General features: G+C 44.7%; 2 protein-coding genes across 7 annotated transcripts; both read right to left on the bottom strand.

Annotated features, from left to right (window-relative positions):
• Positions 1–17,927: 17,927 nt before the first annotated feature.
• Positions 17,928–33,993, bottom strand: LRRC32 (leucine rich repeat containing 32). Of its 3 annotated transcripts, none has more exons than XM_049823506.1 (3): positions 33,902–33,993; positions 25,677–25,767; positions 17,928–21,636 (listed from the first exon to the last, which is right to left on the bottom strand). In XM_049823506.1, exons 2-3 carry the CDS (start codon positions 25,761–25,763, stop codon positions 19,696–19,698), a joined length of 2,028 nt encoding a protein of 675 aa, XP_049679463.1. In that variant the 5' UTR covers positions 25,764–25,767; positions 33,902–33,993; the 3' UTR covers positions 17,928–19,695. The 3 variants fall into 3 exon arrangements, with proteins under 3 accessions (XP_049679463.1, XP_049679464.1, XP_049679462.1); XM_049823507.1 differs by lacking the exon at positions 33,902–33,993 and adding an exon at positions 33,782–33,840; XM_049823505.1 differs by lacking the exon at positions 33,902–33,993 and adding an exon at positions 29,071–29,310.
• Positions 33,994–46,482: 12,489 nt separating this feature from the next.
• On the bottom strand, positions 46,483–99,084 carry GUCY2F (guanylate cyclase 2F, retinal). 4 transcript variants are annotated; one of them, XM_049823497.1, is made up of 20 exons: positions 98,614–99,084; positions 96,887–97,689; positions 94,837–95,138; positions 92,967–93,321; positions 88,411–88,495; positions 85,142–85,238; positions 84,240–84,374; positions 83,319–83,399; positions 82,131–82,307; positions 81,061–81,217; positions 79,604–79,753; positions 77,324–77,472; positions 75,906–76,069; positions 75,430–75,622; positions 75,128–75,302; positions 68,706–68,804; positions 66,447–66,541; positions 65,306–65,391; positions 56,489–56,580; positions 51,158–51,271 (listed from the first exon to the last, which is right to left on the bottom strand). In XM_049823497.1, the coding sequence occupies exons 2-19, from the start codon at positions 97,623–97,625 to the stop codon at positions 56,496–56,498; spliced, it is 3,324 nt and encodes a 1,107-aa protein (XP_049679454.1). In that variant the 5' UTR covers positions 97,626–97,689; positions 98,614–99,084; the 3' UTR covers positions 51,158–51,271; positions 56,489–56,495. The 4 variants fall into 4 exon arrangements, with proteins under 4 accessions (XP_049679452.1, XP_049679453.1, XP_049679455.1 ...); XM_049823495.1 differs by lacking the exon at positions 56,489–56,580 and having other exon boundaries at positions 46,483–51,271; XM_049823496.1 differs by lacking the exon at positions 56,489–56,580 and having other exon boundaries at positions 46,483–51,271; positions 96,887–97,686.
• Positions 99,085–144,179: the final 45,095 nt, after the last annotated feature.

The following is a 144,179-nucleotide window of genomic DNA, read 5'->3' as shown; positions in this document are numbered from 1 at the left end:
GAATGTACAATTTTCAGTTCTACATTATAATCCTGTCCTCAAACCTTCCGCCTACTCAGTGCTCATCATCTTCTTGCTGAAACATCTGGTCTTTAGACAACTAGAAAGTGTACTGAATTATAAACTGTGAGGTTGCTCTTCAACCTCGCACATTATCACTCAATAGCAGATATCAGAGACGCTTTACTTCTAATAAACATCATATGCAGTGCAATGGCTTTGGAGATCTTTCTCCTTTGCTAGTAAGTAGGAGATACCCAGCTGCACTATCAAAACTGCAAATATTTGAGACTAAATTGCACAAGATGTGCTTTGTATTTGAACCATATTGGTAGGATTTGCCAGATTAAATATAGACGTATGTGATGTAGATGTTTGTGTCTGAGCTCCCTTTTTTGCCAGCGGAGAGAAGGAGGCACTGTTAGAGACTGATTGTAGAAGAATCTTATCCGGCAACTGGTCTTGATTCCATACAGTCTTATACAGGTTGGGAAGGTCCTGAAGAGGTCACCTGTGTCCCCACTCAGTCTCCTAGGGTGGATCAAACACTTCTGGACCTTCCTCAGCAAGTGTTTGTCTGCGCTGTTTCTAATAAAATGGAAAGACCAGGTACCCTGTTGACTTCCATAGGAAAGACATGCACAGATGGCTTAATCCTACACTAACTGATGAAGTGTTAATGGTTTGATCTGACACTTTTTATTTCAGGTTCTGAAATGTTGTGTACCTGCTTTAAGTTACTCTTCTTCTATTGGCTGTGGAGAGAGAAAAGAATATCTGAAAAACATCCTTCCTGCCCCAAAATATGTAAAATCACTTCTTGGTGATGTGATTCCTGTGGAGGTACCTCTGTGTCTATGTTGGCTATAGACCAACACCTCAAATTTTCTGGCCAGCTTTAAGTGAGATGGATTGAGATGGGATGAACCTGACAATCATCAGGCCAGCAGTCAGAGCCCAGGCCTGAAAAAAGATTTTCATGAGATGATCTTGAAGGTGTTCAGATTCCAGACCAAACTAGTGCCAGGTTAAAAAAAAAAAAAAAAAAGAAAAAAAAGAAAAAGAAAAAAAAGAAAGCCTCTACTAAAATGAAGATTTAATAGGCCTTTAAAACATGTTTCTGAAAAATGTGAGCCCATAGAGCTTAGTTGGAAGAGATTAGCTATATATATATATAACAAAAAATATCTGCCAGTGACAATCTGACCTCCTTAAATGCTTAATTTCATTCAAAGGTGACATGAATATTATTGCAAGGCTGCTACCAAATAGAAAGACCTAAATGACCAGAAGACCATCAGTCTTCTTTCCCACCTGTTACTATCCTTCTATCAGGGCCTGATGAATGAATTACTTCTTAAAAATTCAGCGCTGCACTCTGATGGCAGTAGGAGTAGTGTTCCTGTCATTTGCAGTTGACACCAGGATATTTTCTAGATGCTCAAGATTATAAGTGCTGCTACTGTCATATCACAACATTTAACGGGCATTTAAAGGGACTACTTGGGTAAGTTGAATTTACATTTGAAAAGCATTTTTAAGTTCTGGTAAAAATATGAAATTGGGGGAAAAAAAACCCCAACAACAAAAACCAATTTTTTACATAGTGAAGTGAAAGGCACTTCCTAGAAATTGTTGTAGTTCTTTTCTCAGTCCCAGTGCCATAAATGGCCTGTTCTGATTCTTTCAGAGCTCCCAGGTCAAACCACACATCTTTTTTACATGATTTTTCAATAACAGAGGTCCACGTACAGTCCAAAACTTCAAAGTTATGTCACTAACTTTGCAAAGTACATAAGAAAGTAGGAAAGTAAATATTGTGGAAAGGACTAAGAGGACAACCATTATGTGAATAAGGGAATTACTTAAGTGTCTAAGAAAGGATTTCAGATGACTGTTAATCATTACATTATTATGCAATTCCTATATATCATTAACAGTCTCCCTTTGTAATCTGCATATTTTTCTAATATAAGGTTTCTTTGATGATAGTCCATTTTATTACGCCTGGTGATGTTTCTAATTACCAGTGTCAGTGCTTCGTTACTTTTGCTGTTATTGCACTCATTAATGATCTATGAAGTTTTTTCCTTTTTGATGTTTTTCCCAGCTCAACACATCATGAAACAGGCAACACTTTGCTGTAATGGGAAGTATAATTTTGAGAATCAAACTAATTTTCCCAATAACTTTTTTTCTGATACTTTCCCATTTTCTGTCGAAGTCCGAACACATGTTTGTAATCTCTTTTGGTGTCAGAATGCTGTCTACATGTTCTGGAAACTCTGAGACCTCATCTGCACATTTTCCAATAGCAATGATGCAATGATTTATACTGGATCCTTTTAAGACTGACTCTTAGTTCTTTTGATGTGCTCAACCAGTTGTACTTAAGCTTTATCTGGACTTATGTGGGTCCCAGATCTCCTTCCAATCTCAAGTAGTGCTACAGAAGTAAATGAAATATTTCAAGTGTAAAATCTGAGGCTGGAATCCCCAAACTAGAACGTAATAAATCTGAAGTAATTCAGCAAAATATCAGAGACTTATTTGCTAGGAGTCAAAACTGGGAACAAACATTTCTAAACACAGACAATAGACCAAATATAGGGAAGAGATTATAATGAACGATGAGTAGGTTTTTTTACATTGTTTTTAAGAAAACAAATGCCAAATACAATGTGTTGGATAACTCCTTTAAGAAAGGAGCGCAAACCAAGTTTGGAAGCGCAGATCCACTCTCAGTTCAGTCTTTGAAATACGGATCAAAGTCGTCTGCGCCACGGAGGCGTCAGTCAGCTCTGCTCTGTTTCTGCTCCTTGAAGGCATCTGCTTTGTATTTCATCGGGACTACTGCAAAATTGCTTTCAGCTATAAATTTACAGTGACTTTTTTTTCTGAAAATGAAAGACATAAGTGGCAGCTTACTAGCAAACAAACAGTTCCTGGGCCTGGCCAAGGCTGCGTGTGCTACTCTGATGGGTGACTGCCTCTGTCTAGAATAGAGCTGGTGGAGTTACGGTTGATGAAGATTAAACCCATCATACATATTGCTGGTTCAGTTACCAAACAAGAAACTAAACAGATAGGTTGGATCAACTTGAAATGAAATTTTCAAGCCATTTTTTGTTGAGGTGGTTAAATAAAACAGTTGGGTTGAGCTATACAATTTGATGTATTTAGACCAAAAGTCAGAAGAAACCAAGGCTAGGTTTATGTGCCATTCATGAAATGGAGGATTAGGAACAGCTCAATATCAATCCCAGGGAAAAAGAGTGTCCCTGGAATAGAGATCAATGATTCAAATCTCTTCTAATGAAGGGAGCCCCACTACAAAGTTTTGGGGATGTCCTCACTGGTAAGTGCCATTCACTGTGCTGAGCTGAGTGGAGGACCCCAGCAGCATCACAACCTCTTCCCCATTGGGTAGCCACTGTTAAGAAGTTCATAGGTTAGGTGGCTCTGGAATACGAGTACAGCTCCAAATTTTGCTTTAATTTTTTAGGACAGGGAAGCCTGTTTCTCCTTCAGAGAGCTCTCCTTCAGGATCCTCCTTCTCCTTCTCCTTCTCCTTCTCCTTCTCCTTCTCATTCTCCTTTCCAGAGTGCCTGGCAGCTATCTGGGTTCATGCTTGGAGGTGGGAGATGGGCATTGAGATGCTGTGTCTGCCTTCCTGTGCCCTCCCTTGGCATGGGATCTGGACCCCTGGACCAGGCTTTCCCATGACAGCACCTCCATCAGTGGCATCAGAGGAGCTGTCACGTGCGTCATCGTCAGTCATCAGTAATGTCAGCAGCTTCATGCTGGCTTTCTGTGGTTATTCATGCAAATTTTCATGTTGAAATTTGGCAGGACATAGAGCCCAGGTGCAGCCATGTTTTCAGGTCAGCCTGATGTGGTTTTTTCAGAAAAAAAAGAAGATCTCCTCAGCCTTGTTAGAGCCATGTGTCTGTGCAGTGAGGCCTCTCGAGTCCACAAGCGTGTGTGATCAAAGCTCTGCTCTGCTTCCTCTTGTCCCAGCTGAATAGGATAACCGACAGTGACCCTTCCCTTGATTTTGCTGAGTGAGAGGAGATGGAGCTACGTATGTGGTTCTGGGATCATTTTGGCATATATATGGGGTTAGGTTAAGTCAGCAGGCCTCATGACTGAGGCTGTTATTTCTCCTCATTTCCATGGTAACCTCTCACAAACTGATGATAATTTATCCATATGCAAGATGCTCAATGAAGGCCATATGCAACTCAATTGTAGATGACGTCTTGTTCAAAAACCTTCTATACAACCACCATGGTTGTCCCACCGAAAACTACTTTCTGCAGTTGGAGTTCAGGCTGAGAATCTTTGAAAACTGTATTTTTCTATCTCAGTTGGTATGGGCTAAAAAAACCCATCTGTAATCCCTGGTCCCCATAGCAGCTTGTCATATATTTTCATGGCATAGCAGCATGAGTGGCTTAAGAGATCTTAAGTAAATACTGTGTATGTACAGCACTGTGGTTTTTTTTTTTTTCCTTCTGCATGAACAGGGTCCTATTGTGTGGTTTTAATTTGTAGTTCCCCTCGTGCTCCTTTAGCTTCCTCAACGGGTTCTCAAATTTCCCGTCTGACTTGGCAGTGGTGCCCTGGCTGGAGTCTTGCTGTCCTCTGTTTGGATATACAACCAAAACCCCAAGTGGCCCTTTTTTGGTTATGCCATCAATTAACTTTACTGTGAAGAGCAACCTCTCTAACATGCATAACCTCTCATACTTGGGATGTCGGCTAACTAATTTATGTGTATTGGTTAGTCTTTAGGGTATTTATTTCTCTGATGTTAATTCTAGATTGTTGTTTATTTCTACTGGGCTGGCTAAAGCTGCCAGTTTTCAGAAATCTGAGCTCTGCAAACAGTACAAGCAATGCAAACAATACAGGGATACGAGCGAGTGACTGTGAGTCACAGCTTCTACATTCAATTTCCACCTACACTTCTACACTCAATTAACTCCTCCAAGGCTCAGTTTCAATACTTTACAAGAGTCCAGTAATTACATAGGAGTGCAGTGGTTTGGGCAACCTTAGATGAAAGGGCTGTAGATATTCAAAACCTGATAATTAATTTAAGTGCTGTAAATCAATGAATAATAATGATTAATTGGCTGTGATTTCCATTATTACCTAAGGATGACAGCTACTTGCTCTCCTCCAGACCTCTGCCCTCCCAGTAATACAAGTCATGTGAACTGTGGTTCAAACCAGAATTTATGGGAAAATTGAACAACAGAGATCCCGCTAGTTCTGCAGCAAGTGAGAACCACCTGAACGGGGAGCGAGGACACAGCCAAAGGGAAGCTATGCCAGAAGGAAGGCTGTTTGTTTTGCCTTGCAATCACCATCGATAATAGGGTAAAGAAAAAACAGTGACAACAGAAAAAACAGTGAAAACCACTGTCCTGCACCTTATGTCCACATGCACCCCAGACTGGCCAGATTGTCCCTGCGCTACCTGGCACTTTGCAAGTAGAGGCTGAAGACCTAAAAGTACCCCAGGAAAAGAGTGTCTTCTACCTTGCACGACCTCTGCCTGCACCCTGGCTGATTTCTCATGCCCCTTTGGGTATTTTCCAAGACTCCCCAATAGGGAAAATCCTCCCACTGTGAGAAAAATGTAATATTTGGCTCGTTAAATTGACTGTCACTTCTGCAGCTGATAATCAGAGAACTGCTTATCTGTTAAACAGCCCCAGTCAAGAGCGGGCAGCCAAAGAGTCTGCATGAGTAACGTTGCTGAATCAGCCAAAAAACCCTTCCCTGGGATGCTATACAGCCTCTCTGCACCCCTCCCAGCCTATCATCTCCCCTCTCCAGGAGACAGTGAGCAAAGGGCTGTGGTCTGCTCCCAGGGAGCACTTGAGCCTCAGCCCTGTCCCATCTACCTCTTTGCTTTGCTGGACTGTGACCATAATAGTGCAGAAGCAACAAAACCCTGGCGAGGTCTGGGTCACTCTTCCTCACTGGGAAGGAATGGACCGCACCCAATGCAATCCTTAGGCGGGACACGCACTCATTTATGCGAATTGACTCCAAAACTGGTTCCATCGTTACTTGCTTCTTCATCCACAGGCACCAAACCTAATTCTTCTCCAGAGCATTGCTATCCTGCAAGCGCCACAGCTTTCTCCAGGACCCTTGAGGGAAATGGGGCTGCTTGTGTTGACTAATTATGCACGATACATAGCAAAGACTCATCCCTCACATCCCAGCTGCCCATCGGACCAGCTATTCTGGGTTTGTGATGTTAGCAACGATCCTTGGAGCGTTCCACAGTTGGATGTGGTGAGCCATGCTAGCACACTGCGCTGCCCTTTCTGGGTTAGCTTTCTCACATCGGATAAAAGCACCACTAAACAACAGAGCGATCTATCTGGCTCCTGAGTCATCGCTGCCAGCCCAAGTGGACCGAGGGTTTGGCTGGTTCCAGTTTTATTAGGTGTTTTCCCTAATTTAATAGTGGGGAGCACTGTAGGACAGCTACGTCACCTCCTGGCTCTTCAGCCTTTGACTTCACTCCGGGCTTCTCAACGTAGAGAGACATCGGTAGGGCACGAGCCGACCCTGTCTGGGGCTGTGTGCCCATGAAGGCTCGGTGGTGGAAGCTGTGAGCTCAGGCACATGAAGCCGTGCAGATCCCAGCCCGAGCTGGCTTAAAGCCCACCAGCTCAACACTCGGGTGGAGCAAATATACATCTGTCTGCACCCGTCCACGGAGCCGTACCCTTGGGAGGGTCAAAGAGAAGGACGGAGCTGCTGGGGAGGGTTGTCCGATGCCTTTCCCCAGAAGCATTTTCCCTGGCACAGGGCTTGTCTAGAGCAACCCTCCTCAGGGGGCTGTTTCCTTAATGGAGGAATGTACTCATAGCCTGATACAGTGTTGAGTTATAAAGACATGATTTGTGACGCATGTTACTCCATGAAAGGAAAACGGTAGCACCAAGTAGCCTGGGTCTGGGGAAAGCATGATTTATTCCCTACTGCTGTATCCAAGACCATCCTGGAGAGGCAGCAAGTCTGCTGCCAAGACCCCTGGGGTTGTTTTCTCTGCTCCATCCTTCCAATTGCAATGAGGAGATGCTCTTCAGGGTTATCCAAGTATTGCTAAACAACAGACAGGTGCTCTCTCTCACAACATCCTAGGGGGTCCAGCTCCCTTTTGGGAGCCACACATGGCTTTTACCAACCCAAGCGAGGGAGGAAGGCAGTCATCTGGCCAGCAGAACAACAGAGGGATGCCCCATTCGGCTCAGCTTTGGCCGAGGAGCAGATTGGTCTGGTGGCTAAACTGGAAGCCTCAAGTTCAGCTCCTACCTCAGGTCATCCGGAGAGACGGGGAATGGCCATTGCAAGGAAATTCAGCAAAGATGTGTATGTCTTGGGGTTAGTGCAGAGCCCCTGCCTTGTGCATATTTTCACCCTTGGCCAATGCAAAATGCATTTTGTTGCAAATATGGGGTGTGAGCTACCAACACACGCTGCGGGGTGAGAACTAGCTGCAAGCATGTATTTACTGGATAAGGCTGCTCCAAATGGTGTCACCTTGTGTAGTTTCTTTGTGTGCTTGGAGGGACTTATGCAGGTCTTCCCCATCTACGGAAGGAGCCAGACTGTGCTTCTCTCCACCCATTTTTGGTTGAGCTTGTCTGGAAGCTCTTCAGACATGTTTTGATACACACCTAACTCAGGGCAGTCCTGATCCCTACAAGACTCTCAGTGTGCCTGTAATGTGGACAAGTTCTCACCTGAGGAATGCAAAAAAATTGTTCTTTCTCCACCTCGATCCAAAGAGTGCATTGATTTTTAAGTGAAATTTATGTAGGTTCAGATGAAAAATCTAGCTTAAAAGGAACTTGCTAAGTTTATAAGTTATCTGTTGCTGCTTTGAAGTCTTCTGCGTGTGCTGTGGATAACACAGTCCACAAGCTGATGGATGAAACAAATACTTTAAGTTATGCTTGGTGATCCAGACCCTAACATGGTGGAAATCAACAGATTCAGGAGAATTAAAAAAATAATTCTCCCATGAAGATTTGACCTTCTACTTTTTCAATAGGACTACGATGGGGTTTTTTATGCCTATACTATGAACAGTCAAGACTAGACACCATTTCCCCTTGGTCTGCATCCTGTTTTTGAGAACAATAGCTGCATTTTTGACACAGTGCCAGCCCATAATTCATGCTTGCCTGCATCCTTTAGAGCACAGACTTGGCTGATATTATAATATTTTGGTACACTGAAATGACTGTTTCAATTAGAGCAGATTTTTTTCTAATAAATTATATTATTTCTAAAAATTTAAATGTTTTAGGAATAATAAACAAGGAAGAGAGATCTCATCTCTCGATGAAATATGGGTACACAAATTCCCTTGACCTAATCTCCAGTCCACTAAAAAATACAGTTCAAAAGTTCAGCCTGGGATCAAACTTTGTTGAGTGTATGTCCTGTTTGGGACAGACAACTTGAAACAAATGAGGGGAATCCAGTGAAGAACAGAGGGAGAGGAAGGTGGTGGTCAGGATGAAGTAAACAGAAGAGCTGGGGAAGAAAAAGCAAGAAATACATTAAAAGAATGAATACTCTGTACAGAGCCTCACTTTTGATGGTATCACCAGCTTTCACCTAGGTTGTCCTCTGAGCACAGTCCAAAAAGTTGCTGGATGCATCAAACCTGCTGAGCATCACCTAATGTCATTGCCAGTCCCGTATATGTTGGTGCCATTTGTAGAGCAAAAAGTGAGCGCCAACAGCAGCAGCACCTTCACTGGTGTGAAAGAAACAATCCCACCTAAGGGTTGCTCCCAAGCAGGAGCTTGGATATGCTGGTTGAATTGTCCTGTGAGAAACAAGCACAGTTTTCATTCGTGGAACAAGAAGGATTCAGGCACTCAGGATAATCTGAAAACCCTCCAGGATAATTAGAGTTGTCTCGGAAGTCCTGAATAATTCACATTCCAACATCTGTGAGTCCAAGCTGATGGGAAGGCATCTGCTCCCTTCCCCATGCAGAAAGCTTCTTCCAGGAGGCAGTCTCTTCTGGGTCCCCCGGGTTCAGGATTGATCCCAAAATACGTTTACAACTATGCCACCACCAAGACTGTAAAAATCCACCCAACATTTGACTTACATTTTCTATGTGTTTCTTCCTTCTTCCCTGCTGATTCAGAATGTTTAAAACATCCCCTTCTGTTTATATTCTTTAATTCTCCCCCTTCCACTGTGAACCAATTCTCATAACCTTTCTGCAAAGGTCCCATTTTTCACACCTTTCCCAGTTGCTGCTGCATTCCCTCTGAACTCTCTCACAGTGTCTGGCTGGAAAACTTTGCCAGGTTTTGTAACCTCATTCTTGGGAGAAAGTACCAGGCATCTTGAGGAGAGCATTTGGGAGCTCTGCAAAGCAGGACAGCAGAAGGGGGATAGGAGCAGCTGCCATGGAGTTGGGTCTCGTGACCTAAGATATTATCCCTAGACAGGATGTAAATGATACTGGACATAGTCTTAGCCTGTCCCATTCATCAAGTAAAACACAAAGATGGTTTAAAGTACTTCACAAGCAAGGAGAAGTGTAGAGATTTGTGAGGGCTTGGCTGGCGAACAGATTGTAACTTGACCTCATTCATTTACGGCTGAGATGTCTTCAAAAACTGCACTGACTTAACCAGAAAAATTATTGCCATACCTTCCCAGTGTGGATAGTATGTTGTGTCTTTATTTCTGATCTATGGCTGTATCTGAAACTGTGCAGTGAAAAAGCAAGGGAGTTTTGGGTGTTTGTATGTAAAACTTAGCTACGTCTTAGCTATGTCTTTTAGGCCTTTATTGATTGAATAAAGCTTTTTTGTTATTATTGAGGGGGAAAGTTAGGGAGATCTACTCATTTTATTTGACCCAAATAAAGCAAGATCTTTCTTTGAGATAAGACTTTATTCCCATAACAACCCTTGCACAAGACCCAAATCCCAAGAGGCAAGTTGTGAAATAAGAAGTGGTAAGAAAAAAAAACAACATTTGGGCCATGAGATGCTGAAAGCATTGCTCCACAGACCGCAGTAAGTGGTTTGTTTAACTGTGCAGCACTCAGGTACTCTGCTAGGGGACAGCTGAGAATATTTTGTGTGGGTGAGTCCAGAGGTCTACTGAAGAGCAGTAGGAAGCGCCCGATGCAAACCGAATGCAGTGACACATTCTGTAGTGCACAAACACGTGATGTCATTGCACTTTTATTGCCTTTACTCGAAAGCCTCCTCGTGAGCTGTCTGAGGAAGCAGAAGTTGGAAAAGCAATTACACTGTGGGAAAAGAAAAACAGATAACATGATGTTGGATGTGCACAGGCAGAGAGTTGTGCAAAACCTTCCTGGTTGAAAGCTGGTCTTGAATTCTGGTTTTGATTACTGTTTAAGAGGGTAAGCTGACATTAGACTCCAGAGAACAGATCTAACATAACCAGTTAAAGCAAAGGACTCAGAGCACCTGTTTTTCAAACTAATTCTGAGTTATCCAACAGTGGGTTTGACTGGATGCCCACGAACTGGTGTTCATTTGCCTTTGAGATACCCTGGCATACCTTGCCTGGCCTCCAGCTGATGCTGAAGAACAGCTGTTTCCTCTCTATCCTGTATCATACCTGCAAACTCTGTATTGATGTAGCCCAAACCCCAGAAACATCCCAAACGGCACTATTTTCTTGCCATAGACAAACCAGCTGCCTATGTTTAGGCAATTGACTCAATCAAATCTTTAGCTCTGGGTTAAGATTAAGCTCTGGCTTGTATCAGAAATAATGTGGGCAGCAGGACTAGGGCAGTGATCATCCCCCTGTACTCGGCACTGGTGAGGCTGCACCTTGAGTCCTGTGTTCAGTTTTGGGCCCCTCGCTACAAGAAAGACATTGAGGTGCTGGAGCGTGTCCAGAGAAGGGCAACGAAGCTGGTGAAAGGGTTGTCAAGCATTAGAACAGGCTGCCCAGGGACGTGGTAGAGGTATTGAAAAGCCGTGTAGATGTGGCGCTTAGGGACGTGGTTTAGCGGCGGACTAGGTTAACGGTTGGACTTGATGATCTTAAGGGTCTTTTCCAATCTAAATGATTCTCTGATTCTAAGATACTTAAATGTAAATGGCTAGATGTAGACATCACCATGTGAGCTGGTGGTTGATGCTTCTTTTGCAACTAGTGGAGATCTAGTCAATACAGTTGATGGAGGCTGAAGGGAGGTTCAGCTCGCTGTGGAGCAGGACTATCGGTCTCCCAGAAGACCTGAGTCACATCCTCCAGGCCATGTAGATGTAGATGCCCTAGGGAAATCTAGCTGTCTGTCAGGGGGCTCATATGTCATAATCCTTCATGGTGACACCTGCATTTTAACCTCCTCCTGTGACTTAAATGCCTTAATCTGGGCTATAGAGGGAGATGGCATTGGCTACTGGTGGTTCATATCCCTAGACCTTCCTCATGAAGCACAGTGACTGGATGTTGTGGTTGCTTTTCTTTCTCTTTTCTCCTATAGCATAGTATTTAGAGCACCATGTACAGCATGGCACACCGTCACTCAGTTTTCTCTTCTGCAAGAAGGGTATTGCTTTAATCAGTACAACCAGCAATATGGGAGCACGGTACTTCCCAAGTGTCTCATTCAGGCTCTTCCCCTCTGTCTGCTGCAGTCCCAGTGGCCAATGTGTTGTGTTGAGGGCACAGTTCCCTCCTCCAGAGATTACTTAAGTGCTCCTTAAGGGGCACAACATTCTAAAAATTGAGGCTAATCTGATAGGGTCCACCTAGAACTCCCCTTGGACTAGCAAGGAGGGCACTGCTTGAGGAGCAGAAAATACCCGTCTGGGTAGGGAAGAGAATGGAACCAGCAGTCTAGGCATGGAATTATCATGGCAGCTCTATTTCCAGCTGAACTTTGTACAGAGCTTTATCTAGCAGCGATGCTTCAGCAATATATACTCACTTAGGAGACTTGGCAGAGGACTGCTCAACGTGAGAGCCCTGTTGGGGCTTACCCAGATATGAACGGTTTTGTGCTGTCTGCAGCATTTCTGAGTATGCCAAGGAGCAGACTGTTAAATGCGTAGGGAATTTGAACATCAGACACAGTCCTCTACAGACTTTAGGCACCAGATTGAAGAATCAGCAGCTGAACAAGGATTGTAAAGATTTAAGGTTTGGATTTACATACCAAAAGTGGCAATTAAAGCACCCAAATCCTTTTCTGGACCTTCCCCTCACTGGGCATCATTCTTCCCAAACAGGAAAGGAGCTCCATTTAAGGGTGAGGGGTCCAGTTCAGCAATGCAATAACTTGCCTGACGTCTGTGGTGAAACACGAGGGACAGATTAGAGGAAACATACGGTCTTGAATCACATATGTAAGGCAAGAAACATATGCTAAGGTCTGTTACAAAGAGCTTTTTCCAAGAGTAAGCAGCAATTAATGAAGCTGGGGTTTTGAAACTCTTCAATCTACAACTCTTGCCAGAATTTTTTATTACAACATTTTAAAGTCAAAGGCAGTGGAGTCATAAAACTTGTAAATATTATTAAAAAGCACCAATTACAAAATAAGTACTCATGATGGAAGGCAGCTTTACAATAAAAAACATTTTTGAATGAAAATCTTACCTCATAGGTCTCTTCTGGAATTTCAAAAGTTTACTGCCATTATTTTATTTTATATTCTTCCTGTGTCCCAGCACTACTTAATGTGTTAAAACATGAGAAGATTTATATAGTTTCAACAGCCCAACTTTTTTTTTTTTTTTTTTTTTTTTTTGCTTTGCTTTGTTTTGTTTTAGTGATAACTGGGAGGGATGTTATTTAGCATTAGCTGATTGAAACATTTCCTCATATTCTCTAGAACAAAGATAATAAAAGCAAACTGAATGTTGCAATGATATTTTTTTTTTATTTGTATGAGAATGTGCTTGCTGCAGTAGGAATAACTGGATTCAAACTGAAGGTCTGGCCTTACAAAGCAAACATTTCCAAACTTCAAGGTTTTCAGACTTTTCATGGAAAATTTTGAAAACTTTAATTTTAATTTTGAGCTATAAAAAAGAAAAAAAACACAAAAGAAACATTATGTGAACTCAGACTTCCATGATCTGACTAAGTCTGCTCACATCTGACATCATCAGCCACTTTTGCCATCTCTCTGGCCACTTCTACTGCAAATCCCTTCCATAGCTTCAGTGCAGGGAGTAGATACCACTAACAGGCTCTGTTGCTCAGAAGTTTCTCTGCTACTCTATTCCTCACCTAAGTGCATGACCGGTTCTTGTTTTGCAACGTTTTCGATAATTCAGGTTGGAAAGGTCCTCTGGAGAGCTCCAGTCCAGCTCCCTGATCAAAGCAGGGCCAACTTCAATGCCAGAAGTGGTTGCTCAGGGCCTTGCCCTGATGAGTTTTGAAAATCTCCAAGGATTTTCCAGAGTTTATCCTCTCTCGTTATGAAGAATTTTTTCCTTATGTTCAGTCTGAACTTCCGCAGTTACAACTCTCAGCGGTTGCATCTTGTCCTTTAACTGAATACTTCTGGAAGGAGCTGATGCTGTCTTCTTTGTAACTGCCTTTCCAGTACTAATAAAAGATTTCCCCCCAAGACTTTCTCTTCTCCAGGCTCAATAAGCCTAGTTCCCTCCATCTCTTTCTCAGATATCATATCCTCCAGCCCCCTGACCATCCTGGTGGCCTCTGCTGGACTCACTCCAGTTTGTCAGTCTCTCACTTGCACTGGGAGGCCCACAGCTGGACACAGTAACCAGATGTGGCGTTAGATGTGCCAAAGAGAGGGGAGTAACAACATGTCTTGACTTTCTAACTAAGCTTTTGCTAATACAGCTCAGTATGCAGCTGGATTTTGTTGTCACTAGGGCACGATGTTGATTCATGGACAACTCGTTGTCCACCCAGACCCTCAGGTCCTCTTTTGCAAAGCTACTTTCCAGTCGTCTTGTCCCTAGGCTGGAGTATTGCATGAACTTGTTCTTGTCCAAGGTGCAGGTCTTTGCTAAACATCATGAAGTTTCTGTTGGACCATTGCTCTGACGTGGAAATTCCCTCTGAATTGCAGTTCTGCCCCCAACTTATCAATCGCTGCTCCATGCGGTGTCATCCACAAACATGGTAAAGGCTCTGTCCCATCAGCTTAAATACAGAAATGTAGCTTAAAGCAGTGTGCAGCCTTCCTTTCCTTTGTGTCTGCCCTGTAATGCTGCACTCTCTGCTTCTGCTTCTGATTTCATCCAGACCATTCCTCCCCCATTTGTCTTCCAAATTTCTGTGCTTACTCCCTTTCTGTTCTCCCCTCCCCAACGCCTCCTACCCAGTCGTTGCCTGTCCCAAACCTTCTTCTCCCTGGTGGGTTTCCTGCCTAAAAATTGCTTTCTCTCCTTCTCTGATCTTGTCTCCGGGCCCCTGGAGTCCCCTCTCCACTCCATTTTCTGGGAAAGTCAGAAAAAGTAGAGAGGAATCTCTTCTGTTGTCACCTTCCAGAGCGTTTCTTCATAAAGAGTGCTGCTTATGAACTGGAAAATGTGTGTCTTTGATGCAATGGCTGCTAAAATGGACAGGAGGAGGAAATCTGCGGAACTAACTTGGCTCTCCAATGCGACAGAACAGCCATGATCAATAGCTTGGGAGAAAAACGACTCTCCCAGTGTTGCAGGACTGTTCCCTTATATTTGCCAAAGTTTTGTTTAGCATCATGTTGCGTCAGCCTCCAAATGTCTTTGCTTGTGAAAGAATGTTGCACAGCCCGATGGGCCCTCCTCAGAAAGTTCTTCTGTTCTTATTCAGTCTCTTCTCCCTCCCATTTCCGTTTCCCCCTCTTTCCCTGTATACTACATACTTCTTCGTGTACTGTGACCCCTCGTGAGCTGATGCCCTCCTCTGTTGACATGTGTCACATATTTGCCGGCAGCTAACACGTCCCCCAGCCAGGGTACCCGTGTCTCGCCCTGCTCGACACAGCTCAGCTCTGACTGCCTCTTTGCCAAGCTTTTCCCACCCATCTTTCTTGGATGTTCTTCGCTTTCCAGTTACACTTCTTGATTACCCATCATGAAGAGCTGAATTGTACTAAAACCCTCTTCTCTACTCCATTTCCCTTCCATCTTTCACTTCTTCTGTCTTCCTTCATTTCTGTTCCTCTCTTATCTGTCTCCTAGGCTCTCTTCTCACTTTCCCACTATAAGAGATGGGCTGAAGCTTCACAGATCTCCTCTAACCTCTTGGCCTGGCGAGATGTGGGTAGGTACCTATTACTGCCTGTTCCTCTGCAGTATTTTCAGCTCTCCACTGCTTGGAGGGAATTACACCAACATTTGGTTTACTCCTTTTCCCATCACTCAGCCTGAGCTCTCTGATGGCTCTCAACAGTTCTCATCCCCCTTTTCCTCTTGTTTCTTGGCAAGATCTATTTGAACCCTCACCAATCTATGACCCGTGAGACCAAAATCTACTCTGTCTGGATAGTTGCAGCATTGTCAGAAAGCTGCAGACACTAGATTTTTGTTCTTTCCTTATAGATAATTTTCCTCTTTCACTCAAATTAAGCCACAACAGCAGGTGAATGATTGGTCTGTGAGTGAGAAGATATTTAACCTGGTCCTTCTGAGAGCAGACTACAAGGCAGAGGAGGTGTTGGTGGGTAGCTTTGCTGTATTTCAGCTCTTCAGATGCTCAACGCAGCTCTGACAGGGCAGGCAACTATCATTAGAAAGCAGTAAATGAAAGAATTATATATTCATCTGGATAATCTTATTTTTTTCTTTCTGGGGCTTGTGTGAGGCATACTACAGAGCCTTGGTTTTGAGAGGAGGTGGTCCCAGTTTTCTGGAAAATCAGACTTGTTTCAGGATTGGTGAGATGCCGGCTGAAAATATAGGCATCTGAAATAAATCATTGATTGCTTTTGAAAATCTTGATCAAATTGCTTCACATGGACAGGCATGAAATATGAATCCACAGGCACCAACACCACGGGCTGTTTGTTATTATAGAAGATCATTTAGTACAGGCTGTTCTAATTTATGTTAAAAAAGCTAATCCTGAAGCGATGTATTTCTTATACTAGCCTGCGTGCATCTGTGCCTTTGCACATGTGTGCACAAACAGAATAGGCAATCGCTTACGGAAAATAGTAGATATGGCCAGAGAACACCTTGCCATACAAAGTAAGACATGTTTCTCTCTCTTGTGGAGATATAGGGGATTCAGATTGTGGGTTTGGTTTGTTTCTCCCCAGGCAAGTAACATGGTACTGAATGGCAGGGGGAATAGATAGGAACAGGAAAGCAAATGCTCTGGGCTACCAAAATATTAGGAGGTGCTTACTGGGTTTTATACTAATCCACCGTGGCTAGCTCAGGGCTGAGCAGGGTCCCTGCAGAGAAGTCTGTAGCCAGAGGCTCTGGTACTCTGCTAGGGCATTGTTTTGTCTTGGCTTTGCAGGAAATGCCAATGCCTTTGGAAACTGAGACTTGACTTTCCGTGGATGGCCAACATGAGTCATGGCTTGCTGAACTTTTAGGGATTCTCTCTGGGAGTCTTTGTAGTGCTTCCAGTACTTATATCTACTTGATCCCACTCCAGAGGATTGTTTTGGGGAACAAACCACAGCGAACTGTGGTAGGAAATATTTGAAGGAGATCTATTGTCCTGCCCCATGCAAACAGCTCCGGAGAGGAAGCCACTTGTTGCATGCAACAATTTAAAAAAAAAAAAAGTTTGCATTGGCTGCATAAATCCCACATGTTCTATTACATATTCCAGAATCCCAGAAGGATAGTCCTTGGTTTAGCAGCATGAGCTCTCTTTGCCTCAAAGAGGACTTTATGAAAAAGCAATGAATAAGAGTGTAAAATTTAGTTGCAAAACAGCCTGTATCATGCCAACCTATTAGGACAATGGGGCTGACCGGTGGAAAGATGTGTAATGGGTAAGTAATGGCTACGTTTGATGCAGGATCAGGTACTTTGGGGTTTGGGCTTCTTGCAGGCACAGGAGCAGACAGGGGAGGCAAAAGTTTGGGCTGTCACCTGCATACCCCTATTTTGAGGAATAATATCACACAGAACTCCCATTTCTCCCTGTTTTCCCTCTCTTAGCTCTTTTATTCATATTTTCTTTCCTTCATGCTCCTCATCCCATCCAGAATAACAGAACTGGCTGGAGTGGGCTCATGTCACTTCTCAGTTGCTTGTGACACTAACAGAGAAATCCAAATGAGCCATACTGCACTTTATTGTGAGGCTCATTCCTCAAGAAAGCTGTTTCTGCTCCCAGGGAAGTCAGTGGAAGTCTAATTAGTCCCAGACGTTTAGTAATAACAAGCACTTCCTTTTGGTAGAGCCAAACAAAAGCAGCGTTAAAACCGTTAATTAAATGGGTTTGGCTCTGTCATCAGGTTATTAACTAATTCCAGTCATGGCAGCCAAGCTAATACTGGCTCTTAGAAAGAGATATAATCTTGCCATGCTCAACATGAACTCAGTGTGTGGCTAAATTAGCCCACGTCTGGGCGCACAGCTCAGCTTGCTTTCGCACCAAAGGAGAAGCTCACCAACTCCAGCATCGGGCTTCCAACTAATCCCTGGGATTGCTGCTTGTGCCAACTTTCTCCTACAAGAATAAGAGCTTGAGCCAATGGCTAGCATTGGCTTTCATCGGTGTTAGATCAGGCCGTATCGCTGCTGACGCTTTGTGCAAACGCTTGCTTGCATCTTCAGTAGATCTCCTTGCTCTCCATTGGTTGTACTCTAAGATGTGGAGCAGCCGTCCCTGCTTCAGTACCAGAAGGTAAAGGTCTAAGGTGGAGTCTGAACACCACAGAAAAATAGGAAGACATAGCTTTTAATCCGTGGAGCATTCCAAGCTGGTGCTTTAATATATTCACAACCCTGTGCTTTTTACAAAATTGAAAGGTGTTTTTATTGTACAAAATTCCACAATGAAAACTACCAGCCAGTTTCTTACATAACTGCTTTAAAAATAGAATTATACACCCTTTTGTAGTGTGTTAATTTTGACATTCACTAGCTGGAAGAAACAGAAATGGAGCAGCAATTTGACTTTGAGTTATTTACCTGGACAGGTTTTGGTTTGACCTCTATTTATGTGCCTTAATGTACAGTTCCTGTCATTAACAGAAAACCTGATATAGCTCATTTCGAAGCCATTGAACCCCATTAGTAGGTCAGGCTCCCACTGTCGATGAGCTGCTTTTCAATTCCAAAGTGTGAATTAGCTGTCAGAGTACGGGACGTAACATATATCAGTGTCAGCTTTTAGCAATACCACAGGTTGGCCATGTTAAACCCATCATAGAATGAGGACCCACATAACTTTTCTTGCAGCCAGTCCTCTAGACCATAATATTTTTTTAGGGAGACGCAGTGGACATCTGATCTGAATAATGGCCCAGGACTAGTTTCCCTGTGTATTGTTTCACACCGGTATCTTTACAACACCTCTTTGCTGTCTAACCTCCTGTGACCTTTAAAAATAGATATATTATTTATTTGCATTGAAATGCAACTGTATGCAGTGAGTTCCCAACAGTTTTCCTTAGAAATATAAACATTTCAGTCCAATGTTAGCTGGTTGAAAATCATTCTCCAAGATTTTTCTTTTAAAAAGCATTCACCCCAGAGATGAATTTCTTCACATTAAACCCAGTTAAATATGTATTGCACACGAGGGGCAAATTTCTTCTCTTTGAGTTGAACTGTGGACCTGTGACCTTCTGAGCAGATCTGGGTAATGTATAGTGCAGCTGTTTCACGCCTGAGATTTCTCTTACATCCCTTGTGGGTATTAAGTGCCAAGACTAGTTGACCTCATCAACCTCTCGTGTCTTGCCCCAGTGGCTGGAGCAACATACTACAGGCAAAGGGAGGGATCCAAAGAAGGTTCCTCCCACCAAGGTCTTTTTGTTCCCATGGTCAGCCATGAATTTTCTAAATGGCACCCATGAGCGCAATGGACGCAAACTGCAATTTCCTTTTTTAGCCAAATTCTCATTGTTTTGGAACTCATGGGAGATTTGCAACCAACTTCAAGGAGTGAAAGATTGTATTTTGGCCCACCCTGGCGTAGGTTTGTATGATTTCAGTTTAAGAAGGGTTAGGAGCTAACCAGTTAGGAAAAAGCAAAGCTCAGACCAAATCAAAATATCTCACGGATACACATAACTTTGAGAAGGGCTTTCCTACTCGGTTGATGTCATCAATGACTGTCATAAAGTGACTCAGTTACAATGCTCAGTTTGCATAAAGTCTTTCTGTGAAGGTGACATCCAAAAGTATCTCTGAGCTTAGTGAAAAGTCTCAAGACCTTACAGGGCTTTTTCTTTTGGTCTGGTTTAAATTACACATCCCTCAAAACAACAGCAGGACTTTACAGCGGCCTCTTCTACCACTGTATAAACTTTTTTAAGCAGATCTGCTTGTGAATGAAGCAAGTGCAAAACACGGGAAATTCTCCTTTCAGTCCCTGCAACCCAGAGCACTACAGTGGTGCAGTTCAGGGGCACTTTGAAACCGTCTTAAAATCCACAGTTAAAAATCAAAGAGGAGAATTTTACCCTTCATTTCTACACACTGGCAGTGTAGCACCTGATTTCTTCGGTTTTCAAGGCATTTTGTGTTCCTATGCTTTAAACTGATGGCTAAAGTTTTGCCTGCGGAAGCAAAAAAATGAACCCACGCCAATGATGATCACGGATAAAACCAACACAAATGTTAATATAATAAGGAAGTTGATTTTCTTCAGATCCTCTTTTTCACAGTCTTCTGGTCTAATGTTCCCGATGTACATTTCTTCCTGGTACCCGAAGTTCTGAGTGTACTGGCACGTTAAGTGCTCCACGTTGGGGATCTGGACATTTTTGTTCTGGATCATTGATGAAAGCCAGATGTTTCCACAGCAGTTGAGTGGGTTCCCAGTGAGATACAAGTTTTTAAGGGAATTTTCTAATGCTAAAATATTGCTGTTCTGTAATGTACTAAACCTATTGTTCCGTAGGTCCAGAACTTCCAGTGGAGAGTCACTACCCCACTTAGGCAGCCAGTTCAGCTGATTTTCAGAGAGGTTTAAATGTTTAAGGTGACTAAAACAAGGCAAGTCAATATTCAAATCTACCAGGCTATTGCCATGTAAATACAAATATTCCAGAGACTTTTCCAGTCCCGATAATGCTTTAACTTCTATTTTCAGTCCGGGGTTCATGGAGAGATCCAAGACAATCAGAGAAGTCTTGTAGAAAGTGTATGCTGGTAGGATGGTCAGCATGTTGTCGGCTACGTACAAGTACTGAAGAGTAGGAGAATCGACAAATGATACACAACCACTTTCCTCTCCAGCAAGTCTTTGCTTCGCTAATCCTGAGTACATGCTGCAAAGGCTGATATTATTGCTCTGTAGATTAAGCAGTCTGAGGCTAGGAAGACTTGAGAAGATATCAAATTGTAGGGTTTGAAGATGGTTGTTCTGAATGTAGAGTTCCTTCAAATTTGACAACGTGCCAGCATCTAGGAGAAGGTTCTGCAAAGCATTGTAGCTCAAGTCGAGGACAGTTAGGGAGATCAATGCACTGTCATAAGTTACTGCAAATGCCTGAAGACAGTTTTTGCTGAGATTAAGGGTGTGAAGGGACAACATTGATTCAAAGAACTCATCCGGAATAGATTTGATTTCATTATAACTTAAGTCTAAATATACAAGCTGGGATAGATAAAGAGAACTTTTGTTTCTACTTTGCTTCTGATCAAGAAGATGAAAAGAAGCATCTAGCCATTCGTTTTCCATATAGTCCATTTTATTATGAGAGGATTCAGCAGTGAGCTGGATTAAATTCTTTGATAAATTCAGAGTTACCAGTTTATTTACCTGGGGAAAGACTGGGAAGTGAAGCAGTTTGTTTTCACTCAGATCCAAACATCTTAAGCTATATTCATCGTCTGACTCTGCGGTGTGGAAGGTCTCAATGCTATTCCTGCTAAGGTCAAGTATCTCCAGCTGCCTGAGGTTGAAATCAGAGATGCAAGTAATTGAATTCATGGAGAGATTGAGTTTGGAAAGGTTCACTAGAGTCTCAAAAGCACCTTCTTCTATTTCCATGATGATATTACTCTGAAGATCTATCTCCACAAGACTGGGAGATCCCTGAAACATCTTGTGTGATATCATTATAATACTGTTGTCTGCCAAGGAAAGATACCGCAGTGCTGGAGCTTGTTTAATGAAATACTCAGCCATCCCATTGTACAGACTGTTGTGGGACAAGTCCAGTACTTCCACCTTGGGTAAAAGTCCAATCCCTTCTGTCCCATTCTGAGTGAGCTCATATAAGTGATTGTTGGCTAAATTTATTTCCAGCAAACTCGTCATGTGTGCAAAGACTCCAGGCGTGATGAAGCTTATCTGGTTAGAGCTTAAATCCAGGCACTGGAGGGAAGTGTAAAATGATAACGGCATTTCAGGGATGCTTTGAATCAGATTTCCAGACAGATCTATTTTATTTACATTCGGCTGGAGCTCACGAGGGATTTGGTGGAGGTCTTTGTTGTGGCAAAATGCCTGCGAGTTTGCCTGCCAGAAAAAGAGAGAAAAGGGGTTGTCACGTGACAAATGGAATACATCTTTGCATGAAATATAAAGAAAATAACATTCAGCGTCCAGGCAGATCCTTCTTCTGAAACACTGATCACACTTCTTTCTCTGAGCATTCAGACAGCAAGAACAACAATCCTAATGCTTCTTTGCAGCTAACAGCACTCATTTCATTTTAAAGACATTTCTGACTTACAAGAGTAGAGAGTTTTATCTGCATGTGGTAACTACTAAATGTTCTCCTTTTTGTACATTTCTCCCAGGCTCATTTTAATAGTTCCAAGTGAAAGAGTTGTGCCCTCTTTCCGTTGCAATCAAGCACCATTTCCTCACTTTTGTTCTGATGTTAATTTTCTCAGCTCCATCACCATATTAGATTTTGCAAACTCTATTTGCAATAGTAAGTAGTACGTAGAAAAGCTTTACTCTGTTGGCAGCGTAGGTCCCAAAGCAAGGAGGTGGAGAAATGTATAAGGATCCTATAACACAAACTCCATCTCTCTCCTTCTTAGCGACACCCTCAGATATTTGATAGTGTCTTCCTTTAGCCATGGCTTAGTTAAAGCAATACATCTTTAACCAAATGGGTCATTCAACAACTGAGACATTTCTGATGCAAATCTCCAAACTCTTCCTGCTTTTATCATCCCTGTTTATCCTTTTCTTAAAGCAACAGTTCCCTTCTTGTGTGGGGAGCACACCTTATGAAACCACCCCCACAAGACACCCATGATACAACATGGAAAAGACAAATTATGTAAACCCAGCTTTTAAGAGGAAAAAAGCTGTGATGTGCAGTGAGGGTCCTGCCTTTCCAGTCCAATTCTCAGCAGCAGGGTGGAGAAAAAACCCAAGTGTGAAAGTCAAATTAATCTTCTAGACACATGTCTGTTTAATTGCAGCTAGGACCAAATCTGTGTCCAGAGCAGAATTTGGAGTGTGTGTTCATAAGGAACATTGGAAACACGAACATGATCATCCTTGCATAAATGTCAAGCTGTACTTTGTTATTAAGGAGAACATATAGCAGCAGGAGGAAGTGGAATGTGAAAGGCTTAGGCAGCATTTAATTTACTGGAGGAAAACTCTTGTTATGAGTGTATTCAGGGGACTGCATCATGTACTGTTTGTAGAAAGATCAGAAAGAAAAGAAAGAAAAAAATCTGTTGAATCTCAACTTCTGTGGAGAAGCAGAATCCAAATTCCATGACGCAAAGCTTTTCAGATATTAAAGAAACATTAAAAGTAAAAAATGCTAAGCCCCATTTGTTTCATGTGAACTTCTAGGTAAATGAAGTGGCAGGTCTGTTTAGGAGAAGTGGGGCAGTAGTCAGCACTTTCTGAATCTCTTTTGCATCATGTGAGTTTTGGAGACTGCACAAAAATGTGCCAGGGAAGTATAAGTGCTCATCCAAACTCTAGATATACACAGGCTGCTCCACAGTCCTTCCCATGATACATCTTTCCCAAAGACCCCAAGCAAGTGGCCTATTAAAACCTGAACCCCTTCCTTTTTTCCCCTCCAACTCACTCAAATCTCCCCCAGCTAAACTAATTAGGAAAAAAGAGAAGGGGATTTTCTGGCTCCTCCCTGACATTATTTCTTTTCTGCAAAGCCACTGTAGAATTGATCATTTTGAGCTAAAATGTGCACAGAGTTGGGCTTAGGTCCGAGGCCCAAATAACAGGGCAGGAATTCTCTTCTAGCTTGGTTTGTGGAAGAGGGAGAAGCCAGAAGGATACAAAAAGCCAGAGTGAAAAAGCAGCAGCCGCTTTGCAGCCTAAGGCAAATGCCAGGTTTCTTCCCACACTTTGAGCCAGATCTCAACAAGTGTTGAGCACCCTCCACTTCCTCTGGGCACCCAGCATCTTAGCAAAGTCCCCATCCAACTCCCATCGATGCCAGACGGCTGGTTTTCACTGAAGTCGATGGGGGAGAGGTCAGTCCCGGTTCACCACGTAACTTGCAGGATTGGGCCTTTAATCTGCATCCACTGAACCCTCCCAGTGATAAAAGGGACTGATAAAATCTATACCTCCCACTGTCTGCCATTTGTTCCTATAACATTTCTCCTCCCATTTTTTTTTTTTTTTAACTTTCATTCCTCTTCACTGACTATTTTGATCCTTACTGAATTTCTTATCTAGTCTGTTCTGCACCATCTTTTCTCCCCCGAGGCTCAAACTGCTCAATGCAAGGTAAGATACATTTTGCCAAAACCCCTTCCCTTCTATAAATTATTTGAAAGCTCCTCCTTTGCCAGTTAACATAAATTAGCAGAAGTATCTTTCTTTGGGAGGTAAAACACAAACTATTTGAAGCCCCTCTCCTTGGAAGGCAATGCGAGTTAGGAAGAACCCCCTGACATTTAAGCTGTGCCTTGTGGTCTCGCAAATGGGTAGATGTGCAGTAACTTGTGTAATCAGAACAGCTCACTCCCATGTCAGGGGTCTGGCAGGAACTGTTTCCTTCCTAAAACCTCTTTCATGAGACTTTGGTGCCACGACAGGAGCACCAGCAGTGAGTCGGAGAAGGGCATGGGTTTCTGATTCGTGCCTCTTCCATGAGATCTGGGATGAAAGTTTCCATTTCTGAGCCTTTGCTATTCTAAAGTTGTTGCCACAGGGAAAGTACCACGTAAACCAGCAAGGCTGTGATGAAAAATAATCATGTGAAGTAAGAAGGACTCTCAATGGACCCATCAGCTAATCCAGTAGCTCCCTCTTTCTTTAAGCTGTGTTTGGATTTACACCTTCCTCCTTCCATTGAACCAAACGCCCAGCAAAGGAAGACGATCAACATCGACATTAGCGATGCTGAACTGTTAATTTATACCAGATGAGCGTCCCAGCCCCCGACTGCAGCGTGTTTTCTGTCGGGGCCGAATTTATCCCAGCTTAGTTGCGTAGAGCCTTGGGTTATTGGCTTGATGAAAGCAGTTTACAGTGGAGTGGTAGAAACAAGCATGTGTTTACTTCTCAGCAATCAGCCCGATCTGTGACCCATCAAGAAATGGGACGGAACGTATCTGCTTGGATTATTGCGTGTCTTGCCCAGCCTTCATGTGACTATGATACATGAGACCCAAGCTGTCATGTTTACAGTGGCTTCATCAGTCTTCCCTCTCCGGCCAATGAATTGAGCTACCCAGTCACCTTCCCAAGATCTTTTTATATATACTAGGTCTTAATTTCTCTGGAATTCAGGAAGTGCAGCAATACGGCAGGGTGGGCAGGAATGGAATGAGTCCCATAAGGGAGATGTGTACAGCTAGCAAATTATTTTTTTCCCTATTTTGGAAATTCTTGAGGATTTGTGCTGAACAGCTTCAACGTTCAGGAAAAAAAAAAAAAAAAGTTAAGTATTTTTAAACGGCCTGTTACAGTCAAAAGCACTTGGATAGGGAAGGGAGAGAGTTCAGCTGTGAATAACATTTATAATATTGTACCAGGTGCTTGTGAAAATTCAGGGAGCAAATTTTGTACTGGAGCAAGAGGCTTTGTCACTTCTTTTACCTCCAGCAGAAGTCAGGTACAACTCCCCTGGCAGGAATGCTGTGTCAGGGCAGAGGAGGTCAGTCTCCCTGTTATAACAAAAGGGCTGGTGTAGATGTATTTCACAGAAAATGCTTTATTTAAAGCACAAAGAACTTAGGCCTGATATAAAGGAGTTGATTTGAGGTCTAAGTTCTTTCTCTGTCTCAGCCACAGAATCCCTGTACAGTCTTGGGGAAATCAGGTCAAATTTCTTTTAACCAGCTCCCCCTTAGAAAAAAACAGAGATAATGACATTTCTTCCTCCCTTTTTCACGTCCTGTCACTACAACAAGGACAGAGCCTGAGAACAGCCTGCTGAGCATCCACTAACCCAGCCAAGCCCACCTCTGCCATCACCCAGAGCCTGGTCCTGGGTGAGGGTTCCCTTCTCAGAGACCAAAGCTATTGGTGCAGTGGCTGTAACAAGGGGCTCCCAACCTCATCTGGGGTCTCAAGGGGCCTGAGTGGGGAGATTACCTTACCATTTCACAGGATATCCCCTCTGTGGGCTGATTGTTAGAGGTCCCTCTGTTCACCACTGCCAGGAAGAAGAGGACGTACAGTTTCATGGTTCTGCAGGTAAAAGTAATTACGGTTAGATTTCAAATGTGACACAGTGGTTGACGCACGCGAAAGCTGGCACCAGATCATCGTCTAACATGGAGAAGCACACGTGCAGTGCAATAAATTAACCCATCTCCGAGCCTACAGCACTTACGACCTACCTATGTGCCTTTGCATCCCTTTGAGCCTGGTGGGAAAAAGAAAGATTTATATGAGGACTTGAAAGGAAGGTCCGAGGCATTTCATGGCATTGCCCCAGTGTGATTTCAGCTGCTACCCAGATGATCCCCAGGCCACCCAGTGAAGTCCAGGTGCCCAAGCTGGGCAGTGTGTCTGGCATCATGGAGAAAGACAGCTCCTGAAGACCGAGTTACCTTCACTCTCCCCACAGAGGCAGCTCAGGTACTTTCAACTGGGCTGGCGTTTTGGGGTGCCAAGTACTGAGTAAAGCGGATGGGTGCCACTCAGAAACAACAAGCATTGGGAATGGTTTCCATTTCCATCCACAACATTTTCCACTCCTCTTGTCCCAGAGTGTCAAACAGCTTTTACACACTCATCCAGATTTGTTGAGTTAATATAAACAGCTTAAAGAATGGACTGAGAACTTTTTGTCCAATGTTAGTTTTCCATTTGATACATCCCAGGTATGGCTAGGCTTTTAAATACATTTGAAAGCAAACACCCTACAAAGAGAAAGATATAAAATGGAATGGATTCGCGTGAAATGAAGGATTCATCAGAATTTAACTGTTTGGAAAGCACTCCAGAAAAGAGCATAGAAATAACTGCAAAAGGAGCAAACAATACTGGGAGGCCTGTCACCGGGCAATGGGAGAAAAATGCAATTGAAGCCAAGGGAAAGCATTCATCCTTCAAATGGCTTGTTTCTAGATGGACACTGATGAGGTCTCTGGCTGTGGTCACCACTGACGTGAGCTCCAGATATCACTTCTTTATGACAGCCTCTGTTGCAAACATGCCAAATCTATTTGTATTTGTATGGCTTCTTGCAGTCAAATCTGAGCTGGTCCTGCCTGCATCCAGAGCTGGTGAGACACACGCCAGCTCCCAACTGGAAGCCATGCAGCAGTGCTTAGCTAGTACTGCGCTTAAGTCTTTCCAGGAGCAAGCGTGCATCTGGCAAGCTCCAAACGCACGCCAACCCCGTGCACATGTGCCGCCAAAACCTGGCATCAACATACCGTTACTCAGCGGCTTCCACCCACAGAGCATCAGGAGGCTGGAAACAAAAGATCATTCCCAGCTGGTGGAGATCCCTCCACTTAGTCACTGTTCGAGGGATGCCGCTGATGGCCATGCTTCTGCGCAGCAATGGCAGTGGTTAAACAGCGATGCCAATAGGTTGACTATGGAAACCTGCCCATCCTTCCACTTCCCAACCAGAGAAAAGAGTTGTGTACTAGGAAGAGAGAAACTGGGGAGGCTTAGACCACAGCTACTCTGTTTTCAGATTGCACATTCCTTCCAGTTCAGGGAAACAACTAATGATGGATGGTGATCTGGGACCCCAAGGTGAAAGAGCTCGGAGTTTGTCTTTGGGGCGCAGCAGCAGGATCAGAAGTCTGTTCCCCCCCTCTAAAACAAGACCAAGGATGTTCATTCCTGACCCTTTTAATTCATGTTTGCAAAATACACTGAAATCATCCTTCGGAAGGAGGAATTGCTGATACCCCCATCTGTAATGTCTCTGTTGTTCCCCCTCTGTTCCTCATTCCCCAGGCTTAGAGGAGTGGGTGCTGCCTCTAAGGAGGAGAAAATGAGTTTTATCGTTTTGGTATTAGTTTGCTGGAATTGAGAGAAAAGACAAACATACCGATGATTACAAGGCTTTACTCAGAGCCCTAAAATGGAAATTGTTTCTGTTTAGACCCAATGAATTAAGCTGGGGAAATCTCCATGGATATTACCCACAACAGGGCACCACCCTGATGGACAATGTGCGTCCCGTGCGCTCTGCGATGTCTTCTGTCACCACACTGCCAATGCCAAAAATGGTCTCTTTGCTTCTTAAATAATTAACCTGACACAATCCATGGTCTTAACATGCTTTGAAACTTCCTAAATTGTAAGTTTATAAAGCAACTGGGAAATTGATGCATTTGAACACAAAAATGTGATTTAACTCCTTGCTGTGTAAGACGGATCTATAGTAAGGAAGGATGCTGTCCCTCAAGGTGTTTCTAAGGTGGCTGTCACACCCTGAAGCACCAGAAGGCGGTGGTCTCTTCCAACATGAGACCACGTGGACTCCGTCCAGAGGAGGGAACACAACCTCCTTGCTCGTGGAGATTCCCTTCCCGAGGTGGTTTTCACTTCAGCTGTCCAGCTGAGGAGCTTTTCCTGCCCAGGTTTTCTCAGGACAACGTTTAGACCCTCCTCAGCAGCACCTAAGGTGACCCAGCACTGCGTCCTCTCTGCCCTCTGGGCAGGTCTCAGCCCTCCACCACCTTCTCCCAGTACAGAGCTCAGGGCCCACAGGACCCCCATTGCCCTGGTGTCAGAGAGCATCACCGCCAAACCCTGCCTGCTGGCACTGATGTCTCGAACCACAGCCTACAAAAAACTCTCTAGGAGCAGCAGTAGCAACAACTCGACCTAAAGGAGCTTTTATTGCTCCGAGGCTTTCCCAGAGTTGAAGCAGCTTCGTGCTCGGTGCCAGTTTACTCCCACTGGCAGCTGTGATAGAAATCCCAGCATACCTCAGAGCAGGATTGAGCTCTGAACTTCAATGTCACAGCTTTCCACCACTACTTCAGAATCACCCAGCCCCATCCCCAGCTGAAAAATACAGGTGATTTTAGTGAGTAACACACCCAAGGAGTCTTATTAAGTGGGCCAAATAATTTAGCATCTAGAAAAAGCACTGTACCCAAACCATGTCAGCATGTCCATTTAACAGATGGGAGGGCAAAGGCAGAGAAGAGCAATGATTTGCCCCAGGACATACTTGAAACCATGGAATAATCAGGGTTTAATCCCAGTTTGCCCAAGTCTCACTCTAGAACAACATTTGCCCCCATCTCTATTCCAATATTAACCCTGAAACCACTTCATAGATGTTGCTTGTAACTAACAACAGCAGGACCTTCTAAATTTCCCTCGAAGGTAATTTTTGTTACTGCTTAGACAATTAACAGAGACGTTCTCCTGTGCCAAAGAGAGGTTAAATACAAGAGAATACACAAAACACAAACCAAACTCCCCAGGTTCTGATCCTTTTCCACACAGGACTCTTTGCTGCTAAATTAGAGCCTGCAGGGTTAAAAAGAGTGAATATTTCACATTTACCTTGTTTCAAGGGTTTCTCGCATCCCCAAACACTGCTTATCATGCCTTTAAAAAGCATATCCAGCTCTCCGAAACCGGTTCAGTCCTTGTACCGATGAAATTGTTCTTCAGCTTCATGTTCACCCATTCAGGACACCAAGAGGCTCACTCGTAACTTCAGAATGAAGGCATTTTCAGGGAAATAACCTTATTTGGGACAGTGTCTGCTTTAAATTATGTTGCTTGTCTTCCTCCGGACTCCTCTCCAGGCTCTTGCTGGGTCCTAGCCACCGCTGTGCTCCGGACAGAGTCAGCTACTGTGCGACATCCTGAAGCCCTTGCTCAGGGCAGGCGTTGAGAAATAAGGGGGATTTTTGCCAGAGAAACTGTCAGGATCAGGCCATGGGTTCGCTCAGGGGAATAAGAGACTTATCGTTGCCGATGCCATTGTTTGGCTGCGTGCGTGGTGCAAGGCGATGTGTTTACTTTAAGGTTTTGTGTCCGCCAAGTTACATTCCTGGAGGGTTGCAGCCTCCTACCCCTGCACCTAAATCACTCTCTGCATCATTAGGAAAACAGCGCTTGAGGATTAAAGGTTTCAAATTCACGGCTGGTAAATAGAAAGCCCAGAATCTGGAAACCTGTCCTGGAAGAAATAACTTTTTCTCTTTGCGATGGTCGCACTGATCAGAGTGTGATAGCAGCCTGCTGGCAGGATGGGGGTTCGGTGGCAGCTACAATGCACCTGACTTGAAGGGTTTTCGTGGCACGAGGTTGGAATTAGGGAGATTGATAAAGGCAGGGGGGGTCCGAACATCCAGATGAGTCGCTGAATTTTCGGCAGCGAGTACATAGTGCTCAACCTACCGGACAAGCTAGTAAAAACTTCCCATTAAAAAAGGGTTGCTTTTGTCATGCAGAAGATTATTTCAGATTGCCTGTAAGTTCAGCTTTTTATTTATTATTTTGTGCTGCCCTCTAGGGCTGGAGCAGCTGTCTAATTGCTGGTTTCCTCTCTTCCTTTTGCTAATTAAGTCCCGCTTCTGGAAAACCCACCTTTACAGAGATTTCCCCATTGCTTTCTCCCAACTTCACAAGCCTGAACTGTTGCAATGCACTTTTCCCATGCTTGAAATAATATGCCAAAGAGCTGGGCTCTTAGCATCTCGTTTGCTTTGCAATGCACCCTGAAATGAGAAGCATAAATGCTATGAAGAGGCAGCAGTATGCTTGCAGGCAGGAGAGGGCATGATTAGGTGCAATGGATAGAAAAATCCACATTTAGCTCTCAGGAGAACAGTCTGCCAGCGAGATTATCACAACCCTGGACAGGTTCCCCTTGACTGGGGTCTCATCAGACTAGTTTTGATCGCCTTCCCCCAAGCACATGGTGTCTGAGCTTCCCTTGGTCGGAGCTGGCTGCCACGCTGTTTTTCACTTGATCCATTTGGCACGCTCCCCAGAGTCAAGCCCTCCGTCTGCAGTCCCCTTGGGGTAAGGAGGAAACTCATGTTGAAGCTGGGGACCGCTGCGGCATCCGCAGGATTAAACACCTTTTGGATGCTCTGGGTTTAGAGCTCGCCTTGTCAGCAGCGTGCAGTAACATTTGCAACACGCTTTTGCAAGGAAAACCTCAAATATTTGAGGTCTTAAAGAAAAGAAAAATACTCTTTTATTTATTTATTTTTATATTTTTTTTGTGAAATGGGATCTTTTGATTTGATTCGGAGATGCGATACAAATATCCTGCCTGTAATGAAGAGTAGCAAGCGCCCTGGTTGATTGCCGCATCACATTTTTCTGCACCTGGATGTTCAGAGCACTTTGGGAAGTTTGGATTTGCAGGGTAAAAATAGCAGGGTTTTTGTTGGTTGTGCTTTTTAAAAAACCAGCTCTGTTCCTCAAGCTGTTTTACCGACTGGCCAAGCAGCTGTGCCAGCTGAACTGTGAAGAAGAGCCTGGACAGAAACAAATGCTAAAGCAAGAGGGAAGGGCATGCACTGATTCTGCTGCTCGGAACTTTGCTTCATTAAAAACACAACCTTAGAGGACACCAACTGCGCTGGGAAAGATCAGCACTGTCCTTATCATCTTTGCCCTTTCCTAAAGGGGATCTGAAAGCAGGTAGTTTCAAAGACCCCGAAGCATCTGGCTGACCTCCCATTTTCAGTATTTCTGTGCTTTGGGCTACCCAGCAGTTTACACCTTAAAGTGTTGTTGAAACATTAGCGTGGCATGTGCGTCTGTAGCCATGTCTGCAGAGCAAGGGTCTTCTCCATCGCACAGGTTGGGTCATCTCCATCAGGCAGACTGGAGGATCAAGCTCTTTCGCCCACCCGCACAAAAAAGCAAGGGCTGTCCCATCCCACTGACGCCGAAGTGTTTGCACCTGAAATCAGGCCCTTCCTGATTTTCCTGTGGTCTCCTCAGCAATCGCTGCCTGCTCGGATTCTGCCAACGTCAGCTGGATTTCACCCTACGTCACCCAAAGCCGGGGGCACCTCATCAGACCTCTCCTCTCCTCCAAACCCTCTTCCCAGCGTGGCCCAGAGTGAGAAGGAAAAGCAAATCCCAGCCGCTGGCTCTCACGAGCCGGTCTGCAATCTGCTGCAGGTTCCCAAGGGTTTCAGATAAACAAGAATATGCCTTGCCGATTATGTGCCTTGAACCTCCAGACCTTTTGGAGTCTGTCCATCCATAACGCCGCTGCTTTCTAAGGCACTGCTTTTGGGTTGAGCCCTGTGTCAAGCCGTATGAATCAAACTCTCCGGAGAAGTAAACAAAACAAGCTCCCGCCTCAGAAAGTGGGTCTGAACTGCCAGGGCAGGAGCGGAACAAATCTTGCTCCCTTTTGACTGGAATAGCTCCCTGGTGAGTCAGCCCACCAGGGAGCTGGAGACAACATTAACATTAACCCTATTAAAAAAATAAATAGCCCATGCCATCCTAAGCCACGGCTTTTGTGAAGGAGGCACAGCTCCAGCTCCTGAGACCCTACAACATCTCCAGGAGCCGCTTCTCCTGGGTTTCTTTGCTCGTGCCATCTGTCCTGGGCTCGGTCTCTCATGGGCAGATGCAGCCTCCTGCCGCTCCGGTGTCAAGGCCACACATCAAAGTAAGGACTCCTACATCTCCTGTCATCCCAACATGGCTTTTCTCCTGTCTTTTGAAGCTGCTGCCTTCCTTCCTTCCCTCTCTGTCCTCTCTCCACGTGCACCTCTATCAGGTGTTCGGCCAACAGCATTTCCCCACCAAAAATTAACGTTTCCAATTAGTTGGACACGCAGGGTTTAGCCAGTTTCCCTACTTTATTCAACTTTTTATCTACTCCTGTCTGCGGGAGAGAAATTGTAAGTGGATGAGAATTGCACGAAACCCACCAGCCTGGAGACTTTGTGAGCGAGGCACTGGGCGAAGGGACAGCAGCACATGGGAAAATAAAAACACTTCCATCCGCAAAAAGTGACATGTACTGGCATTTGCAGATTAAACTATCTGAACATGAAATATTCTCCCTGGAGAACAAAATTCCTGGAGAAACTCAACTTCAGGAACCAAAACAGGATCTTTTCTCACCAGCTTTAATCTAAGTGCAGCAAAAAGAGAGAAAAATTGGCTTTTAATTCAGCAATTTTTCTTTTACTGACAGAGGAGTCAGTGTTTGAGAAAAGGTGTACTCAATTTATATGCTCCAACAGGAGATAAAATGAAGTGAGGAATATTATTTCTGATAGATTTGACTTGCATGATATTGATACCCCCCCCGAATCCATCCATCATTGTATTAGTAAAAGGCCAAGCACTGATATAGTCACTGAGCTGTAACCATCTGCTTTAAAAAGAGATGACTGTTTGTGAATTTTTGTTATTGAAAACTGAAGGATTTCAGCATTTTAGAATAATAAGATGATTTTAAAGTTGAAATGATTATGTCTTAATAAAAAAAACAAATTTCCACTGTTGTGGAAAGCTGAACTTCAGCTTCTATTTAAGGGAAACATATTTGTACTTTTATCAAAAATACAACAGGGTTTGGCTTCAGAAAATTATCAGTGACTTTTACATAAACTAGCATTTTCTAAAACTTTACTATTTCCAAATATTATCTAAACATTAATTCCTCATTATAACAATCCAGATGCAGCAAAACACTATCAGTAAGTCATCGTTCACCCAAGGTGACATTCAAGCTGTCAGGATCTTAAGAGTAGAAAAATAACCCTGCCAGCTCACACCTCGTGCTCCAACAGGGAGAGTTCAATGACAGTGCTGATAGTAAGATGAGCAGACGAGCTAAGCAGCATTTTGCCCATTTTACCTGGGGACTATGTGATTTGCCCAAGGCTATATTCGGATTCAGTGTCGGAGAGCTGGGCGAGCAGCATTTAATCAGCGTACAATGCTGATCTCTGCAGCGCTCCTGGTTCGGAGTGCTACAATGCAGTAACACCATAAATAGACTAAAGTCCTGTGAAGAAAGGAAAAAAAAAACCACAAAACATCTCCCCATCTTCCATTACTGTAAACACAGAGAATAATAACGAAACAGGCATATGACAACTGCATTGTTATAAACTAACCGGTGCCTCCTTAACGTAAAGGATCTAACTCGCTGCAGTGCGAGTCCCTGATGGATTAAATATACAGCTGTGTGGATAGAGCCATCCACACAGTGTGTTTAGTCAGTTCCTCAGCCTATTCATAAACACAATATATTTTATTTATACAGTACCTTCCTCATCTGCGTTATTTTTAAAGGCTGCAGCTCTAAGTCACCAGAGCCCCCATCTCTCCCGCAGTCGAAAGCTCAACTTTCCAGCCGGCTCCCGGTCTCGCACGCGTCTCCACGTACCTGCTCTGTGGCTGGAGGAGGAGGAGGAGGAGGAGGAGGAGGTTTCGCCTCTGCTTGCAGCCTTCTGCCTCCCGGACTCTCCCAGCAGCCTTTCCAGTGCAAGCCGAGGAAGAGTTTCCTTGGGGAAGTCGTACCTCTGTTGCATGCCAGCTGACTAAAACTCTGCGAGCTCCGAGAGAAGTTTGAAGTCACAGGGAAAAAAAATACTCCCCATAGACTGGTCCTTGAGTTCATTCCTTCGCAGTCATGAGCTCTTATATATTCCCAGGCTCCCACGAGCACGTGAATACATACCTCCGTAATAGTTTTAAAATGTGTGTGTCCTCTGCGCTTCTCTTTATTTTCCATTTCGTTCATTCAACCTTGGCTTATTTCCTGCAGTTTCTCAGCTGGTAATTATGCTCCTCTCGTATTGACACATGAAACAGTCTGTGAATACCACAAAAAATCCCCTCCGCAGGCTTCGGGGACACGTGCTTGCCTCTGAAGTTCGCCGTGCCTGTCCCACAGATGCGAGCATGAGCTTTCAGCCACAAGGACCTGCAGGTTCTCGGGGGCAGCTCTCGCCAGGGCTGGGGTAAATCACAGGGACTGAGCGGGCTGCAAACCCTGAAATCCCAAATCTGTGCAGGATGGGGTGGGTAGGAAAAGGGTACATCGGAGGGAAGCATCGCAGTAGGGCAAACGCATCGCCTTTGGTGTCCCGACAGCTCAGGTGTGTCTCTGTGGCACAGTAGCGGGATGGCCGAACGCGCCCTTGGGGGAAAGGATAAATTCGATTTAATGCTTGAATGGGTAATAACTACACAGGGCAATGAGATGGCTTTTTAATTCTTTTCCTTGAGTGTGAAACTCCCTTTTATTTCAGATGCAATGCTCTCGTGTAAATCAGTGGGAGACCTGCACGTTGCCCGTGTTGTTGTCTTCTGCTTAGAAGTGTCCTGGTACCTGGGCAGGTGTCCACCGGCTCCACGTGTTAGTTTGCAGGAGTACAAACCTCTGACGGGGTTTTGCCAGCTCCTGAGCGGGCGTCTTAGGACCAAACTGAGTCTTGGCTTCACCAGCTGGGACCCAATCCCTCCGGCCACCCCACAGGCACCGGGGACCACTGCAAACCTCCCACCTTCTCTCCATGGTGCATGAGGAGCACCTCCACTGCGTGACCTCCTGCTCCAAGGAGAGGTTTGGCTTCAGCATTCCCCCCTTTGTACCGAGATGTGCAATGATGGCCAATGATGTTCACCAAAAAAAAAAAATGGGGTGCTGACTCCCTTCTTCTGGACAGCATCAATTCTGTCCTGCTTTCCTGGATCTGCGTATTAAAATCAGATAAAAGCCATGTCCTTTTATACCATGTACCAAGTAGTTTTGTGGAGTCTGCTAAACATATGCCAGCTCCTAGTCTTTGCTTCTTCACAACAGGTTACCGTTCATTTACTGTAGCACACCAGCTCCCGTGAGTCAGAGTAACTTCAGGTCTGCAGTGTACTGGGAGACTCAAGATGAAAACATCTGCAGATGTGAAAGATGTGGTTCGCTAAATATCGCAGTAAATATTTTTTCACTTGTTGTTGCAATAAATATGTATCAGGGAAACGTGTGCCCAATGATAAAGTAAACAATAATTTTATTACTGCAATAGCTATTGCCTGTGTAAATGTATAGCTGTATACGTATATTTAGTAAAGGCCAAACGGCTTAACAATTAGTAAGTGAAAGATTTCTCATTTACTTGTCTTGGCAACAGAAGAAGATCTTGTGGAGAAGCTTGCTTGTGTACAGCAGTCCCAAAACCTTATTGCTGTCCTCAGAATAGAACTTCCATGGGACATAGGTGGTCCCAAGAATACGGGGCAGTACCAAGGAGTGAGCTCACGGTCTGAAAGCCGTATGGACACGACAATCCTGCGGAATGCCTAAAACTTACTGTCCACTATCACTCCTCCTGGTGGCATCGTGTCTAGTGGATATGGCTGCACTGCGTGGTTTGGCATGAGCTCAACATGGATGTGGTGATATACACCTCCTACCCAAGCCCAAACTTGCCTCTTGGTCCGTGCTAGCTTATTTTTTGGGGACTGACCCACAAAGAGAGTTCACCGAGGCACAAGGACGTCGCCAGGCCAACCTGATGGCCAACCTGCTGTCACAGCAGCCAAGCCTGGAGGATAGCTGTGGACCTGGTGCTTAGAGACAGGGGTCCCCTTGTATTTTCCAAGTGGTACGTGGCTAGCTAAAAGGAAAATGACCTATCACAGAAAGATGAAGAAGTCTCCTGACAATAAAGTTCAGATTCATATGGAAGCAGAAGGAATTATTCCCACAGATCCTGCTGTTGTTAGACCTCCATCTCTAGTGTGTGGGCTGCAGAAGACTTGGGTCAACCTATGGCTGATTCCCAGTGATACCTGAGTGCTGATGCTTCTCCAGTTACATCTCTCCCACTGAAGATGTCTCTCCCTGGGAGCCATCCCTGGCCTGATTCACACAGACCTGGCCCTTCTCTAGAGCAAGTAGGCTATGTCCAGGTACGTAGCACTTGGATATCTAGCTCTGGCTGGTGTCCCCACAGCCCTGAGGTCGTTGTTTCACTGTTACGTTTCTTTCGGAGTGCCTTGAACAATGTGGGGACAGCGTGCAAAGCCCTCTGGGATGGTGTAGGAGGACTGTGTGGAGCAGAAGCAGTCAAACCTGATGCAGGCCCTGAAGGAAAGCCCAGAACTACACCCAGCTTGGAGGGAACAAGCTGGTTTGGTGGGGAAGGGTGCCCATGAAAGAGCTAACCCTGAATGTGGTTGACTGTGGGGAGCCAGGTTATCTGACAGTGTCGATGTATCTGTGCATACCCCATGAAAGAACCGGAGGACACTAGGAGGGATGCCGCACCCTGAAGACTTGTCGCATCATGCCTCCAAAACTGCTTACCAACACCAATCCTGCAACGATTTCTGCTGGTACCTGCCACGCACAAATCCTGCATGCCTCCACGCTAGGGCAGCAGGATGTGGCAAACGGAAAATCCCACTTCAAAAAAAGGGCTACAGGTCGGTGTTGGTCACACAAAGTCAACACTGGGCTGTGTCCTGCCATAGGCTCAACTCCCCCAAGTCTCATGGGGTTCCCACTCCTCCACGGGAGAGGTGAGCAGGCTTGGTTGGTGGGGCTGGCATGGAGACAAGCAGAAGTGCATGAACAGAAAGCAAAACTCCCAGCTACTGAGATGCTCCAAGACATCACTGCCAGTATAAGCATCATTATCTTGAGCTGACGTTAGCCCAGTTGCTTTTTAGAAATTACACTGAAAAAAAAAAAAGGAAAGGAAAGAAAAGAAACCAGCCAAGAAGAGAAGTAATAGCAGTTTTTAATCACTTGTAAAAGATTAGAGGTTGACCACGTGCTTACCTCACGCTTAAAATAGGTTGTATCATGTCAACAGGATGCCCATCTCTAATTATAAATGATATTTCCCCAGACTAAACAAAGTTTGATATTTATGCTCCATTTCCTCCGGCTCTGATTATAGCCTGTTCTTTTAAAAAAAATACATGAGGAACAAGAGGACCAAGTGCTTTGCTCTGGCCATTCTTTTTCTGTTCCTGTTGCTGTTCGGGGAATTTTGCCTCTGGGAGCGTGATGATGCTTTACATGCTTGCCTTGCTGCTGATGCAGAACAAGGAGGTTGTCCTGGTCACCAGGTCAGCTGTGGTTCCTGTCCCACCTCAGCCTCATCATATGGTGCCTGCAGGTCTCAAGCACTATGTCTTTAGTTGAACTCAAGGAAGATGCTGCTCTTGGCTTCTGCCCGGACTAGACCTGGCTTAGTCCTCTCTGTTACCAACCATAACCTTGCTCAGGTCCACCTGGCCTTGGGCCATGAAGGCATTGCCATTGCAAGATGCAGACAGCTCCACTTAAAACTGCGAAGGAGACATACCTTAGCTAGCTACAAATCAGCTACCAGTAACCCAAGTAGCTGTAAAATTCATCTGAAAAGCAGGGTAAAAAATGCATGTCTGGTTCTCCTGGGACACTCCACACCCACCCAGCCAGACGTGACTAGCTACAAAGGGCTTAGCTGTGCCCATGTTATGATGCAGTGATTTGCAGGATGGGCATGGTCCTGGCTCGTCTTGTTACTCTTGGGTGGCTGCCTGTCCCCAGGCACTGCCTGACGCTTAGGCAGGCAGTGCTAGAAAATTCAACAAGAAAGCAAAATGCACATAACGGTGCTTGAGACATTTGTGGAGTGCTTGAGGGATGTTGTACATCACTTGGAGTGGCAGATATTGTTGAAACTCCCGGCGTGAGCAGGTACCACTGCAGGATATAGATGAGGTGACTTTGGAGATAAGGGTCTTCTGCGGAGTGAGAGACCACAGAAGATAACACAAATATAGCTGGGGAGGAAACGACGGCCAGATGTGGGGGTTGCTGGTAGATGGGGCACTGAGACAGTAAGAGAAAAATGAGGGGAAAAACATGTGTGCAAAATTCCCAGGCAAGAAAAAGTGTAACACAGGAGCTGCAGAGTCCCATCATTTGGGGGGTTTGAAATGGGGCAAATGGAATTTGTGTTTGGATTGGGGGGGGGGGCAAAACTGTCTCCAGGGTCCTCTGGTTTTCTGATGTCTGTGGGCCTCAGACTTGCACCATTTCCCAGTGAGACTTCAAGACTTTGGAAGCAAAGTTGCCAGGAGAACATCTCGAGAAGAGAGAAATAAAGGCAGAGACCTTCTGCCTTGCACTTGCCCTGCCAGCTCTGATGGTCGGAGGCAGTCTGCATCCAACCCAGATCTTTCAAGTGGGTCTGGGCTTTGTCTGCCCCCTCTTCCATCCCCAGGGATGTCTTCTAGCCTGTGCTTGAAACGTCCCAAGCTTTATCAACAGGTTCAGGAAACTGTGCTTCATGTGACAAATCTGGTTTATCTTGAAATGCAAACCAGACAACACTGATGTGGTTTCTCTTGCAAATATTTCTCATATCTCTGCCTGCCACTGCAATAGCAGGAGGATCTATGAATCAGGTGGTGCCAAACAAGCTGCAGAACAGTTTGCTCTGTCATCTGTGCTAATGGGGTTAAAGATCATGTTTCTCTCTTTAGATCTCAATTCAAAGTGTGAAATATCATCCATTCTTCCTTCTTTTCAGCTAGTCTCTCCCCCTGGCGTTTTCAATCCCTGCTATTGACTCAGACCTTGCAAAAATTACTTTAAGCTATCAACCACCATCGAAATAATCAATTTTCCCTTTTTGTTGTCCCTTCTCTTTCCACCTCTTCACCATGTTTACTTTGGGTAGGTGGTGTCTTACTGCAGGGAAGTTTTAGTGAAGGGATTACTGGCACTGCATCTGCAAGGCCTTGAGGCTGATAATGAAACAGGTAATTTTCAGCTCTTGTGGAAAAGGGTTTCACCACAGTTGGTTGAGAGTGTGATCTGCCCTGTCTTTTGCTCCTTCTATGCCCTTTAGGCAAATACTGAAAAAAAGAGGAGGTTGCAATCATAATCCTAGGGAGAGAAGAATTGTGTTAGAAATGCTCTATTTTTGTCATGTTCCTTAAACCCTTTGATCCTTCCCATAGCCCCTTGATCCATCACTATGTCATAACTTATTGAAAGCATTTTTTTTTATAGCCCACAGCTGGATTCTGGGTTATTTCCAAAATGTTTTTTCTTCCTGTGCAGTGCGTTGGCTTTTCTTGAATAATCTAACAACTCCCACCCCAATGATGTATTTTGGGTTTTTTTTTTTTTCACGAAGGAAATATATTGAAACCCTGGCTTAATCCCTGAGCTGTGCTGATACAGTACATCATGGTAGTCCCTGTGTACAGTGCTTCAGGTGGAACACACTCCTGGAGGAGAAAGGTACCTGCCCCATCTAACGACTCCTCTGGACCAAATAATGAAGCATGGGGTCCATTGGGAGATATGGGGGAATGTTAGAATTATTTCAATGGAGAGAGAAAACAGACATAGGGCTACAACCTGAAGGAAACAATGCCTTTTTAGTCCTGCTCGTCAGTCTCTGATTTTTCCGAACACTGAAAATTTAATTTGATGCTGAACATCTCCTTCTAGATTTCAGAGGTGGGATGCACTCGGAAAAAACTTTGAAGCCGTTGCGCAGGCTACATTTCCACTAGGAAGTTTACTGCACTGGAATGGTGAAATATGGAGAACACAGAAGCACAGATAATTATGCCCAAACACATATCATCAGCCCCCTGTCAAGCACAGGTAGAAGAAGCTATGGCAGCAGCATTGAAGAGCTGAGTAAAGTCCTGGTCTCCTTTTCTTATACAAATTTGAAACTCCAGAAGGGTGTTATAGGTGAAGAAGATGAGATATCTCTGATCAAATGTAGACATCTGCAAGTTCAGCATCTATCAAATAAACTACTGATCTTGATATCCTTCACAGCTCATGGAGGGAAATGGAAGCCCTTCTTGCTCATGAATCATTTTATTCTCCGGCAGATGAGTCATGCACAAGGAGCTCCTACTTTCTCCTGTGAACACGAAGAGAGTGGTGAGTGACTAACGCAGACACAGATTCAAAATTAAAGGAAATGAGTCCCTTTCACAGACAGGAAACGGAGAACTGGATTTTTCGTTGATTGTGGGTATACCTCCTCCTGGTGTAAATCCCAGCTTTCCAGCCCAGGTTGGACATTATAAATGATTCCACCATTCTGTTGTTTCTTTGCAGGTCTGACATCTGTCACCCCATTGAGCAAAGCCCCGAACTGTGTTCCTACCCAGAGAAGCCTCTGTACCCCTATAAAGCATCTCATGGTACACAAACGCAAAGATCTTTGTTAGCAAATTGGAATGCAGCTTCTGGGGTTAGATTGTACGTCCCTTCTCCTCCTCAGGTCAAAGGCACTGGGTTTTACACAATGATCCTTACCGATCTCATGACCCATCATATCTAGAAGGTCTGTCTGTGCCATATTATAAGCATCTCCTAGTTGGGGGAGTGTGCTTCTTAGGATTTACTTTCTAGTGTCAAGACTGCTGTATTTTTATCCTCTCCATAGTATGAGTGAAAAGCAGAGCAGCTCTTCCTTGCTTATTATACCTTTCCAGAAGGTCCATGTTTCTGCTAGCACACCTCACATCTTAATGGATGAAATAAGCTGTTCCTAGGACTCAGGTCTATGAGAATGCTTATCAGCTCATCTCAGCATCACTAGATTTAGATCTCAGTTGGTTTTAGTTGTCACATAAGACAGTCTTGATAAATGTTTAACACACCCCAGAAGGGACCAGTCCTTTTACTGTACATCAGCTGATATCCACTGATTGCAAAGGAATAAGAATAGCTTATGCCCAATGAAAAGTGGAGGCATACAGCTCCCACTGACCTTCTCCTTTCTCCACACACACACGTGCCACTGCGGAAGCCTCTTACCTTTTACGTGACACTCCCCGTGGTTACCCCATGGTGGACCGCTCCCAGCTCAGCCCATTTCATCCTTGAAAAATGCAAAGAATTTCTAGACAAAGAAAGAAACAAAAAATAGCCAGCGCATTGTGCTCTATGAGGTTGTAGTAAGACTCGAGATTTGGGACAAGAAAGTCATTGGACACGGTCAAAGAAAACATTGGTGCTACCTCTCTGGCCACTGAACGAGTCGCTCATTGACATGTGCAGGGAATACAGGACAACTGATTTACGTATACTTTGCCTGCCCTCTGGTGGTGAATGGCTGCTCATTAATTGTATGCATACGTATATATTTATATACACATATGCATATGTACATATATATGCATGTACATATGCATATGCATTGACATATATGGCAGAAAATGCTTTCATCTGAATTGTACCTTGAATCTGAATGTCACAAATGTGAGTAGTAGTTAATTATTGTCATTGGCTGTAGTTGGTCTTTTTAATGCTGAAGATTTTCCACCTCACAGCGATTGTGTTAAAATTTATTTCAGTTAAAATAATTCAGCATGAAAATAATAGGAGTATAGCTAAATATTTGTTCCAGCTTGGAGAGATGAGTGAGCTCTTCATGTGTCCTTTTCCTTTCTATAAATAAACTCCACTGAAACTGGGTGAGCTATACAAAATCAAGAGCAAAATGTTTTTCCAGGACCAGTTCTTATAGGAAATACAGGACAGCATAAAAATAACTGCCGCAGCATGGATGTGCTTTTCCCTACACAATGCCAGTCTGGGTTAGCAGGAGGGCACAGAGAGAAAGGTGGCCCTGGGCTGAAACCTTGGAGGAGATATATCCCTTCAGCCCCTCGGTGGGGTTTATTTGCAGTTCAGCAAGGGTTCAATGGGATATTTCCACTCATTTCCCTTTGTAGTTGCAAAGAGCAGAGGGATTTGCCATGCAGCCCTCTACGCCTCCTACAGACGTGTCCAGCACCTGGGCATAAGGCAGTGAGGATGTGTGTGTTCAACATTGCAGCTCTCGGGACTTCTATAAATATAAGAGGTATTGCCTAAACACGGTGTTCCCAGCCTTTTCCCTTTGGATGAGCTCTTACAGTAGGAAGGGCAGCAAAAGTGGCTTCTCAGGCTGTAGTTATGTTGATGGGGTTTGTCTATGTCTAGAGGGACGTGAACCAGAGAAACTCCTCATTTCAACACCTTCATTCACCACTCAGCATTTCCAAGTGAATCTACAGTCTTTCCCCTTTGAGAAAACAACCTTCAGCCCTTGGAGCCCTTGAGATCTGCAAACCCTTCTATAGATGATCAGAAATATGAAAAATTATTTCATATTTGCCTTGGATTGTGTTTCGAAGCCGTGTACAGGGATGAGCACACCATGTCCCTGGATTTATGTAGCCTTAGGCAGCATGGAGGTGATGTCCATAGTGTCCAAATCCACCATTTATAACACATTGCCCAGTGACTGTGGCAGTACTTGTCTGCCTTTGGGGGTTTGAGAGGGGAAGGCAATTTATTAGCTGGCTCCAGTGGCAGGGAAGGGTGTCAGACAAGTGTCATTTAATCATGCAGATGTCTCCATTGCTTTTCTGAGGAGCATCTGTTTGTGCTTTTCCTTTTCTAAGTCCACAGAAGCACCATACCGGGTTGGTTTCTCTCAACGCTCAGGGCCTCCCGTTGTTCCAGACATGAGGAATGATTTGCTGGAGACCTCTCAGGATGTGAAACCTACTGTCCCACCACAGCCAGAGGACTCCCCATCGGAGGAGATTCTTCTCTCTGTTCCTTTCCACCTGCCCATCTTCTGCTGGCTGGGCACACGTGGACTGCAGTGTCTGAACGTACAACCGAGGCAGATTCATCCCACCTAAATGAAGACCTTTTTGTCTTCTAACCTCACCTGGTCAGGAGGTTATTATTCTCGTGTCTCCTGTCCTCTACACACACCAGTGTTGGACAGTCTATTCCCAGTGCTCAGCCACCCGGACAAAGCTACAGCAGCAGGGGTAGAGAGGAGAATGTTTTCAGGCTGATTCCTCCTCTCCATAGTGTGAGAAACAGTGTTCACTGGGTCACCCTGCAGACTGGACCTGAGGCTTGGACCCACCATGATTATCAGGTCATATTTCCCTCTTCTCCTGACTGTGTTGCAGTCCTGACAGGTGCAGTCAACCAGAGCAACCTCGATGACATCTCTCCACGAATAAACTTTGGCACCTTGTTTGGATAACAACCTGTGATTATTCCCTCTGGCGCTTTCTATGTGACGATGGTGGTTGGGGAGCTTGAGTTACAGATTTGGCCGGGCAGACAATCACCTCCGCAGGGAGCCCACACAAGTAGGTTAAACAAAAGCTTTATTTCCACACAGTGTTCTCGGGACACCATGCCAAAATTTCACAGACGGCTCAAAACAAGGATTGGCAAGGAATGCTCTGCTCCTGTGATGCTTTCTTATTGCAAACAGCCCTGAGTCACAAAACGCATGTTCAGAGCCAAGCCTGAACATCCTTTAAAATCAGAAGTGTTCAGATCAACAATTTTCAGGTTTGTTCTTTAAAGCAATAACGTACCAGCGCAGCGGTCACATGCAGAGGAGTGTAAGCAATTTCTACAGCACCAGACCTTCAATCCATGGTTAAAGCCCTCTGGTACTACAGGAGAAGAACTATTCAATAAGCCATGGTTATTAAGGCAGTTAATTGTGGTACATCTGCCATCAGATATTATTTTGTGCTACACGGGGTTTGGACAGTGCACTGCTCGTGGTGGGCAAAGACCTTGAGACTGGAGCTTCAGCCATGCAGGGTCTGTTTGCTGCTTTCTCTTCCTGCCCACAGTTTTCTGACTAGTGTGGAGAAAGGTCAGTTGGTTTCCTGCAGGATTTCAATATTTTGAAATGCTATTTCAGTTCCAGCTCTTGAATGCAAAAATAAATAAAGAAGGAAATTGGATGTGGAGGTTGGATCTGAGACATCTGCCTCCAGGGTTGCTTTGCAGCAAAAGTCGGGAATCGGTGACTGAGATAGCCCAGCAGACGGGCAGCTGAGGTGTCTGGCAAACAAACCGTTAGAAAACCAGACCATTTTCCATTTGCAAACTGCAGAACATTTGCAACTTGGCAAATTCTAACAACAATAGTAAAAAAAGCTTCAACGCTAATAAATGCCTTCTGTTCAAGACCAACTGGAATTTCATGCATTGTATTGTAGTTTTCATTTGGACATCAGGCCTACGTAGATATAACATATTTCAGCATTGGTCCTTGGCCCTATATCAACTTTCCCTAAGCTTCTCGGCATATGTTAATGAAAAATGTTTCAGAAATCTAGCTTTGTGAAAATTAATGTATTTCTTTTCAGAGTCTGTTGTACAGTTTTTTTAACTGTGCCTGCAGTCTGTACTGTCTAGTTTGGCTCCTGGTCAGCCCCAAGTTGAGAAGAGATAATGGCAAAAGGGGGATTTAGTTCCATTGAAAAAAATAATTTTAATGTGTCAATGAAAGCAGTCAATAAAAGAGAGCCAGCTGATAAATTTTTCCTTGACTTTCAGGAGATCTTAAACAGGTCCTGTGCAGGAAAGGAGACTGTATTGCACCAAGTAATGACAAAGTGGAGGGCAAATGTCATGGATCAAGACTGATGTGGAGGCAGGAAGCAAAGAGAGAATTGCACGACCAGAATTCATTGTGCAACAACTCTTGCGGGTGGTCCTCATGGCCCCCCCGCTGGGTCCTGAGCTGTTCAGCAGAATTTAGTGGTGCTCAGAGACTTTGGTCAGGGAAGGAAGGACAATACTGACATCTGCAGATCTCATGAAGTCAGGCTTGGGGAGGATTGTGAGGAGCTCTAATGAACGAGGAAAAAGATGATGAATGAAATTTAATACCAACAGCTGTAAAGTAACTAGCATCGGATGAAAGTGTTAGGTGCTTCTTACACTGCACAGAACATGGAGATGGTTTCATCAGCTCAGGGAACCCTCTCCAGTGGCCATTGCAAGAAGATTGGGGGAGTACCCTGGTGTGGGACGAATACTGAAAAGCTTCATCTGCTTGCCTTTTTCAGCAGTCGCTAGCCCAGGAACGCTGCGTGCTGCTGCTCACCCTCCAGCTGCAGGAGGCTGGAGGAGAGGATTGCAATGACCCAGGGTCTGGAAATCATCCTGAATGCAACGGCTCTCAGCTCATTTTGGGAGGTCTGGTCCAACTCTGTGTGCTAACCCAACCTCCCCTTACATCGAGCTCTCTGTGTCCTACAGCACTGGCCCCACAAGCTGACCTAGCAATCCTATAGCTCTTCGTCAGGCTGAGCTTTGCCCGCAAGAGCTTTATCTAAGGCCAACATTTCACGCGGCTTCAGTTTGAGTGTGCAGAGCTGTAGTTCCTCTGCTTTCTCCCACCTATTCTTTTATTCAAATGATTATTTTTAGCACAGGTAAGGTCAGTGATGAGTGTCACACTAGGGCTTTCTGGCATGACTGAAGTGGAATGCAAGGATGTGTGGCTACAACAGTAGGAAATCCTTAGCCCACCTCCACCAGTGATGCCCATGGACTTGCACCCAGCTGATGACCACTGTTATTGTGTGTGAGTGGGTAGGTGAAGGGAGGAAAGGGTCTACCTGTGCAGAAGACCTTGCCAGACCATGTTCTCGATTGCACGGATAGAAAGAAGCAGGTTGCCCTGATGTCTTCCAAAAAGCCATTGCTGGTATGAGGACGGAACGTTGCAGGGAAGGGAGGACTCCTGCTGCACTGACTGTGGAGCTGTCCCTGACCTCACCACCAAAGGGCACGTCTCTACAATGCCAAGGTAAATAACGAGACCTTCAGGAGTGGTATTGCCCCCTCCCTGCTTTAGTTTTCCCCGACAGAGGTCCTTGCAGCTGTTTGGACATCCATCCACGCTTGGCTGCTCCACACCTTCCTTGGGTTCTTCTGCAACTCCCCATACCTCCTCTGCCTGACTGTCCTGCTGCTGGCTTGCATATTTTGAGACCTGCCTCTAAATTATTGAATAATGGAGTGAATATCTGAACAGGGGTCTCCAGAGGTGCCTTATCTGCACAGAGCTGAAAAGTAAGATGAGAAGTAAGCTGAAGGTAAATATACGAACAAGGACAAGACTTTCAGGTGGAGGGATAGGTCTCCAGGGATCTTTATTGGCATTTGGTTTTAGTTCACTGTTAAAAATACTGTATGAAACGTGAACTATATTCAGACAGGGTATGTTGTGCATAAATACATCTTCTACAGCTCTCAGCGGGTTTGCATGATTACAATAAAATTCACCCTATAACATTAGTGGTAAAACCTCTGGCAATCACATGGTAGGTTCTTGTTGATAGTGGTTTCTAGAGTGTGTGCTTCACTATCTGAGAAATCCACCAAATGACTTGTCCGTAATCACCTGAGAAGTCTGCTGTGGAGCTACAAAACTTATATTTGCTGCTTCCCGCCCCCATCTTCCTCATTACAACACCCAAACACCAGTTTTAGGAGCAAAATAACAAGAAAAGAGCATGATACAGTAATCACAGTTAGTATGGGAAGAAATCTCATGAGTAAACCTAAACCTGTCTAAACAGAACAATGCCAGGAAAATATAAATATGTTTTATGGCTTTCTAACAGTAGAGGTTATCACACTCAGGGATGCGTCCTTGGCCTCTTCCTGTTGAAATGAAGAGGAAAAAAATACCACTGGCTTCAAAGAGAATTAAGAATTATCCTGGGATTACTAAAGTCATCAGTGATTAGAACTTTGCTTCTCTGCTACCCTTTCCCACAGATTTACTATTTTATTTTTTTAAATAAATTCAAAGAATGTTGTTTATTTTACAAGACTACAGGCTGAAGAATCCAAAACCTGTGTGCAGAAGGGCAGATTGAAATCCTCTTGTTTAAATAGTCTTCAGCTGGAAAATTCAGGTTTTGGCTACCCAATATTTTCTTAAAATTGTCTTTTCTTAGACTAACAAAAACACACACGCCAAATACTATTTCTTAGTGGCTAAGTATGAAATAAAAAACTGGGTACCCCAAAATTGAAATCTATATGTATCTGTATGTATGTGTAGATTTTGAAAAGGAGTATATATGCATAGTGGTAGACTGAAGAGGAGAGTTGTGGGGTTTTTTTTCCTCATGCATTTACGAATGTTTAATTTGATATATAGCAGAAACAGAAGGTCACTGTCCCTCCTGCTCACTGTCACATTACCAGCTAAATGGATTTGTGGGAAGTTTTTCAGGGGGCAAGTCGCTTCACAAATTTTATGATTTCTGCTCATATGTATCTTCTTTTACATCCATTTTGCCTGTGTACTGGGAAGAATAAGTGTTTCAGAGAGGGTTAGCACTTCTAGACAAGCCAAGTGTCAGAATTTCCAGACCCAGGGAAAAGATTAGGGAGTCCAGCACCTCCTCTGACCCAGTGATGATAACTATGTGGGAGTGAGGTTCATCCAACTTGACTTTATTCATCCTTGATGTAGGTTTCTCCACCTGAGCTGATCAGTGCAGCTCCTGTTAAAGTCGATGACAAGCAATTTTAGGGCATGGTTCATCCATCTGAGTACAGATATCCAGGATGGGATTAAGACACGTTAAGACACCCAACTTTAAAGGTGTATCTCATTAAACATACCTGTCTAGTATTATTTCGGATCTTAGTGTCTGCTGTCTGGCCTCCAGCTGCCACTGCGAAAGGCTTTGGTGCTGTCTTATTTATCAGCTCTGTCTGGATTTGCAGGTACTCCAGGGCATCCTAAACTTCATTAAGCACCTGTGTCTCAGCAGCTGAATTGCATCACAGGTATGTCCATTTGGGTATATCTGCATACACTAGGCTCCCATTGCTTGAATGGAGACATTCCAATAGTCAGTGAAGTTTAGGGGTGACTGTGCTAGCCAGATGTAGGCACCCATTTTAGGTTCAGCTGAGTCATTAGGCTCCCTGGACTTTTTGACTTGATGTCCATTATGTGTAGTGGGAGCTGCCACACCTTGCAATTCTCTTTAGCCAACATGTAAGGTCAGGTTGGTGGAACCCACACCACTACATAACAGAATAGCACTCGTCATAGAATCATAGAATGCCCTGTGTTGGAAAGGACCTTAGAGAACATCCAGTCCAACCCCCCTGCCACGGGCAGGGACACCTTCCACTAGACCAGGTTGCTCCAAGCCCCATCCAACCTGGCCTTGAACACTGCCAGGGATGGGGCAGCCACAACCTCTCTGGGCAACCTGTGCCAGAGCCTCACCACCCTCACAGTAAAGAATTTCTTCCCAGTATCTAATCTAAACCTGCCCTCCTTCAGTTTAAAGCCATTACCCTTTGTCCTATCACTACATGCCCTTGTACGAAGCCCCTCTTTGGCTTTCTTGTAGGCCTCCTTTAGGTACTGAAAGGCTGCAATAAGGTCTCCCTGGAGCCTTGTCTTCTCCAGGCTGAACAACCCCAACTCTCTCAGCCTGTCCTCACAGCAGAGGTGTTCCAGCCCTCTGATCGTTTTCGTGTCCCCCCTCTGGACCCGCTCCAACAGGTCCCTGTCTCTCCTGTGCTGAGGACCCCAGAGCTGGACGCAGAACCGCAGGTGGGGTCTCACCCGATCGGAGCAGAGGGGCAGAATCCCCTCCCTCAACCTGCTGCCCACGCTGCTGGCGATGCAGCCCAGGACACGGTTGGCTTTCTGGGCTGCAAACACACGTTGCTGGGTCATGCTGAGCTTCTCATCAACCAACACCCCCAGGTCCTTCTCTGCAGGGCTGTGCTCAATCCACTCATCTTCCAGCCTGTATTTGTGCTTGATCAATGTTTTAAACATGTGAAAATAATGGAAAAGGCATGAATTACTCAGAAATTGTTTGATTTTAAATTCACGTTTGCACAGACCAATCCACATAATGTCCCTCCCTGGAACTGTAGATTGAGGTATATTGTGTCAGAATTGCCTGGCCCATGTATATTGTATAGGACTTTATTCCTGAATGGATCTGCAAACAGAGGGTGAGCACAGTGCAGAAGGTGAAAGCTTTCCTAAGCCCTCTTTGACAGCTCAAGTGTCGTATGAGCCTTTCGACATACGTCTTTCAAGGGCCAACTTCTCCCACCCGGAATATCAACTCACATCACTAAATAGGCAAAAGCTTCTTTCACAAAACCAGGTTCCACAGAGTAAAGTCACATTATTAAAGAACATTAACAAATTTCCCTTCCATTTTCACTTTTCAGATGTTTATACTCCAAACAGCTCTTACTTTGACAATTCATGTGTTTTATACTTGCTACAGTGAATTAGTTGTGAAAATAATATCTTCCTTAGCTTTGTGGAGTCTCGCTTGCCTTGTTTCATAAAGGCAATTGTTTGCAATAACCAAAGAAGGTTTGGCAAGTGGTTGTTGAGTCTTATTTATCATCTGAATGATAAAAATCTGCTCTGGTTGCTCTGATGAGAAGAATTCAAACTGAGCTTGAGAAAAGTCTCCATGTTTTCAATGAGCACCTTCTGGTGGTAATACTGATTAAATTACTATATCTGCTGTTCTCTTCAGCCTTGCAGAAGAGAGAACAACAATTCCCAGCAGACTGTTAGAAGCCAGATGTTGAACGGGAGTAAAAAATCTGGAAGAAGAAGTGGCCAACAGCAAAATTATTTGACCTTGATGAAGTGTGCTCTATGAGAAGTGCCTACAGGCCAAATGCTGGCCCTTTGCAGAAAGGTATTTTTACCCGCTGGGAGGCTTACTTTGAAGACAAGTGCCTTTGAGACCACTTGGAGACTGGGAAGGAAAAAAAGCGATATGTTTTAGGCTTTGCGCTGCTTAAGTGATGTACTTTTCATTCCCTCAGCTCCAGTTTTACAGGAAAGAAAATTCATATCTCATTAGTATTACTCAGCTGAAGGAACTGCAGAATGTCATTCTCTGCATCTCAGTTTTCCAATATCTTGGCTTTCCATTTTCATCCTGCTTTGGGATGAGAAGTGTAAAATGTTTTAGATATGCTATATGTATGTGTGTAGAAAGTGAAACAAAATGTTCTTCCAGTTCAGATCTTGAATTGCAGAGATGACATATTTTGACATTTTGAGCAGAATCACATTTTGGCATTTGGAAACAAATATTGATTCATACCAAACTGTTTCATTTCAAAACTGTCATTTCAGTTTGAAAATAGCATTAAAATGGCATTTGCAGCTGAAATGTCAATTTAAAAGAAAATGTTTCAGCTTAAATTGACATATAGGAACAAAACATTTTGATTCAAAATTTCCTCTTGTGGGGGAGTGAAAAATATTTTTTGTTGTTGTCAAACCCACTTTCTTCTAAATTGCACTGATTTTCATGAAACCAGAGTTTCCTACAACAACAAGAAAAATCTATATAATGCAAAACAGTTAAACCATTTTAGCACTTGGCATTATTGTTCAAATCCAGGCCCAAGTGCAGCCAGGCATGTTTGTGCTGCCACGCAGACCTAGCTAAAATATTCTTTGGGCTCATCCTTGTGACAGTTGCTGATGAAGAGCTGGCACTACCATCGCCACCACCATCACTTTCCTCCCCAATGGACCCCTGCCAAAAACTCACACATACAGCTCTGAGTTGGTGCCCAGTTTCCCAAGAGATGATGGTCAGGATTCATCTGCCTGCTCAGGTTCACCCTCTGCAAGAGCTAAGAGGTTTCATCAATTATACTGCTTTTGGCTGGAAGGGAATTAAATGGAGGGTGTGAACTCCTCTGCTGGGTTGGCTTCAAGGTGTCCATCCTGATCTTACTAGTTTTTTGCTGTGCTCTTCTCAGATTTCATCCTCTTCAGTAGTGATTCCAGCCTCCTTCATGCTCCCCAGCTCTTTAAAGGTTGCTTTTGTCAGTGTCCTCTTTGTCCCCCTCAGGACAGATTTGAGTTTCCTGGTCAGGACATCTGGCCAGTTGTGGCTGTAAAACAGAGAAGAGAGCAGGAGTTAGGAACCCTGCTCACTAAGAAATAGCCTTTCTTTTTGCACCACTTTGTGTCAGACAAAGCAGAAACAATAGATGTTCTCAAAGCCATCAAGAAGCATCGGGCAAGGAGGGATGTTGGCAGAGAACTGCAGGGATGCGGTGGTCCTAATAAACCATACAACCACCGGAGCTGTTCCATGGGTTAATGGGATACACAGAGATTTCATCCAAGGATATCCACTTCACAAATGTAAATTACATTTACATAAAAACAACCAGAGGGCTTCAACTGCTCCTGAAAAACATTCCTAACTGCATCACAAGCCTCATAAAGCCCTTAGCTGGTAATAAATCAGCTGGGCTTCTCCAGGTTTAAGGTCGTTCACTGCCACCAGTGAGAAATCTGAAGGTCCAGCTGCTCTGACAGCCCCATGATCTCACCAAGCCCAAGACAGGATGAGCAGAGAACCAGAAAGCCCTGACGTCCATCTCAGATCCAGGTGGGGTTTTGCTGCCTTAGCCTGGCACTGTTCCTGACAGAATGAGCTCTGCTGAGTACCAGGACTTAAGAGCTGGGCTGAGAGACTACATCTAGATCCAGGCTAGTGAACTGATGTGATGGAGCTGAAGAGGATCATTTGTTGTGATGCTCCAAGTGTTCACGATGCCCAGGTTCTACCATCTGTCAATGGGCACAGATTTATTACAACATAATGGGTGTTTCAGAGACAAAACAAACATCAAGGACACGTAGAAGGCCAGAAGCTGAGTGAACGGCAGGGCTTTAGGTAAGTGTCAACTCTGCAGCTGTCCTGTCCTACATAAAGTATCGTATAAAACCAAATTTACTGTGCATAATAGAAGAAAATATAATTCCAGCTGTTGTAAACCAAAAAGAACCTAATGCCAACCCATACAAATAACACCATTGTGATTATATAGATATTAAAAAGAAATAGCTGAGAAATTGTTGTGATTATACATAGATATATATATATGGTTTTAAATTGTACACACCATTGTTGTGTACAATGAACAAGCAATTACTTCAGAATAGAAATATATGTAAAACTGACTACATGAAGCAGGGATCCCATAGCAATAGGACAAGGGGTAATGGTTTTAAACTAAAAGAGGGGAGATCCAGACTAGATATAAGGAAGAAATGTTTTATGCTGAGGGTGGTGAAACCCTGTCCCAGATTGCCCAGAGAGGTGGTCGATGCCCCATCCCTGGAACGTTCAAGATCAGGTTGGATGGGGCTCTGAGCAACCTGATCTGGTTGAAGATGTCCCTGCTTATGGCAAGGGTTTGGACTAGATGACCTTGAAAGGTCCCTTCCAACCCAAACCATTCTGTAATTCTATGATTCTATATCAAGAGTGTGAGATATGAGGTCTTGAAAGGAGGGGAATGAATATTATTAGGCCCGAGGACTATTCACACTAATGACCAATTATTACTATAGAATTGTTAAGTAACCTAAAGAAACTGCCCTTAATGACAGCACAGGGTGAGCTGTCTTTAAAGTATCTATTAGATATCTATACAGTATATAAATATAATTTAAAAAATATATATAAGACTATAGCAAAGTCAACTAATAGCACTGGCACTAGAACCAGGTGTGCAGGCTTGACCACTCTGACACCCTGTATTGTAGCACTACATATCTAATGCTTTTTTGTTATCATTCAAGGGAATCATATTTTATTATTTGACCTAAGGTTCTGCAGGTGGTGTTTGATGGTCTAGTTACCTGTGCCTGAGGACTGGCTATTAAATCTGGATAAAAGAAGAGAAGAGCCAGGACCTCCAAACTCAGCACACATCATGTTCCCTTCACTCTCACACTCAGTGGGAGACCAAGGGCAGCCAAGGACGACCAAGGGCAGCCAAGGAAACCAAGGGCAAAAAACAGGAAAGAGATCTAAAGGCAAATTTCTGAATCTTAAGAAATCACCCAAATGTATCAACCCAATGGGATTTAGGATCCACCCTGAAAATTCATTCATTGAACTTCGTGAGAAATTGCTGATGCCCTTGTCAAAGATGATCCCAGATGTTTTGCAACTACTAAGGAAATTAAATTTCTTTTTTTTTCTTTAGGCCTTTCTGGTGTTGGATGAAGAAGATATGCCTTCCAGTGTGTTGCCCTGCATACCAAGAGAGAAGTAGCTGATAGAGTGGAAGAAAGGGGGAAGAAAAAGATATCATGGGAAAAAAGATCAATGGAAATGAGTGTTTGGTTTCTGCAGTTCTGGTTTTAATCTTTGGAGACATCATGCAGGCAAAATCATCTGAGATTATGCCTGCAGTGAGGCTGAAGGAGTACACTGTAATTGTGTGGGTTTCTGTGTAGGTGTGGGTTTCACCTTTGAGGACAGAGAGAATCTTTATCAAAAACCCCATCCTGAATGAGCTTTCAGATCTTAACTGCTGCTCAGTCACACCTTGCTAGTCTATGGCTTGGCCAGCAAGATGCAATGATTTGGGTGTTTACTGTATTTCTTGAACAAGAAAGAACCGTGAGGGATCTCCTGTCACTAAGCTGAGTTCATGGGACGAGAGGTCAGACTAGAGGGAGAGGCAAAGTCTTGAGGGGAAAGAAAAAGGGAGAGAAAATAACTTTAAAAACTGAGCCTCAGTACTTTTAGGAGATCCCAGACTGGTCCTTTGTCCGCGCAGGACACACTACCCATATTGTTATATATCTGAAGGTCAGCAAAGAGCAATACATGTGACACGAAGATTTATACACCATGGATCCCTCCCTAAATACAGTAGCTACCAATCACCTTGGGGTGAAATCTTGCCCCTTGGAACTCCACAATGAACTCTGACAGACTTGCATGGAGTCCAAGTCTCATCTCCAAAGCGAGCTCAACCTAGGGACCATGGGGAATCATTGACCTCTCTGTGGGACCGTTCTCGGCTGGGCCTTGAGGGAGACAACTCCCTTTCTCCATACCAGAAGCACTGTAAGATGCTAGAGGTGGGATTCAGCTGCCTGAGGATACTGTCTAGCAGTATTTGGGATGGCATGGTTTATCCTACGTGGTCTTCAGATGCTGTTTCGTCTGCCAGCCTTGCACAAGTGTCTCTGAAAACCATGGTACTCGGGGCTGAATCCCACTTGCATGAGTGGGTTAGTAGGTCCATGTTAAGATCACAGATCCTACTGCAGGACAAAGTATAAGGATCACTAGTGGTATAGCCAAGAGGTTTTTCTTCAGATAACCGGAGGTGCACTTTGGTTTTCGTCATGCTTTGCCGCACATTTTTATCAAGATTAGGACACAACCATCACTTCTCTTCAAAAAGAGGTGTCCATCAAGGACAACAGAGTCCACAGTCACTCTTTCAAGGTTAAAGGATTCGCTTCCTGAGCATGAGAAGCAGAGTCTTGGCCTTCCTTTAGACTCCAGGCCAGATGTACACTCCAAAATATATAAATACTTTGAGATGGGGATCCCTATCTTATCCTAACAAGGACCTTGTGAGACTGTTAAGAGTTTACAGTCCCAGACTAATGGGGCTGTAAACTGGGTGACTGGACTATAGATCACTACATCTGAAATCCTTGTATAGAATTCCTTTATTGCTGTCAAAGAAAACCAAGGTTATTTATGGCATATTCCCTTTCATCATATATGTCTAAAATAGGTTAGCTGGAAACATCACTAAATCACCAAGTGGGCATGTGGGAACAAGTGGATGTTGAGGACATAATTGCCTCCATTGAAAGCTTCATGCACACACGAAGGATTGAACTAGGACTGTTGAAACGCTCCAGGTATAAATGGCTTATTGATTTTTCTGCTATTTCCCATGAATTGAGCCAAGTGGACTAATGAAGACCTTCTGTTCTCTATAATGTACTGCTAATCAGCCTTGTTTCAGTGCAGAAGTCTACGTCTGTGGGTGATATAAGTACTAAATGTTTTTGTATTAGTATATGTACAGTTTTTTTCAAGCAGGGCTAACTAAAGTGAGAGATCTTCTTTGTCTCTGGCCTTGGAGGAATAGCTTGTGCTCATAGGTGGAGATCAGCAGGGCGGTCTTCTGTGCCTTGGAGCTTATGTTTAGCAGCGAGTGTTCACATATGGTAGTGCTTACGCTGGTCTCTGCACAGTGTGTCCCATATTTAAATCATTTTTTTAAATGAAGAATTTCTGCCCAGCTTGTAGAATAGGGAGAGCCTCAGACAAAAATTTAAAAATCTCTTAAGGGAGACAAAACAGCCTAGTAACACCCCCTGAATCTTTAAGAGTTGTGGTTGGGAAAGAGGAACACAGCCAAAAGTTGTCTGCTGTGTTTTATCCTTGTAAGAAATTGGATGGAGCTTTAGTCTTTAGAGTAATCTATCAACTTGATATGGTGTATCTTAGGGGTTTGTAACCAGCCTATATCTAGGTACTCTGGGCTTTCATCCACCTCTGCCTTTTTCTAAGAAAATGGAAATTAAGTAAAAGTTAGTTCAGAGGCACTGAGCAGAAGCATTGTTGCTGCTTTCAGAGATATTAATAAAACCAACCATACAGCATTTTCACAGGACATCAGACCCTCTATGTGCATGTGTGGGTGTGCGTGCTTATATGCCAGCCTTGCCCCTGTAGCACCTATTAGATCAGGCAGCTTAGGTCATGCTGTTATACTTCATGTAGCTTCTGAATTCCAACCAAATCATCCTAAATCCACATTTCTTTCTTGTACCAGTAGGTACCATAGTGATGAATAACAGAGCTGCATCCCGTTTTCTGTCACGAGACATGGAATTACACTAGGCAGGAGATACACATTACAGGAAAGCAACAACAGGCAATTTGGATTCTTCCACACTTGAACTCCAGCTTTATGTCTGTGTTTACCATGGACTGAGCAATTCCTGGCACAGTGCACATCGACATCCAGTGGATCGATAATCCACTGCAGGTAAACACATTAATAAAGTATGTCTTTCAGGAACGAATGTGATAATAGGTCATAAATTTGGTAGGAAATCGGCCATCAAGGTTACTACTGTCTTTAGACAGCTTTGCTGCTCTTCTGAGCGCCTTTGAATGAGACACTTTAAAAGAATAATACATATTTTTGACAAAAAAAAAAAAAAAAAAGGACATGACACTAAAACCAGCAAAGTGCAGACAAATAACACATAAGCAGACACTAAATAGCAGAGCTACGTTGGGACTGTCCTACAGCTACTACCTCAGATCTAGGCCCTTTTGCCAAGGAGTTTTTCAGCTTTCCTCCTTTTGAACTCTGCAATTTCTTCCGTGGGTAACCCATGAGCTCTACACCTGCAGTGAACATGTAGGCCATTAGAGAAAGAACCAATTCAGTTTCATCTGCAATAAAGAATAGACCATAATGGAGACCGAGTGAAAGGAAAGTGTCTTCTGATGCAAAAAAGGAAAACAAATATTGGGCCTGGTTCCGATTTTATTTATTCCCCTCTTGTATTACTTCAGCTCGACTTACTGCAAAGAGTGAGGTTAGCTACTTTAATTTTAAGTGTCCTGAAATTAAGTGCCTGCTCTGAGACGGGCATCTTTTGCAATCTGTATAACCAAGCGCATCCAGAGGGCTCTTGGCACATCTCAGACACTTCTCCCAGGATGAGAGGAATGACTTTATTGATTGAGAAACACAAACATTATATCTATCAATCATGTCTGTATCCAGAATCTATTAGAAAAGATTAATCCCAGGAGAATTATTCCATTATTCCTCTGATCCTCCCCCTCATTCATTAAAGGGAAGAGCACGACAAAACTGCTGTGAAGATCTTGCCTTCAGTTAGTTGAGCTCCTGCCTCAGTGCCTTTTGGTCTTCTTTGCTTTCAGAAACTCCCAGCTCTCAAAGCTATGGGCACATTTCCAAATGGAAATCCTATTTAACTGTCCCTAGAGACAGCCAGTTTTCCCTGAAAGCTTAGTACAAATTTAACAGCCTTTCCTGAGGGAGATCGGAGTCAAGTTTCGGCTCTTTTGCCAATTCTGTCCTACAAATGGAAATGTTTAACCAAGCTGTCCTTCCATGCCTTACCTAAATTCTCAGATCTAGGAACATCTTTCCTTTTTATAGAAGCATTGATCCCTGTCTATAAACCCTCCCATCAGTGCTGGAGACTTTAGGGCTGGGTCCCAAGGACAGGGAAGCCAGGAGGATATAATCCTGATGGGTTGAATGAGGAATGGTTTCTTCTGGGAATCTACAACTCAGCTGGGATTCATGTCCCTGAAATTTAGCTATCTGTAACAGAGATGTCTCCAGCTGGGCCAAATATCTTGGGCTCTCTTCTGAGGCAGTGGAGAGAAGCAGGCACAGCTTTGGGCTTTATCTCAAAGTAGATGTCCTCTGCGGGGCAGAAGAGATGTACCTAGAAGTGCCTGTTTCTCCGCACTGACTCTAAAAGATGTGCAAGGCCACCAGTTCAAATGGAGGTGTCTTTGCTAGAGTTGCATAACTTTTAATAAGATTAAATCCTACCAGTTGGAGGGGGAAGAGGAATACTCTGTCTCCAGCCCCTTTATGCAAGCAAAATTCAGCCACACATGGATAAGCGTGAGGGGCTTGTTCTTTGAGTCCACCCAGCAGCACTTCATCCACAAGGGAATGGAGGAGTTTGCTGCCTGTTTCTGCACAATAGCGCAGCAGGTTGTGACCCACAGAAGGTGAAGACCTGACCAGGTTATTTGGGGATCAAGCACAGTATCAGATTGCCTGAGCTCTACCTCCAAACGCTGCTCACACAAGTATCAAGTAACTGTTTGATAACGACTTGACCTTCACCCAGGGCACAATAACAAGAAAAAAGATCCAGTGCAAACAGCACTGACACATCTCCTGAACTCAGTAGTGTCTGAGCAACTGGAGAGCGCTGATTCTGCACCCTCCATCCCAACCTCTCGCAAAACCCCTCTGCCTGAAGTCAGCTGTTCTTTTACCAAGGGAATCTCTTCCCACCACTTTGTTTCCAAAGCCAGCAGGAGAAACCGTAAGGTCCTGCACCCCAGCTCCCTGAACGGTTAAGGAATTTGCCTTCTCTTTTCTGAATGTGGTGTGATACAACGATTTTTTTCTGAGCACTGAAAACACAAGCCCCTGGCTCAAACCTTAGGCAGCCAGCACACCTTCTAGTTCCCAGTTACAGGGGGAAAAACTCAGACCCATAGACAGAGCATCTTTATGGCTTGGCCACTCCGTACCCTTTGGTGAGAATGACTGCCACTCAAATTGCCTTGAGACCTGGGTCAAACAGATGCAGACATAGTCTTCTCTGCCCTCTTTGCTCTTTCTCTCATCCCTGCTTTGCATAAACCCATATGTTGGAGCAATGTGTACCCTGTTGCAACACGCAGGTATCCCTGGGCAGCCCGTTACATCTCAGCTCTGTGGTCCTGATCCAACCAGCCCTGGAGCCCTTTCACTGACTGCTTCCCACACACCTTTGTCTTTAAACCAGTCAAGATTGTCTCTGAGGTTACTTGTTTCTGAGGCAGTTTATTTTATTTTAACCCATGTTTTATCATACTCCAGTTTTTCTTACTTTAAATGGCTGGTAGCTTTGTAGAAGCAGTTGGCAGGGGAGCAGAGGAGGCTAAAAGCAGCTCTGAGATGGTTTGTCCTCAGTACTCTTCCCTCTTGTCCCTCAGCACTGTTGTTCATATAAGAGCTTTTGGGCTGCTATGTAGCAAGAAAGCCTGTTTGGATGGCACGAGGGAGAGACGTGCACCCTGATCAGATCGAGATCTCACTTGGCCAGCCCACGCAGCGGGTGCAGCACCCTAAAAATGTTCTGAGGCACAAGCTGACTCCTGTTCAGACAGCTCAGATCACTCGCCACTGGGTTTCCCTCTGCTTCTCTTCTCAAGGGAAGTGTGGGCAGATCCAGGGAGAAAAACCCTCAGGTGAGCTCCTGCAGCCAGGACCTGCCCTAGACAGCATCTCCTGCTGTCGAGGTGCTGGTTGTTGCTCTCTCTGTCCCTCTGCAAAAAACATCCTTCAAAGGGACCTTCACCTCCCAGTCTGTCTGGGTGAGACGGGAGAAACTACTGGGCACATCCAGGCACATCTGAGCACACCTCAGCCATGCCTGAGGCCATACCCCGGAATACGATCCACAAAGCCAGCCAGGTCCTGAGCACGGTGTCAGAACTACCTTTCCCTAAATATGCAGAAATATCCATGGGAGAAAAGGTAATGCATTTAATCACGTCTTCCGGCCAAACAATACCACTGCCTGATTTTGCTTCCTTTCTGAACGCTGCGTTTAGGGTTCCTTGCTATCAGCAGTAATTCTTTAATCTAGTATTCCAGCCAATTCTCCCTCAGCTTGCTCAAAAAGAGCTTGTTTAAATATATCAGCTGGAGCAACCACATTCTAAGTCAGACAGCCTTGTTCAAAGGGAGATGAGTCACTGGCTTTCATTCCCTTTCTCCCCTCAATCAGATTTCAGAAAAAAATGTCTTCTTTCTCACCTGCATTATGCCATAGCCATGACCAGAGTATTCTTTTTTCTTCATTTTGCTGTTGTGTTGGAGGTTCAGAAATAATTTGAAAAGAAAGCATTGATTGTGAAGCAAAAAGCATCTGTCCTGACACTGGGTGATCAAACCTATGAGCCAGAGGGTGCTTTGATTTCCTCAAATAACTCTGTTCTATGTTATATAAAGTTTATTTATGAAATGTTGTGATGCTGTTGTATAATTCCAGCTATGTAAGGACAACAAAAGTTTTTCAATGCTGTTTGCTCCACAAGGTCCTTTATTTCTGATTTTCAAGTGCATTGGGTGAAAAACTTCAAATAGGAGCCTGAATAGAAATCTTTTTGCTTAGCCCCACCAAAAGGGATAAGCAGCAACAGCAACAGCAGAGACTCTCTACAGATCATCTCCCATCCTGCCAGGATGCCTCAACGTAGGCAAAGCAATAAGAGCCTTTTATTGGGTAGAAGAAAAAAACATGTTGTCTTAACGGGTGTCTTTTTCCTTGCTCGTAAAAAGATATTTCTCATCTGGTGTTGGGAGATTGATTCTCTGACCATCTTTCACTGCTTCTCGCCCATTTAATTTTAAAACAAGGATTTCAGTGCTTTCTCCAGGGTTGATCCTCATGTATGTGTGGATGGGAGAGCCCCCAAACTCTCTCCCATCTCTGGATGAATCTTCAGTTTTAAGTGATTTCTCATATCAGGTTGTACTTATCATTGTGGATGGTGGTGGGCTCGATGATTTATCAGTCTTTCTGGACCTAAGAGCTATTGCATGATTTCATACAAGAGAAGAGATCTGGGTCTGATGATAAAAATCCAAAAGTCTCATATATTCTTTACCTGGGCACCAGATTCATAGTTAAAAACCCTTGAGAGGACCCACGATCTGTACCTTTCTTCGCTGAATTGTATTCTTTTTTTTTTTTTTTTCCTCCAGTTAACTTTCTATAGCTAATATAAAATAATGTTAGGAAGGGAAAGTTTCTAGATAAAACTCCCTCCTGGGTTAGAGGGCTCCTGCTGCTCCTGCTGCTTGAAAGCACTGTATTCAGTACCAGAGCAAAGGATTTCTGAAACAGGATGGTTAAAGTTGGAAAGTCAAAAGACTGAGTATATCACTCATCTCCTTGGAACTGCAAACGAATACGATCCTGGCTCTTGGGGTTTTTTTCTGAATCTCATTAGCTATTGAATTTTTCCTAGTGCTAGATATTTTTTCAGTACTTTGCCAAATGCATCTGTGATTTAGTCCAGGTCAGGCTTGTATCTATCTGCTAGATTTGTATAACCTCATATCTTTTCTGCTGTTTTGGACAAAAGGAGTGCTCCACCAGTGCTGATAAAGTGCTGCCTGTCCCACGGCATCGCAGAATGCCAACTTCTAATATCCCACACTTATAAATTAGCAGCTTTCTGCTTTTTCCATGGCTGCTCTTCAGCCCCAAAACTAGTATCCTGGTGTACTCTCAAAGAAACCTCACAGCCTTCCTTTAAACCTATCTGACTGTGAAATCTCAAAAAATATCTATCCTACAGGTAGGCTGCTGCTCAACGGCTCAGCATGCTTGTTTTTGCTATCTCATCATTTTGTGACACCTTCTCTTGTGTCCACCCCAATCTGCTATTATTTCCAGTGGCAGAATCACGCTTTTGTGGAGACCTTTTTTCTTTGCCATTTGTGGCTATTACACAATGGATCCCCAACCCACAAGATCCTGAGATGCAGCAATACAAATCCTAACAAGCTGCAAGGAAGAAGGAGAAATAATATTCATCACAAGGCAAACATCTGCCAGGGAAGGTGCAGAAATTTGCCTTGGAGCAATGAAAGGATGAAGGAGCCTATTGAACTGCCTGCCCTGTTCTATGTGATACAAAATTAACGCAAAGCAGGTAAAATTGAGGTTTGACCAAACCCAGAAAAAAGGAGGTTATCCTTCAAAAAGGAAAATTCTCTGGGGCAGGAGCCAGCACTGCAATCTGGACATTAAACTTGCACTTTCCCTGTGTCCTGGGTCTACTACTGAACCTCCACCCTGTCCCATAAAAAGAACATGTTGAAGGGTTTCTTGCTTGATTTCCACTAATCTTTTTACTTCTGAAAACAGAAGTAACACAGACCCTGAGCAGTTTCACATAAGGTTAATTTTAAGAATAGCCTTTTCGTTCATTTGACTTTATGCATGGTTTGAAGAAAGTAGGGGTGGTAAGAAGCATATTAGGTCTGTTCATTGAACTACCTTTCTTCTTAATTAAAATGCTTTGTATCCCGTGTGAGCCATATCACCCACAGCACCTGGGTTTTAAGAGTAAAGTACATTTATCTAAATGTCCTTACACAACTGTAAATGTATGAAAGCCTAGTGCAGACAATAAAAATCAATAAGAATGTTCCAACTAATGCCTCCAATAAGTCTGTAATTGGGCTTAAACAGAGAGGTTGGTGCATATCAATTAAATTCAAATTGTTCCTTTGTTAGTCATTTGGTGGTGGCTTGAGATTTTTTACTAGACAATCAGATGTATTGTCTCAGCAATTTCAGCAATACCAGAAGGGGTTGTTATCACAGGATTTTACTGGACCATAAGTATTAATGCAATCACATAATTAAATGTTCTTCCATATTTTTAAGTTTGCTGAATTTGGTTTCTAACCTGCATACAAACTCACCTTTGAAAGGTCACGGACCATTCTCCAGGTCTGGGGTGCCAACACTACTGCAAGCACAGTAGGATGATCAAGCTTGATTTGTCCCTAGACATCTATGAACAGCTCCATGAGCTACTTGGTCATAGATCTTCTCATGACTGGTTTTCCATACCCGAGCTGGAAAATTGCCTCCTGCCAAGGACTGTGATTACAGCTTTGATTGGCTGATGGGGTTTACATCATGGGAAATAATAGGAAGTTAGAACTTTTTTTATGTTATCTGCTGTCTTTTCCACAAAGCACTGCAAGTGAAGGCCTGAAATACTCCGTATCTCAAGGGCTATGACTTGTCACGGCAGTAAGAAACATGGAAGATGAAGCTTACGTCAGGGAAGCAAATCCCCTTTCCTGGTTCTTTAATACTTAATGAGTATGATTCCCTGTAACGGTCTAAGTCAAGAGCTCAGGCAGCAAGCCAAACTATGGACTGAAATTCTCCAGCACACCTCTCAGAGGAGGTTGCTACCTTTGATGAGCCACTGGGAATTAAGTGATGAGGAATGTGTGGAATCAAGTGATGATGAATGTGTCCCTTGCTCTTATGAATAGGAGGAGAAAATCTGCTGCTGCCCACTGATCTCACCAGATATGAGGGACTGGGTTGTTCAAGACCTCATGGAAAAGAAAAACCTAAACAGACAATGAGTTGCTTCAGGCCAGAGTGAAAAGATGAGTAAAAGAGGACTTCGTTTGGCACCTCCTTCCTCAGCACAAAAGCCTGCAGATGAGGAAATTCCTATGGCAGTGTATCAAGCAGTGTCTTCAAACCACTGTATTGGCCAACATAAAGACATAACAGAGAAACAATTTTCAACATCTCATAAACTGACATAAAATTGAACCATCAAGATTGGAAAAATAGGATGCCATGTCTGACACCTCTCTGACAATAGCACAGCCTGTGCATGAGGAAATTCTCCAAATATTTGCTTTGCTTGAACCTCCAGTTACTTCTTTCTGCCATTTGACTTCTACGGGGTATAGCTTTCATTTTGACCCTTCACTAGGACAGATGCAGCTTCATATAATTTTGCTTTTTTCTCTGATTACTTTCACATTCATTCAACTGCTGTATGATGATCTATGGGAAGAGAAAAACTGCAAAAGGACAGTGAAGATCAGGGGCAAGAGCAGAAGATCACCTTCCTCTTTGCAGTGCTACTGGTGGAGTCTTCTGAGGTTGCACAAGGATGCTCAAGGTCCCCTGATCCTGGGTATGTAGGAAAATTTTTTGCCCCCTCTTACTGTCCCCCTGGACCTGATGTATTTTCTGTCATTTACAATCCATGTTTAGAAACACCTCGGGCCTGCATAAGTCTGACTTTGGCACACATGACCAGAGGACAGGCTTTTTGAGGATTATGGAAAGAAACTCAACAGTCAACAGAGGCCCAACACATGACTTTTAGACTGTAAAACCAGGATGAGAAGAAACTTCTCTCAAGGTAGAAGTCTTGGTACTTCTTTGGTTGCATGGTAAGCCAGCCCACCTTACTAATCTGGCAAAGCTCCTCCAAGTTTCGTATCTCCCATGAATAATACATCATTGATACCAACACACATTACTCAATAGCTCATTTCCATCAAGTATTAACAGTAAAATGCCTCCAAGCCTAAGAAATATTGCCCCTCAAAATTATGTTCCAGTAACCTATCTTCCACCCTGATTGACACCCACATAACTTAAAAATTATGGCCCAAAATACTGTTAATTTCATACTACTCCAAGAAGGCTCCAGGAGGACCCTGAGCACATGGACTGCCCTATATGCAACTGCCTAAGTAGTTTACCATTATGTGCAAAGAGAGACAAAAGCCTTCTTCATTTTACTAAGAACAAATGAGGCAAAACTTAGAACAAGATAGCTCAGGGGAAGTCAGAGTCAAAATAAAAACAGACCTTGTTTGCTGTCAGACATCAATCTCTGAGCTAGTCACTGTAGGACTTCTCTACAGGCAAAAAACCAGGCATCTTGCAAGGGCAATTCATCTTCTAATACAGACTTCCAAGCAGGCCAGTCGAATCAGACCCCTGAGCATGTATTTCTCTTTGTTGACTATAAAGGGAGTCAAGGTTGACTAGCTTTAATGTGGGTGACTACACTGTTCTTGTCAAAAAAATCCCACTCCTGGTTTTTATGTCCTGCCAACAACATCCTTTCCAGGCATACAGCATGTGACAGCTGAACAGGGAGTACTCCCTTTGCAAAGTCAGGCATTGCAAAGCTACAAAATGGCTTAATGAATTTCAAGTGCTCAATCTTTGCTCACCGCCGCTTGTACGGAGGCAACATCATTAAGTCTTTAATTACCTAACGGTGCCATGTTTTTACAACACAAAGTCTCCTTATCGTTCTGTTTGAATGGACAGTGCTACAGGGAAGAAACACATTTATATGGTGAATGAGGATGGTGTTTCCTGCAGGAGTTTGATGGAAGGAGAGAAAAATCTGAGTATCACCCATATACTGATGACACCAGCAATCTGAAAATACCTCTACCTGTGCATCTCCCATACACACAGAGAGTAGGAAGGAGATTCAGGAAGAAAATATCTGGTGCTCAGTCTCCAAGGGACTATAGGGCAGGAAGCAACAAGTTTCCATGCCACTTCTTGGGAACTATCATTAAAGGAGAGGAGTTGAAGAAACCGCATCACTTCTGAGTCCCAGTGCTTTGCCTGGAAATGTAAGTCACCTAAGGAAAATGATGTAGACTTTGTAGATAACAGATAACATGGAAAGACAGCTATTCAGCCTGTGAACTCGAACAAGGACTTGTAATGAATGTGTTGAACAGCGATGAAGTCACACTTACCCTGGCTTTATTTCAGGAGGTTTAGGTAAGGGCTTCAGAAAGCCTTTTTTCCCAACTAGCCAATATGTGTCTTCTACTCCTTTACCCTAAAATAAAAACAAAAATCCAGATAAACAGCAGCTTTCAGACCACCTTCTGCTCAATATGTAATTTTCCCACTGGCTTTCTGAGGGCTTCATATATATCCAGAGACAGAGAATGGCTGGAAATCATGGGCTCTCCTTCACAATGGTTCAGGGATGGTTTGAATTTTACTATCCTAAAAGAAGAGACCTTATTCAAACTGACACCTACAAATGACCCGCATGAGCTGGGTCATTGAAACTACACAGCTTAACAGAAATGGGAGACTACAGGGTCTCTAATCATCTTACTTGGCAGCACTAGCATCATTAATTGAGAGATTTTACAACTGTTGCTCGGCTGAGTATCAGAATAAAACTTCCTCTCCCACCACTGATGATTTAGCTTTTAAGGTGAGATGCACCTGATGAACTGTAGGCATCTGTATTAGCGTCAGTCAGCCTTGACTGAAGAAGTGGAGGAAAACAGACACTTCTAGGGCAACATTCATCTTCACATAAACTGGACCCTGAAAGTAAGTCAGGTTAATAATTTCCTAAAGTGCCAATTTATCTCCACTATGTAAAGGTTTCTTTCCATTGACTAAACCTGGAATAATTACCCCAGATCTCCACCTGCAGACATATACACTTGGGTGAGATGATTCCACTTGTCATGAAAGATTGTTAAGGAACCTGGGGCCATATTCAGATCTCTTACTGAAGGTGTTTAAGGCAAGCAAAACTCCTACTTCTGTCTATTGACTATGTAAGGGGGGAAGTGGTGTTTTTAATTATTTGGTGTTGTCTTATTTGGACACAGTGAAAAGTAGCAGCTTCTGTCAAGGGTGGACTAAAGAGAGTCCTAAATAAATACTTAGATCCAGCACATACAGGTGGTTGCTCAATCCTATGGTCCTTCAATAATTACCTCATGTACTGAAACAACTGATGGGGACAATTTGGGAAGGAACCAGCAGAAGAGTGGCGGATGAAGGCCAAACAAGAGCTCCATATGAAAATTCCTTAAGCGAGAAGATTCCCCTGCGAAGCATTTCACATAGCCCTGGCCTTCTTACCTTCAGTTCTGTTTTTCCCCTAGGTACGATTTCATAGCCTTCATTTAGACTCTGAAGCGTATCCACTGTACTTTGGCTGACATGAATTCTGTAAGCTGGGAACAGAAAGCAAAACAGCTGGATCACTATACTGCACACACGCTGCGAATTCCCCACTGCTTCATACTGGCAAGGAAAAATGCTTCAAAGCATGCAGGCGTGTAGCTGTGTGGTGCTCTTCTACGTAGAGTTTGATGCTGATGGACGGATCCTTCCAGGTAGGGCTGTAATGAGCACAGGATGAGAGGAGATCTACACTGGGGGCTTCCTGGAGAAGGATGCCAAACACATCAAGTGTAGAAGTCCATCTCTAAATAAAGATGGTAAGTGGTTTTTCAGCAACATTGTCAGCTGGAATCAAAAATGCCATTTTTATCTATTGCCACAGCATAACTAGGGAGCAAGAAAGAAAAGAAAGATAACCAGCTGTCCTGCTACAGGCATCCAACATCATTTGAAAGTTGGGATGAAGAGCAGAGAGATGGAGTTTGCAAGGGGACATAATGAATATGTGGCTGTGCATCTAGATCCATCTGGATTTTTCGGTAATTCAGAAATACCATTAACACAAAAAGGACAAAGGTGGAGATTGGTCTCTTCTCCCAAGTAACAAGTGATAGGACAAGAGGAAATGGCCTCAAGATGCACCCAGGGAGGTTTAGATTGGATATTAGGAAAAATTTCTTCACTGAAAGGGTTGTCGAGCATTGGAACAGGCTGCCCAGGGAAGTGGTTGAGTCACCATCCCTGGAGGTATTGAAAAGACGTGTAGATGTGGCGCTTAGGGACATGGTTTAGTGGTGGACTTGGCAGCGCTAGGTTAATGGTTGGACTCCATGATCTTAAAGGTCTTTTCCAACCTAAATGATTCTATGATTCTGTGATTATCTCTCTACTAAATTCCCATTTCCCTCAGTTTGTTTTACAGCCATTGCTGGAACTCACTGAAATCTGTTGTTGTTCTGCTGGTGTGAATGAACCAGGGAATGTTTCTAAAACATTTTTCCCTGAAATAGTTTTCTTTGTTGTTGTTTTTGTGGAGTTTTTATTTCAAATGTGTCAATCACATTCCCTTTCCCCTTGAAGGATGGGGGATGAACCAGTTAAATTTTTTTCAGAAAGAACATCAGTTCAAATATTCAGAGGAAGACCACACAGCTTTGAGCTATGCTAACCTACAATCTTCCTATTACTGTGTATCTATATACTTTTCTATTAATGTATAATGATGCTCTTGTATCTGCTGTGCTCCTGCTGTCTCCAGTCTCAGTGGGACTTTTCACTTCCAAGGGTCTAAACCTTGAGATTCTTCAAATATCTGTCTTGCCATTAGAAATCTGCTATCAAAGTATTTCCTCTTTTCCACTGCTTTCCAAATGCAATGCATGCCTCTTAAAATAAGCCAGCCATAATCACAAGAAAGGCAATTTTCCTTAATTAATGATTAGCCTAATTGTTAGTCTTAATTAGTCTAATCAAAATCACTGGAGCTAGAAATGTGAGGATTGTATGAAAGACTGAAAAAGTTCCAATGTGGCGTATATACAGCAGCATATTTCTAGCCTGGCATGACCTCAAGATTTTAATACTAAATATCACAGACTTCCTGTATCTTGTAAGCTAGTCATAATAAGTAATTTCTTAGACCTGTTGAAAATATGAGAAGGCAGATCAGAGATCAAGGATTAAAACGTATGAGACACTGCCTTTGGAAACCAACTTGTACTGACAGCTTGAACATCAAAAGCAAATTCAAAACACATCCTGGGCTCTGACACTGCTGTCCCTCGCTGTCCCCTGTGTCATCCCCAGCTCAACCACTATGGTTTGCATATCCATGTCTTAGCCAAGGACGGCAACAAACAGCAGATCTGCGTACACATATGACTGAAAAGCAGGTAAATGTTTCTTTCCCACCAGCTCTTTTTACATGTCTAGATCCAACCCATGTAGGAGAAATCTAGGGCAAGATTCATGTTGATTTTGGTTCATGGGATCCAAATCAGAGGACTGGAGCTGGAAGGCAGGGTCTTAAATGCTGACCTACGATGGCAAAGCTGATGCCCTCCCCTTCAGGTTGCTTTGAATTTTGTCATTTGACATGCCCCTTTCTTTAGACCTGATTCAATTGCAATGCTTATAATGAAAGATGCACATTTCTTTGTCCCTCTTGAGAAGTTTGTTCAACCACCCTCCCCAGGGACTGTCCCAAATACTCACGCAGGCCCGTGGACTCCATTCGTGATGCCGTGTTCACCGTGTCTCCAAAGAGGCAGTACCGTGGCATGGTAAGCCCCACCACACCTGCCACGCAGGGCCCTGAAAGACACATCATCTGTATAACCCAGATGGTACTGCACAAATCATGGGGTTCACTGGCAAACAAAGCGCAGCCTCTCCTCTGATATTCAAAACCCACTTAGGAATACAGGAGAAGGTATTTTAAAGCTCTCATTGGCCTTGGTGCTTTCTACAAGTGATCAAAATTTAAGCATTGCTTGGACTGCACATCGGTGTTTTATGCCATCCAGAGGGACCTTGACAGGCTTGAGAGGTGGGCCCGTGCGAGCCTCATGAAGTTCAACAAGGCCAAGTGCAAGGTCCTCCATATGGGTCGGGGCAATCCCAAGCACAAATACAGGCTGGGAGATGAGTGGCTTGGGCACAGCCCTGCAGAGAAGGACTTGGAGGTGTTGGTTGATGAGAAGCTCAGCATGACCTAGCAACGTGTGTTTGCGGCCCAGAAAGCCAACCGTGTCCTGGGCTGCATCCCCAGCAGCGTGGCCAGCAGGTCGAGGGAGGGGATTCTGCCCCTCTGCTCCGATCGGGTGAGACCCCACCTGCGGTTCTGCGTCCAGCTCTGGGGTCCTCAGCACAGGAGACACAGGGACCTGTTGGAGCGGGTCCAGAGGGGGACACGAAAATGATCAGAGGCTTGGAACACCTCTGCTGTGAGGACAGGCTGAGAGAGTTGGGGTTGTTCAGCCTGGAGAAGACAAGGCTCCAGGGAGACCTTATTGCAGCCTTTCAGTACTTTAAAGGGGCTTGTAAGAAAAATGGGGCCAGACTTTTTAGCAGGGCCTGTAGCCATAGGACAAGGGGTAACAGTTTTAAGAGGGTAGATTTAGACTAGATGTAAGGAAGACGTTCTTGACTGTGAGGGTGGTGAGGCACTAGCACAGGTTGGCCAGGGAAGCTGTGGCTGCCCCATCCCTGGCAGTGTTCAAGACCAGGTTGGATGGGGCTTGGAGCAACCTGGTCTAGTGGAAGGTGTCCCTGCCCATGGCAGGGGGGTTGGAACTACATCATCTTCAAGGTCCCTTCCACCCCAAACCTGTGGTGGGTTGACCTTGGCTGGATGCCAGGTGCCCACCAAAGCTGCTCTATCACGCCCCTCCTCAACTGGACAGTGGAGAGAAAATATAATGAAAGGCTCGTGGGTCAAGGTAAGGACAGTTTAATAAAGCAAAAGCAAAGATTGTGTGCAAAAGCAACGGTTGTGCGCAAAAGCAAAGGAAAACAAAAGATTTATTCTCTACTTCCCATCAGCAGGTGATGTCTGGCCACTTCCTGGGAAGCAGGGCTCCAGTGCTCATAGCAGTTGCTCCAGAAGACAAACGTAAATAACAAATTTTCTCCCTTCCATCTCCCTTAGCTTTTATAGCTGAGCTGATGTCCTATGGTGTGGAATATCTGTTTGGTCAGTTTGGGTCAGCTGTCCTGGCTATGTCCCCTCCCAAGATCTTGCCCAGCCCCAGCCTGCCAGTGAGGGTGGGGGGAAAATGTTGGAGAGACAGCCTCGATGCTGTGTGAGCACTGCTCAGCAGTAGCCAAAACACTGCTGTGTTATCAACACCTTTCTAGCCACCAGTACAGAGCACAGCACTGTAAGGGCTGCTATGGGGACAATTAACTCCATCTCAGCCAGACCCAGTTCTATGATTCTATGATTCTATGATTCTATGCCTGAGAAAGGTCTTGTGTGGTAGGACCTCAGTTCACCATCATGTTGGAGAAATTTGTTCAGAGTTCATGGAAGCTCGAGTACTATCGCAATCTCATTTTGAAAAGACCTCCTTCTCCATCTGAGAAACCTAAAGTTCAGACCCTGTGACATGCCCTGTGTCTCAGTGAAACAGGACTGAAAATCAGCTTTGGAAGTCCAGAGATGCTGGCAGCACTCTGGACCACCCTGTGTCCTCTCCTTGGAAACAAAGACATCATTAGCTTGCCTGTCTAGCCAAAATCTGTTTATTTTTCCTTTTTCTCATTCTTTAGACGAGATCCACTCCCTTCCAAAGTAGCTCCCGAAGAACCGGTGCCAAGTTCTCAGGGAGCTGTATGTGCGCAGGATTCACACAAATATGCACACACACGGAGAGAAAATGTGTAACAGCCAAACAGCACAGACAATTGTCATCTGGGGCACTTGGCTTAGCTAATGTTTGGACTGTACTCTGAAGGATGAGATGCTGAATTTCATCACCCACAATTTAATATATCAGGCTTGCAAAATAAATGCAAAAAAAAAAAAAAAGAAAAAGAAAGGAAAAAAAAAAAAGAGAACGGTCTCAACAATGTAAGGAGGTGTGGGGCTTCCTGCAGAGAAAAGACAGGCCTATGTATTTTCCATTGGATGCATTTATGTCATATGTCTTTTCAGGCTCTGCCTGCCTTTTCAATTTCATGATCCTTCTGGGTTAAGATTTAGCAAAACTGACATCTAGGAAGTCTTTTCCCATGCAAGGTTACAAGAGATGTGAATGTAGTACATCATCAACAGTATCTGAAATGATGCTATAGGTAAGGTCTTTCATAATATAAAAAGTTGTAGGTTAAAATTTTGTTATGTTGTTTTTATAGTAACAATAATAATAATAATAACAGCCTAATTTAGAAGGACAATGTAATTTTACTGTGATTTTAGCCTTCCTAGTTACAAAAACTGAGTCTTCATACAGTTTTCAGATACATTTTAAGGACAATGAAACTCCATAGCTGAAAGCTATGGGCAACTTTGCAAGAACCCCTCTTGCTGTGACCTCTGAAAAGTTGTTGCTGCAGAGTCAAAGTGACAGGATTTTAATATAATATACAGAGGATTCAAACTGAGAGGTAAGACAGATTTTAACTCCTGCCTGATGAAGCATCACTTACTTAAAGATTTAAAAAAAAAGAGAGGAGGAATGGTTCATATGAAAAATGTTACAAGGACTTACACAGCATGTCTGGATCACACACAGCATGCAGGGACTGCTGGAGATCAGTAGAACCTGATTTAATGGTAGTTTTTTTACTTCCAATGTGCCGTGCAACCTTGGATAAGACACTGCTCCTCAGAACCTCTTCTAATTTAATTTTCATCCTTATCAGTACTCACTGGTTCGGTTCAAGCTCTTCAGGAGAGGAGCTATACCCACCACCAGAGGAAGTTTTTTCAGGGTCTAGTCTAAAGGCACTTTTATAGCACAAGTGTAAAGGCACTGTTGATACTACTGGGTCAAGGACCTAACGCTTGCCTAACTGGTCCTTAATGTGTGCACACTAATGTGACATATGCATAAAAAAGTGTCTTGTTGGAGACTTTTTAATTCATGCTTCAGTAAGAACTTTCCCTGAGAAAACACTAACTCACACAGCATCACCGCTCTTCATCTTGTGGTGATGACATGACAGCGGCACTCAGAAATCTCGCTAAGGATCAAAGCTCCTTCTGTAATATGTGTTGTAAGGACACACAAAAAAATGGTTCCTGTCAAAAAACAGCCCTCACTGAGGAGGATTTGATTCCATTTTAAGAAGCAGAAATATAGGCAGCTGAGCTCCTACCGTAGTCGGTGGAGGCCGAGTCGATGCAGTCAACTGAGCGGTGAGAGCCGTTCCACCCCTGCACCTGAACAGCTCTCCAGGGTCCACTGACGTGTCCACCATATCTCCACTGACCACAAAATGAGCGCAGGCTTCCTAACACTCCTGGAAACACCTCCACGTGGGTGCCTAAATTCAGGTTTTCTACTCAGTTAGCGCTATCATCCAAACCATTTCTGCAACGCTCGCACCCTAGGATAGGCAAGATTTTTAGGGAGAGGTACTAGCTTTCTAGAGTACTGCTTTAAGCCTGTCCTCCTGTTGCAGAAAGTTACTAGTTCAAAAGCAACCCTACAGTGCAAGCATGCCCAAAGGACTTCTCCGTGTTGAAAACATACAGGACTTAATTCACTCGCTGCCTTCGCTGCCTGTGTGTGTTCCCCCTTGTCTAGACAGCTTCAGCAAAAGGCTAAGGAAAACTTCCAGCAATAAATCTCCCACAGTAACAAGTTTCAGAGGAAACCAGATACCCTGTGATGAGAACGTTATGGCCTAGTTGTTTAATTATACACGTTCGCTGGTTTGTTTTGAAATGGCTCTTTGCCAGGGCTTGCAGGGTCAGTTAATGAGCCGTGCTGGCTAAGAGTCTGCAACAACCATCAGTGGTGCCGCAGAGGTTAATAAGCTCGATCGAAGTGCAGGACTGCCTGCCAGAGAGCCTGACTGATAAACAGATCCTCTTCAGCCTCTGTGGAAAAACTTGTCTTCTCACCACCGCTCTCCCTGACCGTCCAGTTCCAGCCCAGACATGGATGGTGTGGAAACAGCTGAGTCAGCTGAGTTTTTCTGGACATGCAGTCAAGGCAAGAGAGGAGAGCCAAGACTCAAGGGTGCATTTAAAGCAGGGGAGAAACTGCAGACCAAACACTGGTCTTCTTGACCTCTTCTCCTTACCCCTGCATTGCCACAAGCAGACCATGGACATGGGCCGGCAGAAGTTCCCAGAGGTGCAGCTCTCCGTTGGGATTGGAGGGACATGGTCAGCCCGTGCCCAAATGGCATTTCCTACTTTTTCAGAGAAGGGATCATGAGCTCTTCTTGGCACCAGTTTCCAGAGAGCAGTTGGCCCGCAAAACTGGTGGTCACACCCGTTCTCCATCCTTTCCAGGACAGTGAAAGTGTTAGCCAAGCCCTCCTCTCTCCCAAGCGCTTCCTCAATGCTTTCATGATGCTGGTGATTCCCTCTTCATGCCTCTTTCCTCAGGAGAAACAGGGTCTAGGGTTAATCAAACTCTGCTGTCAGCTCAGTGGCTCAGAGAGCTGGTTTGCTTTGGAGCATGCATTTCTCGCTGCTCTCATGACAGTATCACATTGCCAGATCTGTGCAAAACAAGATCTGGCTTCTGCTTCTTTAGAAAGAAAACACAAATTCCTCCTCCTCTTCCTTTCACACTCTGCACAACAGCTCACAACACTGCTTTCCAGATACCCAGAGTTCATAAAAACAAGCAAAAATGTAACTACCCCCCGTACATGTCAACTAGGGACAGATTTTTGGCTGGGTGCACGGGAGATGTGCTGCAGAACTGCTGTCAACAGGCAGCAGCAGATGTTGCACACCCAATTCCCTTCGTTCCATGTTGAAAATGTGCTGCTGGTGCTCCAGAGACTCCTGCTCTCGGCAAGACGAGCTGGGGCCATAGTCTCATCTAATTTCTGCCAGACTATAACACTCACAGTGCTCCTGCATTCATTCCTTAACACTTTAGACTTCTGTGAAGGGCCAGCTAAGACGAAATACTGTTTTTAGCTCTGCTCAAGTCACAGCTTTGTTCTTGGGATATTTGGGGTGAAATACTTCCTTTCCTCTGCTCTTGTTTCCCCATGTGTACAACAGGGACCGGGATATTGACTTCTGTAAAACACTTGTATGCCAAAGCTGCAAAAATGTGGGCATTTTCAGACAGGCAGAAGGATAAACCCCACTCCTGGACAATCTTATTCATTATTTCGCTTCCCGCAATGGTCAGTACCTGGTACCTTAGAGGAAGATGCAAGAAGTCTGGTGACAAACAGCTGGGAAAAATTTATTAATGGATGACTATGGTATAAAATTCTGAAGGTTCACATCTCTTCTAAAAATATTGATTCTATGATAACAGCAGATGTCTTTTCCTCATTTAAAATCCCAGTCATACATTCACTTATACAACTGCAGTTGTACTGGGTTGTTTTTTTTTTTTTATTTTGGAGTTTAATTATACTTTATAAAAAATAACCACCTTCCTCTTTTCTTTTGAAACAAGCCACTTTTCTGTTATTTGAATAGATTATCACTTCTACATTAGAGATAATTTACTTTCTTTATAACATAACTTTTTCTTAATAGCTGTATCACATATTCTTCCAGTTATGTCCTACCTGTAAAAAATCTCCCCAGCCTTTTCCTTCTTTCACTCTATATGCCTGTTTTTCTGTGTTTTTTTCATTTCAGAACAGAGTTACAAAAACATCACGGGATGTCTCCATATCACACCGGTGAAGATCCTGTGGCACATCAAAGAGCCACCCTTACAACAAAACCCTTGTGACTAACAGGTCTGATTTAGTTCTTTACTGTGACAGAACATACAATTTCTCCCCAAATGATACCGAGCCACTTTCCTCCTTGGGATTTGTGTTTCCATTTTAATGCCCTTGCTGCTATGGACGATTTTAAAGCATCTTCTAAGGGTGCTTGTTTTGGGGAAGGCAGGGAGAAAGCGTTCAAAGCTGGAAATACAATTGCAAAGGAGTTCTTTGATGTTCAGGCACAGGCAAGTGCCGCTGCCTACCTGTGTGCAGCCCGATTCGTATCCTGAGGGGGATGTCTGGCATGTGTCTCATTTTGAATGTTCCCACTGAGCTGAGGATGTCCAGGGACATGTTGGCTATCTCAGCTGCGTGCTTGTTTCCGTTCCGTTTTGGGAGCCCTGAAGCAACCATGTAGGCATCACCAATTGTCTCCACCTAGCAAATACCATTATAGTAAAAATTAAATAAATAAATTGAAAAAGATGGAAAAGAGACATAGACTAAAACTACAAGAGTGTTTGACCCACAGACACTTTGATCCTCATGCCCAGGTACTCCTTACCTTGTAAACATCATGGTTTCCAAGAACAGCATCAAACAGCGTGTAAAGGTCATTCAGAAGGTCAACTACTTCAATGGGTTCACTGAGGGCTGAAATGGTTGTGAAGCCCACGATGTCACTGAAGTAGATGGTCACCTGGTCAAAATACTCCGGCTCCACAGTGCCACCAGTCTTGAGGGCTTCTGCCACTGATCTGAAATAACAAAGCAAGCAAAGATGACAGGGCACAAACCCTTTTGTAGTACATGCCCAAGAGCTCAGACACTCTTGTCTTACTGTGCTCAGAAGATCATCCACTAAACAGAAGATTCTATATGGCTGTAACAAGCATTGGTTAAAGTTTCTTACTTTGATCGCAAGGAGATTGCCAAAATTGGAGGTCAGCTCTGCAGTCTTGCTCACTTCTGGGGAACAGTTTTGTCCAGTCTAGCTATGGGCTGTATTTTTTTTTTACCATCTAGAGTACCAGTACTTACGGGGGGAGCATTTGTGACAGTAGTTTTTCTGTCTTCTGTTTTTCAATCTCCAGCTCTTCAGTCCGCTCCCTGATTAAATCCTCCAAGTTGCTCGAATACTGCTCAAGCATCCTGAGCATTGAGTCAATTATATTGGTCTTCTTCTCTTTGTTGATGGTTTTGAACTGGAAAATCAAACTGGAGAGTTATTTCTCCATCTCATTACACCATTGTAGCACTAAGTTTGGAAAGGAACAAAAAGCAAACACTTATTTTAAAGGGACAATGCTAAAGACTGACTTTGTCAGTGGCAAGAGTTTGACAATAAAGGAAAAAGGCAAACTAGAGGGTGAATTTGCAATGATAACTACGGAAGCTGGCCAGGAGCACGTTGCTCCTCTTTGAACTTTCAGGGAGGGTTAAGTGAAACACTACCTTCCATGAGATGACAACACGTATGTGAGTTGTTACGGAGTCTTATCATGCTGCAAATTTGCACACTCATTTATCCCATGACTAATCTTTAGGGTACCTTGCAGCCATTTGCATTCAGCAGTGCAAATTTCAGGGCATTAGCAACACTTGCAACCTGCTTATGTATTACTGGTCTTAAATCCACCTTTGCACACTGGCGTATATGTGTACTGCCACCTCCCATCCCCAGCTCCTCTTTGAGTTGTGCTTTCTCCTCTTGACCTGAAGATGAGCCTCTGGACCATTTGGATAATCTGTGGCTTCAGAAGCTGCCTTAGACTCAACAGTGGAGTCACATGGGTGTAAAAATATTCATAGTTTCGTAGAACTGAAAGGTAAAAATTATGGGTATTGGTTTACCTAGTTTAACCCTATAAGAACATAGCAACACTACTGCTGTATCAGACAAGAGGTTTATTTTGCCGTTTCCTGTCCATGACACTGGCCAGTAAGAGATGTCTGGGAAAGTTGTTCAACCAGGGCTCAGGTACAGTCATATTTCCCTGGGATATGCTCCCAGCCTCCACCAATGTGCAGTTCAGAGACCTCCTGTGCCAAACATTGTATCTTTCTGTTTAACAGCCTTTGATGAATTTTTAAGTTAATCACCTTTTAAATACTTTAGAAGATCAAAAAACATACTGATCTGAAGATGCTATCATAATTTACAGATCTTTGATCTTCGTAAGAGCTTCTGTGCAGGTACACTGCAAATGTGAAGACACCAAGCCCACGTCCCGCCTGCTTCACACCCCATGGGTGCCCAAGTTCAGGTACCATGGCAGCCCAAGTTCAGGACAAGGTGTAAGCCAGACACCACGACCCACAAAATAACCCAATAACAAAGGCAAGACTAGAGCTCTGGGACCTCTTTAATCATTATTTAAGGGCTCACTTAAAGAAAAAAAATGTACTTTACTGCCAAGTACAAACAAAGGATTGCACTTGCTGCTCTACTCACCGACCTTATGAAATACCTCCTCAAAGGTTGGACGTCGTTCGGGGGCTTCACTCCAGCACTGCTTCATTACTTGGATGCACTCCAGGGGGGCCAGCTCAGGGGCTATGTTTGGGCGGCACAGGGGAGGGGGCTTCTTCACTTTCTTTATAATTTCTGTGACAAAGAGAGGAATGGGAAGCATGTTGTGAGATGGAGGGTCTTGGTGGGGACAAAGGATATAGACATTTTCATCTGTCCCTTGCTCGCTCCTTCAACCATCACTGTTATTCCTCAGCACCCAATGGCTGTGTCAAATGAAGCTGGGGGTTTCTGCTTTCCTCTGCCAGGAGTCTCTCGGAAGATTTAAAAGATAGGAGATTCATCTGCCTTCTTGTCCTTGGAGAACCATGTTATGAGAAATAAAGTGGCTGGATGGGGGAAGGTTGCGTGACAGATGGATGTGTGAGCCTGCAGACCTATATTTAGTGAAATTGTCTCTGACTCCGTCCATTAGGATCTGCAGTCCTCTAAGGGAGCAGAGGGTCATGGTTGACCCCAGACAAGAAGGATACCAGCCTCTGATGCTTCATTGTTAACTGGGAACCAGTGTGTAGGAGGTTGATGGGAATGGAGACAGTGGGAAGTATTTTAAGGGAGGGAGTTTGGGTTCAAAACAATGTCTGGGAAGTACTCCCTATCTAGAGATGAAACAAGACTAATAAGGAGCTGGGCTTGAGCTTTCAGACCCTGAGAAATCAGTCCTTGAGTCTGTGGTTTTTAGATAAAACTGCACTACAGCGAAGGAGCGGAGCTGCAGGTTTTGTTGAAAGCTGAAGCACGGCCGGGGGAGTGTGATGTCTGAACCCAACCCTGACTTCAATTTAGGTATTTCTTGGTAAGAATATCCTGGAGGAAATGTGGGGTTTGTAAGGTAGAACTGTATCTTCTTGCTTAAAAAAAAACCCAAAGTGATTGTACTTGAAGGTTTCATTTTGTGTAGTGGAGAGCAGTCAAATGGAGTGAAAACCACCCGCTTTCTGGCAGCAGCCCTGCATTTCCGCAGCTGTTACTGTGAGTACCCAAAGTTTTTCAGTGTTGACAGTTTACTTTAAAGCTCTTTGGCTCATCCCACCAGTCTCCACCAAATGAACTAAACAAAGCGCCTGGCCCAAATATTTCCAGGGGCAGCCAAGGGGAAATGCCTTCCCCAGATGGTTTGAAAGTTCACACCACAGGTGAAAGTTCCCTGAGGATTAGGACACAATGAGTAGAAATTCATCATTTTATCAGGTCAGGAAATTGGAGTGCACTACATGCAACATTTGTTGGAGGTTCCCCGGGGGGACTAGGTGGGGGGACACCTGATAATTACATCATAGGCTACATCATGGGTCCAGCTCTGAATTACAGACCAGGTTACATCACAACCATCATTGTCACTGCATTGCTGCAGCAGCTTGTGGGGCAGCAAGGTCAGGGCCCTATTTTTCCAGGTGCTGAACAGGCAGATACTAAATGGCCATACCCCACTTGGTGACGGTCCAGCTTAAAACTTGAGAATGGTCCTTCACTGAAATCAGCTCTTTTTTGATTGTTCTCACCCCCTCCCTGTTCAAGTGCTTGTGACCTGACCCTGACTGCAATGTGTTTGCTCTACTTGTGCATGGACAACATGGTTTGAACTAATAAGAGTTGCACCATGAGCAGTTCCTAAAGAGTTCACTTATTTGCTGTTTCTGCTACAAGCCACCTTATACCTGTCAGTTGGGTCATGATGTATCACTTTGATCTCTGCTGAAGAGAGAACCTCTTTAAATGGGGAAGTAGTTAAGGAAAAATAGATGGGGAGATGCACAAACAGGATGCTAGCAACGGGTCCAGCTCAAAATCCTCAACCCCATGACATATATAAAAGGGCTGACGAGTGGGAATCAAAGGAGTTTGCAAGCTATGGGAAATTCTGCCACCAGATTTCACTCCACACCATGATGAAAAGTCCAAGTTTTGACAGGGAACTGGAGGTGCTGCAGGGGTCTGACTGCTGGCCAGCTCTGAATCGTCTTGGGGGTACCCAGAACTCCGACCCCACTGATAGCACTGATGAGTCCTGTACTGCCACTGAGATCAGAACCACACATTTTGATGTTTATTATGGATGTTTTGTTGAAAACAGCCTTTTGTCACTGAGAAAGGTCATGAGATTGGGACATTATTTCCATACTAATGTTTTACTCAAGGGGCTTGGCCAGACATCTTTTGAGTGCTCTGTGTAAAGCCTTAAAAATGTACTGAAACAGTTGCCTACCTTCAGCGGAGAGTTCTGACATGCAGTATGGTGGACCCCGAACAACCACTTCTTGTAGGATGATTGCAAAGCTGTAAATGTCCCCTTTGAACGTGCCTTTTCTGAGCATGTCTGGGTCCCTCAGTAACTCAGGAGCTGTCCACAGTAATTCTAAAAAAATCAAGAGCATCACATTTCTTACACTTGAGCTCAGACTATTGCAAATTAAGTGCTTAAATGAACAATTCATTTCAGTCATTTGAGGAAAGCTTGGAACATACTTCATTATTTACTGGATCAAGTCTTTTATTTCTTGTGATGTGTTAGAAATATTAAACTTCCATGCTGACAAAAAATTGAGTTTTCCAACTTTCACTCTACCTTTAAAAAAATATTTGCTATACTAACAATTTAGATGCTAAACCACCAGACTTAAACATCTACATAAGAAGTCTTCACACCATTGCCAAAAGCATTAATGCTTTTTTTTTTGTTTGAAAATATCTCTCAGACAAAATGCTGGCACTGAAGCCTGAATTTCTTGTTACTGTTTCTGCTCTTTTACAAAGCAACAGTTAATATAATATAATAAAATATATACTGTAGTTCTTCTTAGATGAAAATAGTTTCTGTAAAAGCAGCTTGTGGCAGTTTGAAGTACGATCAGTCTTTATAATCCAAGTTACCCTGGTAACTGTGCGTTCTGAGTAATGGGAATAAGGAACATTTCAGCTACTGCAATATATATAACTTTTGTAAGAGAGGAGAAGAAGGTCTTCTGGCAACTGCCCTATCTGAGACACTGGAAATGTGTAGGAAACAAATCCTGTGACAGAGGAATCAAAGTACTACATACTGCCTGAAACCAGATTTCAAGAATAAACTGAGATACCAAAGGAACACCAAGGCAATGGCCAGGTGAAAGAAGTCCTGGCAAAGTCTCCAAACCTGGTCCCATGAGATGCTGTCCCTAAGTGGTAGGTATGTCATGTGGCAGCCTTTGGTGACTGGCACGTAGAGGACCTATTTCAAAGAGACCTGTATCATCTTGTGTTCCAGATGGCTTAGTTTTACAAAACAAGGCTCTTTGCATTTGGGTTAACCTAAAATTTCAAATATGGGGTTGGGGTGAAGGATGTGAAGCCAACTCCACCAGTCACAGAAATTCAAGATTGATCAGATTTCAGGGGCACTTAAATCCTTCTCCAACTACGACAAGCTTAAGTTCTGTCACCGCTTACAATAAAATCTTTTTTTTCCTTACCATGACACCCTGCTATTCACTTCACTTTCAGGAATTCTGAAAAAATTTTGCTTATCCTTTCCTATAAGAATGCGTTGTGTACAGATAACCAGATGTCATGAGATTGAGCACATAAATCCTTATGTGGCCACTGGCCTGCAATTGCATTAGGACAAGCATCTGTTAAATCAATGGACAAATATTTCAAAAAAAAAAATTTCCTTATGGCACCTACCTTCTGGGAGTGGCTGAATATATGGGCATTTCTGTGCTTCTAAGAGCTCGTTATAACCATAGTCAGTGATCTTCAGCACAAACCGGCCGTCCACAACACAGTTACGAGACTTGAGACGTCCATGGGCAAAATCTCGGTGATGCAAATACCTAATTCCCTGTGAAACACAGAAAAGATTGAGGCTGTTCCTTAAGAATTACATTATCTGTCAGCACTCAGAGACATCAAGCCAAATTGTCACCTGGGATGGCATCAAATACAGCATTGAGTCTATGTCAAATGCAGTGCTGATCAGCCCATGAAACTGTGGGAAAAGTTCAGAAATGGATTAGGAACAAGAATTGGGCTATCTGCACCCTAAAGGAATACTGGAAAGGACTGGCAGCTTTAGGAACAGTCAGATGCCTCCCTCTGTAGCCCTAGGACTCATTGCACTCAGAAGTTGTTAAGGGTTAAGAAGGTGGACAGAAGTGGTACCCAATGGTTTGGTCAAGGGAAACCATTAAGAGCTGGTTGCCCTTACCCAGCACCCTCAAGGAGGATCAGAAGGTGGATCATGGGCTTCAAGAATGGTTCTGGCAGCTTACCCTCTGTAGGCCACCTGTCCCAGACTGGTAGTTCACTATTAGGGGATGGAAACATATGGGACATGATTGGAAGTGTGTGAACACTCTTCTAAAGTGACCACATGTGTAGCCATCCTGTGACAGGAGATGACTATGGTTTGGTTTTATGCTGGAGGCATGTCTGATTTATGACAAGAAAGGGCTTTTGGAAAGTATGAATTTGTCACAAAATTCATTGTTCTAGGTGATCAGTTCTAGCCTGACGTGTAGTTTTAATCTCTCATCCTGCTGCGTGGATGTAGTCCAATTACCCGAAACAGTGCTTCTCTCAGATGGTAACAACAAGAATAAGAGGTCTCCATTAAAGACCCTGTATACCAGTGTAATTACATTTACATTGGTTTTCCCTGCGTTACTATAAAAATCCCAAAGTCACGGACGAAATAGCTATGTCAATATAGAAGTTACATGCAGGTCATGCCTCAGCAGGAGCACTGGATTTACTTTAATTAGATCCATCATGAGAGAGGACTTGAACATCCAGTCCAGTTTCATATCCTCGTTTCTCAGCAAGTCCTCCAGGCTTCCTCGGGAGCAGTATTCCGTCACTATGGCAAAGATGCCACAGTCAGAGAAAAAGCCCAGGAACAGATTCACATTTTCATGACGCAGATCTTTCATCTGAAACAAGATGGTGAATCACAGCAAGACCAAGTCAGCCAGACATCTGCTCAGAAGCTTCTTTATATCATTAGATGTCCTTCTCCTTCTCGTACTCCCAGTCTTTCACACAAGGATGGGGAAGCAAACCTCTCTGCTGCTTATTTTCAGCTATCCCACACTCTTTTTAAGCTCTGCTTTTCTTAGCCTATCCATTAAGACGAAGAAAACAAGACAGCAAAAGCAAACTGAACAGAAATTTGTTTTTCTTTAGACAAGCCGGATTGGATCTTTTACTAGGACAAAATGGCTTCTCTGGGGTAAACCGAGTTCAGCATGTGGAAACTTGCACCAGCTCTGGTCTCATCTGGAAAGCAGTACCATGCCTGGAGGATCCAAAGTCATCCATCAATGGTGCCTTTGGAGGCATGCCCTGATAAATTTGTTATATTTATATGCATAAAAATGCCACTCCTACGTTAGCAGTAGCTGCCAACAACTAATGGCCTTGAATTTGGAAAATAAATGCATTTGCTTGTCATTTAGTAATAATAATAAAATGGAAGACTAAAAGGAAACTTCTAACAGGCACCCTAGCTGTAGACACAAAGCAAATCCCAGAGAAATGCGCAACCGCGTCTGTGCCGCACTGTCAACAAATAACACATGAAAATAGCTACCAGTGCATCATCGTGCCCCGACACAGGCAGGCGTGATTTCCTCCAAACCACTCTGCCTTTCCAGACAAGGTCACTCAGGGGACTTATTATACATTCAGCCTCGCACCAGCTTTGAAGCGGCAGGTCCAGGCTGGGGTTTTGCAAGCTGCTGACTCTGACACACGCGTCAGTTTGCCAGATTGCAATCGTGCATGGTCCATTCCACCAGATTTCACCGGGCAAGACTCAGTTGACAGCCGCGATGTGTGATTCAATGGATAAACAGGAGACAAGGAGAATAAAAATACCCCGCAGCTGCAAAAGTCCCCGGAGCAACCCTCCCTCCACGTGCCCCATCATCCCCAGTTCCTACCTTCCTCAAGATGCTGGTGGAGCTTTGCCGCAGATTGTGAACTGCTCCCGTCTCAATTTTTTTCAGCCACACCCAGTCTCCCTGTCCACAATACAGGTGGGTGAGTGATAGAGCAAGTGTCTGAGCAACAGCTAACATGGGGACCTAGGTGTGAATTCCAGATCCTTGACTTTGCAAGTGGCTGGGGATTTTCAATGTTCTTGGCAGCAGATTCTTTCTGTACTGCACCCGAACAAGAATATCCACAGCAAACCCTCAAAAAATGGGGTGAGGCAGGACCTTCACCTGGATCAGAACTTCATACCTGGAAGGTGTATTAGTATCTGATAAACAATGATAAATTGATTAAAAAGGAAAGTAACTCTGTCCGGAACTTTTCTCTGGCATTAATGATCCAGTTTATTCTGCTCCTTTTCAGGAAAAAATTGCCATGCCATTTTTTCAAAAAGCAGTGTTTTCAGGAAAGAACCGATGGATGGGCTGAGTTTTCTTGGCCATTGCCTTTGTTTAAACTCCATATAGTCCTATTGGCACAAAGGGGAATTTGATAGCCTTTATTCTATGTATTTGGATCCTGTCTTGTAAAAAAGGTCCTTGTTGGAGATGTCACTACCTAAAGGCTGTCTTTTAAGAAAGGTTCTTCATGGTGCCTTTAGGCGGTGACGTCTCTAACAGGGACCAGACCTGGCAACGCTACCTATGAATGTCGAATACCACCACCCCACATGACTCCAAGTGTCAGGGTGAGGACTGGGGTAAAGTCACCTTAAACACAGGTAAGTCCATGCTTGGGAGGAACTTATTTTCACCCTTAGGGTGTGTCAGCAGTGTCCCCATCCTGGGTCCTGTAGTACTGCAGCCCAAGACTTCCCTCACTTGAGCAGCTCAGTGAACCAAAGGCTGCGCAAGGTTCCTGCCTACCTCATACAAAGCCACGTTGGAGGTTTCGTGGGTGGCAGCTGTGCTTTTCAAGGAAAAGGAGCGGGTTATGGATTTCAAGCTTCGGCCGTCGGCTGCTACGCTGTTTGCATCAGTCAGACTGTCCAAGGTCAGCCTCTGGAAGGCAAGAAATGCAGGTACAAGAGTGTTACTGCCTTTGGGTATAAACCTCCACTCCAGCTCTGCCTCAGGCCATACATTTCACCCATGCTAGCAACCTCCCCATCCTCCCAAATTTCCCATCTTGCCTCTCTGAATACTCCTAAAAGGCTATTTAGGCCTGGAAACACTACAGCGGCACTTTAGGTGATGGAAATGCTGTGGCTTAGGGGAGACACCAAAGGAGGCAGGAGTCTCTCCGAGCAAGGCACAGGGAAGTGTCTCCTCTGGCATCGACAACAAGCCTGTATCTGTGCCAGTGACCTAGGCAAAGGGATTGCTCCACAGAAGTCCATATCGTTGGCACGGTCCTGGGCATGGCTCTGGTCTCCGTGAAATAACACTCCCCCAGGAGATCCCCAGCCCTGGGCAGGAGCCAGCACAGACCAGGAATGGTTCCCATTAGGTAGTTTGGATGCAGACGCTAAGATGGACTTGAACTATACTTTGCCATCCAGTCTCAAGAACAAAGAATAAGCCCTGGCTGTTAGAATAAACACAACCAAGGGTACAATTTTACATCAGCATAACAGCTCTGACACTGCATGTGCATCTCATCCAAGACTCAAAACCACTCAGCATATTGGAAATTTTCTGACATGCAGGGGCAAATGAGGCATGGTGAAGGAAATGACTTCCCAGACCTTCACGGGTATGCAAATACCATACAGCAAACCTGTCTTCGAGGGTCCCACCAGATTAATTTCACGAGTGGAAGGACTTACCTTTTTATGTAGTTCTGGGTTGATGAAGACGAGGTCATCCAAGGTCAGTATTATCTTGTTAGGTCCCCTGAATAGCTGGCTGTTCAAGATACTGTGCCTGGGAGATTTGGAGAGCCACAGTTATCATTTCTAGGTAGGTAACCAGTTTAACCACCATTGAGTCCCCTACATCTGGCTTCCCTGTAGCAAAATGCAGCATGTGGTGTGGCAGCAGGGATGGACATGGGTGAAAGCAGTAGACAAACCACAATGTCCTGACTTGGACTGAAAACCTCTCAGTCAAACAACAAGGGTTATCCAATTCACAGACAGCAAAAGCTATAATCTCAAAGGATCTCATCACAGATAGACCTCTTGAGTCAATCTGGTTACAAATATGAATTGGATGTGTATGTAATGCATACTTTGTTTTGCTTGGTTTTATTTTTCATATTCCAAATCATTCTCCATTAGGACAGCATAATAGTTTTTAGTAGACCAGCCAATCTGGCTGGTAAGCAAACAGCTCTTAGGCACACCAAACTTTCTTAGGGCCTGAAACTGAACCACAGGTAATTTATAAAAGCTACCTGGATGCAAGTCACCATCAAAATGTGCTGGCTGAATCTCTATATTGTAGCATGGTGCAGTATGAAGCACACAGCCAGATACCTCCTTGTAATGACCGCAAGCTCGTACAGAGGGAAAAGCTACAGGGGATGAGCAGTTTGGTGCGTGTGGTGTAGTGCGATGCAGCACGGAGGTCTTGGAAGCAATATTGCTGAACCAGGGCTGTTCTTCTTGGTCAGGAGTAATTAGATCAAGAAGACTGTGCTGATTCAGATCTACTTCCAGGACCTGAGCCAGATGGGATGTCTATCACGCACTGTGTAATACAGGACAAAAGTGCTTCTGGCATCTCCACAGGATGCTGCTGCCTGTTTTCCAAGGGGTGACTCTCTGCACTCCTTGATGGTCTACCAGATTTGCAGAATTGCTTCGGGCAAGAGAGAAAATTCAGTATAGTCATCAGACCAGCAAAGATGCTATTTGTTGCTTGACTGCATCCTGCTATTCGCCCAGCTTCTCTTGAATTTACAAGGCAGAAGAGACCACAACAAGAAATGGTGCACTGTCAAGGACTACGTGTTCATGGGATAGTTCAAACAGGCTTACGTCCACTTCGTGCAAATCAATACGAAATATTCCAGAATTTCATTGTTAGTTTTTAGCTGGGATATATCTGACACTAACACCCACCACATGGCCATTTTAGGGACTCAGGAAAGAGGCAGAAGTCACACCCCATCATTTTGAACCCACTATTTCAACAGATGTCAAGGTCTAACACTGAGCACAAAGCACACTATATCTATTAGACAGCCAAAACCTCACCAAGCAGGAACAGACAAGGGAAAGGAAAGCACCCCCATTGCCCTCAATGTCACTTTTTTTGTTTAAGGAACTTTGTTTACACTACAGCAGATGTCTGATCTGCACACTCCTAAGACTTTTCCTGATGAGGTGGGCAATAGGATGCCTTTTGCTAACTGTACTGTAGAAGGTATCCACAGATCACCATGTACCACTCCAGGCATTTTAGAAGAGCACAGACAGCTTTTTGGAGTTCAGAGGGAGCCTTGGCCATATGGCCACAGGCATCACCTAGGGTGATTTTTTATAATCTTTCTCTAACTGCTTTGTCAGAAGCCACCCAACTCAGCTTCACGCAAAAAACTTATTACTCAAGTACTTTTCACCTTGCTCAGTCAACCATGTCCTCTCCCCCAGGCATGGAGGAAAGCACCCCTCTGCTGAAAGCAAAGCACAGAGAGTAGAGTGACTCATTAATTAAAGTCATGCAGCATATTCCTGGCAGAGCTAAGACCAGAGCTCCCACATTTGAACTCAGACCATGCTGTGGTTTAAATTTAGTTCCAGACATGCCCTTCCCTAACATAAATTATTGTCTGAGTCATGTTAGAATTTTTTTTTTTTTTCCCCCTTGCAGATGGCCATACATCTTTACTCATGACTGAGCCTTCCCAAGCACAGTCTGGTACTTGTGGAACACCTTACAAGTAGAGTAGGCAGAAAGATTGTCCTTTATTTACGTAATTGTAGAGGTTGGTGGCCAAGGGCTTTACAGTGCCGGTGGATGGAGGCAACCTCCTCAGTGCCTGCAATTATAAGGTATCAGAAGCAGCTGTGTGTTGTAAGTAGAGGAACTGTTTGGGGTGTTGCTTGCTGGGTGGCCTTATATCATCTGGGTTTGGAGGGATGATTCAGGGTAGAGAGAAAACATGTTTTGGGATGATTTGAGAGGCAGAGCTGGATGGGAAAATCCAGGAACCCTGCTCTGCTGAACTCATTGCTTTTAAGTAAATATGTCTTCTAATTTCTTCAGTCTTATTTCAGCCATGCACCACGTAGACATTAATAATGAGAGACAGATTACTCCAGGGCCCAGTTTGGAGCAGATTACCTTAGCTTATGGCCATAGTGTCCTTGCCAAAGAGCAACCCATATAGCTCCTGGACCACCCAGTCCATGCCACCTTGGGTCCACCTTGGATATAGAGTCAGGACGCAAGTGTGACCTATGCAATTGTTGGAAATGGTCATTTCCCCAGCAGACTACTTAATTTGCCCCAAAGATCCCATGCCCAGACTAATATATACACGTTAATGATCAGGGAGCTGGACTCTAGTTCAAAACAGGGAGTGAATCTGCGTGGTGATAAAGAGGTATCCTAAGTAATTGGTCTGAACCCTCTCCAGAGATATTCTCTCTCTCTCTTTAGTACATGAAGAAAGTAAAGAGGGTCATCCTAGGTGCTTCATAGGAAACAGGATTGTATCAGGGACAGAAATCCAGGGAAGAATGATCTGGAATAAGAAAAAAGACATTTAACATGGCAGCCCACTCAGTCTCCACTGTGATGTTTTCAAAGAAGATTCCTGTCGTTGGTTTGCACGACACACTTTGCACTTCCAGAGTGATAGTCAACCTCCTAGTGCTTCAGAGCCATCATCCAGCTAGTCCTTCCAGCAACAGAGTGCAATGTTCTTCCAGACCTGGACTGGATTAAGGGTAAAATGGCTTCTCCTGAGACTGCAGACCCAATGCCCGCAGCGCTCAAGCCACTTAGTGAAGAGAGATGTGGCTGGAGAGCAAAGACCACAATCAAACCTGCTATGGTTCACATGGTCTAAACGGCTGGCTAAAGTGCAAGTCTCCCACAGATGCTTAAAAGTGGCACCAAATCAAATACGTATTCCAGTTCTCACCTGATGAGAGAAGCCAGGCCCACAGCACAAAGCACCAGGGCAAATACCAACATTGCTCCTAAAATCATGACTGTAGGCTCAATTCCTGTGCAAAGAGGGGAAAAGAATAGGTGAATTAGAAAATCCCTTTGATTTAGGCAATAATATTAAAAATATTGATATCAGACCATTAGATTACAAAGTGAAATATTCAGCCAGGAGAATGCTAGAAGGCAATTTTTATGAAATGTTAATTTGTCAATACACAAATACTTACTGACTTTATTTACATGAAACTGCAACTACTTTAATTATTTATTTCCTTGCACTTTTTTTCTATACCAGACCCAGGGCCCTGGATCAGTGGAAAATTAGTTTTTCTTCAAGTAAGTAAAGATTGGACTCACAGGGAAGTATTAATTTTTAGAGGCAGCTTTTGCAAAGTTCATAACTTTTGAACATTTGACCCTCTTCTCTCCAGGAACTGAAACGCTGTAAAATCTTTATCATGTGGTACCAAACTGACGGCCAGCGTGAGTCACCAGCCCATCTGGGAATTTTCATTCCCGGCTAATGCTGAGAAGAGCAGAACACAAGAAGAAGGTGGTTGATGTTTTCCTCAACGGGCCCATCAACAGAAAGTACTGGAAACAGATACTTTGCTTATAAGTGTCTGCTAGAGAGCTAAGAAAAGCTGACATGAGTGGATAAGCTAAATTCCAGTGGGAACCATCTGCTGACTCTGTCTCTTGTGTCTTCTTCTTTTTTCTAATTTATTCTCTCTGTATTCAGAGATCCTTAAACACAAACAAGCAGGGAGAAATTCAGGTTGTTAAAAGGTTCGTAACTGTCATGCTTGCACCTAAATCACAGGCCTTTTTGCAAGCACTGAAACCTAGAGCTTCCCAGTGAAAGCTGCAGGCATTTTTGAAAATTGATGTTCTTTTCAGGAAAAGACAAAGCATTTTAGCTGAGATTTTCCTGCTGGGTTTGGACTTCATTTCTGCTTCAGCCCAGGGCCCCAGTCCCTCATTGATCTTACAGATACCCTGGCACAGGTTGCCCAGAGAAGTTGTAGATGCTCCATCCCTGGAAGTGTTCAAGGTCACGTTTGGCAGGGCTTTGAGCAACCTGATCTAGTGGGGGGTTGCACTAGATGACCTTGAAAGGTTCCTTCTAACCCAAACTATTCTACGATTCTAGTGAAAGATGTCCCTGCCCATGGCAGGGCGGTTGGACTTGATCTTTGAAGATCCCTTCCAACCCAAATCTTTCTGTGATTCTATGATACTACGATTCTGTATAAGAAGTCACTTGGCTTTCATGCTTCAGCCTGGAACTAGCCCCTGCCCACCTCCATCTGAGAAGAAATATGGGCACAGTAGAGTGGATGCTTCACACCCATTTCTCCACCTCGCAGACAGTGTGGATGTAGACCAAGGTTTTACTTCACCAAAGTGCAATGGAGACACAGCCAGCTTTCTCCAGGAGGTGCTCACCTTGAATACAGGAATGAGCAAGACCTCACCAAGCTGGCCTGGAGGACACAGTTTGTTCTTCACACATGGACAAAGTCAGAGTGTTGCGGTCTTCATAAGAGCAAATGACAGCAACCCAATGTTCATCCCTAGGGGGCAAGGGAGCTGCCAAACATGTGTTCTCCTCCAGAAGGACTGGTGTGAGTGTGGAGCCAGAACACATACCATAAAGGTCTTGCACAATGCTAAATCCATGGAAAAGGAAGGACTGGATCAGCTTAGAAGCAGACTTGCAGGAGACCTAGTGCCCTGGGGCTGTGTTTGCCTGCTACGAAACTTGTTATTAAAGACAGAAGAAGCTTTAAATAGCCCTGTCACAGCAGCATGGGTTGGTTTTCTTGCGGGACAAAGGAGAAAATGCCTCCTGGACAAACCAGTGATGAAGTGTAGGGGTATGAAAGTCCCATCTCACATCTCTGCATGGCCTTCTAACATTTTCAGAAAGAATCTGTAACCCAGACCACAATGTGGTAGGAATAATGTGGAGTTTGTTAATGCTCTGTTCTGTATTCAATCAGGGTTTTTTTTTTGCTGGTGCTGTCTCCTAAGCTTCCTCAGGTAGCCCCCAGAGACTCTGCTGTCTGAACAAATCTCTTTTGAGAAAATGCCTCAGATAAATTCTTTTGCTTATTACCATTGCATTTTATAACCCAAAACTGCTTGGCCGTACTTCAGAGGACCCTAAGGTAATATGGTACTTGAAAAGGGGTGCAGAAAACCAAGGAACAGCAAAGGGTCTCTCCCTGATCATGTCCTTTGCTTGAAGTAGGGGCACAGTTACACATCACATGAGGACTCTTCCACAGGTGGAAAACATCCAAATCCAATTTCATTCACTGAAGCAGCATCTGATAAGCTGAGAGCAAGAGCTGGTTGGAGCACAAAATTCACTGGAGTGAACAAGAGACAGTAAAAAGACAAGAGAAGTAAAAAATTAACACCCGGATAAACAAACCCTAAGGAACAGAAGATGAGGAAAGCAATACCAAAGACCAGAGCGCTCATGTCACTGATGGATGGGCCCTTGCAGGAAGGATGCAAAGCCTTGAGGAAGCTCAACCAGAACTTTATAACTAATCAGAAGTGGAAGCAAGGTTATCACGGGCTCATGAGAAAGAGCAAACTTACAGCATACTTGAGGGGACTTGTGGGATTGTGTTAAACTCATTAATGGATGCTTTAAGGGGACTGTGGGAGTATGTGAAACTTCTTTTGGGACAAAAATGGGGAAAGGGAGGGATGGGGTAGGAATGCTCAAGTATGGGATACTGGAGACGATGGGGATGCTGGTCACATACAAGCATGTTGTGCATTTTTCCAGCCAAATGCTGCACCTGATCATTGCAATCTGTCCTACCTTCTGCTTAGCCCCTATTCCTAATTTTTTTTCCCCTGGGTTAATGTGCTCTCTGCCTGTGTGTGACATTTGTAGACTTCCCGTCAACCTAACCAACACGTAAGATAAGAAGTCCTGGAGCCTGCAACTCATGAGAGACCACAAGTCTGGAGACCAGCTCCTGCAAAGCCCAAAGGGTTTGAGAGCTGGTTATGGGGGAATTACATGTTTGGACCATCTACCAGAGGATGCATTTGTATGTGTGCAGGAGCTGGGGTTGTGAGATCTTACAGCAAGCTTGGAGCCTGATTAAGTGGTGCATAAGAAGAGGATCAAGCCGTTTGTGTTGTCCATGTCTCAGCGATGCTGGTTGTGCCTGTAAATACATTGCTCTCCTGTCGGTGACTGGCTATGTCTGCAGTGTGTGTGTGCGTGTACTGGGAATACCTGCTCAGCCCCACTCCTGGTGGACCTGGGGTCAGGCACCACAGCAGCCTGGCAGCTTCACATCCAACCCCACTCCAACCCTAACTTCATACAAAAGCCACGCTGAGGCCTGGATTTAATTCTAGTCATAAAATTCAGTCTCTGAAATATTAGTAATAATAATAAATTACCCCTTCACTGACAAGTGCCTAGAGCTTTATGCTTTTGTAAGGTGTGAACATAAGAAGTGATCGCTCTAAAAATCAGTGGCGTTTTTCCATAGACTGCAATGGGATGCTAAATTGCTACACCATTCCTAGTAGCAGTGCAAAATTAGATATATGGTAGCATTATATTTGTCTCTTCTATAGCTTGCCAGCTGCTGTAAGATCAGTTTATCTCCAATTTCCATAGAGCGACACTGATTTAAACCAGGTATGGCTGAGCCAAGGGGAATGTTTTTCTCAGCTGCTGAATGAAATATTCTGTAGATGTGGTTAATTTTGTCTGTTTAAGTCATATCCTGGAGCAGTAGGAGTAAATGCTTGGTATTATAAGTAAATATGTCAAGTGGAGGCTAAGTATCCTGCCCGGAGATTTTGGTTTCCCTGCAGACTTTAAAACTGCACCACAGTTGCCTCAAATTAAAAATAATAAGTAAAAGCAGTGCCTAGTCTTGCAAATCCAGGAAGCAGTATAGATATCTCTGCTCCTAAGTCTTCAATTACCACCTCTGTTGTCTACAGTAACGTAGATTATTTTGAGTAATGATTATCATCTTTTCTTGATGAGGTGAGCTCTGATGATCCTTAAAGCTGCACAGCTAACTGGGTAGAGAAGCTGGGGTTAACCAGGAGAGATGGTGAGAGCATCTGCTGCTGTGCAGCTCTCTTAGGCTGTCTTCAACGCAAATCCTCTTAGTGCCCTGTCCCTCAGAAGGACAGGGACGCAGTGCTGACTGGCGCCTCTGGCATATATTGATTGCTATCAAAATGGGTAGATGTTGAGTGTTAGACCAGGAAAACTCTTTCCAGTACACAACAGTGGCAACAACCTTATTGACCTAACAAGAAATAAAGACAGTCTTGTGGATCGATAGTGGGATTGCTGTATAGGGCTCCCATTACAAAGAGCATGACGACCAGTCATATTTATAGGAATTTCTTGAGTTTAACAGTTTCTCTTTGGGGTGCTGTCCCCTGGAGTAAGAGAAAAGATGAAATAAATAAAAAGCATGAACCCAATGCCATTTGACCCTGATTTTTTGTCTTTCTTACCTCCAGTGCAGAGAACATCTGGATCAAACCAACAGCTGGAGTCTGGCTTGGGTGGAGCTCCACTGGGAAAGTGGATGGCCCGGCCTAGGGCTTTCACAGAGTCTGAAGACACGTCCAACAAGTGGGTCGGGAAGAGTTGGTTCCCACGACCGTCTGTGTCCAGTATCACATAGTTGCTCAGCCCCTTCCCACAGTTGTCCGTCTCTACACGGTGACTAAATCCAGGGAAACTCAAGTTTTTTGTGTGCTCAGCTATGTTAGCTCCCGAGAGTCTGACTCCTTTCCTTCGAGCACTGTCTATAGCCATTGCCATGAAGTAAATGGCATCATAGATTGTTCCAAAAAGTGGAGAAACCTAGAAATACAGGAGAAATTGAGGTCAGGATATACTGCTATCAACCTCTGGTTGTGTGTCTAATGTCCCACTGGCTAAGCTGTAAACTCAAGAACTGAGACTCTTGAGCATTAAGGCTCACAGGATAATGGGTTCGAAGAATCTTAGATCAAAGGTAGCTCTGGATCGATATGTATGATTTTGAATATCTGTCTTTTCTTATGGTTGCTTCCCAAAATACAATTTCAAAATATTTTTAAAACCATGTAAAATTGCTTTAACATGGGAGGAGCCAAGACTCTGAGCCTGATGTTCAGCTGGCATTTTACCACAACCTGCCTCAAAGCACTGCACTGAAACATCTTCCAAACATAGAATATCAAAGTCAGAGGCTTGCCTCCTTACCAGGTAGGAAAAGTGTCATGCCCAAAGGATCCATCTTCTTTGTCAGAACATTGTTTATTCCTAAGATGTAAAAGTCACAAAGCAGAGCCACAGCAAACTCATTCTTTGAGGCACCAGAGACTTTTCTCCTTGCATTTCTCCCTTCTGTGCCTGACCTGATTTAGGAACCTATAACTTTCCCCTCCCCTAAAAACAGAGATGGTGGCTTTTGCAATCACATGGTAATTCACAGTTGGTAAATGAAGAGAGATTATACACTCGTGATAAAATGAGGAGTGCTGTTGGGAGCCATAGAATTTGACATCTGTGGTGGGATTCATTGATCAGATGTAGACACCTACAGTGAAGAACCCTACACTCAGTATAGTCAACCTGGGCTCTCATTATGGTGAAGGGAAAGAAATGAATGCTTTCAAGGCATGATTCATCTTCTAAAGTAGATATCCATGCAGATCAGATAAATCATGTCTTAAAAGTACTTGTAATTTTTTGAAAGATCATACTGAGATTCAAAGATTAGCTCAGCTGAATCCTGCATCTCTTCACCAGTACGACAGATTCCCCAGTTCTTCTTGTAATGTCTTCAAGGTAGCAACTGATTTGGTTTTTTGTAGGCTACTGGTGACATTTAGATAACTGCGCCAACAAAAAATAACTTTGACTATAGTGCTAAGAAGAATGAGACAGCAATGATTCTAAGCATTTCCTTCTAGAAGCATCCAGTATTTTGTTTGTCTGTTGCATCCCCCCAGATTCTCAGGCGTGTAGACATCTTATTTTGGTGCCTTACAAACTCCGTGGACTTTAGCTACCTTAGGAGACAACTCTTCAGCTTGGGCCTATTGCAGTTAGCATGTACAACCCAAATCTCAGAGCCTCAGAGACAACCCTTTTCTCTTGAATTCCCAGCATGGTCCTGCAGTTGAACAAACTGAATTAGATTGCTAGACATCCAGGAGAAATATTCTTTCCAAACAAATGCAGACCACATCCAACTTTCACCATAATTTCCTCAAAATAAAAGCATACAGTCTGGGTTGTCTGTCTCACCTGTACTTTCTTTATAACTTTTGCTTGTCTCATGTCTCCTATTACCAGGTCCCAAAAAAGCCTGAGAGAAAGAATATTTACCTGGGTGTCTTCCAAATCCATGGTTATTTCACCTCTTTCTTTAGCTTCCCTGAATGATTCATAGAAAGTCCTTTCTCCAGACTCCAGTGTAACAGTCAGCACAGCATCGTATGCTTCCTGGAGCCTGCTGTCATTATCAAAGATGTTGAACGAGTTGTTTTGGTAAGGAAGACTGTACAGTAAAGTGTCGTATGGAACAAAGACGTATCTTCCATCTGCTAGTCCCATTTCCAGAGCTTTTGTGAGTAAGGTGGCTTGTTCCTCCCCACCAATGAGCACAGAATGCATGCACAGCAGGATAACTGAAACGCAAGGATGGCAGACAGTGTTGTTAATCCATTTGGGGGTTTCAACACAAAATAGCTCCCTCCTCCCCAATAAAAGACCTGTCTGAACTGCTGTATCAGGTCAGACACTAGTGGACCCCCATCAATGTTCTGTGCTGAGGAAGTTGGGAGCTACACCAATTTTGTTCAACCTCTGGAAGTGTGCAACATCTAGCAAAGGAAGCTGTAAACATCACCCGTTCCTGGAGCCATACAGAAGGAGGAATGGAGAGAAATTTTGACAAAAGTGAGGCATGGGCTAACATGATGGGTAGTCACGGTCATTGTTGTCATTGACTGAGAGACATGAGCTTTCCCTTCGTGTGCCCTGTGCTGACAGACATCACACAGTCGTTAGCAGTGCCCAACCTCTGCCCATTCACCCTGTCACCATATATACAGATTTTATGTTGGGCACTGTGTTGTGTTTCAATGTTTGGTCCATGCTTGGCCGTCACAGAGTCTGTATCTTTGCCTGCAAAATGCCATAGGGCCAATGTCCCCCTGTCTGGTGGGGAGATCTGAAATACAGGTATATCTGTTTAACAGGCTTTCCACAGCGCTCACTGGCCCTTCATGAAAGGAAGCACTCCTGATCTTTCATCCAAGACAGCATTTCAAAACTCAGTCAGTGAGAGGAGCAAAGTAGGGCAATGATGGGAAGGAAAGTTGCAAAGGAAACCTGCATGCTACAAAATCAGGAGGGAGCAAGGTCTCTCGCATAGCTGTGTTTCCTCTTAGGAGAATAAGTATCCGTGGCAAAGTAGAAGCTGAAATGAACAAGAGCATTTTCAGGTTGCTGAATTACACGAAAGAAACAGGTACTCCTAGGCAGTGATTCATCCCAAACTATAACACGGAGCTTAAGCTGGTCAGATGAATCACGTTTGAAGAGGGACTGGTTCTCTCCATTGATTATGAAAGGAGCCCGTCATTTCTACCTTACATGGAGAGCTGTGATGGTGATGAAATGAACCCACCCAAGGTGGATTTGGTCACAAGCATAGATTTGAGCAGTGATAAAACTGGCAGTTAGAGAGCACCTTGCTACCCTTGTTAGTCTTTGGCATAAAAGTCAAAGTCTTAGCTACAATGCATTCTCATCTGGATTCACAGTGCTGACTGCAGAGGTGTACATCCAGGATCAGAGATCCATCACAGAATTCCTAACAAGGCTCTGAACCAGAAAAACATTACTTTTTTCCCACATTTTCTCAAGAGAAAAAAGATCATTCTTTACTACGTGCTGTACATCAATAAGAGCCCTCCCACTGCTTTAGTATGTGGTGTATAACACTGGATTTCACTTCTGATACCTTCATGGAACACAGTTAGCAAGGACACAGCATCAAAGCATGAGATTTTTGATAATCTATAATCCAAACCACCATAAATATAAAACCTTCCTATAAGCACCTCTTTACACTTGACAGGGTCAAGAACAGACTAAATATTTAGTATTTGTCTACTAAATATTATTTTTTCAGACAAGCTGGACCCAATCTTCATGTTGTAGAAGACTATTTTGCCCTATCTCCATCACATATAAAATGCACAGCATTCTTTTATGTGAAGCCTTGGCTCCATTATGGTCAGAGATAATATTCTGCTTGACTTAAATGACTTCAAAATTTCATTCTCTATGTTATGCTTATTGGATAACAACGCAGTCCTACCCTGGAGAAAAGAAAAAAAAAAAAAGGAATGAGACTCAAAACACTTACTTCTGATGCCATCAACTTCTTTAATCTCATTCCAGGTGTCTTCAATGCCCTTTTCTCCTTTATGCATGGATGTAACAATACCTACAGGAAGCCCCTGGTTCCTGAGTGCACTTGCTAACTTGTTGGCTGTGTCCATCCAAATATCCTCATTGGAAGCAATGATGCCAACATGAGCCCAGTTAAAATATTTCATTATTGTAAACAAAACTCGGGTTGGAGAGGGCAGAGTCCTTGCAAATGTAGGGTGGTGGATGGTGGAATCCAGTTTATAATTGATACACATCCATGAGAAGATGGCTTTATTCCAGTTTTCCCCTAAAAGTGTAGCCACCTCACAGAAGCCAGGGTTCAGAGGGCCTATGAAAGCTGAGGAAAGCTTTCCAAAGTTAATGAATCTAACCAGAGCTCTTGATGTCTCACATTCTTCTTGCAGGACCACATAATCCAGCCTCTGGCCAAGATCTAGTGAAGGATCTTTACTTATTCGTCCCACTGCTAACCTGGCAGCCACGTGGGGAAAGGCTTTGGAAAAGAAGGGGTCACAGTTCCAGGGTCCGAGCAGTCCAATTTTAAAAACAGAACAATATGCTGGAGAGCAAAGTAGGATTATTCCCAACAGCAGCCACCAGGGAGCCTGGAAAAATGTCTTGAATGAATTTCCAGTGTTGAACTGATGCAAACTAATGTGCCTTGACAGCACCCAGAACAAGCTGTTAGGACGCAGCAGGAGAAATGACATTGTTTTAGAGGTGGGTAGGTCTGTGCCGAGTTCTTCAGGAAGCCAGGCAGTGCATTACCAACTGCTGGAAGAAAAGTAGATTACATTTGCCTTCCTGTATACGTATTTGTTCAGTGCATGTAGCTCCAGTTGAGTCAGCCCAAATTACACAACGGTTCTCAAGGTGCAAATCTATGAGGTGCCAAAACCCTGCACAGACGCATGGACATGCACGACACAAGCCACTGCACCATGCAGACATGCATCCAGCCAGTGCCAGTTAGACATACCATAACCCTTAAATGAACACTTATAAAAACTTTTTAAAATGCTTTGCAATATATTCTGAAACCAGGCAGTGAAGAGTGAGTCTGCTTTGTCTGCAGCAGTAAACGCAACCTATGGATACACTATGGTTTGGGTTCTTTGGAAGGGTAATTCCCAAATCACAGGGACAAACATGCATATAAGAAAATAAAAAGGTGAAATGCTCTAAGCCAGCAACTTTTGCCATCCAAAATGCTCAGTGAGTTTTGAATATGAATCAGAGCCCATACAAACATAAACACAGACACACACATACATAGACCCGTATATACATATACTTAGAGATACATATGTATGTGCATGTAATTTTAAAACTTTCTGAAAAGGTTTTTCAAGGACAACTTACAGCGGAGTCTCTTAAACCTGGCAAAATGAAAGCTGGATAAACAGGTAATCACAAAATGAGGGAAAAGGAGGATTATGATTTGAATTTAGATAAAGAACTATTAAATAACTGTCGTGGCAAAAGCTTTGTGTTCACCCTTGGCTTAAAATACTCTTGGTTAAAGCCTAGGAGCCATAGGCTTTTTGGGAATAACAACCTCACCCTTCCCAGCCAGCCACAGAAATCTCACCCCCACAACAGTCTCCCCACCATCTGCAGTGTCACCCTGTGGCTTAGAAAATTTGCTGATCCAAGCAGGTTTGTGCTCTAAAAATACCAGGCCCCTTACCAGCTTACCTATTCATTACTGGCGAAGTATTTTTATCCCGGATCCTCGGCCACCGAGACAGGTAACGCAGAGCACCGCAATGCAGCGCGTACCGTAAATGCACCCGCAGGTCCTCTAGCCTGATGGAGAGAGACCTCCAGACGGAGCCATCCACCAGCGGAGCAGCTTCTCACCGCCAGCAGTGGTTATCCTCGGACGTGGGTCCCACCTCAAGGATAGGCGACGCATGGCCAGCCTCCCCTGCAAGCGCGCGTGGGTGTCCACCTCCTTCAACGTCTTGCTTGGAGGGGCCGCTCCAACTGGGTGGGTGCTCTGGGACCCTCCGCGCTGTGTCAGAAGTTTCCTGTGTCCCTTTTGGTGAGGGCCATCCTTCTCCTCCAGGGTTTCACGACTTGGGGTACCTCCTCCTGAGCCCTTAGTTCCTCGGTGAAGGTCTTGCAGAGCTCCAAGGCTGCTTCATTCTGAACTGCCTCAGTGCAGAGACGTACTCATAACTAACTCAGTAATTGTAGGGATGGCATCTTAAAGCTCTGCCCTTGGATTAAGTGGGATTTAGCTCCTGGGATCTGCCCCTGCAGAACAGCTCCTTAAGTCTCTCTGCACCGCAGCAGGGATAGCTCCTCTTCTGCCATGTAAGCAGCAGAGACGAGAGCTATTTTAGGTTTGGGGTAAGCAGAATATTTGATTTCGGTCTCTAGCATCCTCCTGGGGTCTTCTGTTCCCCTTTTCCCCGTTTCTTCCTTGTACCCATCATGACACACACAGAGATTTTTTATATTTGTATGAAAATCTTCTTGGTTATATCCCTGGGTCCTCTAGATATCTCCCTACAGCTGAGACCTCCAATAACCCTCCCCACGCTCCCATACACATTCCTTCCCCAAGTGGACCTGGCAATAAAACCGTCTTCTTGGAAAGACCTTGGATGTCTCCATGCCTGTCCTAGCTAGGAAGTCCCTTGCAATAAATTAGCTGAGGTCACAGGACCGGCATCTGTGGTCTAGAGGGAAACATTTGTAATTCAACCTTTTAGCAATATGAACTTCAAATACGTCATATAAATTATACACGTCTCATTGGTGTGTGTTCAGAAGCAGTTCTTTCTTCATGACTGATGATTATGGGAAGCCACAAAGTCTTTCAGATGCAGTGGGGAAAGCAGCTCTCTCCCTTCATTTCATGCATTTCCTTCCATTCATTGAATTTCTTACACGGCCCAGATCCAGAAAGGCTCCTGGACACGTGCTTCATTGAAGACTGGTACAACTCAAGATGGTTATCAGGAATTACCAAATTACTTTGCATTTGGAAACTGCTTAAAACACATGCTAATGTCAAGCCTAAACTGAGAACGCTGCTTTGTGTGCTACTAGTGCATTAGGTTTTGACACTGGGGTTTGCTCAAAGCATGAAATTAAATGAATTTTTTGCAGCTAGAAGTCTGATTTTTTGAACTGAACTTAAAAGTTTGATTTATCCATTTACAAATACACCTACATCTCTATCCATATATCATATGCTCACTGCTGTCTCATTTCTTTCGGTATGGACAACAGTACTGCAGTTTAATTTCAGTTAGGGTCAACAGTTTCAAAGTCTCTTGGAGTAGCTGCAAAACCTCAGTGATTCCTTTCTAGGGGATGTTTATAGCCTTAAAATCTCCTGTGTTGAAAAAAAATGTGGGTCAGTCACCCAGCAAAGATTAAAAGATTAAAAAGTAATCGACTTGGAGGGCTATTTATTAGCATAATTACTCTGACCCTTGACAATCCATATTTTTTCATAGCCAAGTGTGTTGAAACTTTTATCTCTTTCTCCCTTCTATTCTGCTTCTTGTTTGCCAGTGAAAGAAAAGACCCTCCTGCAATCAAGTAATAACAGTGGCAGGAATCCACCCTCCATAGGAAAAGCTGGTTATCCCAAATAGCTCTGCCACATCTGTCCCATGCTTAGAGTATCCAGGGCTGGGGATAACACTCCTACTTTTGCAAAACAAGCTCAGGTCCTGGCACTGCCTGATTTGCCTCGCTAATAAACAAGCAAGGTAAATTAAGCAGCCGAGGCAAAAAAAAAAAAAAAAAAAAAAAAAAAAAAGTGTTATTAAAGCAATTCATCTGGCTGGAATTAACATTAAAGTTTAAAACCTTGCGTATGCCTCCAAACCTTGCTTTTTTCTCACACCTTAAGCTCATCATTACTGCAACAACCACATCACAGAGCGAAGATTCCTTTGTAATGCTGTGTTATTTGCACGCCATCAGATCAATTCCCAACACTCTTCTGTCCTCACCGAAGTGACCGAGGGATGCACGCATTCCCGCAGCCATAACCTTTCCCATGGGAAGGTTGAGCCACAGCTGTATCGCTTTGCTTTAAATTTTCAGAGCAGAAGAGGGTGCTCTAATCTCTCAGTCTGACCTCCCACATCAGCCTGCCCAAACAGCCTCCCAGGAGCTGCTGCTGCTCTCAGCAGTTCGAGAGTCCTAGAAATAAAATGCGTTTTGTAATGAATTATACCAGAGGGTACCGCTGAATAAAGCTGATTTCTCTGGAAACCCTCTGCAGCCAGCAGAGAAGACAGGGGAAAGGGTTGGCTCCTCTTCTGACTCTCCCTGCAGAAAAATCTCCTATCTCCACTGATTATAGAGCAAATCGAGGGAGAGCAGCATGGCAATGCTCACGTTAGCCTTTCTTCACGTCCTCCGAGCCTTAATTAAAAGCTCCAGCCTTGGAGGATCTACCAGGTTCCCACGTCTATTATTCCAACTGTTAATTACCGTCAACATTAAAAATACCCACTTAACATCTAGTGTGTCTGGCTTCAGCTTCCTGAAACCGGCTCTCTCTCCACCTTTGCCTGAGAAACAAAAAAACCAGGAAGCACAATAAATATCACCTCCCTGTAGACATTTGCACGCCGTAATTCCCTCACATCCTAGTCATCCTCTGAGTAAAACAAACAGCTCCTTAAGGCTTTTGCCATAGAGTGTGCTTTCAGGAGTTCATCCTTGCAACGCTCTTGACATTCATTTTTAATTTTCCTTCTCTTTGCTAAATTAAAAACAGTATCCATTAGTGAGCCTTACTTCTTAATGTTGAATATAGGGGTGACAGCATCTTTTATCACCTATTTGATTTTTCTCCACTTTAATTCTATAGCTCAGATGAACACAGTTTCAGCATCACTGCTTTCAAGCCCATCTCTTCTTTCCTTAATGCAAACCTCTGCCTTGGAAGTGTAGTATGAATTCTTTGTTCCCAGATGTATACAAACCCGTCTGGTTTTAGTTTAGTGGATACTTTTCAAATATGTCCATTTAATGAGAGGTCCAAACCAATCTGAAAGTTTTATGAATAATGATTTTTCTGTTTCTTCCAGAAAATGTGATACAGTTATTGAACAGCACTGGAAAAAATGACATCCCAGAGGCTCCACTGGAAAACACTACCAAAGGAGGCTCCTCATCTACTATTTTATTTCAAAACATCAATTAATCTTTTTTTATTTTCTTTATGACGTGGACACACTGACTATATAGCACTAACTTTCTCTCTCAATATCGCCTTTCAGTAGGATGACAACTTGTAGGCATTTAAGAAGACAACATCACCGCTTGCCTTTACATGCCAGACTTGTGACTCGATCACAAAAATTATGTAAAGCCAGACTGACAAGATTTATTATCACTCCAGCCTCACTGCCTGTCATTAGCTAACCTCCACCCTTTGATTCTCTGCAAGTTCCTCTCCATTTTGTCCTTTCCCTGACTTTGAGTTCGCTTGATGTCAACCCGATCTGACATCAGTTTCTTGACCATGCAGCACAGAAGGGTTTGATGTCCTATGGTTTTGGTGGGGCTGGGGTTTTTTGGAGGGAGTGTCCTTCTCTGCAATATTATCCTGTGTTCAAGTTGCAGTCCGGCGTGTGGAATCCCTTTTGCTCCAGATTATGTGGTTTGCATCAGAGCAGTTATATATCAGCCCTGAAGAGTCCTGTAGAGTCAAGTTCAAGTGAGTCCACTTTTTTCCTAAAAAGGCTAGATTTATTTGATTTTCTTGGAAGCTGATTTTGTAGCCTGTGAGATCTGAAGTCTCTGGCACTGGCATTAATGGAATATATGACGTGCAGGTAGTTTGGATAGTCAATATTTGAGCTGGCAGGAAACAGTCTCATAACACCGGATGAGGTATTTATAAGTGCATTTATTTAGGCGTCAAAACCTGAGTGTTTAATTTGACAGCCTCATCTCCAGGAACCTGTTATATAGCAATACATAGAGATATGCTCCTCTTCCAGGGGACAGTTCCAGACCTTTTAGAATCCAGCTATGATTCGACCTAAGAAGTGGCTACTGTTTATCATTTTCTTTACATGAGGCTTATCAAGGCAGGACCTTTAATAGCATGTTAAAGCCAGGTACTGGAGGGAGATGGAGTGTTTCATGTGGTGTTAACTGAAAAAGCACTTGCCCAACTTGTCTAAAATGTTTTTTCTTTAAATGTGTCAAAATGTGATTCAAAAAAATGTTGCACATGTCTGGCTCTATGTCTGGAGACCTTAGAAATTGCCAGGTGTCTTACCTGGGAATAAAGTTATCAAGCAGGTCTGTCTTATGGCCAGGGAAGCTGAAAGCAGATGAACGTTTGGTAAATGCATGCAAGCCTGGCCAGCACGGAGAAGCCTGGAAACCAGCCACAGCAGCTCAGCGACAATGACGATTTCACTGATGGCCCCTTAACAGAAAACCTGAGGGGAACAGCAAACCCACCCTGCACTTGCAGAGTTCAGGAAGCTTGCAGTTCCTTGGATATTTAAAAAATAAATCGCTTCATTGCAGAGCGGCCAAAAGAGAAGAAAAAAAATCACACTAAATCTTCTGGCAGACAAAGAATGATGGGTTTTGGCCAACCCTGTTCACGGCAAACGGTAACAAGACTTCTAACTGCGTCAGTTGACTTATGAATGGCTGGCTGACGTTTTGCATGATGACTTACCCTATGCTATGTTGCAAACCTTCCCGCAACACCATAACCTCACTGGAGCATTCATCAGATCCTGCCAGATCTGATAAATGGCATTGCTCCCTACAATAAAGCTTGAACATGACACTGAGTTGCATTTCCTTTATACTAAGGCTTTACAAACCCCATGGAGGAAATAATCCCAGAACATCTTCTGTCCCAATAGGTCTCTCCTAGCCACTGGCATCTTTGGCAGCTTGAAGAAAATAGCCAGTTTCACAACCTTATCTAAACGTCTGAGCTTTCAAATATTTGCTGGAGAGACTTTAACTTGGATACTGAACTACAGGCCGTGCAGTACTGGTGTTACTTCTTCCTCCAGCTCTCACCTTGACTATAACAATATGTAGCTGTTATCAGGCTACCCAAACATCCAGCTAATATGTCGTGGTAGAACAGCATCATTAGCATCATTTAAAGGTTTAGAAACTGAGGACTTATGAAGTTCAGCTATCTAGCCTAGGCTGCATAGGAAATGTCTGTAGTAGACCCAAAGCTTTATGTATTTTTTAGTGTGGGATGAAACAAGGTCCAAGAGGTATGTTCTCGCTGTTGTAATTGTGGATTTCCACCGTGTAGGACTTAGGTCAGCATTTTTTAAGGCCAGGTCTCTGCATGGCCTGCCAGATGTTATACAGGAGATCATACAGGAGCAGAGAAAGAAACCACCCCAGGCTCTGAGCTGCATGTCCACGACATGTCTGACAGCACCTAGGCTCCCCGACACCCAACTTCTACTACGTAAGAGCTCTCCTGCTGCAACACACTTCATTAATTTACCAGCAGCATATGCAATAATTTCTTATATCCCCATTTTCTAACACCGCTTCATCCATAATGGGGAGTTACAGAAAATAAATACATAAATAAATTAATTAGTATGGAACATGAGTTAGATATGAACTTTCCTGGGGAGGTGGAAGGTCTCAGCAGGCAGCAGCCTCCAGCAGTCTGATGGCTTCATCTCTCTTGCTTCATGGAGAGCCCATGGTCTGCCATAGACTTCCCACTACTCCTCTCTGTGCCCACAGGGTTGGGTAAGTGCCTGATCAGTTTAATGGGAATTTAGACTGGCAGAAAAGTTAATCTGTAGGAATTTCTACTGGCGTTTTTTTAAGACTATATTTAAAACCTTTCTGAGGACCGTCTCTGAAGGAAATATTTTGATTTCATTTCATTTCCAGAGCCTGCATAAAAATTAATGAGGGTCAATGTACCCAGTTTCAGAGCACACCTACTTTTTAGTGCCCTTTAGTTGTCATTCATAAAGACAACCCTTGAGATGACTACTTCCAAGGGACATTTGAACCACACAGACTGTTGCAGATGGCTATTTTGTAGTGCTGCTTAAACTCAGTTAACCCAGCTAGAGTGACACATCTGTTGAACACATGCTTTAACTCTTCAGTAACCCTAAAACCAGAGATAACAGAGCAAAACACCCCCAATGTCTCTTTTTCTTTGCCTCCTGGGGGTATAGAAATGATCAGTCCTAACTGCCACCCAGCCATCAAATAACCAGCAATACCTGCAATTCAGCTAACCACAGAAGGGAGGGGTGGGGAATAAAATATTCAATTGCTCTTGTCCATCTTCATGTCAACCATGTGATTTATTTTTTTTTTAAAGGAATTCTCATTTAATGAAGATGTTGACAGAAGCAAGACAAAGGATAAGTGTAAACATTGCCATATTTCAAACCCGGAGTCTGCAGGAGTCCCAAACAAGCCCTGAGGCATTAATTCCTTCTCCTGAAACGCGCATCCAGGCTAACACCTCGCTAAGTCTCCATTATCTGTTGCTGCACAGCATGGTACACTACAGCAGGGCAAGTGCGGCATGCCCTCGGAGAGAGGGAGAGAAAAAACAGATCAAAACTACCAGTGAAAATAAGCACTGACCCAGAAGACAGCCAGGCATTTTTAAATAGCAGTGGTCTGCTATGTCCTAGTACAGCTTTTCAGCGTGGCCATCACGAAGGGTGCCTTCCAGAGCCGTGAGAGAAATAAACAGCATGTTCCTCACGGGAAAGGAAATCCTTCAGAAAAATTTAACTTTCAAAGTACATCTGTTGCTGAAGAGCCGGAGCATTAGCAGTTGGGCATCAGCACGGCATCGCTGCAGTTCATGGAGCAATTTATTTCAGCCGGGATGAACAGAGGAAGAGTCCCAAGAGCTGCAGCTCAGCTCTTCAGGTGCCCATTTAAGGGAATTGATAATATCTTTGTCTCTTTGGGTGTGAAAGTGTCTCTGCTGATTAAAATTCCCTGAAGACCTACATCTCCTAAGCTGATAATGATAAGCCTCTCAGGCTGACTGTGTGTTGCTCCGTTAGCGCCAGCGCTGCTGTGGATGGGTTGGTAGTCATTGCTGAGAGCTCTGCAAGCCAGAATGGAAATCTTGGATGCTCAAGAGCATGGGACAAAAAGGCAAGAGCAACATCCAGTTTTGGGGAAGCAGCAAATCTGCTGCCCTAGGAACCGCCTGGCTTGCCTATGGCCAGACGAGGCTGCGTGAATGTCTGCAGGGATCTGTAGCGAGAGCTGCAGGGAGATTTATCAGAGGTGAGTCAGGAAAGCTCCTTCCTAAACTGTCCTTGGCTCTGATGGGCTAGTCCTGACTTTCCATGGTTCCAGCATCACTGGCCTTCACTCCCCATCACAGACCAAGAAGTCCCACGTCTGATCTGAGCCCAGACTCCAACCCTGGACAGGCCAGTTCTCATTTGACCTTTCAAATCGATGTCAGAGTGTCTCTGTGAGACTTGCAGTGCTCAAAGACGGGCAAAACAGAGAGGTCTGGTGAGAAAACAATTCCCCAAGTTCTAGGACTGCCTCCTCCTCAGATGGATTCAGTAGGGGCAAGGCAACGAGGAGGGCAGCTTGCCTTTTCCTTCTAGCACTGCTGCCTTCATGCTGTGAAAAAAGGACACAGTCGTTGCCTCCTTTCTTCTATCATTTTACCTTCTGCGGCTGTCTCTAAAGCAGACCTTGTAGTCCTATACAATACAACACTGCAGCCTGGATTACCTTCTCCTGCGTTTTAAAGAGCATGAAACTCTTCCAAGCCTGCGTCTGGATCAGCATCACTGTGAGTGACTGAAACACTGAGTAGCTAATGCAGCAGTTGCAGCAAAGAACTGTCACTTCTGCTTCTTCCCTAAGACCACAGACATATGTGCAAGCCATGTTTTACCCCATCTTGAGCAATTTGTGCTGTTTTTTCCTGAGCACTAGACTGTCTAGATGAGGATCTGGCAAAAGATTTCCTATCTGGCTGACTGGCAGGGAGGATCTCAAGGAGTAGCGTAAATACACCGTCAGGTATTCAGCTGACGGAGTGAAGATGCTCATCCACAGCAGTATCAAACTCTGGTTCTGGTCCTATCCCAACCTCTGAGCATTATCCTTTAAGTTGAAAGGCCAAGGAAGAGTTCTTCTGGGCCAGGAGGAACCTCAATATAGTAAAGTACATAAGGATATGCTTAACTATAAGAATCAACATTTCACACATTAGCTCAGCGCCGTGTATTGGACCTGGGTTGGAAAAGGCTCCAGCTGTCTTCCTGGGGTTTTCTGGTGGCAATTCTAGTTTCTGAAAGGTCTTGGGCTGTGAGATACCACAGAGATGGGTAGGTGGGTGCGATGCAAGCAGAGTAACTTGCATGTTATTCACAATATACCAAGGCAGGTCCAAAGAGGTGAAGGATACTCCAGGAGGTGGGAGAACTGGTTTCAGGGTTTCCTGCTTTGTCACAGGCTTTTTGTAAGACCGTAGGCAAAACATTTCACCCACACAGCAAAGATAAGAAGCATGATTGCAAGACTTTAGAATAGGAGATATGAGTCAGCCTTGAGCAAACCATCAGGTACCAATTAACAGGCTCTTCTTCCCATCCATCATCTGTGTTTCTTCTCCCTCCTTGTGTTCACCACCTTCCCACCACCATGGGAGGAAGAACACCCACGTGAAATTTCCTGGTCCTGCTGCCATCCTCAGGTGCTGGCTGCTTTGCCAAAACCCCAACTTGGGGAAAGTTAAAGCAAACCCAGCACGTCTATGCTTCGCGGCAAGTTGTCCTACGTGCTACTGCAGTTCACAGCACCCAGCCAGGGGCATGTGCCACGTTGGACCTTCCCTTTCATCTCGGCCAGCCTCAAGCAGCACAGCGGGTGCCAAAAGTGGCTCTGACATTGGGGGTGTCTTATTTGTCTTCCCTCTTCCTTGGTTCTTCAAGGAGATCAAAACAACCTGACATCTGGTTGCACTTTACTGCTGTGCCGGCTTATGTCATGTCTTTCTTCCACAGTCTTTATTTGCTTTATTAATCACCTCTGAGCCAACATAGCTGACACATGCTCTGCTCATCCTCCGTGTAGCCCACGAGAGAGCGCTCGCTCGCTGGTGGACTGCACTCTTTTCCAACTGGTTAGGCTGGAAAGCAATTTAGCTGGGGTAGCTTGGTCCCTGGGCTGCCCTGTAATCCCCCACTCACGTCCAAAATCCCACCAAAGTCAGCTCCCTGGGAAACAGACATGATACATCAGCATCTGGTCTGTCAGAGGATTGGGGTTTTTTTTTCCAGGAAAGGGATTTCGCAAGCAGAACAGGAGAGCACGACAGGGGAGAGGGGTTTCTGTTCTCCCAGCCACACGTTTTAACGAGTGCAAGTGTGATTTACCAGTTCATCTTCTGGACTAAACTGCCACCGGCAGGATTTTGATCCATAGAACAAGCTGAAATCAGCGCTGGTAAAATATATTTCACTGCCCTCAGCCTTTCTTTTCATATTTGGGGACCTCCTGTCCAAAAAAGCCTCAGCTGTTCCACTGAGCACAGTTTGTTTCTCCAATTAAGCAGTGAGCTGCTCTGGAGAGAAGAGTAGTGAGCCTCTCAACACCTAATTTTAATTAAGTTTCCCTCGTGGTGAACATGTGAGGATGACAGACAGTTCAGAGGACTCCCCAGATGCCAGACTTATAACCACTCCTGATTTTATGTTATTCTGAGTTTTTTTCCTGCCCAGATGATCACTGGGTTTCATCAAGCCATGTGTGTAAGAGTCCTTGCGCTAATGAGCAAGTCAGAGCTGCAGCCCACCACTTACTGCACCCTGCAGCTGCAAAGTGATGCTATAAAAACACTTAACGAAGCATGATGCCTGAAAAAACACCCAGCTCATTCCTCCAGGGAACAAGAATGCCCTCAGCCATGATTAAAGTGGTGCTCAGACCCAGTGGCTGGGGGCAGGATGGTGTCGCCTGCCTGACGTGCTGTCTCCTGCACGTTGCTCTGTGTTGGATAGAAGCGGAGCCTGTGGTCGATCCACCATCCTGCTGCATTGGGAGAGGGAAAGAAAAGCTGTCCTCTTCAGAGCGGTGGGGCCAAGACATTGCAGATGGCAACGTGGAGCCCCTGGTGTAAAACTGAGGGAGCTGAGTGTCCCAGCACCGTAGCGGTAGGGCTGGGAGCTGGCCCAGGGAACGGTCTCTCTGGATGAACAGCAATGGACATCAGGTGAGAAGCTGTGTCCTCCAAAAATGCCTTGGGACTTTGAGTTTGCCCCTCCTTTCCTGACATCCTTCAAAACTTCCTTTCCTCCCAGCAAAGCCCTTCGGCTGTAAGAAATCCCCTCCTAGCTCTGCATCCCCTGTGACAGCACTGGTGTGGGTTTGAGCCCTCCAGCTGATGCCAGGACGTGTTTCCATGTCCACAGGTACCCAAGCTCCCGTGGCAGTTAGTGTTATTGGAGCCATGAGGGAGCCTGGAAAGTAACTCAACTCGCCCTAAAACGTTGGAGCAGCTGAATAGCTCCATTCAGGAGGTACTCCACCTGGTCTCCTATTGACTTTTCAAAAAAGGCAGGGGTTTTCCATAGGCTGTGTCATACCTATCATCAGCACCATGCAGATGTCTCAGATACTCCAGGGCATCTCAAACTGTACAAGGTGGCCCTTTGTGGGTGGCTGGTCTGAACCCAGATGTGCTCCTTCGCCTTTTCCAGCCTGTTAAGAGGCAAGATCCAGGCTGACGGCTAAGATGCCCAAATCTCTTGGAAGCCTGGAAGTACCCTGTGTGCCTGCAAACTGATGGTTGAGTGGCATCTCAACTCAGTGCAAATTAAACACACCAGCAGATGACAGCCATCCAACGGAAAGCCTGCGGGTCCCCATGCTTCGGGATGCTCAGCCTGCCATCCTGCCAGGGAGAGTGACCAGCCACAGTCCTCACAGACCAACATAAATACTAAATTCCCAGGACCAGGGGTTTAAATGAGAGGTTCTTTCTGCAAGTTATAGCTGCGAGCAGCCCTGCTATGTTTCAGGGGGATCATATTCAGATTTTATGAAAACCAACCACTGTGGGGAAAAAGAGGGGGCGGGGGGGAGAAATGCTAATTGCTGAGTTTGGGATGGCACGGGGTTGGACACTGAGGGAATTAGTTTATTCTCCTGCTCATAAAGTGCATTATCTTGTCCTTTCAAAGCTGAGGGCCCTCTGTGCACATGGTAATCGGTGTTCAGTTATTGCTCTACAGCGAGGGGCTGAGATGGGATAGTTGCCCAGAAAGAGGGGGTTTAAAAGGAACATCCCACCGCAACTCAGGTTGAGTCGATGGGCGCTAATGGGAGGGATGTTACTCCAAATTAATCCCCCTGAGATGGTGCCTCCAGGTCCAAGTACACAGGCATGTGGGTACCACTGTATCTGAGCAATCAGGGATGTGGAAAGAGGGGTTGCTTTGGATCAGTATTCAACTCTGTGATCTTCCAGACACCTCCTAGCATCCTCTGGCCAAGCTTTGCTGTTTCTCAGCACTGTACTTAGATGCTCTTTAACTGGTAAAACGCCTTATGTCTGCAATTCCCCCTTCTCCCAAGCAGGGAGACACTGGGATGTCAGGACCAGGGGTGCTGGTGTCTGGCTCCCTCCTTGCCATGAGCCAGCGTGTCAAAATGAACCCACCTCTTCAATTAGGTGCTAAAAGAGGGGGATTAAAACACCTCCTGCCGTGCCTCATTTCCCCATCTGCAAGGTGTAGACAATACCTTCTCAACTCACAGGGGTGTTGCAAAGAAAAATACATGAAAATGGTGAGGCACTCCATTGCTATGGCAACGGGAGCCATTGAATTATGGGTGGATGGAGTCAAGTCAAAATGATAATGGAAATGCATTTGTGTCTCCTGCTCACTGTTTATACATAGGTCTTTATTCGCTGGTGTTCCTGCCGTGCGTTCATCTAAGAACAGAGCATAAAATGTAGTCACCACTCCCTGGCCACAGGGCATGGTCTCCCACAAGGGTTTTATATATCTTTATTAGGATTCTTTACTTCTGAGTTCTCACAAAATATACACATCTCCTCCAGAGTTTGTTTAGCTGGAACTGGCTTGTTATAAACATCCAGTCAAGGATGGGAGCGCTAACCCCTGTTATTTCATTGTCTGGCAGAAAAACAGATAAATAGAGGAAAAGCAAGTAATTCCCCTGAGTGGACATTTGTGCTGATGCTACAGGAGCTCCCAGCAAGAAATACAGAAAGGGTCATGCTTTGCAGTGAGTTAACTTTTGCAGTAGGAGAGAGGACAGTATTAAAGCATCTGTTCTGCACAGAACTTGTCCAGCCCTCACGCCCGGAGCTGAACCCTCCAGCTGGGCAGACATCTTTGTTCACAGCATCCATCTCTTCACAAGGAAGCCTTGTTTCAGGGCAGAAGACATGTTGTTCCAGGGAAATGAACCCTTAACACCAAGCAGTGACTAAGCAAAGACGAGGCGTAGTAATGAAGGAGGATAAAGTTTGTTGCTAGCCAGATTTCAGTTTGCACCATCGCAATGTCAAAAAGCTGTGTATTTAAACTCATTTAGCTTAGTGACACTGCTAGTTTAGTTCATAGGGACACTGGGACAGAGGACTGGCTGTACAATGAATGAAACTAAAAGTCCTCACAAACTGTACAGCCTGGAGTTCAGCAACGTTGGCTTAGACTTCTGTGCTACATGAATGTGATGCATGATGAAGCCAAACACATCAGTCTGAGGTCTTTGGGTCTTTTGGGAGGCATCAAAGACAGATTGAGGCTCAGGCTTCTCAGCAAAATTCAGGTTTGATTAAGAGCTAGAACACGGCACACTCTGGATGTAGGAAATATGGGAAGAAGGCAGGAACAGAGCTGGAAAAGGGGGAGAGGTGGCTGTCCTGGCATTGTCTTCTTGTTTGCCTTGTCAGTCTGTTGCCACAGATAACTGATGGCTATACTTTGAGAAGCTGACTTCAACAGTTTGTCTTGACATGTCTGCTTAGCATCCTGAATTAGCCTGAACCAATACCACAGCATGATGTTTTGGGCGCAAACGGGTAAGTCATCTTCTGTTGACCATCTGTCTTCCGAGCTGTGGCATCTTTTAAGGCCTTTGTCAAAAGAAGCTCTTTTTCAGTGACGTTGAATTGCTGCAGGTTACCCTGTAGGGTTGCGGTGTTACAGGTAAGGTGCTGTCCTCTAGGTAGGTGGAGTGGCAAAGTCACTGCAGCTGTAGAGGTAGAGAGTGACACCAAGAGTAGCTGTCCTGAATAGCAAGGTCCATGCCAGCATTCACCTACCCAACCCAGTGTCACCCGCTGCCAAGAGCAGTCCAGCTCCATGTTTGCTGTCAGCTCACCATAGGGGCCAAATGCCAGCTCTGAATCAGCTGTAGAGCAATAAGCCACTCTATGTACCTCAGACTTAGTTGTTCGATCTCCTCTGGTGGCAAATTCTGCCCTCAGCTAGCTGGTCAGGGCAGTTTTTCCAGATTTGCTCTAAAGTAACGGATATCAAAATCCGGTACCGTCATTTTCAGATTCAGCTGTGCATCGATATCTAAATTTCTTTAGGTAAAATCAGAGAAACATTTGACTGGAAGGACCCCTGGATAACATCCTGAGTTCATCCAGCTCATACAACTACAGCAGGTGTTGTCTATGTCTATCCCAGCAGAATAGCCCATGCCAGGGCATGGTCTCTAGCACAGTTGTGCAGTTGTCCAGTCCATTTCAGTGTTAATATGAGTTGGTGACGTGTTGTCTCATGGCACTGAACAGATGAGGCAATGCCTAAGAAGTCTTGGCCCCAAAGGCTATTCCCATATGGCAGCACGGAGGAGACCACTCAGTTCTGGAGTGAGAGAAACAAGCTATATGGACACAGTCTGAGCGGTATTACTTGGCCCCAAAGCTAGGGCATATTCCTTAGCAGAACAGATGAAGCCACACAGTCCAGAAAGATTCATGGAAAACCACCAAGAAGATGTCACAGCTTCCCAGAAGCCTATAGAAAACTCAAAACCTTTAGCAGAAAAGCCCAAAAGCCACAGGGACTGGAAAGTCATATAGCAAGAAGGCAGAAAGAATCAAGGACAATGCACATATGGAACCAGACACTGATTATGCTTTTTAATTGACCCCCTTGCCTGTATCAGTGGTTGGATTTCCATTTAATGTTGGTTAAAGTGGGTCACATCTCTAAACAGCAAAGGATAAGTGCCTACTCCTGACGATCATTGCCCCACGCTGAGTGTTGTTTTACGGGCAGTGTAAACCTCTGCAGAAATTTGTTACGAAGTGAGCACTTCTGCTTAACTTTTAAGCAGCATAGATCTCCATATATGTCTATAATATATGCAGAGGATCATTAAATTTTTATGGTGCAATTCTGGAGGGAAAAACAAAACAAAAACAAAAAAAAAACAAGCTAGCAAGCAAAATTTTGAATATAAAAGGGTTATGTTTACCTCGTGTGTGATATTTTGACTAGAGATGAAGCGGAGGTGTTTTGGAGCTGTTTACCCAAAAGAAAATTAAAAGAGGCTTGTCTGAGAGGAAAAGGGTGAAATCTCAGAGGTCTTTGTCAACACCCTTGATGGATAACTTTCCAGATGCTTCTAATAAGCCTCAAAGTACCTAATGGATACAGTTCTGCAATAACACCATCGACAGTATTAGAAAGCCTCATCAGTTTTGGTCTGATGCATTTTCCTACGGATACAGGGAGAAGGACGTACAGCATAACAGCAGTAACGAGTAACAGAGATGGAAACACACGGCAGCAATTGGAGCTCACATCAAGTATTGAGCAATGCGACGGTTCGGCATGATTGGATTTGGCTTTGTGGCTTGGCCCATTATAAAGAGAGGGATTGTTTGCAAAGCTTCAGTGTGGGATTAGATTTCCGAACTCTTCAAAGTCTGAGGGATGCTTGGATGGAGAGCAAAGGTTTGGGCTGTTTGCTAAATAATAATAACAGCAGCTTCTGGTTGCTATGTTTGACCCAAATATTTCCTTGGAAACTAAGCACAGCAGGAGCTTTTGCCAAGTCACATGAAGCTGATTTGAAACCAAAATCAAAATATAAATAACAACAATCATTTGGAGGGAAAAAGAGTTACCAAAATCCCAGTTAGGTAATTTACAGGTGAATTTATCTACCTGGGCTGCTTTTTAAATCATGATCTGTACAACTATGAGCAGCGTAGAGAAGGGGAGGATTATTCACGGTTTGGTGATGAAGAAACTTCCGAAGAAGTTTCTGGTGTCAGGTTTAAAACAAACAGGAATGCCATGTTTCTTTTTCACTTGGTGCGTGGAAATTTGCTTCCAGATGGCATCCAAAAAATATATGTCCATGGAAGCTGCACAGAAAGTGTAGCCCATATTCAAGCTCTAGCTCAGGAGGTCTCTAAATCACTTGCTACTAAAAGCTGGGAAGGTCTGTTAGGAAAGGTTCACTTCATCTTTGTCTGTTACACCTTCCCCTACAGGTTCTCGACTTGACACATCAGACAGGACACTGTTTGACCCAGAAAAATCATTCTTGCATTTTATTCCAAGTTTTCAGATTTCTCTAATTCACAGACCTTTTTGTCCAAATCACTACTGTAATAAGAAATTAAACGTGTTTAGCTGGGATAAAAACTTATGACTGATGAATACAGTGTCCTAAGAGCTGTCGTTCCGGCCAATATATGTCATTCTGCGTCACAGCAGTTATGTCTGAAAATTCTGCCAAAATGAAATTGTATGGGAAGATATGACCCTGGTGGGTAATTGCCAAGACCTGGAAGGATGAATCTGTGGTTAACAGATGTAGCAATAATTTTGTTAATTATTGGCTTCCTTTATGAGTCTGACTCCACAACGCAGTTCATAATTTAAAACGAGTAGGGCTAACATGGTAGGAAAGAAATAGTGAGCAGGCATGTCTTCAGCTGCAATCAAAAATGACATCTTAGTGTGACTGGCAGGTGACTAGTCAAACTAGGTTCTGGTTCACTCTTCTAGACCTTCACATCCCCAAATGAACCCACATAATCCTCGCTTTTGTCTTTTTAGATTGTCTGCCAATATATTTTTATCCTATTTTGCACGGCAAAGTGTCTTGTGTTCAATTAGAAACTGGCATAATCAATGATTATTATTAATGATGGCCATATGTTTACATCAGGAAAGCCAAGAAACAAATTATATTCTCTGCAGCAAAACGGCCACGGGGTATTCTGAGCCTGGTGGTCCCCTCAGCCTAGTATGGCTAGTGCATGGTATTCCCTGTAGCCCACAGTATCCATGGGACTAAGGTGGCTATTGACACCTTCCCCCCTGCTGCCCCTAAATAATCAATGTCCAGCAATAGACAATCAACCAAGGCACAGCTTCAGCGCACTTCTAGACTAGAATTACAACTATTGGCACTGTTGGGAGTTTCTTTGATTGCTTTAAGGCTGTCTCATGTGGTTTTGTTTGTACAAGATCGATGCATGTTACTTGCCCCAACTCATTTCTAACTGCAGAAGATCTCCTTCAGCCCTAGCTAGGTGAGACTGCAATGACTTGGCTTGCTGTGTGACATATCCTATACGTTTCCAGAAGACACCAAGTTTAGTTCTCAGTGTATCAACAAGGGTGGTGGCTATTTTAGGCACTCTCATCTCAGCTACTGGTGCCTCAGCTGATGGGGGAAGGATCTTCACACATGTCATTCTTATTAGAGAGCTGCCCAAGTACCTGAACATGCAAAGCTCAAAGCTGGTCAAATCAGAACCAGTAACAACTAGCCTGGGTGACTCTGCAGATTTCTTGAGATTAAATAACACCTTAAAATTTCAGAAGCTAACCAAGAATCCTGGTTTTGGGGTGGGCTGGATATTCAGTCTCTTACCCACCTCACCTAAGATGCTGCCTCAGCCACCAGGACATTCAAACAGCACGTGTTTTCTCAGCTTCTCATCATCTTATGCATTTTATAGAACACTTTTCTAGTGTTATTGCCTGGGAAGTTTAGATAGAAATAGGTCCTCTGTTACTGGGGATTTCATCTCCTCCTGTTCAGCATCAGATGTCACATGTGGTTACTACAGCAGTGGCTTTTTGATGTTTGCAGACTGAAGATGGCGATGCACAGCAGGACGTAATCAAAAGCAATGAAAGCGTTGTTTGCCCTAGTTTCCTAGGGAAATGAGTACTCTGCAATCATGCTACCTTTGAGATTGCCTCCCTGTAAGTGTCTTTGCCAGCTTAACCATTCAGTCCTCTTCTTTTTTCCCCAGGTATTTTTGAACATGCTGTCCAATTTCAATCACTTTTGACAGAAAGGTGGAGACCTCGGCGGTTTTCTACAGCTAAAGATTTTCTCCTCATAGTCAATGGAGAACACCTTTACTGGTTGTCCAGAAGGAAAGTCTGTAGCAAAACCTCAACCCTTACTAGACATTAGAGAATCAACCACAAGACATGGACCCATAGGAAAGCAGGTTCTAGTAACCGCAGTGCTCAAAGCACCACTTGTTAGAGTGAGACACCACTGTAATGAATATGGGTGAGGGAAAGAAGTACAGAAATACTATGAAGTCTTGTCTCCACTGGGAAAATGGTATGTTCAAGTTAACTCACTTCAGGCAAAATTCAGCAGTTTGCAGACACACTTCCCCGTTTTGACTAAGAGCCTTTTTTTTTTTTTTTTTTTTTTTTTTTTTGATGTGTAAGGCATTACTGAGGAACAAAGCCGGGGTTGGAGGTGTGTGGAGGACCTTTCGCTCATTGCTCATTATCAGCGTTGTGTTAGTTGTAACGAACCCCTGCCATCCTGAGAGAAATGTGGAGCAAAGCACAGAATTGACAACTTAGGCATTGAGCAAAAGGCAAGAGGTGAATACTACAGGGAAGGAGGATATTAGCTGGGAGCTGCCCTGGCCAGCAATAAGCAGGTAGCTTATTACTCCTGTAAAGTAACACTCTTTGAGACTTTGGTTTGACTTCTATAGAGCAAGTTGATGTCTACCTCCGAGGCAGAAGTAATTTATTGTCTGCTGGTCCCACTACATGACATAGAGACTAACTCCAGCCTTCAGGGATGGTGGTGGGTTTTTACTCTCAATGAGCCATTTGCAGGGGGTGTGCGAACCTCTAAAGGCGGATCTTCCTATCACGTCTCTCTCTTGCGAGTTGCTGCTCTCCTTACCCCATGCATCAGGTCATCGAGAGAAGAAATGGATGTCACGTGGCAGAAGGGTGTCCTTCGGGACCCTGCTTTCTAACAGCAATCCTTTAAGCCCTCTCTGAGCACCCATCCTGCACAGGACACCCCCCTTGTCATGGCTTTAGCCTGCTCTGTGACCCCACAGCCCAGTTCCCCTCCTCGGATAGCTCTTTCTTTGTGTCCACGCAGCATCTCTCATTTGTTAGGAATGTCCGAGAGCTTTTTGTCAAACCCCTCCAAGCAGCTGTAGGGCCACAAAGGGTTGCGAGACATCTGAAGTGGGCCATTCTCGTGCTTGCATCTGCAATGCCAGCCTGAATCCTCCTTCATTTAGCCTGGCATATCTCTGGCCATGGCTTTGCCTGCCCGCACAAGGCTTCCATTATTTAGTATGTTGAGATAACCCCCCCACACACACACCCTCACAAGGCCTTCTGGAGCTCTTCGACATTTTCCTGCTCCAGGATAACTCAGCAATGACAAGTCCCACCCAGGAGACATGACCACATGCTGGAAAAGGAGGGGTTGTTAAAAAATGCTTGATGCAATTTTACTGACTATGTAGGGCAAGGCAAAACAACTCAGAGAAAATTAAAGAGGAAACAACATTTCCACCCAAGAAGCCTTGTTCAATGTGGTGGTGAGAATATGACATCAGCCTTTTTAAATTTCCTTTTCTGACAGTTTTGAAAAGCTTGGATAAAACTTTTCTCATTTCCCAAGCAATATCCTAAGAGATCTTTTCTAGGAAAATAGTGCTTCAGTCCTCTGCCACACAACCTGTACTAGCCCTGGGCTATGCTGAGGGAATTGCAGGAGGGAAGACAAGGGACCAGGCACAAAACTTGAAGCTGTGACCCTTTTTCTGTATCAGGCTGACTCACAGTGTAACTAGCTCCAGGCCATCTCCAACATGTCAAAGCAGAGGAGCAGAGGTGCATTGTACTTCTTCAGCCATCCTTCATGCAAAGCAGATGTGATTTCTTCAAATTCACCCCATAGTAGAAAGAGAGTGTGGACCCAGGTCTTTTGAACCCAAATTTCTTGCACACTCCACTGAGACATCGTTCCTTTAAGAGGTGCGAGGGACTCTGATCAGTAGAGCTTCTAATTTTCTGAGGTTGTTTAAATACCTACAACATGGACTTGAAGAACACCCTGGATTAAAGGGCTCTCCTGTGGCACAGAAGGCAGGGTGGGTGTTATAGACCCTCGGAGAGGGCTCTCCTGCTCCCTGCAGCCACACACTCAGCATCAGAGGATTTTTAGGCTCACAGTCCCCTGCAGTGGAAGAGCAGAGCTGCTGGGTTGAATTTCTGTCCACCCTTATATTGCAGCACATGTCTGCTCCCGAGCAGTCGTCTTCAGCCTGTGCACCCTGCAGACCTCCTGCAGGCTCACCAGGATCAGGGTTCATTGAAGCCAGCTCCTGCGACTTTCCCAGGCTCTCGTTCATGTGCCTGACAAGTTCCTCTGACAGCCAGGCTCAGGGATTTTTCTCCAGGTAGATGGTTTTAGTAAAGCTTTTTGAGGAAACTGGTTAACCATCTGTCTGTGTCTACCTGTGGCAGCTTAATAGAGAGTAATGATGCTCCATGAACCCTCTAAATGAAAGCCATTAACTGAACCGATGAGAGAAATTGAATTATTGTCTCACCCAATACTTCCAATTTACCTGCCAGTTCGTCTTGTCCAAGATGTGCTGAACACGGACATCGTCTCTGTCAGTCACCAGGTTGCAGGCAGAGAGAGAAAGATCCCTCTTTTTGGCTCCCCAGGAAAGTTAAAATGTGCTCGCAAAGTCCTCTCTCAGCTGCTGATGGATTTTTATAACTCACTTTCTCTCCCTGTAATCTGAACAAGTTTGAGGTTGGTTTTTTTCCTGTGGTTTGCACTGACAGCAGGTTTGCCCACGAGCTGCTTTCCCCCAAACCCAGCCTGCCCCTGCCTGAGCCTGGGACCATGCGGTGGGTGCAACAGCAATGGGCACAGACCCACCGAGTGAATCCATGCTGGTTTTTCAGAGTCAACCTGAGGCATCCAGGGAGACCAAATTTAGCGTCTGTACAAACACTAGACATGAAAACATAAACGTGAGGTCATGCCTTCAAGGATGCATACCAGCAGGGGACCCTAAGCGCTCCCAACACTTAACATGTCCACTGGCCACTGTTGTTAACATGTTAACAGGCCACTGGCAGGCAGCACAGCAGACTGGAAAGGAGTCCTTGCCTGCAAATTTTCCAGTTAGAGGCAATATCTAACAAATTAGCATCACTAAAACTGGAGTACGCAAACCAATTTGATGCCTAGAGTACAAGGGTGCTTTGTTACCGCTTGCTGCAAAATGCAGAGGACTTAGAGTAACTCAGCAATGTGTTAGAAGTCATATATTTTTTTCTTATCATGCATCCAACTATGGGCAAAGGGGACATTTTGTCCTTGATGATGTTTGATGAAGTAGATTTAATCAGACAGGACATTGGCCCTGATAGCACCATGTTAGCCCATCTATTATTCAGGTTTTGTATCTGCTGGTCCCTAGATGGATTGGTGTGTCTCCCAGATGTTCTTCCCTGTTCATGCAATGTCTTTTTGTTTTTGTGGTCGATAACCTTGTGCTTGGTGTGTGCAAATCTAATTATATTTTGGTCTAACAGAAAATGTCAGGTTGCGTGTATCTTCAGGAATGATGGATAACCTATCTCTGGAAATAGCAGAGCCACAAATGGAAATTATCTGCAAGTACGAAGTTAAGACAGCCTATTTGCAAAATAAAATAATAAAAAAAATCACAACGCACCTTTGTTCTTTGCTTCTTTAAAACTGCAGCAATAAATGGAAAATGGCAATAAAGAAGGAGAGAATAGCATATAGATGATCTGAGCAGGGAACACAAAGATAAAACCTCTGGTTTGACTCCTGCTGGTTCTTGCTCTGTGATCTTGGTGAGAGCTCATTTTAACCATCTCTTTTCTGTGCTGGCACTTTCCTGCCTGTTCTTCCTCACCATTCATTCTGAAATCATTCTGACCCCCTCCTGCTCCTCCTAACCTCCTAAAAATGTATAGACCTCCATCAAAAAAGGCCACCAACCTTCAAATATCATCTTTTGCACTGCAGCCTGTCTCCATCAGTTGTCTGTTAGCCCAACAAAGACCTTCCTTTGGCGCTGCTTGTGTGCTTAAAGCACATGCAGATGTTTTTGCAAAATTGGGGGCTAAGGCTGTCAGGAGTCACCCCAACTCTGTGGACATACAATGCCTTCGACAAGCTCAGCCTGCTTTCCCCAAAACTGCACGGAGCTCCCTGAGGGTAAAATTTTAAGTAAGTTTTATTTAGGGAAACTGTGAATTTATTTGGGGTGTTTTTTTGGTGTTCTCTCTTTCTATAGGAGATTTTCTGATACTGTGGTGGCTGGAAAGGCTTTTGGTGCTGGCTCATGTTGGAAAATGCACTAGATATAAAATGTGAGGCTGTTGACAGAACTTTCAGATGACTGAAGCTCATCAACAGTAGCAAACAGCTGGTGTTAGTCAAGATGCAAATTAGTTTTCCATGGCAGGCAGGAAGGCACAAATAATCATCTGAAAACATAGCAATAAAGACCTACTTCTGTCATTTAGGATCCTATACAACTCCAGGACATAAAGCCTCCTGGCCATATGGGAATGTCTTGCTGGAAACAACAACTCAGCCATGATACCTTTGGATCCAGAGTTCCTCCCATTGGTTCCCACAGTTAGGATGAGGCTAAATCAGGAAAACTGAATCACACAAGTCTACGGAGCATGAATCTTTTATTTACTGGCTCAGGCGAGCATGTTCAATTTTCATTGGCCTTTTCGGTTCAGATGCCATTAGAAGGCAGTGCCGGACCCTAATTATAGACATCTGTGAGTAATGCATTTCACAGCTGTTGTGCTATAACAGGCAGGGAGAAGCTCGGACAGCAGCCAGCGTTTTCACAAAGTGCTGGATGCCGATTGCCAGGTCTCCGCTTGGTGCAGAGCCCATGGGTTGCAGCTGCTCCGGCTGGGATGCAGGCAGCACGCTTGGGACAGCAAATCCCATGGGGTAGCCCAGCGCTTGGAGAAAGAGCGGCTGTACCTGGAATGAGAAGGTGACTCTGTTTTCTGCAAGCTGCGGCCACGGGAGGTTCCTCTCATGGGGCCACAAGAGCCGATGTCTTCCAGAAGCTGCAGAATTGTAGAGAGAAGGAATTTAGCCTGAAATAAGAAGCCAGGAGACAGAGAGAAGAGTATTGCAAAAAAGAAAATACCCTAGGGGTTATCCCAAGGTCGGTTCCTCTCCTGTCACCATGGTCAGACCGTAAATCCCACGAGGCAGGAATGACAGTAGGTATCATCTAGATGGAGATACCCTCTGTTAGGTCAGCGACAATCCTGAGATACCTTGTGCCCTGCCCGCCCTCTCCATCTCGCTTTTATGTCAGGCTTTCTCTTCTTTTGTCCTCGCAGATGTCACACTTCAAACATCCCTGGCTCGCCGGGGACTCTGGAAGTGGCGACGCCTCTTGTGTGCGAGTAGGTCTGCGGGGTTAGGAATAGGTGCCAGCTATAAATAGTGTGATAACGACCCGCAAATAAACTGGAGAGCCTGGACGTAATGACAGGGGGGCTGTCACCATGTGTGGGAGATGTTGCTTTCCCTGCCACTGGCAGTCCAGGAGCGGAGGCTGTGAGCCATCCGTGGAAAGCATCCAAGTCGCCATGTGTTCAGCTGAGGAAGAATTCCAGCTCAGCCCCCATTCCTCACAGCCCCTGCTATTTCTATCTCCCTTTCGTGTGTGTGTGTGTGTGTGTGTTTTAAATAGACACAATCTTTAAATAGTCATGACTTCAGATGGTAGTTTTCAAATAAAACCAATTGACGTACTGTGGTGTCCAGGCTTTTGAGTCCAGACTGCCAGCGACTGAGCACCCTGAGGCAGGATCTGGCCTCTCATCATAGCCTTGGTCCTAGGATCCAGCCGGATCAAAACTAAGACCCTCGGGATACAGCACCTGAATTATTTGGTGCCAGGCTTTGTTTTGCTTTGAATGACTGGGTTACAAAGTTGTTCCACATTTCTGCCCAAGCAGACGATGAGCATCACTTGGGTGAAGCACAGCCCTGTTCTTCAGGGCACCTGGAATGGACTCAGACACAAAACTCTGGATGGCACGGTGCCTGGCTGGAGGCAATGGGCAACGAACAGGGCATGAAGCAGCACAGAACTTGCCTGCTAGTTTCAAACACATATCATGGATTACAGTGCTTGTGGAGTTTTATAGTTCGGATGAGGAATGTCCAGTCCTCCAGGAGCTTTCACCTGGTTGTAACTGCCAGATTACCCCTAACCAAAACTTCCTCTGGAGAAACCTCCTCTGCCAGCAAGAACTGATCTGTTGTAAGATCTGACCACGTTTGTACTCCTGAATAAAAACCGAGCTTGTGGAACAGACCAGGTCTGAGTCTCAACCAGTCAGTTTCTGCAACTATAAAACAAGAAGAGAGAACAAGGACCAACAGTTCCTTGAAAGCAAACCACTTTTCTGCCAGACTCTGTCTCTAAGTTGCAGGACCTGCCTGCTTCCCTCTGTGAGCATTTTCCAACATCTTGGTCAGCCACTGAAACTACATTTGAAACAAAAAGACAACTCATCCTCTCTGTTAGCTTTGCTAACGGGCTCATTGAGTGATACAGAAACTGAATTAAAGAATGGATGCTGGCTTTAAAAGCTGCAAAACATTGCAGCTGTCAAAAAACATCTGCAGCTCTGCACACTGAAGGAAGGAGGAACCAGTTTTTCTGGACAAAGCGTGATGCTGACTGGTTTCAAAGCAAATGTTATTATGTGCAATGCTGTCCAACATGATGATGTACTCAGCTCCCTATGCACCGAGTACACTGAGTATTGGCTGACGCATCCTCCTCCAATACGACCAGTCCTGACCATTGCTAGAAGTAGTATTTGGACTGGAACAATATCCATAAACTCTGTGGGATTAGCTGCTTGGCTTGATTTTCCTGCATCCCTGCAGGGCTGATTCAACAGTCTGGTTCCTCCGGACTTGGTGCAGAGCTGGGAGCTCACCTTCCAGTGAAGTAACGCAAGTCTCCCTGCTAGGGTGGGGCAAGCACATATTTTTTAGATGATAGCTAAGCAAATGCAGTCTTCTGGTAATTCGTAAAAAAGGGACGGTGCAAGAAGTCCTGAAATTCCTGCCTTCTGGCAGAGAACTGGATAGCATCATGCTGCATAACTTCATATGGCAAACCACGCCTTGGCCCCGCTCCCCTATGGGGATAGCTTTTAAGGGTAATAGGGGAAACTCCCAGCTGCTAGCAGCCAGGGGAGGACACCAGGGTTCAGCATCTATTCCACATAAAGTCCATGAAAGCAGACATGTGCCTGTCTAGCTGCACATTAGTTCCCCTCCACAGGCAGAGACCTGGCTCTTCAGCGCACAAGGGCAAGTATGTGCCTGAGGATGCAAGCAGTTTGGTCCTTTTACGCTGCCAATGCAAAGCAGGTTGAAGGCAAGTCCGGTCAGTCCCATCTAGCATTTCCCTGTTCCTCACACACCCACCACTTAGTGGGACCAGAGGTTTCCTTCACATCTGATAAGGGAATGTCTTGGGTTTAATCATTGCTTCCTAGAAATAAGCAGATGTGGGGAACTATTCACAACTCCTCCTTTCCAGGATGGACACTGCCATGTGCTCAGCTTGGAGACAAAATGAGGATCATAAACAATCACATCCCACAGTATAAGACCATCCTTTCCTCTGGCCAGTATAAATGGGATGATTAAAGCCCCTGCGGCCAGTACCTGCAAGACAAAAGGACTGTTTTCATCACGTAATATAGGTTTCACCACATATGATGATTGCAATATACTGCATCCCACTGCCCAAACAAATTGCTTTGCTGTTATTGACCCTCTGCTAGGAGACTTTCACCACCTCAGTCCTGCTGCTATAATGAAGACACTGTAGCCTGCAATGACCGGCGCAACCACAGACGACAGGGGTGGCATTAAGCAACCCATAGTATGGTCCCTCCAAAGAGAGCAGAGTGCCTCTAGTGAAGGCTGAGTTGATCATGTTACACATTTGCAAAGCAGGATTTGAGTGGGGTGCATTGAGTGAAAAAGGAGAGTTTAGATTCATACTGGATGTAGAGGGTTTATCAGACTAACCTGGCTAATGCATATGAGTTTTCCATAGCCATTGGCTCACAAGGGAATAAGGGGGCATGATTCACTCTCAGCACTTTCCACCGATCACCCCAAACTTTCTGCAACACCAAAGTGCTCCACAGAGAGAGATTTCAGTGCAAATCCAGAGATGAGACTTTCAGCCCCTACCTGCTGATGCCACAGTAGACCCTCCTACCTCCTCAGAACTTATTTGCCCAGGACCAGGGCCAGTGAAGGCAAGACCTTTCCTGCCTGCCATTTGCTTCCATCCACAACACTGTCTGGTGGAGCAGCAATGTCTCACTCATGAGGCTGAAGGAAAAGGGCTGGGTGCCCCGAAGAGGTGTGAAGGTGATTCACCGGCTGCCTTCTGAGCCACGTCCTTGGCTGACCATGTTCTGCCCACGTATCCTTCTTGCAGCCCCAAGCAGACCTGCTCAGCCCATCAGCTCAACACCGATTGTGGTTCTGGGGTCACCACGGATGCACCCTCCTCATCACCAGATTATCAAAGCCTCGCTGAGCTTATTGGCATGGCTGAAGACATGCGGGACAAAGCTGTCCTGCCAGGATCCAGCAGCTTTTGGGCAGCCCTAACCCAAAAGCCACACATACAGTGCTGTGCCGTAGCATGAGAGCAAAATATCAGGGGCATGATCCAGCTGTAGTGCCCCAGCTCTGCCTCTGGTCTGGTCCTTCTTGTGTCCAGAGAGCTCAGCATGGGCAGAGTGACTTCATCCCTGTCTCCACACACCACATAGATAAACCCAGCGTCACTAATCAAGGTCTAATTCGGGAGAACAGGGTGGAAGTTTTCTTTCTGGTATCTTTTCATCTCTTCGTGCCCTGGTTTCCTTTCAGTCAAATGAGGAATGAATCATCTTTCCCTCTTCCACTGGAGGACTGCAAGGGATTAATAAGGCAGCATGTGTAGGACACGTCAAACCTTTCAGCTGAAAACCCTCTCCCACAGCTCTTGTAGAGCTGCACCCCCTGCTCTGCAGACACATGATGGAGAGATGCATCACTCTGCAGAAATGGAGACATCAGACCCCAGCATGAGGCAGCGTTGGAAATCCTTCTCCTGAGCTAGCTCAGCTAGCTTTTCCTGGAGGAGAATGCCAGCTCCACTCAGTTAAATAACTCCTGCTACCTAACGCTGCGGAGGTTTGAAAGCACCCTCCCTCCCCCTCCTCAGGTCTCAGATCCCGTGTTGCTGGGGCCCCTCCGGTGTCTCGTTAGGTTTCCTTTATTAAGGCTCGATGTACAATGAGGGGCTTTGTAGTGAAGTGACGGAGGGCAGCCACTTTGTGTGGGACTCTTTGTCTCAGGTTTTGTAAGAGCTGGTATTGTGAAAGCATTTGACATGCCCACCAACACAAATATAAAAGCAATTTAATGACATATTATTTTTAATTGGGGGTGTGGAGGGGGAAAATAAAGAAGAAAGTGCCTGGCTGAATTGGTGCCAGAGGACTCAGGTGGGAACTTATTGTAGCGTCTCCCGAGACTGCCAATTGCCCGTAGCAACATATTGTGTAGGAGCCCAGCATCCACCGCAGAGGCGATTAAAGGTCCAGAGATGAAGGCAGAAGAGTGGTTGAATGGGTTGGGGCAGGAATAACAACACCAGGTGGGCTCGAATTCACACAAGAAGCTTTTAGGGGAATGCTGTAGCACATCAGAACAGGTTATGGAAGGGTAGAGATTTTGATGCTTCCTCAGTGAATGCTTGGTCTGCAATAAGCATTAAGCACCTGCCTCTGAAATGTAGGTCTCTTCCAACTGTATGAAGCTGAGCGGTACAAAATCACCACTGGTCTTATGTTGGCCAACACAGAAGGAGCCAAAAGCTGTGAATTCAGCTCTTGACTTCAGCTATGCCCTGTCTGTAGGGGAAGTTTAAGGCTTAAGATGGGGAACATTGGATATAATTTGGAAAAAAACCAGTTGGATGCTCCGAATCCCCTCTTGCAGCCCTAAAACCTGCGGTCCTGCAGGTGACCGAGCACTGTGGTGCCTGCCCTCCCAGAGGCAGAGCAGCAGGCAGAGGAGAATTTTCTCACAATATGCAAAAAGAGCACAGCCTTCCTCCAAGGCAGCCCTTGTGCTGATGGTGATTTTCATGGGATAGGAGGTGGTGGTGTAGGGAGATTCCCAGCAAAGCAAACATGTCTCTCCCCACTGCTTCTTGAAACAGAGGTGGTTGCTGGGTGTGAAATGATCTTTACTTGCCTAAAAGGAAGTATGAAGTGTATTGGATGAGGCAAAGGAAAAAAACTATTTAATGCCTGCTCCCCCCCGCCACCTCCCACCCCCTAAAAAAGAGAAGTTTCCTGTGACTTCATTTCAAGCCTGGGAAGGGAAAAAACTTTAAAACAATCTTCCTGGGAGGTCCTGATGAAACAAGACTGTCAGAGAAGGCAGCCAGTTGCCCTTCGGATTTGAAATCCAGCTAATTAGCTCCGAAGCACGGCGCTTCAGATCTGAGCAGGGCGCGAAGCTGCCAAGTTTGATATTTCCAGGCCTGTCAGCCCGTGCATTAAAAAAGAAATGAGCTCAATCGCAGTGAGGGAGAAGCAGGCTTAATGAGGCACCCTGGGGCAATCTGGCAGAGCTGGGGAAAGAGACCACCTTGATGGCAAAGCCCTCCCCACCCGGCCTCCTGATGGGAGCCTGGGACGCAGAGCGGTGCTAACAGAGGGGCAATTCCTCCTCCCCAGACCCCTGCAGGGATTCACAAAGGCTGGAAGCAAATGGCAGCACCAAGAAGAAGGAGGAGAAGCGATCCTCTGAAGGAGCACAACTGCAGAGCCAGGGCACCGTCCTGGAGCAGCAGCTTCTGCCCGGCATCCCAGGGCTTTGAGCTGCAAGGGGATGCGATGTCATGGTCTTTTGGGGAGGCAAAGCCAGGCAGAGGTGTTGTCCCTGTTTCTTATGCTGGGCTTGGGATAGCATCAGCTCCATTTAGAGGTCCTTCTCTGAAGGTACCTGGATGTGTAACAGCTCTGGGGCAAACCCCTGGACAAGCCAAACACTGTGTTAAACAGTGCCTGAAACCAGGACAAAACCTGCATTAAGAGGTGTAAATAGACTTAGCAGGGTTGTCCTGTCTTCTGTAAGGTCAGCAGGGCACAGCTACCCTTGAGTGAACTCAAGGCGAGACAAAGGCTCATGGGGACATACCACCTCTGGGTGTAGGACATCTACCCACACAGAAAGGACTGAGGGAGTGAGTTTTTCTAAGATACAGATGGGAACAAGACTAGAAATAAGGCACATAAATTCTGTCTGAGGTCCAAATTTCTCCAGCATAGAGTTTATCACATCTGGAATAAAGAATTGGTTTCCGTAAAGCCGATTGCAGTAGCACCACTGAACCTCAGAGCCTGGTATTCAAGCTCAGATGGTGGCTTAGCAGTTGGCAAGCCCAACTTCTTCAGTTAGGGTCCCAGGCCTGATACAGAGGTTCTCCAGATGTTTCACCAGTAAAAATGGTGTCACTGCAGCAACACATACCAATTTCCTAACTGGGTCTGCAGTGCACATCAGGAAGCTATTGCTGTCTTTAATCACTCAGATTTTGAGAGCTGCAGCATCCTGTAGTTCACTGAGGGCTCCAACCCCTCCCTGGAGAGCAGGAGAGCCCAGAGGAGCTCCATGCTGCTGCGGTAGATGTGCTGCCCGTATCCAAGGCAGACATAGGAAAGCAGTCCTGAGTGTGTCTAAACCGCAGTGCAATTCAAACCAGGACAGCACAGCAGATAGCATCCTCCTTGATCTCTTACGTATGAGATCTCGTACGTGGCTGTTTCCCATTTCAAACACTCCCTAAATTTGTGCAAGGGGTCTTGCTGCCAGGCACAGGAGAAATGTCCCCTTTGGGACCATGTCTCGCACTTGCAAAACAAGCCATGTCCATAATACTGTCATTTTTAGCCCTTAGCTCTGAAGGAAGAGATAATACAGGGGAAGAGAAGATGGTGTTTTTTGTGAAAGTCACTACAACAGGGGCCATCAAGGAGTAGTTTTCACTTCAATGCCTTGCTGGAGAAATCTCAGCTCAAAGAAAGGGCTTAACCAAAAGAAGCAGTAAGACAATATTATTCAGGTAATCTAATGTTATGCTTCAGAGACCATAAGAATTTTACATGGGAGGGTTAGAAAGCCATTTTTCACATGGTTGAGGGCATTGCACAGCTCACCAGCTGCATCCTGGGAAGAGTCTCATCTTCCGAATGAGCAGTTGCTATCTGAGAAGACGGGATTAACTGGAACAATGGTCTGACTGGACCATTGGACTGTAAGAATTGGCTTTGTCTGAGTACTCATTCTCTTCCCTTGCCTCCCCCTTGAAAACACAAGATCAAGACAGATCACAGCGCTCTGTCCCACCAAACTGGGAGGTGTGTTGCTGCTTGCATTAAAAGACAGGGCATGTACAAGCAGACGTCAGAAGTGCTGGACCTCACTTCAGTCAGGTGTTTGCACAGCTGTGAAAAAGTCGTGACACTTTGCACGGCTACTGAGGTAGATAAGAGATAGAAGGGCAGTCCCTATCTCAAAAAGCAACGAAAGGCACCCGTGTGTTGGTACTTCAGTATGAACTCAGCCTGCCATGTTGGGTGCAGGCTTTTTATTAAATAAAAGGTACACTTCAGATTTCACAGTGCGTCTGGCACAGTCGTATTCCTTTGGTCAGCAACAGTCTTTCACTGCCCTGCCTTGGCTTTTGCTATGCAGCAACTCTTAGACGTCAGGCCAGGAAAACATTTTAACATATTCTTAAGATCCCTTGATTTCAATCACGTACAACTATTTTGCATTTTCCTTAAAGCTGTTTTCCTTCCTCTGACATCAATACCACCTTAAAAACAATTTCCAGGGTGCCCTGTCACCCTCATTATCTGGTGTTTAACATGTCCTGCCCAGTTGCCATCTTGCTCCTTCAAGAAGCAACAATCTGTGTATTCAGCGTTGATGTGGGATAAATATTGCCAGAAAGACTTCAAGGCTGAGCTTAAGTAAGATTTGTAGGGAGGGAACACACCTTTTATTAGGCCAACTGCTTTAGCCTGAAAACAGAGGAGTTCCCACGAACATCAAACATTTGACCTGATGGTGGTGGATGCAAACTGAGTCACCAGCATCACATTGCAGCGACAGACAAACGCTGACCTACCTCAGGGCACGTAAACAAGAAAGACCTGGAACAACACACAAAATTGTCACAGATTTTAAGAGCTGGGTAGACCAGAGACAGTCAATCTCCAGTTTGCAAGTACTTCCAGTGTGACTGGGACGTCACTGCCCTCCCAGTACTCTCTATTCCCGTATTTCCCAATGCAACCCTGGTATGTATGAAGCCACTCGCACAGCATGGAATAGGACCTGACCCCAGGCTGTCATCTGAGGAGGTTGTTCTATAAAGTGTGTGCTGTGCTGGAGAGATGTGAAGAAGAGAAGGAAGAGTGCAGTTGGCTACAGCTCCTGGATGTGCAATGGGCACAAGGGTGTCTGGATTGTCCTCATGTTGTCCAGAAAAGGAAGAAAGATTTGGAAAGAGAAGAAAGAGGGGCTGGTGGACCCAGAGCATCCTCCACATTGCTTGCAGGAACTCGGCCCTAATAAGAAGCTCTGGCTGAGGACACGGGAACAGGAGGATTTACAGCCCTGGAGGACCTTTCTGATCCCATTTTTTATGTTACTCCAAAGCTAACCAGTAGGCTAAAATACTGAGTCTTCAAGGCAGGGCTGTTGCATGCTCCTGATCCAAAAATTCCACATCTGATCTCTTCTGCTAGTAAAGGCATGTGGAGCTTCAGTCATTTCCTTGAATCTGTTACTCTTTATCTGTAGTGTCTTGGGCTGTGGTGGGATGAGTCCTGACTTCACATGGTCATTTGGCTTAAATAGTTGAAAACTTCTCCTTCTATCACTCCGTTTTGGATAACATATGAATATCCAAAGGATCTCCTAAAACCTTGCAACCGCCACAACCTTTGGTCACCAAGCAACCCCTTCCAAGCAGGTCACCTCCCATAACAACCAAGTCTTAGGAGCATCTCTGCCTGCCCTTGCTCTCTGCAACAGGCTTGCCCCATGCTTCTGCATGACAGGCACATCCTGAAGACCAGGTTCCATCCAGTAACAGATTAGCAGCAATTAAGCAGCGCTCATCGACCTGGTCCTAGCTGGACCTCCCCTGAACAGAACGGGAGCCACACTGGATCTTGCCTCTTTCCATTTCTGGGGCTAATTATTACCAGCTAAACAGCACCAGGCTTTCCCTTTTTCTCGTTGCCATGCTTGTTAGCATTGTTTCTTCCAGCAGCTTTTCATCTCAATGGAGGCAATTGTGCCTGGCTGACATTTTAATTCTTTCCAGCTGCATCTGAACAAAATGACACAAATTAAGTGGAAGGGCTTGGGAAAGAGGGGGAAGGAAGCTCCCAGCCCCCACAGTCTGTCCCACAGGGAGGGTTTTGTGCTCAGTGGAGCAGATGCTCAGAAGATGCCAAGGAGAAAGGTTTTGATGCCACGCTGACAGCACGGTCTGGTCCTGGGGATCCTGTGTTGCACCAAGGCTACCTCTCTGGATCTGTTCCCCTGAAAGTCGTGGTGGGGAAACTTAGAGGTGAAGGATTTCCAAGGTCTCCCAGCAGAGCAGTGGCGCACATTTGCCTTTACTTAGAGAAAGTTTCCGAAGGCAATCTGCTGCAGTGGGCCCATACGTTGGTTTAGGGACCCCTCCACCGAAGTAAGTGAGGTTGAGTGAGCTCCTGCCCACTCTATGAAGGGTCTGCAGCTGAACTATGCTGGTTAAAGACAGATAAAGAGAACAAACTGGCAAGTTGCGCATCTTTTTAGCAATACTTAGGAATCCCAGAAATTGAACTAAGACCTCTCTGGGTAAGATACTGCATAAATACAGAATAGAAAGCCTGCTTATACCCCTAAAAGTATTAGGAAGACCAAAAAGGTGCATTAAAACTACTGTACTTAAGTACTGCTTTTTTAGGTCTTAGGATACTTCAGAGATACCCAAGTTGCATGTTTCTGAAGATAAGCCCTTTAGTCTAAGCTAGGACAAAAAAGAGATGTCAAAAGAAGTATTAAAGGCAAAAAGTCTTAGCAGCTAGTATTAACCACAGGGAACAAGACCAGGCTGGTTCAGTAAACCACAGGGCAACACAATTAGACCGATGCTGGATTAAGCCTGCCCTGAAACCAGAAGGCAAAATCGGAGATGTTTGCTTGCCACATTTGTGTTACTGCAGCCTCATATTAGCGAGCAGGGACGGAAAAGGGTTTGGCTTTTCAGCAGTTCCTCATTCTAGCACCATGCTGATGGTCACATCATGGCTCCCAGCTTCAAGGCAATAGGAGCCTTGTTTGCTGCTTGCACACATCCCTGTCACATCGGCCCTTCTTTTCACATTTAGGAAGGACACATTTTTGACACTCAGCTAGTTTCTTTGTGCTACACTTGGATAGGTTTTTCCAAGGTCTTGCAATGCCTAAAATTCCTATTCCTTGGTTGCTGTTTCACATCAGGCGTTTTAAAGCCCAACTCCTGCTTGAGGGCAAAGAGTTTGTACTATGGTCTGAAGGTGCAGCTATGGTTATCACCAGCCCTAGCATGAGGCTACCTGGCTCAGACACCAGTAGCACTGTAGCCACATCAACTAGATGGTCCAACATCTCCAGAAGCTTCCCATTTCAGCACACTACAGGAGACAGGAGCTGGTGCGGGAGGTGGTAAGCAACTGGAGATAAGGGGGAGTGCAAGGGACCACAGGGAAATCAGATGCAGGAGATGAAGAAAGAAGGTGGAAGAGAAGTGACAGACACAAACACAGTCCCCGTGAGCTGCTTGTCACCACCCAAAATGCACGTGCTTTCTCTGCCCCAGCCTCCAAAAAGGTAGCACCATGGGATCTGGAAAGCACATCCCAACATTTGACACCAGACCAAAGTGCCTACGTGGAGAACCAAATTGCCAAAGGTCATGCTACAGCCTGGGGCAACTCAGAGACACGCCTGAAAGGTGATTTGGATCTTAGCAAGGCAAAATCAGTTTCTGGAGGCACCTATTTCTCTTCACTAACTACAGAATGATAGAATAATTTAGGAAAAGACCCTTAAGATCATCGACTCCAACCATTAACCTGACACTACCAAGTCTGCCACTAAACCATGTCCTTAAGTGCCATGTCTACAAGTCTTTTAAATAGCTCCAGAAAGAGCCAAGCACATCTGAGATCCCAACCCGCAAGCCTCAGGAATTCGAGCTGCTTTTAGTGGCAGAAGAAATAGCCCAGGGAGGACCATGACAGTGAAGGAGAAGCGAAGATGGTTTCCAAAAAGTCTCAGTGCTAAATTTTTCAGCTGCCTCAGAAACTGATGTGAACAGCAGACTCCCACTTACAAGAACCACCTTTGTGACTTTCTTCCCCACATGCCGTGGGGTGCAAGACCCATTTTTCTAGGTGATTTTCTTCAGGCGGTGGAGTTGGTGCTTCTAACAAGAAGAACAAACAGCGTGATTCTGGCAGGCTTTAAAAGCACCCATCCTAACACCTGAGGAAACATTGGGACATGCTGAACTGAGAAATGAGGAGCGAGAGGGGGGAAAAGGCTTGCTGTTTTCAGCCTTTTCCATGATTTTCTTTTTCTTTAAAGATGTATTTGAACAGCTCTCAGCAGGGGTCTGGAGCTACGAATGCTGTCAGGCTTTCATTCTGCCATGCAGCTTATGGTGTCTCCACAAATCCGTGCAGATCTAAAATATTTGCAATCAAAATTGAGTTCCAAGGCATTTATTTATTTATTGCATTATTCTGCATCTCTGAATATCCTTGTGACTCTAGCTTTGAAAGGAAGAGGCACAGAAAGGAGCACAGGGTGAAGGAGATGATAAGGATTTCCTGATTTATAAAGGGCTGTTTGTTTGGCTTTTTTTTTCTTGCAGAAAGAATCTCTGTCCAGTAAGTCAAATTCCTTGGAGGATTTAAAGGAACGTGACACTATCCCTCTGTTATTTCACTCAGAGGCCTTGCACCTCAGGCTGTGGTTTCTGGATAGATTTTCTTTTGCGGCACCATCAGCGTAAACAATTGCCTCCCAGTCCTTGGCCTTTACCCCCTCCCAAGTGTTTGTTCCTGCCATATCACGGTGCAGTGCCACAAAGCTGCGGCTGAGTAGGGTAGGATAAAAAGAAACAGGGAAGCAAACAATTACCCCCAAAATATCTGTTTTGGCTATGTTGCTTTTCAGCTGGATCCATTCCCCAGACCAGCTCTCAGCAGAGCAACTGTGCTGGCAGGGGAGAAGGGATAGCATGCAGCAGCCTGATGGCAGGAACGAGAGGCAGCAGAGGGAGGGAGAGCCAAAAAGCCATCAAAGACAAGGTACCTGGAAGTTATAGACTCAATTAGTGGCTTTTCATGCAGCTGTTCCATGAGAAAAAGATGGTAAATCACAGGTCCTGCACCGTCCCCAGCATGCAGCCATGCCTGGAGCATCGGCGGTATCGATGCAGAGCCCTTCCCCACCTTAGGGACCCAGCAGGAGAGGAGGGAGGACCAGAGTGCTCTGAGATCTACACAAGAAGAAAATTTGGAAAGACTCAGCTCGAGACCCGTGCACCTTTAAGCCACATCTGTGCACTTCCAAGCCCCAGATCTAAGGAAAATTTTGCAATAATGTATGTGGAAAGGGGAATAGGGTGAGCACTGTAAGGCCTCTGGAAATGTTTCCAAGCTCCTAAAGTCAGTGTAGCAATAGTCTTGGCTATTCAAACAATTTGGTAAGGTGGAGATAAATGAATGGTAGGAGCTGCAGGGGAGAAGGCTCTCACGCTGCTACCATGGGCTCCTTTGAAGGGCACCAGAGGAGCAAGGGATGGGACAGAGTGAAAAATAATGGTGCGCAAGCAAGCACAGAGGCAGTTCTGATTTAGGTGCTAAGATGAACAAGGCAGTGGTGGAGCTATTTGAGGAGATGAAGGACTTTCTGTCTTTTGGTGAAGAGCAGAAAGGGCAGGAGGGGGAAGGGAGCGCGGCTTTGCAGAATGCTAATGAGGCGGAGGTGATGCTGCTTGATGTAGAGCTGAATGTGCTTAAGGGACCCTCCAGGGATGATTACTCAAAATGACTTTCAGAAAACACCACTGGGACACTCCCAGCTCTGCAAGGAGTACACAGCGCAATACATCGCATGGCGAGATTGACACGCGGATGACGAATGTCAACAGTGCAGGAATTCTCTTTAAGGGGAGAAAGGTTAATTAACTTTGGAAACAAGGATTGGGGCTGAATGCACGTGGGCATGTTTTGTGGAGGGCTGGATTCTAAAGGAGCTGGGTGAGATGGGTGTGCAACACTCGTGGATATGTCTCCCTGTTGAGTGTGAGCTGGGCGGGGGGTGGGCTGACTATCCCAAAGCCCGCCATGTGATGCAGATTTTATAGTCACATCTTAGGAAGTCCCCAAAGTCCCATTTCTGACCCCAATAACGATATGTGGAGGGTGGGGTTAGTCCTTCACTTCAAGCTCAAGCCCTGAATTTGCAAAGGACTCAAAGGGGAGGGAGGCTTAGCACGGCAAGGGAGAAACTGCTGTGCATCTATTAGAGGAACCGTGTGCCGCCTTATGATCTTACCATGAGGGTGTGTTTTGCAGTCAAGACCTCCCTAATTAATACACACAAATAGAGAGAAAGGGAAAATATGTAACGCCCTTCCACTTTACCAGAAGGCCACCCAGACAAGCTGGTTGTCTAGTGGGTGCCCCAAGCTATCTTGCATGTTTAGGCATAGCTAAGGGTGCCAGCGGAGAGTTTTTGCCTTTCTTAGGAGGAGAGAAACCTCCTCCAGCCTTTATCACACCTTATCACCAGCTGTAATTTGTTTTCAGGCTTTGCTTCAGCTGCACCACTACCACTATTTCAAAGCCAAATCATTTTGCTTCCAGGTCCAGTTCATTGTGTTAAGCAACAGCAGTATCCACACACTTACTGGGAGGTCCTTCACAAAACGTAAGCATTTATCCAAATAAGTAAGAATAACCTAATATCTTTCCCTGCCATCTCAGAAAAAGAAACACATTGTTCCCATTAAACCCCAAGGAGTATGCCTCGCTGTGATGCAATATCATGGGGAGAGAAAACAAAGGCATACTGGGCAAAAACATACCAAATTTCATTTCAGGGTTCATGTTTTAACCTCTTTTAACTAAAAAATGCCTTCATTGGTTTTAGTCTGTTTTGGCACCATAATTTTCCTTTGCCTTCTCTTCTCAACCCAAATTGATTTTGAAGCTGAAGCTACAGAAAAGTACTAAAGCTGGGCTTTATTACTGAAAGGCGATTACACCTTTGCTCAGGGGATGCTGTTGCTTGTTCAAGATTCCTGACTGGTTTCGGCAGCAGCCCTGACATTCGTGGTGGTGGGCGGATGTGAAGGAAGACACTGCTCCCATCCTAACAAGCTGAGATTAATGCCTATCATGACAGCTCTATTCAATACACCTATTGTCAAGCCAGCTCATGTTCCTGCTCTGAGATGCCCTCTGAACAGGTCTCTCTCTTATTCTCTCCGTTGGCTATACCTTAGGTGACTGTGCTCATGACCTGAGCATACAAACTAAGGTCCTGAAGTAGACAGCAGAAAGGTTCCGGGGGAAGGATTTTGTCTTTCTGTGCCTGCAGGACTAATAGGCAGTTGCTTGGCTAATCCACCTGGAGATTTCTCCTTGTTTTCTGCAATCTCTGTTGGTTATTTGAATAGATGCCAGGGTATGATTCATATCACCTAAGGCTACACATTTAAAAAAGATCAGCATTTAGTCTAAATATTCTCTCTATAGGCAAAGGAAAGAGATTTCTAGAGGGTAATTCAACCAATCCACTTGGGACACATACATTAGCGTAGTTTGAATCAATCTGCACAAGTGCCTTTCTCTTTCCACCCACTAGAACAGCAGCCTTGCACACTTTGACTAGTGGCTTCCAAAAACAAAAGTCATTTCTATTCCAATATTGTACACTTCCACAAATCTTTGTTTCCTGTGAGTGCCTAGAAAGCTATTACATTACCTTTCAGTTTAACTCTCCTTTCCAATTATTCTGTGCACAAATGTAGATAGGCTTTGGTTTTAATGATGGGGAAAAAAGGGGGAGACTTTCAGGAAACAGCAGGGGTATTGGTTTAGAAATATGAAAAAGATAATAGATTTTCATGGTTTGGAAAAATGCTGCAGATAAACTTATGTTTTTGTCAGATTTCTGTCGTGTAGTTCATCATTTGGAATTCATTAAGAAATTATTTGCCTTTAGAGACAGAGTGACCAAACTACAGTAAAGGCCCAAGGTTATTGTCCTGAATCGTAACTCGATTCAATCCCTCTCTGAAGGCTGAAGTAGTTTATATCAGTCAGGAAAGGGTCCCAGCTCAGATACCTCAGTTAGAAATCCACGACAGGCAGATAAACTTGGGCCCTGCTGGCTAGATTATTTCAAAAGTGTTTGACACAAGCCCATCAGAGGAAGATGTTAAGAAATGTGGCTGAGTTTGAAAGCCCTGGACTGGTCTGCAAAGTGATACCTCCACTCACTAGAATTGAAAGAAATGAATAACAGGGCTGCCGGGGATCAATGCAGTCAAGGTCTACAGAGCTGTCAGCAGAACATCCCAGCAGTGACAGAAAAGCCAAATTCCACCCTGACATCTTGGCACTCCCGGGGGGAGTTCATCTCAGATGGATGAAGCTGAGATTTCAGACTTCAAAGCATGACTCTCTGGTGCCTGAAAAATATTTGAGCAGGAAGCGATTCATTTAGGCTCATCCATCTCTGGATGCCTACCCTCAAGGGATGGAAGCAGAATCCTCTGTTAGCTGGGATTATTCTGGTCTGAACTTGGAGTGGCTCCAGCGACACCACCGTTATTGGTATAAAACAGATGAGACTCTGGTCAGATCCTCATAGTTTCTCAAGAGGAACCACTTGCATCACCATGGTGATGAGAAAATGACACCCATCTCCTTAAGAGACTCCCCACCCAGTGTGACCTCTAAGTTCAACACCACGTTCAATACACGTTCAACGCCGGGATCACAGTCCCCTCACCCTCCTCTTCATGAAGAGCCACATGCTCTACACTACCTCATGCAGCAGGGGCAGCTGCACCCTTTTTGTCACCCCTGGACCTCCACCTTGGATCCTACACCCTGAAGTTGTTTAGTTGTCCACTTCTGATTCATTTCAGCCACTTGTGTGGCTGATTCTGAACTGTGGATATTTCTCAATTAAAATCAGAGAATCACAGAATGGCTTGGGTTGGAAGGGACCTTGAAGATGATGTAGTTCCAACCCCCCTGCCATGGGCAGGACACATTCCACCAGACCAGGTTGCTCCAAGCCCCATCCAACCTGGCCTTGAACACGGCCAGGGATGGGGCAGCTGCAAACTCTCTGGGCAACCTGTGCTAGTGCCTCACCACCCTCACAGTGAAGAACTTACATCTAATCTAAACCTGCCTTCAGTTTCAAAACATTACCACTCACCCTATCACTACACTCCCTGATAAAAAGTCCCTCCTCATCTCTCCTCTAGGCCCCCTTTAAGTACTGGCAGGCTGCTATAAGGTCTCCCCAGACCCTTCTTTTCTCCAGGCTGAACAACCCCAACTCTTCCAGCCTGTCTTCATAGGAGAGGTGCTCCAGCCCCCCGATCATCTTCATGGCCTCCTCTGGACTCGCTCCAACAGGTCCATGTCCTTCTGATGTTGGGGGCCCCAGTGCTGAAGGCCATACTGCAGGTAATTCACAGGTTTCCAGGTAATTCCTGGAAACTGTCTGAGACCTCCCACCTTCACTGTACCCAAGATTAAACCAACAGCCTCCAAAGCTGCAAAACCCAAATACTTCATTTTGAGCTAAATAGTGAGATTTCCCAGGCAGCCCCCTGTACACCACCTACCCTCTGTGGATAAGCAGGCGTGAGCAAGGACTCCCTGTGCCCTTGGAAGAGGGAGAGAACAAGGACCACACACATCTTCCATTGAATCCTGCAGCATCCAGGTATGAAAGGGACAGGGCAGAGAGCACGGGGCTCTCCATGTGGCCAGCGTTGAATGGATGGAGCTGGCAAAGCCGGGTTTCACCAGGGCAGGCGCTTGCTGGCAGCAGCTACTTTTGTTTATCAAGTTCCTTGTAACCATGTGAATTAGAGACTGGATCATTAGCTTCACAATGAACCAGAATGCTGATTTATTTAATGAATGTAAATGGTCTTTCGCTAGCTAATTAAATTAGGGAAATGAGAACTGTTGGTAATAAAATGGATAGCAAGGAGGGAAAAAGATTCTGTACCCCAGTGACAGCTGTAATATAGGCCTTTCCATGCCCATGCCCCCCTGTAAAAGCTTCAAACCAAGTGTCTGTCCTTGAGGGCCGGCTTTTACTACATGATCTGTGATCATACGTGGGTTACTGGAGGTCTGTAAAGGTCCTGGACCAAGACAAGCGATGGACTAGGCTTCACTTTCTAGTTACACCTGTGTGCGTCCAGACTAAGCTGAGTGATCTCCTTGAGTTCCTATCAGTGTAAATGCAATCATTTGCATAATTAGTGCAATGAGCTATTTACAATCATTTCCACTTGCATCTATCAGGAGTCAGTTGCTTAGTGCTTTGGAATTTCCCTGGGTTGAAAACTCATCTGTTCCAAACCACCTCCTTATGAAAGAAAACACACCACGGTCCTTCAGCAGTCAAGTCCAGGATCCAATAAGTCCAGTCCTGACCTTATAATACGTAAGCCAGAGACAAAAAAAACTTGCCTTTGCACAAAGACTCACACAGGTGGTCCCCAGCCAGTTTTTTAGTTTCAGGACTAAAAGACCCAGCACCATAGCAAGAGTGGATTCTGGGTCTGTTGTGGCAGTGTTATGAGCTCTCATGCTTTGGGACAACACTGTGGGGGGCCTCGAGGTGGCAAAGACACCAAAATCTCTCTCACTAAACGATATTTGGCGAAATTTCAGTTTCACAATGCTGAATTCCCGGTGAATTCCTTACTCGGTAGACATGGCTCATTCCGGGAACCCCTTGTCCCACCTATTACAGCCACAGGAACAGGAGACTCCTTCAGGTATCACAATGACCAAACGCTGGGCAATAAATCTTGACACTTCCTTTCAAATGAGGCGTGGGTATGCTTAAGATAATAGAGCTCACAGAGGAATGGCATTTATTTCCTGCCAAAGAACATAACTAAAAGCCAAAGTGTCTTTTGACAGGTTTATAATCCACCCATGCATTATCATCCATGTAGGTCATACATTAGTCAAGCCATATATTACTCAAGACTCCTCTTAATAAGCAGCTTAAAGACTTTTAACAGACTTTTTGTAGACTATTAGGAAGTAAAGCAATAACAGAAATATCACAAGCCACTGTCCATCCAGAGCACCTACAAACAGATTGTTATTCTCAGGAAATAAATCATATATAAGACTTCAAGCTTCAGGGAAATAACTTCCATCAATTAAACCATGTAAATGACCAAGGTCTTCAAATCAAATGAAGCTATCATAAATAACTCACCACAAAAGGCCACTCCTTGCCCAGAGGTTATGGAGAAAGTCACCACGTCTATAACTGTTACTAACAGGAATAAGTCTGTAAAGATTTAGATCTATGCTTGAATTTTCAGAGCTATATATGTACATGGGAGGCAATAATTGGAAAGCGGTGATGATTAATATGCCTGATTAATTGCACTATCAGAAGACAGGCAATGCAATTACAGAGTCTTTCAGACATGCATGATCCTACACTCCATCACCAACTGAATAAAACAAACACAAACAAAATTAATCAAATGAAATGGGAAAACTGAATTTAAGTAAACGCATGCAAAATGTCAAAGACACCTCCATTCTGAATCCCTCTCAATATCAGCAAGAGAAGCGTAAAATTAAAAAGCTGAAGGAGATAAATGATGCATCCCTAACAAAATCAAGGGAATATCCCAGCACAGGCTCTTATGGCTTTCTTTGGTCTGCAGCCTGGTGGTGCGGGGGAAATACAAGGTGGATAAAGACACTTTTGGGGTGGTGCGTCAGGAGAGGCTGAAGAGTGTTTAAGAGTGTTACCGCTGGCCATGACTAATTAGGACTTCATCTGTTTCCAAAGCCAGCTTTGCAAAGACCTCTGGGCTATGGTTGACCTCGCTCAGTAAGCCAGTGCTGCAACTTATTACTGTTGAAAAGGGGTTGCTTCCCTTCCCTCTTCCATATTCCTCATCTCCCTTGCTCCTCACCAGCCTCTCCCAAGAGGGGAGAACTTCTCTGAGCAGCAACCATGTTCCCTCCGCTGGTAGTAAAACACAAGCCGTAGCTTTGCTGGCAAAGCAGATGTAACTAGTCTTTCTCCACCTCTTCCCTATTCCATGTGCTTTCTCCAGCTGGTTGCATGCTACCACTTTGAGTCATTCCTGTGCAGAAGGCTGGGGGTCTTATGCTAAACCTGTGAATTGATCCAAGTTAAAAATAACCTTGCCAAAAAAAAAAAAAAAAAGAGGATTTTTTAAAGCTGTAGGAGGGAGTGGGGCAGCCCATGGAAGGGAAGAGCAACCAGGGGCACGGTGAGAGCTGCTGAAGCCGGTTTTGGTTCCACAATAAGTGCCTTTGGAGCCACAGTTCAGCCAAGAGAATGACAGGGGTTGGGGGTTACGTGTGGACTAAGGTCTCCTCAGCCCCTCTGTAGGTCCACCTCTGCATGATGTGTAGGGAGGTCACAGCAAAATGGAGAGGAAAGCCAAAACCTCTTAGCTATGAGGAGAAAGTCTTCACAAGAAGTCACCCCACCAGGAAGCCCTTGCGGGCGAGACAAAGCAGCACAACAGATCGGTGATTTGATGGGAACTACTGCCTTCTTCTTCGTCAGAAGCTTGGGCTGCCTTTTTCTGCTCCAGGGCACAACATTTTGCACCCTAGTAATCCCTGATACCTTTTCCCTTCCCCTCTTCAGTGGAGACAGACCCTACCAGACGTACCCCTGCAAATAAAATGCTTTCCAAGAATATTACAACTTTCTTTTTTATTTTCAATTTTAAGTTCTTTTTTTAGGTCCCTAGAGTATATTCAGGGGACTGACATACATATCCCAGCATGTGGTCACGAACAGTGGCAGCAGCTCTCAACTGAGTTCTGGTACTTCTTTTTTGTGTGTTATTTTTTCACAGCAGGAGTTGAGTGCCAGCTCACAACCCTAATTTAAAAAGAGAGAGAGAGAAAGCGAGAAAGATCTCCTCAAATGCTCCGCTTTCCCTGCAAGCCCATTTGCAAAGGATATTTCCACTGTCAGTACAACCTGATGACTCTCGCAGCACAGGGAGTTGTTTAGTACCAGTTCATGCAACATGTTGAATTTTTCACTTGGAAACCCGTTTGCCCCTACTGTGAAGCCCAGAAGCCACAGAAATGGACCCAGGAGCAGGAAAGCAACCATCAGAGCGGTTTGATTGCAGTGAGGACACAGAGCAGTGCAGCATGCTGGAAGCGTAGGGTATTCAGAGCTTTCCTCTCTCCTTTGTGAGGCACAAGTCCCAGGAAGAACTCAGACTGAAAGCCCTTGGGGGTCATTTATATTTGCTTCCACATTTGCATGTTCTTGTAAAGTCTGCGATTAATCCCAGAGTGCAGGCCTGGATGCCAGTGCGTTTTCAGGATAAAACCAGGGAATTTGGGGATTTGGAGCAATAAATACCTGTGAATATTAACAATGGCTGTTAAATTTTATGGGTGGGACTCAGGACAAGCCGTAAATTACCTTCCTGTTGATTGATTTGGGTGTGTTTACACAAAGAAATGGTCAGTAGGAAGGATTGCATGAGCTACTGATGCAGTCAGCCCATGATGCTGACGGTGAAAGGGACATATTCAGAACTGCCCTTCCAGGCACCCAACTGGGCTTTCAGTCACTTTAGTGTCAAAGCCCAAGAGAGTGAGGACAGACTCAGACCTGCTGTCACCTAGCTGGCTTCTCTTCAGCCACATCTGATGTCCCTCAAGCTACCTGATGGTAGCTGGGCCGAATGCAGTACGTTGTGCTTTAGAGGTCTCAGTGGGTTTGATGTAGAGTGGTAGGTGCAGCTCCTTGGGCAGCAGCGTGCCCAATGCACTTGAAAAATCTTTGGCCCTGCTGCCTACATATCTGCCAGGATGCTGGAAAGCCAGGCATGCCACTACCAGTCAAGCATTTCCATCATCACCAACAACTTTCTCAACAACCTTTGCTGCTGAGAGAAGACCAGGAGGCTACAGCTCCTCTGTGGACCTCTGGGAGATAAGGAGACATCATTGCTTCTGTCTCCCATCCTCTGACCCTTAAGTCTAGGTTTCTCTCACAACTTTCCATGCCAGCTTTTTTTCTTTTCCCGTCTCTCTCCAACGGCGTGAGCAGCCCAGCCCTTGCAGCAGTGATGTTTGTATCTGCTAAGAGGTCTGGAGTCAACCAAATCGTGCTCTATCACAAGAAATACTTTGCCAAGTGCCTGAAGCCCAACACAATTCAGATCAGGTAAGGATTTCCTAGGGCATGTTGCTGGGGACCTCAAGGGATCACCAGCTGTTCAAGGATATCCTTCTGCCATGTTGCCAATATCAATGGATATTTTTCAGTGAAAAGATTTAATATCAGTCAAACAAAAAGAAGACAAAGAAAAAAGACTAAATGAAAGGTGTTCTCACTGGGACAAAGCAGTCTCTGCTCAACCAGGGTAACTTCACAGGTGCAAGCTACCCTCTTCCTCTCCCCTCCTTCCCATATACAAGACGAAGATTTCCTTATGGGATAAGACAGGAAATGGAGAAATTGCTTATTTGCACAAAATTCAGACCAATTGCTTCCTGCTCTGTGTTTGACCAAAGAGGTCCAAACACAACGGCTTTTCAGCACTTAATGCTGCAGCTCCTCACAGACACTTCTGCAAAGCCCAAGTGATGTTCTAACTGATGGAAAAGCCATTTCCAGCCCAGGAACTGCTCCTATTTGCTGGCCAACTTGCTAACAACCCAGATCTGTGAGCCACAGATCTTTCCACTGCTTTCCCAGAAGAAAAACCTTATTGGCAAATTAAAGCTACAGAACTGGCCAGTGGAAGAGTTAAACTGAGGGATAGATCCAAGCCAGAATAACCACAGGGCTCTCTGGCCTCATTGATTAAACAAAAAAAATTGCAGGAAAAGAGATGTTCACAAGGAAGAGGAAGTTAACCCTCATCTCCCCTTCCGCCTGTGAATGCCAAAAGATGTAGCAAGCAGCAACAACAGTTGGGAGGAGTGAGATCAGTGTCCAAAAGAGGGAAACGTTATTGGCTTTGAGGAGAGACCAGAGGAGAAAAGCATTGGGTTTACTGGGGGAAGAAGAGGAGCAGGGAAAATGGTGGGAGAAGTGGGAAGGGTAGGTGAATGGTTGGGGATCACCAGGAGAATGGAAGGGAGCAGGTCAAAGACAGGGGAGTCCAAGGGGCTGAATATTCCCCCCATATAAATTGCAGCTAGGGGGAACACCAGACTCTGGCAGAAAGGGCACTAACATACAGCAGCATGTCTCCTTTCGTGGAATAGACCCTGTATCATTCTCCTTCACATGCTCAGGATATTAAAGCAGGGAAATGGGCATGTTGGTATGATGCTGGTTGACACATTTTTATGCTTACATAGCCACGCTGAAGAAGACTGCTAGAAACCTCAAAAGAGCCTCTTAATTGGTGATTCTCAGCAATTTCAAACCAAGAAGCACCTAAATTGCAATAACAG

Source organism: Accipiter gentilis, chromosome 19, assembly GCF_929443795.1.
Source record: "Accipiter gentilis chromosome 19, bAccGen1.1, whole genome shotgun sequence".
NCBI lineage: Eukaryota > Metazoa > Chordata > Aves > Accipitriformes > Accipitridae > Astur > Astur gentilis.
The sequence above is the reverse complement of the archived record's forward strand: the minus strand, read 5'-3'. Positions and strand labels throughout refer to the sequence as shown.

Bases quoted from the DNA above. Each gene is read 5' to 3' on its own strand.
- GUCY2F (XM_049823495.1), bottom strand. From the start codon at position 97,625: ATGTCATTTCTCCTGCTGCGTCCTAACAGCTTGTTCTGGGTGCTGTCA. The intron at 85,239-88,410 runs GTGAGAACTGGA...CAAATCTCCCAG, and splicing joins GGCCTGGCTTCTCTCATCAG to GCACAGTATCTTGAACAGCC. The intron at 81,218-82,130 runs GTAAATCCAGTG...TGTGTTTCACAG, and splicing joins TCATGATGGATCTAATTAAA to GGAATTAGGTATTTGCATCA.
- LRRC32 (XM_049823505.1), bottom strand. From the start codon at position 29,093: ATGCGAGAAACCCTTGAAACAAG. The intron at 25,768-29,070 runs GTAAATGTGAAA...TTTTACCTGCAG, and splicing joins CGAGAAACCCTTGAAACAAG to AACCATGAAACTGTACGTCC. The intron at 21,637-25,676 runs GTAAGGTAATCT...TTTTTCTGGCAG, and splicing joins AGGGGATATCCTGTGAAATG to GCAAACTCGCAGGCATTTTG.